Genomic DNA, 116,191 nt, shown 5'->3' on the forward strand with positions numbered 1-116,191 from the left:
GCCATATTTCTTCCGTCGATTCTGGAAAAATTGTAAGAATTTTCAAAAAAATTGAATCCAAAACGATTTTTGGAAATCGAGATGAACAAAGGAGTCTCTTTTGATAATTTTTGAAAATGCTTGGAAAAAGTCAAAAATTTTATATGGGTTTTCAAAAATTGAACTTTCGTAAAAGTTGACAAAAAATTCTGAAATATAGATTTGGACGAGCTTAAAAAACATGACAGGTTCATGGTTCCGGATCAAAATTTTCGAAATACTCGGTTTCGAGCTCGAATTTTCAAAATTTCTCAAAAATTACTGTTAAGTTTGATGGATTATGAATAAGAGCAGCGGACAGTCGTTTTGTAGTTTTATTAAATAAATAACAAGTGTGTTCTAGAGCGAGTATGATATTATGACCGTTAGGTCCAGAGATTGAATATAAAGAGTATGTTAACCGCTTGAAGAGTGCTTGAAGAGTGAATGATGAATAGTCAATGATGTTCTCTGTGTTTCAAGGTGGTGGTGGCCCTGGCTCCCACCCTTACGGGTGGAGAGGGGTGAAACAGGTCCCCGCCAGAGGCACTAACATACCCCCCGCCTTGAAACAATTACATTGTTTTAATACCAAATAATAGAATGTTAGAGTGATAACATGATATCATAATGATCAATTCAAATGAGAATACATGAGTAAGATTTACTACAATTAACATTGTATAGAATGGATTAACAGTGATTATCCAATATGGGCAGTAAACTAAGAATAGCGATTTACAACAAGTTGCCCACATACAATAAGAATGAATGTAATTTATAGGTACTTGGAATACACCAGAAAGAGAGATTTACAACTCTTTATCAGGTACAATACGAGTGGACAAACTTTATTTACAATAGTGTGTAGATAACCAGAACCCGAATTAGTAAATGGAAAAGCCGTTTCCGAATAGGCGCACTTTATGATGCAATTTCGACACTGCACTACGCGAACAAGATCGTCTTTGCCGCGATGCAGTTGCACTATTCGTTGTAATAGCCACCGCAACGGGTGCCGGTTGTCTTCTTTGATCGGTAGTACCAGCGCTCCAGTGCCGGGAACGTTTCTTGAGAGGGTTTGCCACCTGGATCTCCCCTGCAGCGTCGTATGATATTCCACGGACCAGCGCTTCCAAAAATGTTGGCGGCAGGATTCACTCAATTGCCAACGGGAAAGCATGTTGACAGGAGTGTGGTCCTTTTCTATTGGAGTTGTCAATGGATGGCCAACGAGACAATGTCCCGGAGTCAGTGCGGCTAACTTCGTAACGTCGCTGGAAAGCGGCGTCACAGGGTGCGAATTCAGGACAGCTTCAATCCTGACCAAAAGCGCATACATCATCTCGTACGTTAAATGGTTGTATCCGATAATGCGCTGGATGTGAGTTTTTACGAATTTAATCCATGCTACCCACAAACCACCAAAATTGGGCTCACGAGGGGGAATTAAAGTCCATTTGATTTTTTCTGGTTTTAGCTTATTCTGAAATTCTTTCCCTAATAGCAATTCGCTTAGCTTGCGCTTAGTACTTACGAAATTTGTGACGTCGTGAGAGTGAAGCCAAACGCACCGGTACATTTTCGATACGTCGCATGTGAGGACATGAATTAACGTAGTTAAAAGTTCGGGTTGAAAAACGGGGCCGGTTAATAAGTTGTCGTTTAGGCTTAAATTGTTTGAGCTAAGATTTGAACGGTCAACAACCTCGCAGCGTTTAATGGAAGAAATGTAGGGATTGTAAAGACAATTGTGTGGCAGGTAACTAGGATTATTTAAAGAATTTCCGTTAAGTACCTTCAGGTGTACAAGGTCTAGGTACTTCCTTAGAAAGATAATAAAACCCTCGGTAAGTTTATGATTACGACCCTCTACGAACAATAACGGTTGGAGAACCCCTTCTCCGGAATTTCTTAATTGAAGTGGATTTTCGAAATAAGGGACTGTGGAACGACCCAACTTTTCCGAAAAGAGGAGTTTAATTACGAAACGACCATCGGGTGTATGGCCGGTGGTATTTTGAAAAGGGGTTGCACAAAGAGAGGTTTTAAAACCTTTGCTTAATAACCTGCTTCCGGTTTTGACGGTTTCAACTTCCAAGGAATGAGAAATGATTTTGCTCAAACTAATCTTGTGATGACGTGAATTTCTTAAATGCCCAAAACTGCCATTGAGAATCAACCCCAGCGCGGTATTTTGAAGCGCCGGTGGATTTTTCATAATATGATTTTGTATTTTAAGTTCGGCATTTTCTGAATGTTTTTTCTTATCAAGAATTGCTACGATTGACGTATCGATGCTATGAATATGTAATTCCAAAGACTTGCCCAAATTTTCGGTGATGAATTGAGATTGACTCCCGATGTCCAAGAAAACGCGACATTCTTTTACTTTACCTGATTGGCCCATTACGCGAATCAAACCGGTGGATAAAAGTACACTAGACGGAATAACTAAATTACATTTCGAGGTGTCTTCAGGATTATCGGAATCCTCATCTGGTTTATTTTTGATTTCTTTTTTGGGAAGGTTATTGTTTGTTTCTGCGTGCAAAAGCGTGTGGTGCTTCTTATGACATTGTTTACAACGCCTAGATATGTAACAATTTTTCGCGACATGATTACTTCTTAAACAATTGAAGCAACGATTCATTTTCTTTATTTGTTCCACTCTATCGTTGGGCGTTAAACTTAAAAAAGTTGTACAATTGAATATGTTGTGCATTTGGGAACATATAAAACACGGGATTGATTGATTATTGCTTACTTGTACCTTCTTTGTGTTTGATTTTAATGATTTACCCAAATATTTGGTTTTGGATTCACATTGTTTACCGGTATCCAATAATGAGCTACAATCTTTCAAATTATCTGTAGGACTTTTTATTGGAACTAACGCGGTGTCTGATTTTGGATTGGATGTGCTATCTATCTTAGTTTGGGACATGCCCACAGAGTTGCAAGAATTATTATCCGGATGATTTTTCGGTTTGCTTGATATTGAATTTGATAATAATTTGTGAGAATTAGGTATTAACTTATGCGTTTCTGAAATAATGACTTTTTTGTTATCGATAGTTTTATACTTAATGAATAGTGCAGGGGTAAACTGCACATTAACCCGAGCATTGGTAGTCTTATGAAGTTTAATGGGTTCTCCATTTAGCATGTTGTCCACTTTTATGGGTTTTAGATTTTCACAACGTTTTTCGAGATGAGTATGGTTGGTATTTACGTTAAAAGCATTCGGGAAAGGAAGATGATACAACAAATCGGCTTTTTTGATTAGAGCAGTATATAATTCCGATATTTCATGGATATAGGTTTGCACGGGTCCGAGATTATAAACTGCGGGTTTGTTAGATTCTTCGCTACTCGTGTCATCTAAAAATACCACGATTTCCGATTTATGTTCAACTATAAGATTTTGTACGTTAGATTGTACCCGTTTCAAATCTTCCAACCTGCATCTTAACTCGCCTATTTTTTGGTGGTTTGTAACTTCCGAGATGAACTCCGCATGTGAATGTACATCGTTAACAAGAACGATAAATTTCCAGAGAGATTCGTTATTCGACATCGTCAGTACGAGAATAATGCACTACGCAAAATGGACAAAACTAAAGCCTACCTGAGTTTCTTGATGAATGACCCTCGATGATTTGCACTGCACTCGCGGCCGTTACCGATTTTTGAATACTTGATGATTTAGGTGGAATGTTGAATTCCAAGCGATGATGATTTATCGAACTACACTTATCACTTATCACTGTTACTGATTTTCTGTCGCTGATCCGGCTCGAAGGACCATTGTTAAGTTTGATGGATTATGAATAAGAGCAGCGGACAGTCGTTTTGTAGTTTTATTAAATAAATAACAAGTGTGTTCTAGAGCGAGTATGATATTATGACCGTTAGGTCCAGAGATTGAATATAAAGAGTATGTTAACCGCTTGAAGAGTGCTTGAAGAGTGAATGATGAATAGTCAATGATGTTCTCTGTGTTTCAAGGTGGTGGTGGCCCTGGCTCCCACCCTTACGGGTGGAGAGGGGTGAAACAGGTCCCCGCCAGAGGCACTAACAATTACCATATTTCTTTTGGCGATGGTGGAAAAATTGTATGAATTTTCGAAAAAATAACCAAAAACAACATCTGGAGATCGAAATCAATAAAGGAATCCCTTTTGGTAATCTCGAACGTGCTTAAAAAAAAGTCAAAAATTTGATACAGGTTCTCAAAAATTGACATATTTCTTCCGTCGATTCTGGAAAAATTGTAAGAATTTTCAAAAAAATTGAATCCAAAACGATTTTTGGAAGAAATCGAGATGAACAAAGGAATTCTTTTGGTAATTTTCGAAAATGCTTGGGAAAAGTCAAAAATTTTATATGGGTTTCCAAAAATTGAGCTTTTGTTAAAGTTGACAAAAAATTCTGAAATACACATCTCGACGAGTTTAAAAAAACATGACGAGTTCATGGTTCCGTACCAAAATTTTCGAAATATTTGGTTTCGAAGTCGGATTTTTAAAATATGTGTTAAACATGCAAAAAAATAAACTCAAACAAATTGGATGTTACCTATATGGTCACTACACAAATTTTTGGATGCAGTACAGCTGTTTGTGTATCTACATTCTCTGTTTTAACCAGCATTTTAACCAAGTACCGTACTAATTTTTTGGACTTCGACAGGTTTTTACGAAAATTTAGCGTGAAAAATCGACGTTTCCAATTATTTTAATGTTCCTTCAAATATAAAAACTCAGAAAAAATAAAGTAGTTATCTGAGTGTATTATTAAAATATAAATATTTACATGAAGCCCCCTCTGTCGACAAACTTGCCCCCCCTGAATAAGTTTTCTAGCTACGGGGCTGCCGCCCAGAGGACTCTCCAGATGCAAACATTCCACTGTGTTTCTGCAGAAACTCTCTTGCTACGTTCCGTTGATGATCGGTTAGATGACCAAGCTCTAGGGCAGGAATTTCTAAGTTGCTTTTTCTTTCTTCATCAGTGTTATCAAGAAGCCTTCCGTTATGATGAACTATCTTCGTGACTGGTTCACAAACGGCAAGAACCTCCCCATTCTTGATGTTCCTGGGTTTGGGAAAAACATTCGCGACGCGTACAGGTATGTCATTTTCGGTGTTGATTAAAGCACTAGCAATCATGAGATTCTTCTTGGGGGTGTGTGGCGGTTGAATAATGCCGAGGGCAAATCCGGGTTCGATTTCTGCTCTAACTGGTACAATCGTCTCTGCATTCACTTTGACTTTAACATTCTGGCACGCGATCAATCTTACAGGCTTGGATTCAATACTGCGTTGATTCAGGATAAACTCTTCATTGCCAAGACGTAGGACTTTCTCCACTGGATCAACCGTCAATCCATGGCGGCTAATCAAATCCATTCCCAGAATGAAGTCATCTTCAATAACCAGCCACGAGAGCGCGATGTCTTATCTTCAGTTGACCAATGTGGATTTCTACTACTGTCTGGCCCATGATTGGCGCCGACTCTCCAGTAACTGTTTTCAATCTGATCGTCTCGGATGAAGTCGCTAGGTCTTTAGCTCTCACGAGTCCTCGCCGTATAATTGATACCTCAGCGCCAGTATCGATCGTGATTGCTGCGGGAGGTCCATTAATCTTCGCCGGTATAACTGGACTACTGCTTTTGATGAAACTGCCTATTTTCACTTCTCTGTCCTACCAGCCAGCACATCCCCCAAAATACTGGCTGTTTTTAGTTTTCCTGTAGATTTTGGTGAGGTCTCTGTTGTGAGCTTCTCCTTGGAGCTAGTGATCGGGCATGACAATCGCGTTTGAGATGTCCCTGGCGCCCACATCTGTAACACTCCATGCTTTTCTTAGGTGGCGCACCGTTCTCTCGTCCTTGGGCCAGGCCATTTATTATTTGCTGTGAGAACTTTTCCAACAGCTTTGCTAACTTGTCGTTTTCTTCCGTCTCTAATTCTGCCACTCTGACCTTGTGCCAGGTTCTTGAAGAGTTGTACGCCGCCTCCACTTCCAGCACACGAATCAAGGCCTCCGATGATGTCTGGTACCTTGATAGTTGTAGGGCCTTCTTAACTTCATCGTCGCGAATGCCATTTACGAAGGTTTCTATCTTCAGCATCTCCTGAAAAGTTGGTGGTGCGTTGGTGTATGCAAGACGTACCTACCAGTCTCTTGACATCTGCTTCAAATTCTTGAAGGGACTCTCCAACTTTCTGGGATCTTGTCTTTACTTGAACTGCAAAAACCTGTCTCAGATGTTCATCCCCAAATCAAAGTTCCAGAGCAGCAGTTAGGGCACTATATTTGTTTCTATCTTCTTCAGACAGAGTTTGAAGTATCTCTAGAGCTGCCCCTCGCAAGGCTATTACCAAGACTGGAGCTTTTTGTTCTTCTTCCCAAAGATTCGCCGTCGCTGCTGCCTCAAACTGCTCAAGGTGTCTGACTATCATAGGTGGGTGGTTGAATTATTCTGGGGGTCGACACCACATTATATGAAACAGATGTTGCTGCATTTTTTATTGTCTTTTCAAATGTCTTCATTTGATCCTCTATAGTTTTCATTCGATCTTCCACACATTCATGCACTGATTTTCCTAACTCACTCTTCAACTGTTACTCCATTGCCATCATATTTCGTCCGACAATATTTTCCACATTTTCCAGGTTTGTTTTTACGTCCTTCATCTCTTCTCTGATTTCTTCTATTTCATTCTTGTTTGCTTCCACTTCCTTTTGGAATTTTTCACTTAGGCTGGTGATTATGTCATTTTTTTGTCCGTCTTTTCCATTCTTGCGTCCATTCTTCCGTTCAGCTCTTCTATTGTTGCATTCATTTTGTCATCTCTCGCATCCATTTTTTGGTTCATTTCTTCCATGCTTGCGCCAATTCTTTCCATTTCTTCCTTCATTTGTGCGAGCATAGCGATAATATTTTCCTCTATTTTCGCGACCTGACCTCTAGTCTCGACAGGCATAAATTCTTCAGAGTTCTTGTCCGATGCGGATGTCGTCGTAATAAAACCGATTATTAATTTCAGATCCCACTTCCGACACCAGTGTTACGTTTGACGGGCGAATAATAATTAATCAGGTGTAGGTAAAAACTCAACAATTTATTTCTTTAACTGGTATTTACACAACTAACTGCGATTACGTACAATTTCACAACTTAAATGCACTCTCCTCTTGTCTGAATTATGAATGCCTGGTTCCTGACGGTGGCCTCTATTTAAATCCCCGCGTGCCTCTCGATGGATCCAGAACGCCGCATCGGAGTTTTCTGGACGCCGCAATCGAGACTTCTTCTCGGCTCGTCGCGACTTCCGCTTGCATTCGAGCTGCCGATGACTCAGACTACATACGAGAAGCAACGCGTAGATGCTAGAAGACGCATAGGCGTCGTATCGGGGCGGCGTATGGGCTTATTTCGTAACACTATATTCGTCGAGTATGTGTTTGTGGGTGTATTTTTAAAGAAAATGTTTCAATTTTGTGTTATAAAGTTTTGTTAAAGAGATGTTTGCTGCCAGAAATGCTTCGCATCGTTCCTCGTCAAAAGTGTCTACCAGAGAGGAAGAAGCTGAATTACTGTTTTTATTTATTTGTATGCAATTGAGACTCTAATAAATTGATGCGGTGCTAATAATGTTATTAAACACTTAACGTGCAATGAGTACTCGACGCCAATGTCTAAGCGCGTATTGCACCTGAAAAACAAGCGATAAGACTGCGATTCAAATGCAGTGTAGTCGGTCAACGAATTGATCAACACCGTGCCGCGCAGGTCATGTGCACGCATGTGCTGGTCTGCACAGTTCTTAAACCCAAGGCCGTAGCTCATTGCTAATGAACATGGATACAGACGCCAGACAGACAGACAGACGAGACACTACTTTTTTCGTACTCTAGGGGCCATGAAACGTCGAAAAAACATAAAAGTGGCTAGTCATCCTATCGACTTGATTACTATACTTCCACTGATTGGAACAATAACTTTAAAAAGTAATGCATTGCTTTAACAATTACTTTTTTCACTTTGAAAAATTTGATGAAGAGACAATTTTAGATATTTGTTGTATGGGTCCAAAGGCTCAAGAAAAAACGTGTTAAAATGAAAAAGGCAGTGAGTGATTTATTTTACTAACGCATTTATTACATATTCACATTAGTAAATAAAATAAAACAATTAAATGCAATAAAAACTGACATTTAAAATTTTCGTCAGCTAAGGCATGACGTTTTGTCTTAAAAACATCCGCGCCAACACTAAATATCCTTTCCACTGTGGCGCTAGATGGAATTGTTGTGGAGCAACATGTTACATAGTTTACCAAAAATTGAAGAGCCGATTCTCTTGCGCCAAATTTTATTCCACTCTAGCTACAAACATATTTTGAGGCAGAAAAAAGCGCCACGAGGACGACGATACGGCCATGAAGACAAAATATTCGCAATGTCTTTATTAAAACATGGTGGTAAAAGTTACAAATTTTTGAAAACGATTTTTGCGTTGCCATCACGAAAAACTCTAATGTCAATGCTTTCCAAAATTCCTTCTGAAGGAAAGCATTAAAAATCTGAAGCCAAGAGACAGGCATTGTGTATTAATGTTTGACGAAATATCATTACAGCCGTCTCTCCACTACATAAAAAATAAAAAAAGAATTGATGGATTCGAAGATTTGTGCTCTGATCAGAGAGTAGCACGTATTGCTGATCATGCAATGGTGTTTATGATTAAAGGGTTATCAAAGTCTTGGAAACAACCAGTTGCTTTTTTTTCACGCAAAATGGTATGAAAAGTATTGAAATTGCGAAAAATTTAAAGATTATTATTAGGTTTCTTCAAGAAATTGGTCTAAAAGTTGCTGCCACCGTATGCGACCAGTATAACAAAGCTTCGATTCAATCTCTAGTTAGAGAAAGTAAAGAAGAAAGGCAAAGGAATGGATACCCCCATTTTTTGACTTTCCACATCTTTTGAAGGGCTTTCGCAGCAATATGCTTAATTTTGACGTAAAGTTTAGGTGGAAAAACGAAGAAGAAATTGACACATCAAACGCGACCAAATTAAAAAAATGAAGGTTGCACAAGTCTTCTCTCATAAGGTGCAGTCAACCATAAGAGCACTTGTACATCATGGTAATGAATAATATTTTTACATAATGGAAATATATTAATTTTATTTGATTTTTCAGGTAGAGATGTATTGCCAAAAGCAGCTATTGGAACAGCAAATTTTATATTATTTGTTGACAAGCTGTTTGATAGTGTAAATGGATCGTGCATTGAACCAAAAGATGGCCAAATACTTCAGTGTGCCACCACCACAGTAAAAACTGAGCACATGCTATTTTGGAATGAGGCAACTAAAGTGCTACAATCAATTAAATTTTTTGGGCGGAAGAAAGAGTTTGTTCCATCTACGATTACAAATTGGATCCTTTCACTGCGAAATTTAAAGTTAGTGTGGGTGTATCTCCAGAGTGAAGGATTCCAGTTTCTGTTAACAAGAAATGTTAACCAGGATCCTCTTGAAAATTTTTTTAGTTGCATACGGAACCAGGGCGCTCGCAACGTTAATCCCTCATGTAATAATTTCACTACGTCGTTTAAAACCTTGATTTTAAACAATTTTGTGTCGTCTCAATGTGCTACATGTCGTAAAGCACTGATTACCGATGTTGATTGTGACGAATACACAATAATTAAATACAGAGAGTATAAGCAGAATGCTTTGTTAAGGCCTCGAACAAAGTTTATAGTTTTGTTTAGTTTTTGTGTTCAAGTATTACATCATTGGTTACCAGTTTTGTGTTTCGAATCAAATTTGCAGTCTAAATTGTTTTTAATATTACAGTCCAATGTAAGAAATGATATATTTCATGGTTGTGGGAAACATGATATATATAAAATGTTTTTAAATTTTTTCGTCGATTTTCACTGCTTCACGTGAGTTAATAATGTAAACAAAATTTTGAAAGGAACATGTTGCAGTAATATTAATGACAGCATAAAAAGGCAAGCTTTAAAGTTATATTTAAAATATAAATCTAAATCAAAAAAAGTTAGGCTGGAAAAACAACGTCAGTATTAAGAACGAATTTTTGAAGTAGATGTAGGTAATATTTCTTGATTTTTAAATGTTTTATATTGATTTATAATTGTCAGTTTTATTTGATAACATTATAATTAAAATTGTAATATATCACTATTTTGTTTATTCTTTTTTTTTTCAAATAATTTTCCTTGAAATACCTAAAACACGATTTCTATAAAGCAATTAAAAAAAAATTGTAATTTCCCTTGCTTTCTGATCGCAGCGCCACTAGTGACGTTAGGTACACACTATTTTGAATTTCAATAGTTAGTCGCTGAGTGGCGCATCTATCTACCAATATAATATCTTTAATCTGTCACTACAAATAAAAGTTCAATGCCAACTGCAACAACTTTTAAACAAAAATTTGCATTGGTGGGAGATTTCAAAATATCTTATTGGCTACGCGTAAATGTATCGTAAATATTAGTCCATTGATAACTACCTGCGGACGCAAATCTTTTAATCTTTAATAAAAAGTATGTTCCTAAATACTTAGAAGGGGGCTACAAGATAATGTAAATTTAAAAGTCTGTCTTTAATTGCCTCTTACTTAGGGGGTGGAGACTCTCATAAAAGGACGGGTTCTATCGGTTACCTGTTATAGATTTGAGTGGATCAGAAAAATTGCTAAAGTTTGTTTGACCACAAATTTTAAATATTCTGCTCCTGTTTACTCAAATATTTATTAAGATATTTTATTTCTGTAAAGCGCAATGGATTTTTTAATATAATTTCTACTAATGTACCTTTTTGAAAATTCAAAATTGATTCTTAAATAGCGAAAACCAGATAATCTCATACTCATCACAAGAAAAGCAGTCTGGGTAGGGTTTTTTACGCTCATTTCAAGGATGTGAAGTTTATTACAATCGAATGTATACATTTGTCAAAAACTTAGGCAGAATTTTACATATATTTCCTTATGCTGGAATATGCTTTAGCTCACCCTAAAAATGATGAAGAGCTTATGTACATTATGGTTACCTGGTTTCTTAACAAATTATGTTCTAAACCAGTTTCAGATTCTAACTCCCTACTCGGTTAATTTTCAGGTCAGGTAAACGATTCGTAGAGTAAAACAAAACAATATTTTTCAGTACGCGGGTAAAAGTAATTGCAAAAACTAATTGTAAGTGACAGAATTACTCAAAAAAAGTAATTTGTTACAAGTACTCATTACATGTTTTGAAAAGTAATGTATTAGAATTAGTCATTACTTAGAAAGAAAATAAATTACTTGAGTCCTTGCAAAAATGTTGATGACGTCATCTCAAAATTTTGTATTGGAAAAACGTACCTGAAACAAACGCGTAGCACGTTTCATTACATTTACTTTAATATTACATAAGTACATATCTATATTTTACCTAATAAGGGTTATCATAAAAAAATTAAATTCGCAAAATCAAATGATTTTTGAAAAAGTGGAGTTGTACTCACGGGCGAGGGACATTTTGTCGAAATAACTTTCCACCAATTTTTATATATGTTTTGTATTTAATAACTACTTACCTGAATGAGAGTCGGACACGTATTGCACTCGTATCAAACTGATTTTGCAGTCGTTCAAACTGCGGACCTAAAATGCACACAATTCTCTCCTTCGACATTGGACTTTTTGATATGAACATGCTGACGCCAGTTTTATAAACAATTTCCAATAAATTAAAAAAAGACCATGTAAGATTGACGATTATAATATTTACCTTATCACTGTGTAAATTTGATCACTTTTTTACGACGATGGTTCGATAGAGAATGGTAGGTCATTTTACAAATTTATTGCCGTTTGGAGTACAAAAAGGTGTGACAACGAAGACGTATGCAATCAGGGATGTTATACAGGGTGTTTGCGAAATGGACCTAAAAAAAATTGAAGGGGTTCCCGAGAGCATAAGGAATGAAAAAAACTCCTGTTGTATTACCAAAAGTTTCAAAGTAAATTTACTCTTTATCCAAGCTTTATTCGCGCCACTGTAAGAGGTGCTATCAAATTCAATTAATTCACGTTTTGTAAAAACATAGCAACCAAAACTGACAAGGAAAGGTGAAGTTTGAAAAATCTCAAGTAAAAAGTCAAAAGCATTTTTTCAGAAACAATCAATTTGAAACAATTTTAACTGGATGTTTAAACATTTTGAAGTAAATAATTATTTTAAATGGTAGTAATTAGTCATGTCGAGGTCCTACTAGAACGAGGGCCGGCGAACCACTATCCAGGGTCGCGGGTTTTCTTTCCCGTTTTTCGCGTTCCGCTGTGGTTTTTTCAGTTCTTTTAAGGACGCGGGTCTGGACAGTGGTCCGCCCAGGGCCGGCTTAACACGGTAAGCGAAAGATGCACCGCATCGGGGCGCCCGTGATAAAGGGCGCCGGGCGGCGGGCGCCGCCTATGCTATTATATTAACTCTATAAAAAAAAATTAATATTAGTTTTGCATTGAATCACTACCAATAAAATATTATAGCAGTAACAGACCAAGACGCCCATCGAAAACTTTTCACAAAAAGCTCCATTTTAACATTCCACTATGACCACCAAAACAGATCCCAAGAAGTCAATTCCTGGCACTTTCAAACTGTAATAATTGAAAAAAAGTGCGCCTTTGGGTTGGGTGATGGGACCTTTAGATCAATACCGACAAAAAATAACCAGATTTATGATGCATTATCTGGGTAACAATTTGACGAGACAGCGGTATGACCACACCCAGATGTTTTTCCTAACTTCGGCATACTTAAAAATTTTATTTTCCAAGTCTAGTCGGTTGGTTTTGGTTGTGGTGGTTGTTCAACAGTTTTGTTATATTTTTCACTGTTCCTGTTTGTAGCCGAATTTGGTTGTGTGTATCATTTCGTGGCTTTTTGTCATCATTAATTTTAAATTTAAATTTCGATTAACATTGAGGTAAATATAAATTAAAAATAACTTTGAAATCGTATCAATTTTACAATATTAAAAATTGAAAAACGTTTGCAATATAAATATTTTTATATTTATACTATATATAGTTTAGGAAATATCGGTGTACCCTATAAAATTTTGTTGACAATAACGAGGCGGACAGTAGTACAGTGGTAAGAAATATTTATGGCTCACACCAGTCCCCCCGAATTTGTAGGAGAACATTTAGCAGGTAATTGTACGCATAGGATCGGACTTCCGCTGCTTTAGAAATTTAAGGTCTGCGGATTACCGCCATGCGACAACTGTAAGTTGTAAATATCTCTTGCTATTGTACTACTGTCCGTCTCGTTATTGGCAAGAACATTTTATAGGGTACAACGATATTTCCTAAACTATAGAAAAGTTGTTGCCCGCAGCTCCGTTTGCGTGGAATTCGCAATTAGGACTCATCAGTTTTCATACATGATCGTTTTCCGGGTTGGAACTGTGTAAATTGGGTTTTTGGGCTCAACGTTTCGCACACTTTCGTAAGTGGCATCTTCAGGAGCAGGGTTAAGAATAAGGCAAAAGAGCACGGTAACTCAGTATGTCAACCATACCAGAAGCGAAACTCCTTTGAGAAATTACACGGTTCCAACCCGGAAAACGATCATGTATTGATTCCGACCGTGGAAGCCTCCGAAATTATCATTTTTCATCTCGTTTACTCCTCCCTCCACAGTGAACCTGTCTGACTTAAAAGCTCACGGCATTTCTGCACAAAGCTTCATCCTCTATTTTGTGCCCGTAGGGGCGGAATTTCCAGAAATCTTTTCTTAATGGGTGCTTATGACACAAAAGTAACCTACTGTCCAAATTTCATGCTTGTAGCTTCAGTAGTTTAGGCTTTGCGTTGATGAATCAGTCAGTCTGTCAGTTAAGACAAACATTTTTATATATTAAGATTGATTCATCATAATTTTATCCATGTTTATTAATAAAAAGTATCTCTCTACAAAAATATGTGATTACAAAATTTTATTTGTTTTTTTTTACAAATTTTTTTTTAAGGGCGCTGAACAGTAAGTTTGCATCGGGGCGCCTGGTCCCTTAGAGCCGGCCCTGGGTCCGCCGATCTTGGTTCCACTTGAATTCTGACGTGATAATAGGTAATCATCTGCGTGTTCTTTTTCAGGTTGTTGTCATTTTCTCTAATTATGTACAGACTTATTAATGCATGAGCATGGGATTGCACGCGCTGCACGGGGTATGGGTGAAGCCCTTGTTCTTTAAAGGTAAGTGTCCACTTGCGAGAAATCGCCTCAAAATCAGCCCTGGAGAGCTCCGAGTCCAGTCGAGTAAAGACGAAACACTGATCGGCTGATCTCGCCGCGAACGATATTCTCTCCAGTGGACAAGCCAAACTGCGTTTACTTGCGAGAGATACTGTCCGTGTGAAGAAGCTTCGAATTGGGGAAGTATTCCCCGAGAGTAAGCAGTTCATCATAAATTATTTCTCGAGTAAAGCCGACTTATTTTACACGTTTATGATTCTATGCAAACAGTCGTGAAAAGGACTACGCAATTCGGCCAAATCTGATCGTTTACCTGACTTCAAAATTTATACAGCGTTTTGAGATAGGTAACACATTTTTATGAAATTATTAAATACTAAAAAAAATGTAAAACGAAAATAAATGACTAAATTATGTTCATTTGTCGTAAATCTGAAGCAAGTAATGTGAAAAGTAGACTAGATTAACTTTTTTAATTTATAATTAAACATCATAGTTTGTATAAGTGATTCTGATTATACTTCATTATTATTATTATTATTATTTTGTTGTAGTACGAGATTAAACTATGCACAACGAAGTAAATTCATTTTTTTATTATTCAAATAACGTTTTTAAATGAATTTTTAATAATAATTTACATATTAGGTACTACAAATGTATTGTTAAGTAGCATGAGTATTCAAAAATTAATATTTATATTTATTTTCGGTGTTTATCCACAAGTGCTTTTATAAATTGATACCTGCCTCACCTGAAAATATAATTATTAGGGACAATAATTTTATAGATGTTTTTACACACTACAACATTGCATGTAATTGTCCTTTGATGAATCATAACCTGCCGGGATGATAATCTTCAGGTGCCGGTCGTATTAAGCGCTCTTACCAATCTAACCCGGGAGACAATTTACCTATACCCTTTTTGCTACCTGTTTTCCCAGCATTTACATTTCAGTTGAATTTCTTGAAAGAGGATTAACAAAAAGCTCATAAAATCATAAATTATTTGTCGGTCGAGTACAAATCGCTCGTTTCTCTCGCTAGTGTACCCGAGCAGTGGACAGGGTAGCAAATTTACTAGAACTTGGGCTCTAGTTGGAAACCAAAGCTGTGCCTCTCTGGAGGTACTTTCACAATACGAACACGTTTCGAATTCCTACAGTTCTGTCCGCGAGTGGTGAGCTTTGCCATGGCCAAATTTGGATGGTCAAAAGACCAAACTGCAGAACTAATTGCACGATATGGAAAAAAAGGACTATGAAATCGCGTAGCATACACTAAAATTATTTTCAACTATACAGAGTGTTCTGTTTTTGAGGCGTAATATTCAACGTACTTTTTTAAATAGAATGCCTAATTCTAATTTTCTAAAAAATTTTTGTAATGAAGCGGTTCACAAAAAAATCGCAATCGTATTAATTTTAAGATCTGTGTTATAATATTTTATGGGGAGGTAAACAAAAGTACGTGCTTTGCTATGGTATCAATTAAATTAATTTCTAATATGCTGAGTCTTTATAAAAACAAAACTAAAATATTAACAATTTTCAAACATCGTTATTTCCGTCAGCCCATTCTCTACTTTTACGTTTTCTCGACCTTTCATGACCCCTAGAGTACGAAAAAATAAGTCTCTAGTTTCCGTCTGTCTGTCTGTCCGTCTGTCTGCCGTCCCGATTTTTATTAGACAGATAATCTCCAAAAGTACTGGGTCGATTCCAGATTTTTGGAAAAGAAAACATAAAACAACATTTTACAATTTAATTTTGATTCTTACAGCTGTTTTAAAGTTATGATAAGCATAATAAACTTTTAATCAAAATATATTTGCTTATCCCCTCCAAAAAATTGATAACGTCAGTTCAAAATTTTGCCGAATAATTTCCACCCGAAATGTGCAAAATATATATGATCAGTATAATACTTGTAATTTATTATTGTGTTCATATTTTTTAGATTTGCTTATACAGGGCGACTCAAAAAAAAATGAATGCGTGATTTTAGTTTCCTGAATAACACAAGAATTGCAAAACTGAATAGGTACTTTGAAATCTTCCAGACGTTTTAAGGTTATTGTAAGCGTGGTAAATTGTTAATCAAAACATATATGTTTATTCCCAACAAAAACTTGATGACGTCATCTCAAAATTTTTCAGAATAAATTCTATCCAAAGTGTGCAAAATATGTTGAGTTTTTAATTGTGATTTATCACTGCATTCATATTCATCTACTGTTATTTTTAGTATTATACTGCACCAATCCAAGTTGATATACGTGACCTTGCAAAAATGTTGATGACGTCATCACAAAATTGTGTAAAGAAAAAACTCAACTCGAAAATGTTAGATATGTTTCATAGTTCTTTCGGTGCGAGGGAAGTTCTGTCGAAACAACTTTCGACCAATTTTTTACATTTTTAAGAGATATGTGGAAAGAAGATTTTACATAATATTAAATAAGAGTAATAATTGCAATGTTGATTTAATCAAAATCAACTCTACATTAAAATTATATGACATTATAATAGAGGGTGGGATCATATGAATGTGACAACCTGTGACACAGAAAAGAAAGGTCCAAAAACCCCAAAATGTACGTGACATAACCTATGAAGAACACCTTATTTTGTTCAATGATTTACATAATACTTTTACATATGTACCTGATACAAAAAAATCGTAATGTTACTATTACTCTTTCATGAATAGAAATAGCATCGTGCATTTGCGTATTTCTTAGCACAATTTTAGGTCCAGATAATAATTTATGTCCTCTTACTACCTGTTTTCACAGCTGCAATATTTTACCGTATTTCGTGAAAAATAAATTAACAAAAGGCTCGTAAAATCATAAATTCTTTGTCGGTTCGAGTAAAGAGGGTCCATTTTCCTCGCAAGTGCAACTGTGTAGTGGACAGGGTTTTGAGAGCTTTGTCTGATCGACATCTATCGGCGAGCAAAATTTGCCAAAATATCCTCTCAAATCGACAAGCCCTTGAAAGTAACTCTCGCGAATTCTCGCCAAGTCACTCTCCAGTGGACACGTACCTTAAGGGTTCGCCACATAACAAACGGAGAAACTCCTAATCTCTGATAATCTGCGAATGCTTATGCTTGGGTTTTCTTCAACAATTTCTAGTATTTCTGGTTCCACATGTTCGGTTCTTTCACGACCACGATCCGTCGTACTTGGCTGAAATTTTCCGTTTTCCCAGAGACGTTGAACAACGGTACTAAATGTTGTGTGATGAGGCAATTTTCGGCCTGGAAATTCCTCCTGGTAGAGACGCTGCGCTTCATGATCATTTCCAAATGCTCCTCCGTAAATCAAGACCATATCGGTCATTTCGTCATTAGAAAAAGCTGCCATTTTAAAAGTCAATAAATTTGACGGAATTTTTATAGTTACAATGAAGATTACGTTTTTTTTTTTTAATTTTTACAATGCACCTACAATGGTAGATTTTTCTTAGTAACCACATTATCGTTTTAATCACATTATCGTTTTAATCACTATTAACTCAGTAGCGTACATGCTATTTTGACCAAATTTTCAATCAACTTTATGTCGAAAACTAAAACACTTTTATTAGAACATTTTTTTGTTAATGATATCTACTCATCCAGACCAATTTTCAGTTTTTTTTGTCGGTGCATTTCGCAAACACCCTGTATACTGAATTAAAATTGTAAGTCCACGTGTGTAAAAAGTTGTGTCTTTGGCTCCAAAATTTTACCTAACGAAATATGCCAGAGATGCAATAGGGTGGCGTTTGGCGTAATAAGCAAATGTCTAAGGGATAATTTGCTTCAAACATTTTCACAGTAAATACCAGGTCTCATCAGATTGACGTCGGGCTTTTCCACCTCTCTTTTGCCACAACTGGAAAATTAAACTTCACTAGAGATAAATGGAAGCGATGTTTCTTGGAAGGGTAAGTTATCTCTTGTCTTTTTGAACTCGATATACGTCCTGTTATACTTATAACATCGTGTAATGCAAAAACATTAATTAAAAATTATTAAAACTATTAGCAATTTTCATTCACAGAAAAATATTTACCCCATTAACGAAGGAACATTTATTTCTGAATGTCAGACGTAGTTCGAAATTTTTAATATATACATATAAAAAATAAAATGACAGTAAGAATTACCAACGAATGTGCACACTAAAATGTTTTTTTATATTTCAATTAGCGTATGCAAAGAATTATTAATTTTACATCTTTATGCAATATTTATAAAATTAGTGTTATTTGTCTGTTTTTAGCATTCATGGCAGCTCTTCCCATTGTTTTTGGTTGTCTTTTGGGAGGTCTTCTTATGGAAAAATTTGGCCGAAAAGTAACTCAACTGTTAACAAACATCTCTTGTTTGATATGGTGTTGCCTTCAAACTTACCAATGGTACTAACTGGTAGATTACTCACACGACTGTGTGGAGGGCTTCTAGGACCATCCACGGAAGTGTACATAACTAAAACCGCAGAACCCAGATATAGAATACTTCCTCTTAGGTAGCGGTCGGATTATTCTTAGTCCATTCTTCCTGCTGGTTCTGGTACCAGAATTGTCATCTTGGCTAGCCAAAAACAAAAAAATATCAGATGCAGAAAAGGCGTTCTTCTGGTGTCGTGGTGACACAGAAGTATCAAAAAAAGAAGTCACCGTACTGTTTGTTTTTGTATTCAAGTCCTGCCAAGTCTTCAAAAAATCGATATCATTACAATTTTTAAATATTCTGAATATTTAATATATTAATTATAATATTCCAATTGTCAAAAAATTGCGAAGCTGCTAACCAGGGGCGGCTCATGACTTGAAAAATTGATGAGGCAAAGCACAAAACGCTCTAAAATATAAATAAATCAAAATTACTTAAATATTTTCTATTTAGTCAAATAAAGAAATTTGTAAACTCATTTAACTGTCCACAAAGAACCAACGTGAAGGTGTAAGGAGGTCTTGCAAGGAAAGGATGAGAATGACAGGACAAAAGGAAAGGGAAGCGTGGTCAGAAAAAACAAATATAACTTCTAACAAAAAACAAAATTAAAATAAACTTTAAAGAAAACATATCGAAAAAGATCAAATACAACATAAAATAAAGCTAATTTGATTTATAACAAAAAACAAAATGAAAAAAATATAAAATATAAATACGGATTTATTTTAAATTTTTTTTATGGATCAATTAACGATTTACTCAAATCAGGAACCGGCGGTTTTAATTCCTTAACTACATACAATTTATCATCATACGAGAAAGTAGAAAAAACAGAACTGCCATTGTCATTTAACGTTAGTAGAGAAAAATTCCGATTTACTCGTAATCTTAAATAACGATTACCGAAATCAAATTATGACAAGCACAAAGCACTAACGCGACCCACGCAGACGTAGGCACTTTTAAGACAAAATTCTGTTACCGAAATTTTGAATCAATTTATACACACACAGATTTATGGCAAAACAATCAACGGCCTAATTTTGAATATTTCTGCCAATGCAGACTGCATTGTAATCGCACGTTCTAGGCGCGCAAATATTGTTGTCCATCTCTTTTGCAAGCACGGAAATGAGGCTAGCCTCAATTTTGTCTTTTTTCAACTCATACCGCTTATGAGTGTATTGCAGGTTGCTTGCCTATTAACGACATGATTTCTATATATGCTGTAGAGGCAAGCTTCCAGTCTGCCTCATTCGCGTCACAAAATACATGTTGTGCCGAGTGTTTAAGCGCGCTGTTTAATTAAGGGAGCAACGAGTACCTACTGAGATAAAAATAAGAATATCATTTTCTATATTTATTTTTAAAATTTTAGAAAAAAGACACAAATTATTGGCCGAAATGTGTCCGTATAAAATAATAAAAATCCTAATAAGGCGTAAAATTCATTGGTGAGGCACTGCCTCACCTGCCTCATAGGACAAGCCGCCCCTGCCAGCTAAGCCATTCTGTATTGTTCATAATTTATCTTATCTTTCGCCATTGTTTGCAATCTTTTCGGACGCTCAGAAGGAATTAAGTTTTTCAGCAGCCCCGTTGAAAAGATTTTATGCCGTTTTAAATGAAAAGTCCTTGGAGAACTTTCCATCTAATAATTTCCTACGTTCTTCCATCTGCTGCTTCGTCATACGTGCATTTGTTGACTCTTTATCCTCACTCATGATGATTTTTATTAATTAAATAAATAGGTGAATATGTAGGTCCTCATCGTACGCAGTATCATGCTACAAGAACATATGGTATGCTATTCCGGAAAGCTGTCAAGTATCAATTTATCAGTGATGTATGAGGTTATAACGGAGGTTGAGATTTGGTTCAGTTGAGTGTTTAATTATGGGTTAACTTATCTCCGAAGGAGCTAAGTTCACATCAGACGTTCATAGCATATATTCAAAATTTGGGATCGTTCATTGATAATGAATTAATGATAATCTGAACATGCAACAAGCCAAAGCCAGAATTTAAAGTTAGCTGTCATGACATCCAGATGACGTCACACGAAATGTGCAATATCATCCCATGACTTCTTGTACTATGCGCAGTATGTTATTATATACTTACCATTGTTTTTCCATATTATCAACTACAATATTAATATATAAAGTCAAGAACACCTATGCAACAGCCACCTCGTGGCATAATCAAGGGTGATCACTAAAACTTTAATAATAATAAGCCAATGCTTAATGTATGTATTTAATCAACGACTAAGGGATCATTTCCTTCACAGTAACAGAGTAATTTATGAAGTTGGTGTTTTATAGTTGGCAGCCTTGAGGTTCGTCGGAACGGTCGGGACAGTGGTATTTTCCGTCGCAGAAGTTTTCTTTGGGTATACAGTCGCCGTTAAGGCAAGGGATTGTGTTGTTTTTGCAACCTGAAAGAACGAAATTAACTAGATTATTTCTATGGTACTTAAATAGTTAAATTTAAAATAACTCGTATAGTTTTGGAAGTTTCATTCCACCCTGGAAAATTTTATTGGCAATAACGAGACGGACAGTTGTACAATAGCAAGAGATATTTACAACTTGTTTACAAGTTGTCGCGTGCCGGTAATCCCCAGATGTTAGAAAGCAGAATAATCCAGGTCCGGACATGGATCATCGTTACACACAAAAGAAAATGACTATGATTTTATGAGTACAACTACCAGCTAAATGTTCTCCGACAAATTCGGGTGAACTGGTGTGAGCCATAAATATTTCTAGCCATTGTACTACTGTCCGTTTCGTTATTATCAATAATTTCCAAAACTATAATACAAAATCACAAGGTTGCCAGGTTGCCACATATTCAAAATGCCATAACATGACAAAGTGCACTACGACATAATCGGCTTATAATTTACACCATTTTTGATAAATTGTGACATATTACCTTGCTTGCAATCAATTTCGTCACTTTTGTCCCAGCAGTCCACGAAACCGTCGCACTTCTTGAGTTTCAAAAGACAAGACGTCACATTTCCGCATCGGAAATGTGTATCAAGATTGCAATCTGTAAATTCCGAATTACAAACTTAAAAATCAAAAAAGAACCAACATACCACAGTTCATTTCATCGATTTTGTTCGAACAGTGTATAATTCCATCGCATCTTTTATGTTCGTTGATACACATATTTCCACAGTTGAAGGTTTTGCGTGGACATTTTAGGGTGTTTTTAAGATTAGAACACTGAAAAATTCGGCTTTGATTGTCTAGGAGTTGGCAGAACTGAGTATTAATCGAACAAAAACCACCGCAGCCGGTGGGGTCTTTTTTATCTAACGGTTGTACACATTGTGGAATATCCACTTCCGATTGTTTTAAACAGATGTGGTCACGTGACGTACAGTTTTGGCAGAACTTCCATCGGGTTTGCTGAAAATAATTAAACAATTAAAGGAGATTTTTTTCTCACACATTTGGTAACACTGAAACTTGCTCTGTGGTATTTCATCTGTGTGAACAATAATAATTATTTACACACTATAAGCTATTTTAATTATGTTTTATGGTATGTTATACGGCGTGTTTAACAAATACTGTTTTCATTGACAATAGAATTAAGTTAACAACTTAACAATCTATAATAATCAGTAGTCAATTTTGATTTTAGTTAAATGTCGCTGTCAACCCAGTCTATTCTGACAACAGGAACTTAAAGGAAGTAAAGTTGAGTCACAGTTCTACCAATTTTAAACAAAATTTGTTAATACCAAACTGAAATAGTAATTATGGATCACACACTATATGATTTACATGTCTTTAACGTTTTTTGATTCATTTTTGACAATTTTTATCGGATTTTTAAACTGTCACTTAAACTCATATCAGAATTATGAAGTTAATTATTCAACTTACAAGTTTACTATTTTCGAAAATTTGGTTCAGGGATTCTTTTAATAATTGTTTTCAAGTTTTTGAGAACCTTCTGAACAACGTGCCATCGAGCTTATTTGTCATTTTTTGTTTATTATTTATATAAGGTTAGATTATTTTTACTATTATTACTATTTCCACTTTTCAGATACATACATACAATAGGTATATACAACTTGTAATTTTAAACAATTGAAAAACCAAAATAGAAATCGTCTCTTTAACTTTCGTAGCACAAGAATCTACTTACAGTGTTACCAAATGTATTTAGTGCCACCAAAAATTCTCTAAGGCGACGCTGACAACAATCCATTGTATTTAAGACAATCTAACTACTTTCTAAAAGTATCAGTTATTATAAATGTCAAAATCTAGCCATCTCAACTCAGATTTTTACTTTTTCGTGCGTGGTTAAGTTTAAAGTTGGCACCACTTCCGTCACCAATTCCACCGCCGCCTCAGTAGCGTTCGTCTCCTTCACAAAAGTAAAAATTGTCCCGAACTCCACTCTTTTCGTCCCTCTTCCGAATGTGAAGTACAATCCAAAGACCACTGCCACCACAAGACAACTCAACCCCAAAACGTATACCACGAGCCGCCACTGGAACTTTTCGCGGCCGCCCCCGATCTCGTTGATTTTGAGCACCCATTTATGTCTGAAGAGATTTTTTTTAATTACGACGGTATTGTTTATTTGATTGTCGAAGATTTCGCGCGATATCGTCGGAATTTCGCGGTTGTAGAAATGGATTTTCGTTAGTTCGACGGTTGTTGGTTGTAAAATCATGGTTGGATACCAACTGACGGCACCATGACGTGTTCGAACCCTTCGACCACATGGCACCACCCCCACCTGTTCGATGTTTCCCCTTTTTTAAAGGTTAATTATGGTGTAGCGCGACGACGGTAAGTTGGTAGCAGGTGCGATGCAGGGAGCCAGGAGTGGACTGGTTTTATTTTTGGGGGTATTTTTGGGTTGAAGAGGTAGATTGTGGGTTAGGGTTGGGTTTTAGTTGCTGAGTAGGTGAGAATTTGAGTGGCGTAAGGAAGAAGCGCGAGTGGATCGATTGTGATTGTTGTAGAGTTGGTGTTTTCACCTTGTTGTGGTCGCGCTGTTTCCAACGTAACACATGTCGCTTGATCAATTCTGAATGAACTTCCGGTAAATATCAGGGTCGTTTTTTGACAGAAAGTGTTACGTTTGTGCAAATTGATTTATTTATCACAATATTATTTACAAGCACTTACACATAAACTATATTCACTTTAATTTATTTATTAATATATAAAATAATTCACTATAACACTAACGTATGTGTGCATGAACAGAAACAAACAGTGTCAACTGAAAACAGATAACTTTCTTTTATAAATGTAGTCAAAGAAAAATTTACATAGAATTTATTTACAAAGGTACATAGGGATTTTGTTTTCCCACGTCAGAACTGCCACAACATAACCATTATTTACGTATTTATCGAATCAAGGATAAAATTGAGCGGCTGAAAAATTGATATGTTAACACACAAGAACCGTCAGAAGCGAAAAAATGCGCGATTTCAAAATATCATAAATCCTATCAATATTTTTATTCCTAAATATGACAATATGGCCGGCAATTTCTCTAAATACAGTTTTATATCATGAAATAAGTCGTATTTGAATAGTTTGATTTTTCTGGGAGGGGCCAGTAGCATAGACTTAAGTATATTTATATACAGAATGTCACAATTTTGTTTACCTAGCTACGCACTGTTGGGGTTAGTTTCTTTTTTGACAGTAATGGTTACGCCATTTAATTGTTCAACAATTGTTTTTTACAACTACACTGAACAATATCCAAAATCACATAAGCTTTCAGCTATGTACAAAAGCAATGTCATAACAATCTGCCGAGAGAACACAATTTATTCAGGGTGTCCAACTAAAGTGTACTCGCAAACACACAGTCGAACATGGACAGGTTAGGTTTTGTCCCCAGAACTTCAGCTGCACCGTTAAAATGGCCGACAACATAGCCGAAACAAAGAAGTACGTTCGGTACAGCGTCAACGAAAAAAAGCACCGGCGCCGGGGAACCACCGTTTACCCACGATCGTTCGCCGACGCAGATGCGATAGAAAAGGCTAACCGCTTCATTCAAGGGACAGGGATGGCCAAACTCCCACACATCGCTCGGTTTTGTCCACCCCTTCCACTCGCATATACAGGTTATCCCGTATTAAACAAACACCTAAATCGCTCGTCATTACGCTATAGAACTACCCGACATGGTCGTTATGCACGTTTTTTCGCATGAATCCGTATTCTCGGAATTCGATCTGACAGCTTTGGGAGTCCCCGGAGTCGTCTGTTCGATCGTTTCCGTGTTGTTGTTCGTAGAGGCCCTCCTAGACACCTCCCTCGTGGCCGTTCGTACGTCAAAAACGCTACATTCGCTCTCAAGGTCGCTTCCTTCCAGCTGCAGCACGTTGAGCTAAAAAAGTCGAGTCAAAAATTACGGAAAATCTAGAGGAATTGTCATGTACGTTCTGAAGTGAGTTTTAAGAGGTATGTACCAGTCCGAGGAAATCGTTGAGAATGGTTAGGAGAGCTCAAGTAATCTGAAATTGTTCTTGTTCTAATAGAGGGGTGATTATAGAAGATCGTACATCAAGTTGTATTATATGTATTACATGTTTTAGTTGTATTCAAACAGGGATACTTAAGAAATGCTTAAAGTTTAGGATATGATTGATATTTGTGACAAACGACGAGTATAATCATTATCAGTTGGAAGCGGCAAAATTCACAAAATTTCAACGCCAACTTGATGTGTGATCTTTTATAATCACTTGAATGATAGTTTTAAGTTCTTATGTAAATGATCTAAAGTGCGAGTGTTAAAAAGAAAAAATATTCTATGAATTGTTGGTGTACAGGTGTAAGTAAATATGAAAATTCTACAAGCAGTTTCGGCAACGTAATGAAATTGTGAATTGTATATAAAAAAAGCACGCAGAAAAACTAAAATTTCACGTTTCCTTAAACACATGCATACAACATTTTGAAGGAAATGTGAAAATTACTGCTCAGGAAGTTTGGTAAGTTCACGTATACAGAAAATTACGAACAATAAAGAAAACTCTTGTCGATAATTATTTAAAAAAGTGGTTAATATGGTGTAGATGTATTTAGGAGAAAATGTGTTTTTTCTAGATGGTAAAAAAATTTTGTGTTTCAAAAAAATCCAGAATTTATAGACGCCGCGTGCTGCTTTGAATATGCGTAAATTTCAGGGATGTATTTAGATATATAGTTGATGATTAGAGACTCACTCGGCTGAATACTGAGACTAATTATTTCATGATGGACAAACACAAACTACTACTACTCTAAGAGACCCTTTCACAGACACCTCAGTTGAATTCCTTACAGAATAAAACAAATCCATCCCTGATCACCAAGTGGCGACCTCCAACCGAGGGTCCACGATTTGCGGTTTTCATCTTTAGGTTGTAAAGTTTTATTAGTCTACAAAAACAGTGTTTTTTCTGTACTTTAGTACTTTTGCGTTTCCAGTCAAGTATTAGTATTAAATACGTGAATATTAATTTCTGTTAATTATGAATAAAGGCAAATGGATACATTATGAAGGGAATATGAGAATACCTCAGTTTTAAGAAGTTTATTTTGAAGTTTGAAATTGTCGAGGATCGTAGAGGTCGCCAGTTTTTAAAAGAATTGCGGACTTTCCTTGCATAGAAACATTGTTTAAGTATATTAAATCATTATTAATTAAATAATATACTTAAACATTAATAGAGACCAATGAAATTATTGTTAATGTCTTTTTCTACGGTCTAGGACGGAAACAGCTTGTTTCCGGACGATTTAGGCTACTTGGAAACAAGTATTTAGAGAATGGAAGCCAAAAAAATGTTTGTGACAGGGTCAGTATTAAAAACATTTTTTGGTGATTCTGATCTACAGATTAGAACAGGAATGAAAATTTTCGCGAATATTTAAGAATAGCGGAACAATTTTCATCAGTGCACAAAATTTAAAAAGGAGTGGTTTCTTGGTTTCCCAAGAAGAAGTTTTTGAGTAAATGTGAATACTTCACACAAATTTGAGTGAATGAGGAGTGTTGAATTAAAAAAATATATTGACAAATTAGTTATACATACAGAATTTATAGAAATGTTTAAGAACTGTATGTTTATAATATTACTGATTAAGGCCATATGATCGAAAAAACTCCTCCGCTGCCTACTAGATTTTTTTTCGATTATATGGTATAAACACTTTCTACTAATAAATTGTAGATTACCATACAGCGATTATAAAGAAATAAGTTTCTATGTTGAATGAATTAAAAAAAATCCGAAAAACTTCTATGCAATCAGACACATCTAAAAAAATTGCTCGCAAGTTATTCGACAGAACTTTTCTCGCCCATGAAGTACAGTCTAACAAATCCGACTTCTTTGAAAAATGTATTATCAGTACATGCTTAAATTCGATCGTTCATGTTTATACATCAAAAGAAACATCTACCTGATTTGAATGATTTTGTCTCTTCAAAACATAGAAGGCGATGACTAAAGTTATTAATTAAGCTATAATGGAGCAAAACCTTCGGAAGAGTATAATAAATCTTATTTTATTATTATTACATATAGGCGGACGTAACATTACTGTATTCTCAAATTTCCGAAAAAATGGAGTGCGGTGACTTGTCCTTGATTTGATCAATACAAAAAAAAAAAATGAGACAGCGACTTTACTTTACAGCGTTAGTAACCCGACATTTCTATCGCACGACTACCGAATTGACTAGATGTCAGTGCTTTTATACTGGTGTAAAATGTGATGATTTTTTTGCGAAAATTTGGATGCCTTGTGTAAAAAATAAAGATGGATTCATAAATCACGAGTATAGAAGTATGTTGTTGTATAAAATTTAAATGACGTTTATTAAAAAAAAAAAAAACAAATGTAGGGAAATTAAATTATTATTGGCTATGATTAACCAAATTTTGCTTAGCCTTTTACCATCTATATGATATTCCTAACATATTGTTACGAAGTAATCCCATACGCCGCCCCGGTACGACGCCTATGTAGTATGCAAAGAAAACCTTCGAAGCGGTGTTCGCTGAAGAAAGGCCTGGAAGCGGAAGTCGCTAGGAGTCGAGAAACACCTCCATTGTGAAACATCGAGAAGGGAATATGGGTTTAAATAGAAGCGACTATCGGGAACGATTATTATTATTCAGCTAGTTGGGTCAAAAGAAATTCCGCCGGAATTATGTTATAACCAGGTGCGGATACAGGATTCCGTTCAGGGGGGGGCATTTTTTGTGTGATTTTACCCATCTACCAGAAATTTGTTCTAAACAAAAAAATTTATAAAATTTTAGCTAGTACACTCTTTTTCACATAACATGGGTGACATTTGGTTATTTTCATTACACGTATAGTGTACAGTAGAAGCTCGAGAATCCTAATTTCTAATTGGGAAAAAGGTGTGTTTGGATTAACGATTTGTTCGGATCAGCAATTTTCGCAAAAATCTGAAAGGGAATTGAATAACAACTTCATACACAACTGAAAACAAACTTCAAGAAACAAACCTAAATTTTATTAAACAAAAATTAAAGAATTCTTAAGCAACAATGGATAATAGATACATTCTAAAAAAATATTACTCCGTGACCATAAACACGCTATCTTTTTGGAATAAACACCCCGGGATCTATACCCTGAAATTTTTCAGAATTTTTAGATGAATTTTTCAAAAATGAAATTTTCCATTATGTATTGGTATTACCTCCATTATGCAAATTTCGACCCATTCTCGACGATTTTCGAAATTTAACTAAATATATTTTCTTGTAGATTTTGGACCTCAGAAGTCACTTCTGGCTTCATTTCTTCGATAACTTAAACCATTTTTCCAGAATCGTCCAGTTGAAATATGGAAATTTTTAAAAATTTCGAAAAATTCGAATTTCACAGCGAATTTTCCGTAAATATTGCTCCGTTACCATAAACATGGTATATTTTTGGAATCAGCACGTTGGGATATATATCCCTGAATTTTTTCAGAATTTTTAGGAAAATTTTTCAAAAATGAAATTTTTCTCATGCAAATTTCGACCCATTTTCGACGATTTTCAAAATTTAACAAAACACTTTCTCTTGTAGATTTGGGGTCTCCGATAACTTCATCCGTTTCTCCAGAAGTAGTTAATTAATTTAATGCTTTGAAATATCGCAATGTTTAAAAATTTCAAATATTCCATACTACATATGCAGAAAGATCTTGCGTCATTTTTGGAAGTAGATGCATGTTTTCAAGTTCAATTCGGATTGCAGAGTTTTTGTTCGGATTAAAAAGGCATCGACTTCAAATAGCCGCTGTTTGGATTACTGGATGTTGAGACAATCGTGAGTTTGGATTATAGAGGTTGTACTGTATTTACAAAATTTTGAAATTGGTCAAAATAAAGTACCTCGGTCGTGTGTCAGGGGGGGCAATGGGTGCAATTGCCCCCCCCCTGGATCCGCGCCTGGTTATAACCGCTGTTAGTCGTGTAAATTCTAGGTAGTAATTGTTAAGTTTTACCCACGTCGATTTTATTCGCCCGTACAACGTAACAGTATGTACAAAATTTGACAACAACCGATCCAGTAGTTTCGGAGATTATTTGTCTAATAAAAATCGAATAGATAGACGACAGACAGACAAACAGACAAGAGACAGACGGAAACGGGAGACCGAATTTTTCGTACTCTAGGGCTTCCCGAGCTACTTTTACGTTTTCTCGACCTTGCTTGATCCCAAGAGGCCGAAGAAATAGGTCTCTCGTTTCCGTCTGGCTCTCTGTCTGTCTGCCGTCCCCGATTTTTATTAGACAGATAATTTCCGAAAGTACTGGACCGATGGTTGTGGAATTGGTAGTCCTACACATGTAGTTTATGGCTCCGAATTGAATTTTTACCAGAAATGTCCAGATTTTTGAAGAAAAAAAATCAAAATTATGAAAAAAGATTTTGCAATTTAATTTGGAATCTGCAAAACCGACTGCTCTGAAATACTGCAGATGATTTACAGTTATGATTAGCATGATAAATTTTTAATCAAAATATATTTACTTATCCCCTCCAAGAAATTGATGACGCCACCCCAAAATTTTGCTGAAAAAATACTATCTTAAATGTGCATAGTATGATGAGTCTATACTTGTGATTTATCACTGCATTAATACTTTTTACATTTGCTTAGACGGGGTGTCTGACAAAAATTAATGATTGAGTCAATTTATTTTATAGATTAAATCAAGAATTGCAAAACGGAATACTTTGAAATCTTGACGTTTTGAAGTTATTGTAAGCATGCGTAGATAATGCCAACGTGGTTGGCGAAACATATTGTGTTTTCTGTGTTGTGGAAATACACGTTCTATAAAATACAAAATGTTCGAAAATTAATTATAAAATTTGATTTTGCGAATTTTATTTTCACTTCCTGAGAGCAAGCAAAGAAAGTATTGTAATCGAGTCTACAGGCGGGTGACTGGCTACTTTTATTTTTTCTCAACATTTCATGGCCCATAGAATATGAAAAATTAGGTCTCGTGGCCTAGTCTGTGTATCGTCTGTTCAGATTTTTATTAGGCAGATAATCTCCAAAAATACCGGACCGATTGTATTTTATATGTCTGTTAAGAATATCATATAGATGGTAAATCAATGTCATGACATCTCAAAAATGTTTATAATAAATTTTATAAAATCGCATACTCTTGTATTTGTTTTATTGAATACAAATTCGCAAAATCAAATTTTTGAATTTTTCGACTAAGCGGAATTTGTGGCATTGCACTTCGGGGGCGAGGGAAGTTCTGTGAAATAACTTTCGGCCAATTTTTTAAATTTGCTTATACAAGGTGTCTCAAGAAAATGTATGGCTGAATCAATTTATTTTATTGATTAAATCAAGAATTGCAAAGCTGAATATTTTGAAATCTTACAGACGTTTTGAAGTTGTTGTAAGCATGATAATTTTTTAATCAAAATGTATCTGTTTATCAACTCCAAAAAAATGGATGACGTCATCTCAAATTTTTGTCGCATAAATCCTATCTAAATTGTACAATGTACAAAATATGATCAGTCTGTACTTGTATATTAATATTTTTAGATTTGCTTATACAGTGTGTCACAGTTGTCAATTTTGACATAAGCACGCCTAACAAACGTGTTGATTGGTTGAATCGATCGCTGTTATAGACTTGACAATCAGGTATGCCATCATTAAATTTTAAATATGCCAAAATCGCATACACTATATAAGTCGATATTTAAAGTGGTGAACTCTACGAAAAATTGTCAAGAAATTTTGCTATGAGGAAACACGAAAATTCTGTTAGAAATTTGAAAAAGAGTCATGAATTGTTATTAGAAATTTATGTAGTTGGCTGTAAACTACTACAACCGGTGATGATTCCTAAGAAAATATCTTCAAAAAAAATCGATGTATACTTAGAGGATCGTATAAAAGTATGGAGAAAGCTTTGAAAAATTATAGGAAAATTTTGAGAAATTTCAGGCGTACCATGCAAACAAGGAAAATCTTTCTGAGTATTTATTTAAACGGCTCACTTAAGCTTAAAATGGACACCAGAAAAGAAAAGTTTACCACTTTTATACTGCGTTATACTAAAAACGTTGCTCAAGAGACCAGGAAAAAATAAAATTCATTTGACAACATTATCGGGTCACACTATATTTCAAAATTCTCGGGAACAATCACAAAAGATACAGGAATGTCTTAACTGAATTAACAGAAGAAGTTTATATATCGTTTAATACTAGTTTGTAACTATTACTAATAAAAATGTCTAGGAATTTCAGGTACGTTTGTAAAAAAGCGGAACTCTCTGAAACACTTTGAAAAATTTCCAGGTTGTAGATCTTAGGAAATCTTGAAAAGTTTTAGGGGATATCTGGGCTGTCGTTGTTTTCTTAGAGAAGTAATTCTGAAACCTGACAGAAACAGAGAAAGAAGCAATTATGAAAAGAAGGAAAACTCTTTACGAAGGTGTGGACTTGTAGAAAAAGTTTACAAGAGTATAAGTACGCTAAGAGAATTTTTGGCTCAATAATGAAGTATTTTTGTTGAATGGTGGAACATTGTATTAGTATTCAAGGTGGTAAGTAAACATTTGGAAAATCTGGCATGAGTTGTTAGAGGAAGAGTAAAAGAGTAAAAACTTTAGTGGAAGTTTTGGGTAATTCATGTACACTAAAATAATGTAAGATGGTTATGTTTTCCTCAAATCACTAATGACGTTATTTTGTGCAAGAAATATTTCAATAAATACTAAAAAAATAGAAGTTTTGCAGTTTTGCAGGAAGTTTGAAAAGCTTTTCTTTAACTAAATGTAATGTAATGAAACTTTAGGACAGCACAGGAAAACTGAAATGTGTACATACGTAAGCACAAAAAAGGTTCATGATTCATGATTCAATATATGCATAATGAATATTTTGTAACTACAGTAGGTTCCAAAAAAGATGTAACACCTAGAAGGAGCAGTTCTTTTCTATCTTTCTTTACAAAGACTGAGTATGATATTATTTCTTTAAATTTTTTCTCTCGAGGAAATTTGATGTCTTTATTTTAACAAATCATCAACCTAAGGTTAGTTATTTTGACAACCTTAGGTGGCAGAGTCTGCTATAGAATTCTTTTCAGATTTCAGATTTCAGAGAGAATTAGAAAAAAGTTTTAAAATCTGACTTTAAAAAATTTATAAGTATTTTTGTCTTTTCTTTTATAACAAGGTCGTCAAACTTATTTACTATATTACAAAGAGATTCTTCATGTCAACGGTGTACATATTTGTTTTAAATAGTAAAATTAAAATCTTACTTAGAATCTTAGAAGAAAATGATGATTCGAGTATCGATGTCGTTTACCATATCAGCTCCAGAGCTGTATAGGTTAAAGTGGCTTTTGCATTCGATTCAGGTAATTTTGGAAAAAATTAATTTAAACTCGAGATATTATTAGAGTGAGTGTATAAACAATAGCATGATCTGGCATATTATTATTATTTCAGAGTCAGTGGTTTCATTAAGATCAGTACCCTCCTGGGTGTTGAACTTTTTTGGAACGTAGTGTAGTGCAGTGTAGTCCTAAATAAAAATAAATTACAGAAACTTTAGAAAAATCTGCCTAAAATCAGTAACAACCTTTAGAAACCTCCCTCACACATTTCTTCCCTTGTAGCTTTGCACGGATCATCTCACCTGTCTTGCATTCAGATACAACTCGCTCGAATCCGATCCGCAACTCGAACTCTCGCTCAGCTCCGTCGTGAATTTCCGCTGTGCTCGAGGGCTAGGTGGGGGCCGGCGGGTGCACACTTGCGCTTGGATGTGTTCGCAGACGCGCCGGAAACGTCGGATGTTGCCTAGAGATTCTGTCACAGTCTGAGCGGTTTCAATGGGGCGGAAACTTACCCGATAAGAGCGTGAAAGTGATGGCATAGAGGTGTTCTTTGCCATTGTCGCCGACTTGCTTTGTTATTGTGGAAATATCGACCTGAAACCGGACGTGGCGCTGAAACATGGCTGGACCTGTCGTGCCGCGTTTATATTCCACGCGGAAGGACATGGGGCTGGAGACCGAGTGGCTGAGCTCCGCTATCTAAAAATACGAAGAGTTAAAGAATTAATGGCGCTTTCAGGGAATTCTAATTTCGGAGGGGTTAAGGGGAAGTGGTGACGAAGGTACGGCTGAAGGTTCAGCGGATCGGTCGATATAAAATATTTTGAGATACTGAAACAGCGAGAATTATTTTTTTAAGGTAGTAAAATTTGGACTTGATTGACAAAACAAAAAAAATCTTACATTCTATAATTAAAATTCATGTTAAAGTTAATTTTGGCCTTTAACAAGTTTGATAAGGGTTTTAACATCATATTGTCGATATTTTCACATTTTGTCTATTGAGTTTTAGAAAACTGTATATAAAACCGTTCTAATCTAGTCAGTTGAGGGTAGCAAGGAAAGTTATCCTTAGAGGTATGACTGCGTACCGTATTATATAGGTATAATCAACTCTTTTCGTAGATAAATGTCTTAATAAACACAGAATTAGTTCTTATTTCTTGTCCGTGACACTCTACTAAAGCAAGCTGACTTTGGCCCTTCTTGCCATAAACCGGCAAATGCTCGCCGAATCCTGAATAGTCAAGATGTTGAAATAAAAAAATAAATAAATACAGTATAACCTCGATAACCTGTATTAATAGGGGAAAGGTGTATTCGGATTAGCGATTTGTTTGGATCAGCGAATTTCCCAAAAAACTGACAGGGAATTGAATAACAACTTCATACATTGCTTTAAACAAATTTCAAGAAATAAACCTTAATTTTATTAGAAATAAAGTATTCTTAACCAACAATGGATAATAGATAGACTGGAAAAAAATATTGCTCCGTTACCATAAACATGCTATATTTTTGGAATCAGCACGTGGGGATATACATATATATCTCTGAATTTTTTCAGAATTTTTAGACAAATTTTTCAAAAATGAAATTTTACACTATGGTAGTACTTGCCAAATAACCTACCCTCTAAGAAACTAAAAGGCGGGTGGGCTAGGGTAGTATTTGTCAAAATAAGACTTATTTTGACAAATGACCTAGTCTTCTAAGAAAAGATACTAGCCCCGCCCACCCACCTTTTATTTTCTGCCAAAATCACTCATATCTTGGCAAGTATGAGACTGATTTTTACAAATGACATATCCTCTAACAGATTAAGGGGTGGGTGGGCGGGGCTAGTACTTGTTAAGATAAGACTGATTTTGGCAGATGACCCACTCTTCTAAGAAAAAAAAGGGTGGGTGGGCGGGGCTAGTACTTTTTCTTAGAAGATTAGGTCATTTGCAAAAATGAGTTTTATTTTGGTAAATACTAGGATAAGCCGACTATTCGGCCGTTTTCCATCGTCGGCCGCAGTCGGCGACTGGTCGGCTAAACAGCCGATCGGTCGGCTTTTTTTTATTAAAATTAAAATAGTATATAAAACAATTAAAAAAGTTAAAAATTAATTCCGATTTAATTTTTAACCCCGCGTTAAAGTACCATGTGACCGACTCTACGCCAATCAGACGTCGCTAATGGCCTTGTTAAATGCGCGATCAACTTAATCTCAGTTAAAATATTACATAAACTGGCCCTAAATTATGTTATTCTTTATTTTCGTACTGAGTTACCAAAAAAAATTAAATGTTAAAATTGTCCAAACAAATTTAACAAATTTTTTGGAAAACAGAGGAATTTTAGTTATTCCTTTTATTAAAATAAAACAAATTTTTAAGGTAGTCAGAGAAATAGAAAAAAAAAACACTGTCTGTCGCATTTATAAACCGGTTTTAGCAAAGCCGAACAGTCGGCCGACTAGTCGGTTTTTACTGGCCGAACAATCGGCTAGTCGGTTAGTCGGCCAGACCTACAGTCGGTACATCTCTAGTTATTTGGCAAGTACTAGCAAATTTCGATCCATTTTCGACGATTTTCTAAATTTAACTAAACACTTTTTCTTGTAGATTTCGGGGCATTGAAGTCACTTCCGGCCTCATTTCTTCGATAACTTTAACCTTTTTTCGAGAATTAGTTAATTAATTCAGGGCATTGAAATATCACTATTTTTAAAAATTTCAAAAAATTCAATACAACATGTACAGAAAGAAGATCTTTCGTCATTTTTGCAAGTAGGTGCATGTTTTCAAGTTCAGTTCAGATTGTAGAGTTTTTGTTCGAATTAAAGAGATATCGACTTCAACTAGCCTCTCTTCGGATTACTGGATGTTCGGATTACTGGATGTTCGGATAATCGTGGGTTCGGATTATAGAGGTTATACTGTACTTGGGGAACATCGTGGCGGTTTCGGGAAAAAATATATATATATATATATTTCGATTTAACAAACTTGGGTCCAGGGGATCTCCTACTTTATGTTCATCCCTAGTGTGCAATTTTTAATAAAAAAATTATAAACTTGGCCAATTTTTAGATCACTTTAAAGGGATTCATGCATTTTTTAAGGAAATGCTTTCTAAGAAAGGAAGCTCCAAAGAAAAGTCTCAGCTTTCTTGGGATACCATTTACTCGTATAAGCCTAAAAGATCCACAACTTCGGTAAACAACTTTAAAAATCTTGTTCTATTATACTAAGGTCACTTTAAATACAAAGTAATGATATTTTACAACTTTAGTCAGAGAACCCAACCCCCAAAACTCTAAAACCATAAATTATACAGGTATAGACCGTCTGCTTGGGCAACACGGGAAATTCTGAAGGCACGCGACGTTACAAGGACCCTAATTAGAAAAGCCGATTCTGCATTGTCAACCAAATAATCGTAATTACATCATACAATTTTGTTAACATGCATTTAAAGTGCTCTTATACTATCTTCAAACATATTTGGCGTTTATGACTTCACACCAATTTGACTCCCTTTATAATTCAATAGGCCGTCACAACCGGATGTCTTAAACCCGCTCACCGATGCCTACCTGAAAGGACCTTTTCTGGTAAAAGCACAGGGCAGGACTGAGTTTTGCATATACCGACAACTGCGCCTTTCGAGTTTTTTATTTTAAGTAAAAACAAAGTAACTTTGTACTCAATAATTTTTTATTACAGCACAACTATTTACTTATTAACTACTACTGCTTATTTATTGATCGAAATAGTCACTGTCATCATCACTCGACTCTTCTAAATTAATAATTAACGGTGTTATCAACCGTGCCCTGTACTGGTCTTCTTCTTTTGTGGAATGTCGTACACAATTGGCCCACATTTCGGCAGTTATTTTGGAAGCTTCTTCCCTAATTATGTCAATTGTTGCACTACTAAATTTTGGTGCCGTATTATTCCTTCTTATATTATTTTTCATTTGCGACCAGATTAGTCCGATGGGGTTAAATATACAATGCTACGGCGGAAGTCTAATCACCCTAAATCCACGATCTCGCGCCATAGCATCTATTTTATATTGTTTCTCAAATTTTCGAGTGTGTAACACTTCTAATAATTGTGTCTTTGTGTAATTTTCTTCAAAGTATAAATCATGTTCTGTAAGGAAATTTTGAAATTTGAAAATTTTAACAAACAAAATTACTCTGAGTCCGGTCCTTCGCGTCTCGACCGTCCCTGGCACGTCGAAAAGGTCTTTTCAGGTATCTGTGAACGGGTTTAAGACATCCGGTTGTGACGGCCTATTGAATTATAATGGGAGTCAAATTGGTGTAAAGTCATAAACGCCAAATATGTTTGAGGATAGTATACAATACTAAATTTTGGAATCGCCTCTAGAGCTGTGCGGTTGGTTGCCGACCACCAAGTTTCGGGCACAGATTACGGATACCAGATAGTTCACTCAGCTGTCGGCACTTTGAAGTCGGTGTCCCGAGATTTCAAGCGGTATTCACGCTACTACGCACGCTCTACCAAAATTGGTTCGCAAGCTTTGAATTTAAAAGTGCGGCGGTCAGAGAAAAATTACAGCGATGATGCAAGGGATGAGGTTCTAAATGAAGAAAAAACGAACAAAATACTTATTTGCCTTACACAAAATGATTTATGATTATTACAAATGCTTAACATTTCACAATTGCCTATAAAAAGAATTGCGGACACATGCATCGGCATTAAAAAATTTTAGAGCGTAAAAAATACGTATTCTCGAATATAGTGCTAACAAGAAAGTGGTATATTAAAATTTTGGAATGGTGAATAAACGTAACCTCTTTAACTATACGGCTTAAAGGGTTACCGAAAGTTAGAAGAATTGGAGGGAATAGTTAATGAAATTTGCTGCGCTTGCCTTTCTAAACTTTGTTGTTACAGTTTTCTAATCTACTCGTCTTTATAGTGATCTTCGATTTTTGGTGGTTATTTAAGGCTGAAACGAGTTTAAAGGAAAAGAAGGGAAAATGTTTTATTCTCTTATTCATTTACAAAATCAGGCATTATAGACAAGATATATTTACTAAACGATACCATAATACAGTTTAATGCAGGTAGGTATTTATTTAACTAATTTTCTGATTATTATTTTAAAACTTTTAAAAAATCCCTTCATAACCAGAAAACGTAGAAATTAATCCTTGTAATGTTATTTAATCCCTGAATTATTACCTAAACTTTTATTCTTATATCTGCTTCATTGTAAATATTATTTTGCGTGTTAATCTGTCGAACCAGTTTCAAAGAGCTTTAAAAGTGCTGAACCAATTTTAGTGTCATGCGCACGGAAAATTTGCGGACAGTTACGCCCACAAGTGAACCATCTGGTATCCGTAATCTGTGGTTTCGGGCACAGATTACGGATACCAGATAGTTCACTCAGCTGTCGGCACTTTGAAGTCGGTGTCCCGAGATTTCAAGCGGTATTCACGCTACTACGCACGCTCTACCAAAATTGGTTCGCAAGCTTTGAATTTAAAAGTGCGGCGGTCACAGATTACGGATGAAGGGAGATTATGGAATGTAGCACCTGTCCCCCAGAGGGCGCTGGTTATTATTCAAACATTGGTAGAAGATAATATCACTGATATCATTATGGGTGCATTTTTTCGACCTATTTTACTTTTTTCTGCATATTTTGTTCTAAAATCTGAATTTTCTATACCCCTAAGCACATGTTTCTTGCGAAGATCACATTTAATATTTCCGGTACTGTAAAGAATTTTAATCCAACGCGAGTTTTTGGTAAAAGAGTTGGGGGAATTCCTTTACCAAAATGCTAACAATTCAATAAACCAAATCTATAATTCTACGTAAACTATATGAAAGAATAAACTTTATTGCACAGTTAAATACGTAGGTAGGTTTTAAAATAATTAAAACACCCATTTACAGACCCGGAATCAAGTTGTCTCTTGCTTTTCTAGGAAGAGCTTTGATGTATTAAATACACCAAGCCCTCCTACAATTTTCTTTTCGAGTTCTCTTCCTGTATAAATTAGTTCGTGTTGGGTTTTCGTAAACTGAAATTCGAAAGTGTAATAGTTATTTACATTATAAATGCGGTAGGTTACATTTTACAACGCGAAGATTTAATATTGAAACACGAGGCAAAGCCGAGTGTTTTAATAAATCTGAGCGTTGGAAAATGCCTACCGCATGAATAATGTATGCAACTTTTTGGCCGATGACTAAGTGGTGCTTGTTTTCGTCAATTTTTACATTTTTTTAAATTGTGTGGAATTTGTTAGGAGGCTTTCCCTGCGTCAAACGTCAGATAAAATTAAAATCGTGACAGATTATGACTGCTGCTTATGCCACCAGATGGCGCTCTCCAAACTCAATAAAAAAATCAATTGCTATTATTTTAAAACATTTAATAGATGCATTTATGCGGTATCTTATTTTGGTGAACACAAGCTTTGTTAATGATGAGGTGTCAATTTTTTTAAAGGTTTTATAAGTCTGAAAATTTCTGTGTTTATTACCGCACTTAATTTGGTAAACGACAGTTCAATGTGTAAAAATCAAAATACCATGGCTATCTACGATACGTAAATGTCAGTTTTACAGTTGTCGAGGCCAAAATAGTATATTATTAGCCAAGGTTGCAAAGCCAAGCATTCTAGACCGAGCGCAAATTAGAACCCGAGACGCGCAGCGTCGAGGGCTCTGAAGCGCGAGGTCTAGAAGTGGCTTTGCAACCGTGGTTAATATACTATTTTTTTCATTAGTAAAAACCATAAGACAATAAATTGAAAAAATAAACGTGCAATTTTTTGACACAACATGATTTTGTTTTGATTTCTAATCAAACTTAATCTAAATCTTCAACGCAAAGAAAACCGTTTACACTTGTCGCTGAATTAATCATTTTATCTCCCACCGTCTACCAACTACCGTGCGTATACTCAAGTAATGTTAATAGCACACATTTATTCATTTTTTAAGAAATAATCACATCAAGTATTGCGTACATAACCTCAATCTTCTTTTTGAACCCGTGGTCGCAAAAGTTGAATTTGCTACCTCTAAACGAGTCGACATTTGCATGCTTCATGGCTGCTAGTGAAAAAAAGTGTTTTAAAAATCGTATATCATTTAGTATTTTGTGCCATTTTTAAAAATGACCAAACTCAAATCGGCTTTTGAAGGACAAGTTAAGGGAATAGACGAAAAACAAAGACGTTTTTCAAATAGAAAACGGCGAATTGTTCTGTAAAACCTGTGGGAAATTTGTAAGTATAAATTATTAATGTTGTACAACTCAAATGGGAAAGCTAGTTGTCATAAATTTGCATAATAATATACATATAAATAAATAAATAAAATGTGTTGTAGATTTCGTGCGAAAAGAAGTGTCATGTACATCAACATGAAAATACTGACATGTACAAAACAAATCTTACTAAAGATTTGTTGCGGCAAATATGCCATTGAAGAAACTTAACAACAGAACAGTGTGTTTATTTTTGGAGAGAAACTGCAAAAGTAATATTCCTGAGGAATCAATTTTAAGAAAGAATTACTTGTCCTAAGTTTACGATAACGAAGTATTGTGTGATTACATAGAAACAGTCTAATTTTTGCTGTTTTAGTTATTTAGTTATTTTACATTGTACTTTTGTAGGTGATTAATAGAGTTAGATTAGATATTAGGTTTCTCGAGATTTGGATAGCAGTAGATGAAACTACAAATTCTAATGGGCAATACGTTGCAAATATTGTAGTGAGAAATTTATCTATAAAGACAGCTGGTACACCACATTTACTGATATCGAAAATATTGGAAAAAGCAATAATGTAATAATGGCACGTTTTATCAATGAGTCGTTAGGTAATTCTATTCATTATTAAAAAAAATCCATTTCTCTCGGATCCATTTAAATTAACTTCGACTCGCATTAATGTTCAAATTGTATCTCAGTAACGTCAATCAGATTGGTTATATTTACCCAGCACGGGTGCAAAGTTGCATTAATATTGTTGCACAATTAGGGCAAATTTGGTCTATGACACAATTTCTGAAATGATAATGTTAATTAACATACAAGTATATTATGGGTCAATCGGAACCAAATACGAAAAACTAAAACTGCTACTAACGGACAACACTATACACAAGTTAAAATGTGGCAAACATCTGGAAATATTTTATCCCAACTTAATTCATGTAACATACTTGTCTTGCGCCTTAAGTTTAGCAGTTGAAGTTATCCGGAATCAATATGAAGATCTCAATGGTTTAATTTTCAACCTAAAGCAAATATTTCTTAAAGTTCATTTGCCTTACCGGATCGTCCGTTTGTCTCCAGAACCTGTTCTGAAAAGATGGGATTCATGGTTTGAAGTGGCAATATATTATTGCGATCATTTCAACGATCTAAAAAAGGTTCGTTTATTGCTATTCATAATTTTGTTGTGGAATTCTAAATTGGATGAAATAAAATGCATCGCCGATGCTCAATATTATTTTCAACAAATGCATCTCAAACATAATTTGGCTTGTATAAAAACCCACTTTACCATCTTAAAAACAAGAATAACTAGATTAGAGACCATTGGGCTGACCTTAGGTCAGTCTGTGGATATAGTAGAGCAATTGTATAAACGATTGGAAGATACCCCGGGGAAAGTAGGTGAAGTGACATTTAAAAATCTGCAAGATATTTTACAAAAACATATCGGGTACCAAGAACTTAAACTTGTCCTTCCCTATGTATAAAAAAAAATTAATCCGTTTAACACAAATTATTTTTAATTTTTTGTAAAAAAAAAATAATGCTGTATAATCGCCCCTTTTTGTACTATTTAATAATAACTGTAATCAACCGAAGCCGATATACCTACGTATTGTTACGAAATAATTCCATACGCTTCCCCGGTACGACGCCTATGGGTCTTCTAGTATATGTGTTTCTTCTAGTATGTAGTATGACTCATCGGCCGGGCGGCGCGACGTTCGCTAAAGGAAAGAGTGGAAGCGAATGTCGCGGAGGGTCTAGAAAACCCTCGAAGCGGCGTTCTCGATCCACCGAGAGAAACGTATAGGTTTAAATAGAGGCAACCGTCGGGAACGAGGATTATTCAGTCAACCCAAGTCCAGCGAATGTTAAAAATAGCCAAACAAGTCGCGCCGGAATTAGTTTGTACACAATCGCTGTGTAAATTCGAGTTAGCAAGAAATAAATTGTTTAGTTTAACCCACGCCGATTTTAACCATTCGTTCAACGTAACAGTATAATTAAAAGCAAGAAAATAATCGATGACATGTTGAAAGCGTTTTATTTTATACATTTTGAATTCAATTTACTTCGCAAAATTGTAAATAACGTCAAATTTTGAGAGAGAAAAACAGCAAAAAATGTATTAATATCTTTCTGTTCACACCATAGTCGTAAACCGAATTCCACATTAAACATTTGTCGTATAGAAACTATTACAACACTTTCTTAAATTATGCTCGGGAAGTATTCGTAAATGTATAAATTCAATATTATTGTATATTATTAAATTCCTCCAAAAATTGGGACGGTCACAGACAACCAAAAAAAATTAAATAAATTTAGGGATTTAGATACTAAATTATACACAAAAAAAATTGGTAGAAAGTTATTTCGACAGGACTTCCCTCGCCCCCAAGTGCGTGCAAGAAATGCCGCTTCTTTGAAAAATTAAAAAATTTGATTTTGCGAATTTGTATCCGTGATAACCTCTATTCATTAAAATAAATATAGATAAGTAATACCAGCAACCGCCTAAGAAGGTAAATGACATCATTTAAATTCGTTTTGATACCCTATAATTTTTTTTGTTTCTCTATCATACATATATCATTTATTTTTTAATGACACACTATACATTTTTTTAGAGAGCTTGCTTTTTTGAATTCATTAATGTATCATACTTTAATCACCCATAGCCCGCAACTGTCCAACACATTATTATGTTACGAAAACACACTTGTTTGTATTCGGTCGGAAACTCTGGAGTGATCTGGTCGTCAAGACGTCAACCCATGACATGCTTCAAAAATATCAATGCATTGATAAAGGGCAAGATTATGCTTGTATGTACTGGCGAGTTTCATGTTTAAAAATGTTACGGTCAATATTATTTCAGCAAGGACACGTATCGTATATCAATTTCGACACATGCAGTGTAATACTAAAAATAACATTAACGTGTACCGTTTTAGAGATTTGAACGATAAAACAAATGCAGGAGTAGGTATGCTATTTTATAAAATTTAAATCTTACCTACTATGAAAAATTTTAAGATGTCATGACATTGATAGGGAGGTTGGGCAAATTTTGATTAGCGTTTTACCATCTACTCGATGTTCCTAACATATACATTTAAAATTTGTCAACAATCGGTCCGGTAGTTTTGGAGATTATCTGCCTATTAAAAATGTGGGCAGACGATTAGCAGATTGAACCAGGACACCTAATTTTTCATTCTCTATGGGCCATGAAATGTCGAGAAAACATAAAAATAGCCAGTCGTCCCCCGATAGACTACGATACTTTCTTGTTGCTTAGGCTTAGGAAGTAAAATAAAATTCGCAAAATTAAATTTTATAATTTTTCCAACATTTTATGTTTAATAGAATGTTTATTCCCACAACACCGAAAACACAAAATATTTGTCGACGCGTTTCACAAACCACGTTGGCATTATCTAAACAAAGCTAAACTCTGTGGTACTTAGGCTAAAACATCCATCTTTGTTTTGGTCAACGATATTCAAGTTTCCTTTAAAATGTTATCTTAACCCATGTTTTACCACTGTTGCTTGTTTTTATTTGGACTAATTGTTTATATGTCTGGGCGCGACGGTCACTCCGCCGATAAGCAAATGACGCAATATATGTTATTCTTGTAAAGTTTGCTGAACAGATCTTTTTATGTATTGATTAATGAATTATGCTTTAGTTTTGTTTATTATATCCAGTGCATTGACTTGACCTGACCTGACCTGTTCTAAAATCTACCCGTAATAAATGGTGAATAAACCTTATGTTTCTGTTTGTGTGTGTACTCGTTGATACACCAGATGTCTCAATTGGTACAATTTTACAGCATCTTGCCAAAAAAAATTCTATTAGGTATGGCATTCAGAGAGGGCGTAGTAATCTGCTTCCGCTTTCAATAATGAAAATGCCCAGGAAAAGAATTTGTAGTCATAACTGTTGCACGTAAGATCTTTGTGATTTTCTAAATTAATAATTCTCTAATTCAGGTCATCAGTTTTATCCGATAGATTTTAGCGTAAACGTCAATTGTTAAAGGTTGTTAGGTTAAAGTCAAAAACGAACAAATACAAAACAGGAGCTCGTCAGGGCATCTGTTGTATAGAAAATGTTCTCTATCTATACAACTGTGAAGCACTGTGCACCATATTTCAAAATCATCAGTCATTTTTAGTCATTTGAATATACATACTCTGCATCAATTTCGACGAAATGTCAGTTGTAAAATGACAGTATTTAACACTACGTACTTATTATTCACGAACGACCGATTTTCCAGATTAAGGTATTTATGTGGAAGACGCTGGAAATAGTTTCATCAAACTGTCATGGCATAATGGTTCAAGACGTATGTCTTACAAAGACTTGAAGAACTCTTTTTAAAAGTACTGGACAATGCATTATACCAATCAATCTAGAAAAGTCAATTGAGTCTGAAATTATTTATTGGTTGAAACTCCAAATTATAGTAGAGTCTACTAAATAGTGAACACTGACACCTGTTTCCAAAAGTGCTTATTGAAAGCCCCGACAAAACTGCTCAGGATTATACTAGTCACATTTACGACTCTTGTCTGCTTTTGGGTTGCTTGACCGAAAGGATCAAGGGTTTTGTATATCCGACGCAGATGTGTTTATGCACGTCTGATTCATAGGAGCTTTCTTCCCTTCAGGCAAGCAATCGGAGAGAAGATCACGACTGTAAATTATCATTATGAAAATCCAAAAATCAATGTTCACTATTTGCCGGACTCTATTTTACTATCGTAAACGCGAGCCTCTTAAACTTGAGCTACCTAAAGTTAGCAAAGCAACATCCATATGCTACAACCCTAAGGTTAACGAAGATAGTTTGGGATACTATTCCCAAAATAGCGACAGCCAATAATATACAAAAAGGCACATTTCAGTATCAACAAATTATATTTATACATTGTACGTTTTTTTAATTATTGTTAGTGAAGTCTGTTGAATAATAAGTAATAAGTCTTTATTTTGTTACTAAAGTAAATTTATTTTTAGAATTGTTTTGTAATTTCACCATACATTCGACTTCACAGTCCGCCTCAACGAGTGTAATTAGTGTAATATCAGTTTATTAATTATTTTCTAATCTGAAATGTGTAAACCTTTGACTCTTCCATCAACACGTGTTTATTGTTTGTAAGTTCACAGGTTTTTAACTGTTCATGGTTTTAACGCAATTTAACTTCAGTCATGCTCATAAAAGATAAGTGGCGGAAATTCTCTTATTCCAGCTGAACTCATTTTAGTAATGATACGTCTAAAGTACTGGAGGTTTTTAGTTAAGTTACTGCATGATCCACATTTCATAACTTCTCACTCGAGATTTAATAATAGTTCATTAGACAATAGCATTCAAACGAATTTCCACGTTGATCCATTATGAGCGAAGGAGCCTTGGAAATTATCATCTGTTTAATTAATATTGTTTTGGACTCGAGATAGGAGGTGTATTTTAGCTTTATTTTGTACTCCTATTATATTAATGAATGTCTGTTTATTTCATACGTGCTTTGTTTTATGTGTTATGTGGATTTGTTGAGCCCACGATGTAATATGTGCACTCATTTTGATATAACCATTAATTGGAAATTATGCATAATTTAACGTCCTGTAAATTCTTTATTGTTTAAAATTCCTGAGAGAGCGTGGCGTAATTAAATATTGTATGCTTCATTGCTTGTAACTCTATTTCTCACCCATTTGACGTTATAAATCCGAACAAGACAGATTTTTAAATTTTTAATCCAAGGATCGCGTAGGGAAAGAACACAGGGTCTCTAATTAAAGCTGACGATTTTTTTTTCTCATGTCATTTGCTCTAACATATGTAAAATTATGAACTTCATGGGGAGACCCACGTCCGCGTGAAATGCGCAGCTTAGTAATAACTAGATGTTTTATGAAGATCGGATGGAACGTATAATATGCTACAGGTTTCTTTTTAGGCAAAGAAATATTATTTTAATGATGATTTCTGTTTTCTTTACTTGTATAAATTTGTCAATAATTGTAAATAATTTCGAGACTTTCACGAACGTCTTGGATTCTTTAAAATTCGACTTTCGTTTAATACCAACAAGTACAATAAACATAATGGTTTATGGCAACAAGGACTAAAGTCAATTTGCTTTAGTATACAAAGATCTCAGCATGAATCTCTTGCCTCAATCCTAGTCCACAACTGTTCAGGACGCATTGTACGCTTAGGCTGGGTTAGAAAACCTAATGTAGAAATGCGATGATGACAACACTTGTGCTACGTTCGATGTCTTTCTCTGTAAAAACTCTGAAGTGTTTCTCGTGCTAATTCGTAAATAAACGATTCTACAAGTATACGCGTATACTTTCACTATCACATGAGAATTCCACTTAACGGCAAAACATAAGCAATTAAAACCTCGTTCTTACCGACAAAAACGCATGAATTAGGTCCGCTTTGACGGTCGCCAGCGGCTTCCCCTTCACTAGAATCGTAAACGTTTCGTCCTTCTCCGTCGTCATCAAGCTCCCGAACCAGGACTTCTTCGTGAGTTCCGGAGATGACTCGGGCGTCAAATGGACTTCTTCAGATGAGGCTGCAAGCATCGATGGGATTAAACGTCAAAAACCACGTCCAACTTACTTTGCAACTTTCTTCGATGGAAACGTGGCGAACCTAAGAAGCTATTCTTAATCGTAGTGAGTCGCGACCGCCAGTGGTGACTCGTCGCTCCGGAATGGGGTGAGCCGGGAGGCGTCATAGGGGCGAGAATCGTAGGACCTGCAACTCCGCAGTCAATAACAGCATCTCGATAAGATAACAATAACCTGAAACTAGACTCGTCGTGTCACTTTCGGGTGACGTCAGCGTCGACAGCACCGAGGAAGTGGAAGTCCCGCCGCTGCTATTGGCCCGATGGTGCGTGGGCGTGGCCGAGGCGGGCGTGACGGTCACGTGAGTGTTGGACGATACGTGCGCCGAAGTGCGATGGGCGTGGTGGGAGGCGGCGCGTTGAACCGGAGACGACATTCCGGCTGCCAAAGTCAAAGGGTAATTAGCGTGTTCTAGTTAAGAAAGCTTTTGAAGCGAAATGTGACAACACAAATGTAAGGAAATATTATACCTTAAATTGTTGTATATATAATGTATAATAGTTTTACTATGCAAGAGGGTCGAAGTAAACACAAACATGCATGAATGTCTCGGATGCGCTTGTATATTCTCGACGCTATGTTTGTACAAGGATCTTATAATTGATTCTAGGGGCGTACTTCAAAAATTCCGCTTCACTGAAAGTATGCCTCATTATAACAGTTCTCATCTGTCTTTTGTATATCCTGCTTTGCAAATTCAAGAAACATCGTTAGAGGCTCACATTAGAGATATAATCATTGTTCGAACTGGCAGTGTCAACAAAGGGAAATTTCCTGAAAGACTTCCACAAGATTGTCTTAGGAGTCAGGAGTTTCTATTGCAACATGAAATCGAACTGTGGGTCCAATTCATCGGCCAAAGGATTTTACAGAACATTTTCATAGTAAAATCCGCATAAAATGATAGGCGGCACGCTTCCGTGACCTACTTCCACCCTATAATCGTTTATAGAAACCTTGCATCATTTATAGGTAGACAAGCATTGGTGAATTGTACTGAAAGTACCTTCAAGACATAGTTTTTCATATTTTTTCATTTTTTCCTATTTTAGTTTTTTTTTCCGCTGACTATTAACATTAGCTTTCGTGTTTATACTCCATAAATCAAATTGACATAAATACCTCGTTACACTTATCATAAACTTTTATGACACTATAACGAGGGATTATGGATGGAACCGGAAGTACGGCCGTTACAAACCGGGAGTAGAATACTATTGTGCACAGATTCTGACTTGTTCCATAAAATTTTATGGATCATATTTGAAACAATTCTGTTGTTTGGTATGAAATATGAATGTATTTATAACATATTTCCTCACAGTGGGTGTTGGTAGGCGTCGTGGTGCTGTTGAACATAATAGGACTGGAAGCACCCGATGATCTAGTAGGCGAGTGTATTCCCAGGCTACTATGCGTACTACCGGTAGATGGACTTCGCCGCGGATGGTGCCTCTTATAATGTGACCGTCTGGGTGTGAGAGGCGAGCCCTCACTTATTTGTCCAAATTGTAGCCCGCTTTGACCGTTCACTCGACACGTGTCAATACGTTTTTTCGGTGGATCCGACGTTTCGGACATTCGCATCCTCAGGATCGAGTCGGTGTCGTCTTCGTATGCGGGACGACGGCGCTTGCGCTCGAGGAGGAGAAAGTAGATGACTTTTTCGGTGTTGTGGCTGCGAAGAAAATTACGTGAAATATAGAAAATTTGACGTTTACTAATTTTATTGTAAAATTTCAAAATTTGAAAAAACAAATTACTTGGGGCTAAGGAGATGTTGGATTAGTTTTTCTTTTTCCTTGAAACATCCGAGGCTGCAGATGGCTTGTAGGACGTCTGGATCTACGGCCTCGATGGAGGGCAGGACGTGGGTTTGGACTACCTCCATCATGGGGAGTTCGAGTTCGAGTTCGCCCTTACCACCGGCAGTCACCCAGGGGTGTTTGTTGATTTCGGCTAGCTAAAAGTCGTTCGAAAAGTTAGTTTATTGATTGTGGGTTTTAGAGAAAATTTTTACCTAGGTACTTTTGGATGTTAGAGAATCACTACTTGTTTCAACAATATTTGATTTTAGATTGTTTTACATTAATTAGAATATTTTAATATGTTATATAAGTTAGCTTAGATATTGTGCTTTCAAAAACATTTGGAATCAGAGTTGGCTCTAATTTAATTGATGTAATTGGCGCTAGTGAAACATCAGCAAAAAAATGTTTATTTGTTTTGTTAGATACAAAATTAGCTTAACATTGTGGCAAAAGCAAACATTAAAGTCATTAAAAATTAAAGTCACAATTTAAAGACAGAAGTACTCAAACTTAAGATGTGCACTTATGTACAGGTGTGATCATAAAACATCGAAATTCTATAGGAAAGAATACAAGAGTGAATATAAAAAAAATATTAACCTGGAAATTACGGCAAAATAATAATGAATAACTAAAATGAGAATTCTTAAAGAATATTTTTTTTAATTTTTTAGAAAACGATTGTGAAACTCCCATCATTGCGTGAGAGACGAAATTGAGTTTGAAATGGAGAAATGGATATTAATATTACATTAGATTAACTTTCTATATTTGGTTGGGTTAGTAAACAATGCGAACAGTTGAGGGTTCGTTTGAGCACTTCTAATCCTCATGCTGTACAAAAAGCTGTGCAGGGATTTTAACTTTACAAAAGTTGCGAGTTTACATTCGCATCTACATATTACCGACAGACCGGCACATTAAAATAGGAAAAGGAAAAAACACATTCGTGAGAACTGATTGTTAATTTTCAAATATCGTACATCAAGTAGGTTTTGAAACATATCTCATTACATTTTTAATAGGAATTTGCCGCTTCCTTGAGATAGGTAACAAATCCGAGTTGATTGTTACTTAGCTGCGGCAACGTACCGAAAAAGTTTAAGAAGGCTAGGTTACGACATGAGTGAGATTTGTGACACGCGACATGTAGTCACGAATCACAACGAGGCGGCAAAATTCACGAAGTTCGCAGCCAACTTGATGTATAACCTTTCATATTCATCTTGTATAAAATTTGTTAACAGATCTTTTTCAGAATCTGTTTAGGATTTTAAGTAGGATTCTTCACACTCAGTACCAGTAAGTTTACTTCAAATTAAAATTTTCTGATATTTTAAAATATTATTCAAAATAAGCAAAAGATTTTTACTGATATACGTATTTGGCAATAGTAGAATATTTCTAATTGCAACAATTTATCTTCATAAATAAAAATGGTACAAGGAGATCAATCGTAAGTGAAACAGCCTGTATATTTCGAAATTTTCGATGATCAGTGACGATAGTGAAATACATTTAACAATATTCTGTTATAATTTAATACTTATGCCGCTTACGAAATAAACAGAGGTGCGGAAGAAATACAAAATCGATTTCTATTAAATTAAATTCATTTACAGCTAGCTGTCAGCGGAGCACAGATCGCAAAAGAGATAAACGCGCACTTTAAACCCTGATTTGAATTTTGTACAGAGAACAAACTGTCATCGTCATAATACATCTGTTCATGAAAAATGTTTTTTGAATTTTTTTTTTAACTTTGAATATTATCTGTATTTTTCTACTTACTGTTAGTCTCTTCTCAGGGTTGACTTCGATCATCCCTCGTAGTAAACTTTGACAGTCGGGAGGTACAAAATGCGGTATATGGAACACCCCTCTTTTAACTTTTTCTAAAAGTTGTCTTAAATTATCGTCGTCAAAAGGTAAAGCACCTACTAGAAGCGCATATAAAATGACCCCACACGACCAGACGTCAGCCTTCCTTCCATCGTATTTCTCCCCCTAAAATTTAATTACGGAATAAATGAAAGCCTAAATAATAAAACTCCTTACTCTGATAACTTCTGGACAAGCGTAATGAGGGGAACCACAGCTCGTTTCCAGCATCGAACCCATCGGCTGTAAAGACGCCATTCCAAAATCGGCAATTTTTATATTGTTCTTTTCGTCTAAGAGTAGATTTTCGGGCTTCAGGTCCCTATGGCTAGAATTCGATTAATTTAATCAAGTGTCTAATGAAATAAATTACTCACCAAATCGAATGGCTGTGGCAAAAGTCAAGGGCGGAAATGATCTGTCTAAAAAACCTCCTCGCTTCTTTCGGGGTTAATCTACCTTTTTTCACTAAATAATCGAAAAGTTCACCACCAGAAACGTGCTCTAAAACTAGGTACAAATATTTTTTGTTTTCGTAAACATCAGTCAACCCTAAGACATGAGGGTGGTCGATTAGTTTCATTATGGCTATTTCACGCTCCACCTAAAAAGGGTGTTTTTGTATTGCTGGTTGATCGAGGACCTGGATTCTTACTTTCATAAGGACGCTTTCACTCAGTTTTTCCCTGTTGATTATTTTTATGGCGACTTTTTTTCCGGTTACACATTGTACGCCCAGTTTCACCAAACCTAGGCAAAAAAAGCTTGTCAAAGTGTGTCGAAAGACGAAATTAGTATTTTTTTGTTGTGTATTTTATTATTTTTACTTCCGAACTTCAAACGAATTGCTACTTTCATGTTTTCTCGACGTTTCATGATTCCTAGGGGACGAACAAATAGGTCTCTAATTTCCGTCTACCATGGCCTGTCTGTCGTGTCGATTTTTACTAGAAACTATTGGACCGATTGGTGTCACATTTTACACGTATGTTAAGAATATTGTATAGATGGCAAAACACTAACCAAAATCTGTCTAATCATTCCCACCAACACTTTGGTTACAGCACCTCAAAATTGTGCATATTGAATTTTTTTGAAAAAACATACTCCTGTACTTGTTGTTATAAATCCAAAAATGTTATAATTTTTCGAAGAAGCGGGGTTTGTTTGACTATACTCCAGAGGCGAGGAAAATTTTGGTTTTTTCCTCTGATGTTAAAAATTTAATTTAAAAAACTACTACTACTAGATAAAAAGATATATTTACGACGGCTTTAAAGACACTAATGTGATTAAGTCCAATCGATTATTATTAAAGTTAAAATTCTTCAGTTTCAAAACAATGTGATAAAATCGATATACTATTTTTAACTATCTAAATCTGATCCACATGAATAAAAAATGAAATAGGGGAAAGTGGATCAAAATGGGGCACTTAAACTTTAACGCAAGTTCCAAAAATATAACTGATTAACCGTATGTAGAATATAAATGTTTGTACGAATATGTTGAGTGAAGTATTACAAAATAAATGTAGGTCATAAAAATTTCAGTTCTGTTTTACAATTTTTATGAAGATAGTAACCTCTGTTCAAAATTGAAAAATGATGTTGACATTGTAGCTGTTTGACACTTTATTTGACAGTTATTTTAGCGCAACTGTCAAACTGAAAAAGGAAAACGTTGGTGTTGCTAAAAAAATGGTAATAAAATCCAAACTTGGATCATTATTGTAGTAACTGTTCATCATTTTAGCTACTGTCACAGTTTATTTTTGTAGTCGTACGCATAATGTAAAAATCGAAAGAATGAAACGTGCGTGGGATCAAATAAATTAAATAACCTGAAGCAATTTAAACACTCGGGACTTTTCACACTTTTAGTAGATTTATATAATTCCTGTCAATGCCAAGATTTATGTCTCTTGATTTCAGCATTTTATACTTGGGTACGGATTTGACAAATGAAATTCACATGTTACATTGCCACTTCTTCAACAGAGAGCGATTTTTCGCCGTAAACTGAAGTTATAATAGGACATAAATGCACGACCGCATTAACAGTTGCTGCAAAAGACACATTTTTTTACAATAAAAATGTACGACATTTTGTAACCACAGTAGGTATGCATTTTTTTTAAATAAAATTAATATTAGCCTTGCAAAGATTTTGGTATGTTAGTTTCAAATTTCACAAATCTGCAGGTGAAAAACGCATCTAATGTCTCTCAAAAAGAAGTTTTATAAACAATCTTATTATTAAATTTATATTAAAAATTAGTTTTGACAACATTGTTACTGGAAGGGTTGAAACAAAATCGGATTTAAAACGGAAATAAAAGTCAATTATTAAAATAAAAATAGTTTTTCAGTTATCAAGAACTTTGAAAGTACCCAAGATGAATTAAAAGTTATGAGTTTTAATTAAGTTTATTCAGTTTTTAATAGCGCTAGATATTTTATTTAGTTATTGTTTTATATTCATTTTCCACATGTTAACAAACACTCATAAATTTGCGCAAAATTGAGTTAATTTTATGGTCGTATACGAACTGGGGTGCAAATTTTGCTCAAATAGCAGGTACTCAGGTATATGGATAATTTTGACCGAATTGTGTTACATTTCCGTTCGGGGTTGGGGGGGAGGGCACAACTGTGCCAGTAGTACCTGTATCATTTAGTTCAAAAATAATGAACTGTCAAGGTATAATTTTGTGAAATGGGTCAGCTATCGATTCGCTAATACTATATCATAATTGTAGATAATAAGATAATATTTAGTTATAGTTTATGGTGATTTTATTTAACAATTTCAGAAATTATGTCAGTCGGAGCAGCATAATAGATCAGTAAGAAATAAAGCTACAATCGCTTTAATTTACTAACTAATAAGTATTGACTAGTGACTATGTATTAAACTCACTTGACATACACCTAGTAAAAATTTACAGCTTCATTATGGCAACAACAATGGACAGTAATAATCCTTGCGGTTCGGGTCCTTAAAGTTTAAAATAGCCAGTTTGGCTTAAGCTGTTTAGGTCAAAAGTTTTACTAGGTGTATGTCAAGTGAGTTTAGTGTAAAATCTATGTAAATAGGTGATCTACGGATCGTTTTTCAATAAATATTTAAAAAGAACGAAAGTAGAGAAAGTGAAGTTGTTTGAAAAATGATATAAATAGTATATCCATGCTATTTACGAAATTTTGATTTAGTTCTTGATTCAGAATTGTGGATATTAAATTAATTTGACGATCATTTAAATGATTTAGAAAATTGACTCAAGGTAAACAGCTTTTAATCCCCAAAACCTCCACAAATTTTGAACCGTAATTCCGTCGAGGATTAAAAATCCATCGCAATTAATGTTTTGCTCTAGCTAATCTTAAAATAAAAAAATGGGTGGGGGCTATAAAGCTTTTTGAAAAATTTGCACATCTATACGTGAAAAGAATCAAGTTTATCAGTTATTTTATAAAATTTAAATAGCATTTCTATGCAAATTTTTAGGTGACGTCATCAAATTGTTGGTAGGGATGATCAGAAAAATTTTGGTTAGCTTTTACCATATACACGATATCTCTAAAATGTAAATAGTTGACAATATTTTCGGTCTTTAAAGTTCTGCCTAAGAAAACTGATACAGACGAGAGACGACAGACAGACGCAAACGGGAGACCTAATTTTTCATCTTCTAGGAGTCATGAAATGTGGAGAATACATAAAAGTAGCCGTTCGCCAATAGGATTACAACGCTTATGCACAGGATGTAAAAAATTAAAAAAAAAAATCAGCGTTCAATTTAAGTGTTTTTTTTTTTGAAAAAAAATTAACTAATAATGTAAATCACATACTTTAAATCCAGGCAACCCTAGACTAGATTTTTATTTACAAAATTAAACACGACGATTGCTTACAAAACTTGTTATTGATTTCCACATTAGCATATATTTTGGTCATGATTGTTTTTCTTTTCATTTTGGCAAGTTTTCCTGTTTTTGGTAGGTAGTAGTACCCTTGTACGTTCCGAGAAAAAATGTGAAGTTACGAAGATTTTTAAAAAATATGGATACTGGTACTTGAAGTAATTGATCATTAAAAATTGCATTAATGCACCTGTACTAAAATGTCTAGGGCAACAAATCTGTACTAAAAAAAATCTTCTACCTCTTCTTAAAAATATCGTACCTATTGTGACTCAAATGATCTTCATCCAAGTTTTGTTTGTTGTTTAAGTACTTGGCCATTACAACATTACATTTTGACAGTCTTTATTTAAGTGAAATTTTGAACTCACGAAAAACATGGATAAAATGACTACATTGCTACGAATATTGACACTTAGGTTTTTGAATTTAAGTACAGTGAGAAAATATTTATCACTGTTAAATTTTTCATCGAACACTAATTTATAAAAAAATATACCGGGTGAGGCAGTTAAAAATAGACACCTTGAATAACTTTAATGCAGACTAATAGCCTGCGTGCATACGTAAATTCACACCTTTAAACGGAAGAAGAAAGTATACTCCAGAAATACGATTTAACCTTTTTTTATTTTTTAGATTTTGCAGTTAAAAAAGTATGTAATTAATTTTCTGACTAACGTTGTTCGCTAGTGTAACTTTATGTAAACTTTGGTAAAATGTTGGATTGAGTTGCTCAAAAAAACATAATTAATGAAATAATGTCATAAGTCGCAAAAATAGATGCTTCATTACTGTTGTGCTAGAGAAAATATTATTTTACAAAAGCAAATAAAACTGTATCAATCGAACTTGACTTTTTTTTAGATTTATACGAAAATAAAAAATCAGATAATTAAAAAAATATTTTTTTTTTGTAATTGTATCATGTTATTCGAAGTGTTCCCTTTTAGCTAACTCACCCTGTATATGCAAAGGATAAAAATAGTTATGCATAAAAATGTAGGTCTGAAAACATACTGTGAAACCAGTAAAAAGAAAACTAAAAAAATTGATCGAAGGTTATTTCGACAGAACTCCCCTGGCCCTGTGATGACGTCATCAACATTTTTGGAAATGCATATATATTACTTTGGATAGGTGTAGTGTAATAATAATGATAACAGTATTGTACTCCCAAATTTTCGGGAAAACGGAGTGACTCGTTCCTGATTTAAACACTAAAATAAATTGACTCCTTAATTAATTTTTCTGAGTCACCTTGTATAAGAAATTTAAAAACTTTTAATGCAATTCACAAGTATAGGCTCATCATATTTTGCACATTTTGGATGGGATTTACTCGGCATAATTTTGAGATGACGTCATCAATTTTTTGGGACGGGATAAACGCATAAATTTTGCTTAATGATTTACCATGATTACGATATCCGTAAAATATTTACAAGATTTCAGAGCATTGGGTTTTGCAGTTTCAAAGTTTTATTACAAAATATTGTTATTCACTTTTGAATTTTTTCCAAAAATTCTGGATGTCTGAGGTGAAAATTCGCCAGGGGTTCACACACCACAGGTGCAGGAGTATCTTATTTTATAAAATTTCAAAAACTTTGTATTATAAATTTTGGACATTACGTCATTCCATTGGTGATGGGGTGATTAGCCAACATTTTAGTTAGCATTTAACCATTTACATGGTATTTTTAATACACATACAAAATTTGACAACAATCGGTCCAGTAGTTTCGGAGATTACTTGTCTAATAAAAATTGATACAGAACCAGACAGACAGACAGACAGACGGAAACGGGAGACTACTTGTTTCGTACTCTAGAGGTGATGACACATCAAGAAAATATGTTAATGGCAATTCGGCCGAGTTTCAACAGCGGAAAAATAAAAATTAACACATATTTAGTGCAATCAAAAGAATCAAAGTGGAAAATATGGGTATAAATTTAAGGAAGTATATAACTAGAAAACTTTTACAATAAGCAAGAGTAATAATCACCTGGTAGATAATACTGGAGAAAACATAGTTAAAAAAAATTTGAAAATAAAATATTGCAATTTTACAATGCACTATTCTGACAAGTTTACACTACTAGGATAAGAAATGGATCTCGTAAACTTTGTATTAAAAAAAATTGGCCTTAATTTATTTAAATACGAACTTTCCTCGTCTCCGAAGCAGAATGAAATAAATCCAGTTTCTTAGAAAAATTGTAAAATTTTTTATGATAGCCCCCATTAGTTAAAAATATATGTGGATTGTTAAAGTACAGGTAAATAGGCACTGTACGTATGCTTCTAGTGAGTTTTCCTAATAAAATAAAAGAAATTGCCTCATTAATTAAGTTTCTTAAAACGTCTAATGGTCCAGTGATTGCGGATATAATCTGTCGAATAACATCGCTAATAGGTGACAAACGACAGATAAACGAAAACGGGAGGACTACTTTTTCATATTCTAGAAGGTATCAAACGTTAAGGAACATAAATTTAGCCTTTTGCCACATAGATCCTGTTACAATATTTCTCTAGCTGGCTCTTGGGAACTAAAAATGCCGAGGAGATTGATCCAAATACAGAGTTTGAATTTGAATGAAAAAATGAATCGATTGTACTTTTAATTTTTTTTTATAAAATTTTTCAGTTTACTCAGTACTGCCACCTTTTTAAATAAAAACAATCATAATTGGATTGCATTTCTAAATTTCTAACATAGCATCTAAATCGAAAGCATATTTCCATATTAATTTCACAAAGTGAAACAATTTTCTAGGAAAGACAGTCAAGCAAAAAATGATGTTGGAAATACCATTTGCTTGGATTGGTATTCATCTTGTAAAATGCGGCTTCGAAACAAATAGTTTCCGCACAATCTAGGCTGTGTAAATTATGACGACAAAGTATTTTCACAAAGATATTGATGAGAGTTTCCTCGAAGACGTTGCCATGTTTATGAGGGAAGCGAACATAACGGGATATTCCTTGAACGCTTTTAAAACATGAAAAATATATTTTTGCAGTCACAGACTTGTCACCACGTAAAAAATAAAATTTAGCCACAAGTGAGGAAACCCTAGAACAAGAAATAGTATTGGATCTGTCACTTGAACAGAAATAGGATTAACTTGAGGTAAGTAAACCAGTAACAGACCAACAAATCCCACGAGGTCAATGATCAAAAGTTGCGAAGAGATAAATAAAGAACGAAAGAACAGACTTTAAACACTTGAAAATTGTCAGTTAAGGGAATATTTGTTAGTCTGAGGGACAATGGCAGGGAAGGATTAAAAGTGTTAAATTCCAAAAGACAAATTTCAGAACTTAGTTTTCGGATTTCTACAACAAAACACAAGACCACTGTTAAAATTCGACAAGCGTATAAATGAAATAACAGAGAACAACGAAAACCATTCAGGTTATAATAACTCCGAACAGACGTCGATGCATCAATAACGATAAGCTCGTGTTAAAATAACCCTACAAGTGTGAAATTCCGGCAGTGGGAAAACAATAAAAACATTTGCAAAGCAGGAATAAATGGAGAAAGAGCAGAGTTGAATGAAGGACAAAACTCTAAATAAAAATCCTAAAACTTCTAACTTTTACTGCCAGAGCCTGCCAAGAATTGAAAAAAAAAGCCGCAGACAATATCGACTTTTTAGAAAATGGTTAATACTCCCAAGTTTGAACTAAATACAATTATAATTTGGAAACAATACTCTCAGAATTTATAAAAACGAAAATTTGAAGAAAATCTAAGGAATAGTTCTGTATCCTAAATTCACCATGGATGAGTACGAAAATTTAGAAAGAAATAAAATGACAAGAACTGAATAAAGAAATAACTAAAGAAACCATGAATATACTGCATTAAAGAAGATCAATATTGAAAAATGAGGATAAAGAACTACATAGTTTCAAGGAGATTACGAACAAGCAATAAAGCGGACAAGACTACTAAATACTTTCAAATGAAACACTGGAATTATAAGCGTCAAAATTTAACATTTAAAAGCTTAAACGAAAATCAATTTAGGTTATCTACAATGTACAACAAAAATTTGCTCTAGAAGACGTGTAAATAGGTCAAACTCACTGATAACTAATACAATTAGATATGACATAAAAATTGACCAGAAACACATCGTGCTAAACAATTGTCAGGAATATTTCTTGTTTAGCGTTGACGAAGGTTGACCAAACATTTGTATCCTATTTTTGCTTTTTTTGTAGAATTTTTTTTAAGCAACATACAGTTAAAATTAGAGTTATGTTAAATTAAAGAACAAGTAACTTAATAAATGAATAACTAATGAACCGAGGAATTCCTGTATAGTGCACTGAAGAAATCAATATCGAAGAATGTGCATAAAAAAACAAACACCAGAAAAATTATAAGAAATAAAGAAAACACTGAAGACAAGAATAAGTCAAGAAACAATAGCAAACATCAGCCTATCAATAACGACATCTGCCCATTTAAATGTGACAAATCTGTCATTTCCGATAATATCTCCAGCCTTCTTTGTTTTTACTTGATTTTCCTACCCCCGATTTGGTTATTACCCTCGAGCTTCGACCGAAATTCCGCGAAAAAACAACACAACCCCTTCCTCACCCGTCTGCCCCTTTCCCAGCGTCTTCTCCAACCGATAGGGCCCCACATACTGATGAATCTCCGGCGAAGGGTTCGTGTTTTCCTTCTGCATTTTTCCGAATTCGGTCACTCACAGCCTCCTCGATTCCATGTCAACACATCCTCGTTTTCCCGAGCCTGCGAACACATTTTCCGCGCCCTTCACCACGTTACGTGCGGATTTTCCGGCGGTCCATTTCCCGAAAACCGACGCACTCACGACCAACTCGCTACGACGAAAATCGCGATTTTCGTGGCATTTTCCACGGTTTTCTGGCGAGGTGGTTTACAAGGGTGGGCAAAAATCAATATTTAAGTTGGGAAAACGTCGGCCGACGAAAATCCCCAAGTTGGGGGAAAACGGACGCGTGACGTCATCGGGTGCCGCAATTCGCTATTGTGCTCTCGTTTATTATTTAGATGCGCGAGGGCGGAGAGGGTGGTTTACGTCAGCGATGCGATGGTGGCACGGGGTAGAAGGATACGATTGAAAATGTTTTTTTTTAATGGAGGGTAGTGGGGGAAATTGGGTTTTTAGGGGGTGGGAGGCAATTAAATGACTTTTAGTGAAAAAACGGGGTTAAGGGATTTGGAGAGAATCAAATCTTGGCAGGGGTGGGAATAACAGTTTTTCGATAGCAGTGGTCGATGGTGGAATGTTTCCAATAAATAGATTAGTATACGGGGTGTTTCGTCGCACGTGATCGTAATGTCGTTGGCGTAATTTAATCATTTAAGTATATTTTAGGCAAGATGGAAGTGAGAGATAAAAAGCTACATAGAAACATCATAAAGTTTATATCAGTTCGAATGTGACCGAAAATAAGACAACTTTAGTTTTCTAAACGACCCACTTTGCATTGTACGCGAAACGCGTAGGCTAAGAGAAGTATTGTAATATAATTTCATGTTTTCTCCACATTTCACGGCTATTAAGATACGCAAATGTTGGTTTCACGTTTCCGTCTCTTTGTCGTCCGACTGTCAATTGATTAATTTAAAAATTTTCATGTAAACTGACATCATTTCTAAAAATTACAGAGTTTGAACGTATTTTTTAATTATTTTTGTTATAATATATAATATGCACACTAGTGAAAAATGAAGCTTTTAATTTGCCTTGTAAGATTACGTTGCGTCTTGTTTTTACTACCTTTGCGCATGGAGGTTTTACTTCTTTTGGTCCTTATTTAATCTCCACTCTGTATATAACTTGTGATCAAGAGAAATCGTGTTCTAGTTGGCTCTGATCTGTCTTTCTCATCCTCTTTCGTGGGTAGCAGACGATGAGAAGGATAGTTTTCTCGTCCAGCGCCAAGTAGGTTTAAATAATTTACGATTTCAACAAAAAACATCGCCACTGATGAGTATTTAAAAAAGTAGGTCAAATTTCATGACCAGAAAACCGCTGTAAATTTCATAAGAAAAAAGCTGGCCTTACAGTTATTGAAGCACAATAAAAAATGGGAAGTTTCTTAAATTATAAAAGCTGATTCTGCAAAATTTATTATTTTATTAAAACGTCTATATGTTAAAATAAAAATTTATGTAGTACGAGTATATCATTATTATAAAATTGAAATGGCGTTTGCTAAGCAAAATTTTAAGGCGACGTCATTACATTTTACTTAGCGTTTTGCCGTCTACATGATATTCCTAACACACGTGTCAAATTTGACAACAATCGATCCAGTAGTTTGTAACGAATCAAACTTTCGGCGGACTGTTGACATATATAAATGGACAGGGTGTTTCTTGACAACCGGGCCGATGTTACAAGAACGTCGTTCAGTTTTGATGGAGAGTAGTATGAAGAAATGCTACCGACCTCCAACGAGTTTTTTCCTGTTAGGGAGTTGACCTAGTATTAGTTATTTTGCTCTGTACTAAAAAATGAATTGAAACTGATTTCACTCGAAAATCGCTGCTAGAAAATTTATTAACGCGACCCGAATTTTTAGCACGCAAATCCCTATGGCCAACGTTAAAAAAAAGCAGTGTATAGACGATATGAATTTAAAAAGTAAATTATCACAAAATGAGTCAGTTGGTGAAATCAATAGACATTCACAGCTGGAGGCGTTAGAATGGTCCGAAGCAAATGATCCCTGTTTAAATGCTAATAACACGGCAGAAATCGTCTTTTCACTGCAAACACGTGATTCTCCTACTAATTTTAAAAAGAGTGTAACTTTTAAGTCTTTTTATAGGGTAACATGAGATAAAAGAAATCAAATAGATTACGTGCGGATTTCTACGGAACCTGCATAGAGGTGTGAGGGGTTCCAGGGGGGCTAATGGGTATACTATAATATAAAGATATTATGTCACGAAATTCGACTACCCATTAACAAAGCAATAAAAGGAATAACTAGAATTATAGAAATTCGAATAATTTTTATTTTATTATTGTTTTTGATCAAAGCATAGTGTTGAAGATTAGCGCCTTTTGTTTATATTATTGTCCTTGATATAAACTTACCCTTTGGCCGTCATACATTTTTTGTTATAGGACTACTAATTTATTAAGATCTAATTACGTCTTGTTTTTTCTGTTACACACCTAAAGTTACCTATAACAAACTAACATCAAGTATAATTTATTGAATAGTTACATTTCTTATACCGTGTGTTCATTAATTATTTAGATCAAAAAAAGCTGTGCAACTCTGAACGTATGTCTTCTCGGTTTCGGATACTTTTCATATTATGCAATTATACAACACATGTGTAATGTTGATTGCATATTGGCATAAACTAATTTACAAACAAAGGTTAGCTCTTGCTTGTTGAAAACTAGAAAAACTAGTGAAAGAAAAAACAAGAGGTAATCCAGGGTTAGGGCCTGTCTAATTTGCAAACCACTGTTTATCTTGCAGAGTGGGGGTTAAAAATACACCAATCAAGTCAAAACTCGACATTTGATTATTTCTTAATACGAAGATTGTTGATGTAAAATTTCAATCCGTTCGGAGAAACTCTTAAAAAGTATCCTTAAAACAGATTTGCAGAGTGGGGGTTAAAAATACTTCGATCAAGCCAGAATTCGATTTCTGTTTATTTTTTAATACCAGGATTTTTGGTGCAAAATTTCAGCCCATTTGGAGGAACTTTAAAAATCACCACAAAAACAGACTTGCAGACTAGAGATAAAAAATACTTCTATCAAGTTAAAACTCGACATTTTCTTATTTTTAATGTGAAGATAGTTGATGCAAAATTTTAGCCCATTCGGATGAACCTTTTAAAACTACCCCCGAAACAACGTTGCAGAGTGAGGTTTAAAAATACGGTACGGAGATAGAATGGCAGGAGGTAGCCTGCTTCATTGAGCTAATGCTAAAGCAACGTCGGCAAAACAGCTTCACGCAAGAGCCAGTTATGACCCTTGCCGTAGTACAACCTACATCGGAAGCGTTCGCTCAAAAACAGATAATCAGGAGTGGTGCCGTTTGGTTTAAAATGGGTTCATAGGTAGTAAAAGCATTTTATTATTTAGATAATTATATAAAAACAAAAATATTGCTATTAACACAAAAATTCAAGTAAATTTTGCTGCTGCTGCTTTTATATTGTTACGTTGATCGGTGATTCAAATCGGCGTGGGTTAAACTTAACAATTTATTTTTTAAAAACTTGAATTTACACGACTGATTACACAGCGTTTATATACAAAAATAATTGCGGTGCAACTTGACTGTACTCTCATGGACTGGATTGACTGAATAATCCCGTTCCCAACGGTGGCCTCTATTTAAACTTATACGTTCCTCTAGATGGATCGAGAACGCCGCTTCGACGTTTTTCTGGGCGCCGCACTTACTAGAAAGCTCTCGACGGCCCATAGGCGTCATACCGGGGCGGCGTATGGGTTTATTTCGTAACAGTATTCCATCTTATGAAATTATTTTTGTGTTTTATGCCCAGTACCCGGCAAACGCTTCCGAGCGCACCACTGGAACAACAAATTTATCCGAGGACCTGGTAGAGCCATTTATGACCCTAGTCAAAAGCGCAGTATCAGGCGTTTTTTCAAACTATCTTCTCTCCTTTCATTCTACCTCCATGGTGCGCACCTACTTAAAAAAATTCTCCCTTTATATGTGTCTGAAATTTTTCCACTACTTGTATTTTAAATGAACGTGAACTGTCAATCATTTTTATGAGTTGCTTCAAGGTGACTGAAATTTAACTTGTAATATTTTTTAATTGAAATATTTTTAAGCTTCAATCCTTAAGATTGCTTCAGGGCAGCTTAAAAAAGGCTGATTTTTTTTGCATTAACACTTCTCGTATAGATAAACAGGCAAACACTGACTTTTGATTTGGTAATAATATTTTCGTCTGCAAGGTTTTTTAGAGGGTAGTTTTTAAGGTTTGCTTAAAAAAAAAAAGAAATTGTATATAAATACTTCAGCCATCGATAATAATTAGGCAATTATTAAGTTTCGACTTGATAGGAATATTTTTTAGGCCCAGTCTGTAAGACTGTTTAGAGGTAGTTTTAGGGGTTGCCTAGGAAAAAAAGAAATTTTGCTCTTTTTATTGTTTTCACTTGATAAATACTTATATTCTAAAGCTCTAGGCTGCAAGGTCCTTTTAAACGCAGTTTTTAAGGCTTTCTCCGAACGAATTTTGCTTTGATCGGAATATTTTTAACATCCAGTCTGCAAGGCTGTTTTGGGGGTGGTTGTTAAGGGTTAGTTTGAAAGTCTGAAATTACGCATCATTAATCCTCGTATTGGAAAATTAGCGAATGTCTAATTTTGACTTGAGTAGAGTAGTTTTTATCAAGGAAAGGAAATCGTTTTTACAAGAAATGAAGAGAACTACACTTTGGAGCAACAATTATTACTAATAGCTCTTTCTTTAACAAACAAACAAAAAATTGACAACAACTGCATATTTTATCAAATAGGCAAAGATGTAGGTACAACTAATTTCCCATCCTTACAATGCAGAATCACGCGTAGAAATTATTTCTCAGTTGTTGTTATACATAACAAAAACAAACCAATAATAATCCAGGAGTAACCTTAATTTGAAATCAAAGAAAATCATGTTGCGACATGACATTCCTTCAAGAATGTCATAAATTGAAACAAACAAAGGAAAAAGTAGAAATTATCGTTAAAGTAACTGGATGGTAATATTCAATACTGAGGCAGCAAATTTAAATATGAACAAAACCAAAGACTGTATCGGAAGTCCAAAATACAGATCACGGTTTCGGGATCGATGGCTCTGGTCAAGGAGATCGAGCTCTCCTCAGTTTTGAGCGTTACATTGTGTTGCGAAAGTCACAAGCTTATATACATACTCAACCTCGCGGTCCAAAAGGTACTACATAATCGACCTCCCGAACTTTTGATGATGATTAAATGAATTACTGAAACTGCAACACAAACAAATTTCAAACAACAACGAATTTACATAATGTTAAATTATGCATTACTTCAAATTAATGATTTAATCAAAATGAGTTCATCAAGATTAATTACATCGCGGACCCAGAGAATTCCCTCAATACAATACAAAACACATATGCAATAAACACTACAAGGCACATTTTAAATACGGTCAAAATCAAAATAACGCGAAGTGGTGCGATAATTTTGAGGAGTTTAGTTGATAAAAGGACATTCGTTCTTGCATCAACTAAAAGACTTAAACCCAGTCACGAACGTCTTTTTATTCTTGTTCTGACTCAAACATATTTTTTTAATTCAGTCTGCAAGAACTGGGAAGCTATGGGCAGTAGAACTGTATGTTTGAATTATAGGCAAATCCAATTTATAAGTTTAATATGGGAATGTTTAACTTAATAAAAATGTTATATTGTTATATAATCTCTTTTCTTTAGGACAACTTTTACTCTCATTTGAATTTAATTGCGGAACCAATTGTTGAGGATATTTTTTTTTCTTCGTTTGACTTGCAATATTCAAATATTTTTTCCACAAATACTGCATTCAATGTTAATAGAATCCAGAATTTTTAATCCACTTCGGTGCGTAGTTCATTTTGCCAAAGTGTCGGAATCCTCCCTGTTGGTTTTGGCCCTTCGGAAATTCACGCACTCTTTGACAAAACGACACAGGTTAATACTAATTAAGTAATAGAGTAGTAATTTAAGAGTTGCCTTCTATTAAATTGACAGGCAAAATAGAAGGGCCAAAAATTTCAAGAAATTGCTGGTTGTTGCAGTGCACAGTATAAGTATTTTTGGATGAGAAGGACATCCAGTCCATTAAAAGCGATAGGACATTAGGCAATTCTTAAGACCATATCACATTTTACTACCACAATTCATAAGCTCTTGAAGGTGATTAAGTTGTATGACAATCCGCTACGAACGTAGCAAAATCATTAGAGCTTCTTATTCTTTTAAAAACTTTATTAAGAGGTAGATTTCACTTCCGTTTTTTTTAACTTATTTATAGAAGGTATGACAACAGAAGGGAAGGGAAGTAACTTTAGACTAATTTTTAAAATCCGAACGACCAGGAAAATTTTTTACCTAGAATTTAAATTTTCATGTATATCGATTTTATTAAAACAACAAATTTAATATGTATTAATATAAAACGAAAGTACAACATAATCACGTCAAACTTGTAATTTGAGATTTTTTTTCATATTCTACATTTGCTTTTCAAAAAATATGTATCTTTTTAATTTCGATAAAAACCGCACAAGTAAGATTTGAAATATGCAAAATTCACTGACCTATACAAACAAAACAAAACGAAAACTATAACATTTTATTCACTCACTAAGTATATAAAAACTTGGTTAAAACATCTTCGGTGTTATTACCAGAAAAGTTTTTCTGTGTACCCATTAAACTCGGACTAACAAAAGCAATAACGTTCAAAATCACTATCCAAATGACCGTCACAAGAAGGAAAATTCCTAGACATATGAGAAATCCTCGCAATATGTCAAAACTGCAACAAATACATTAGTAATAACACAAACAAAACTATGCAACCTACTTTCTCTTCCGGGCTCGTGCTTCCTTTAGCGTACTTAAGGGATCTTTCAGCAAATACACCCTCATCCCCTTGAAATACGTCTTATAGTAGTTTGTCCATGGCACTGTCTTTATACTCAACGGAAAAAGTTTCTGATCGATCCTTCCCATTTTTTCCCACAGCGTTGTTATGTTATCGTTTGTGAATTTCCATTCCCGCAAACAGAAGAAAGCCAAAACATCTGAAAACTTGTGGATTTTCGTGTACATAGATACTAGACGCGGTTTTTGTCCGATGATTACACAAGCAGTATCTGTTAAGAACGCCGGTATTACGTGTAGCAGTATTCTCAAAAACAGATACAGTCGTATGTTGCTTATACTGTCAATGACTATAGTCCACGCAGCTTTCTGCAGAGGATAATTGCAACCATGGAGTTTATTCAAGGTGTTATATTCTCCCCAAGTTAGTGCATTTTCAACCGACGATACGTAATTATATATTGGGGTATCAGCATTCCTGTTTCGAAAAAAATATAATAATTACAAAGGAAAAGAGTGCAGAGAGTTAGATTTACTTGTCATTTGTTTTATTGGCAATGTCCCATGCCACTGCAATCATGCCAGCAACACAAGTATCAACAGGTACTAGGTCTGCAACTACGTCTTCATTGCAGGGGAATACTCGAACCAAACCAGCACCTGCTCCTGCGACTGCTGCTGAGGGACCATAGAGTGTATCTGTCCAACTTTCGACGGGTTCCTTGTATGTGGAAATAACTGAAATAGAATATTGTAATCGTGATTACAGAAATCTGTATATAGTACCTATAGAGGGTCTGAAAATTCCTATGGGTAAACCCTCGGCGGTGTTCTTGATAAGAGATTCCGCCAAAGCTTTGGTGAATGTGTATGTGTTGGGCCAGTTTCCTATTATCCTGAAAAAGTATAAGGGTCTTTAAAGGATGTTTTCATTAAAAAATATGTTTTTATGAAATACATGTACTGCAGTTGTAAAATATTATTTCTGAGTCACCAACAAATTTTCCAAAGCATTTTTTCAAAAGACGACAATGATTATATTTAATTGTTGTAATTACTCTACTTGAAATTTGTAAGTAACAGTATTTTTGACAAAATGCTCGAAATCGTGTTTTTATATGCAATAAACTAGAATTCGTGCATGAAATACAAACAATATTTTTTCTGCAATTGCAGAACATTATTGAAACTCCCAGGTTTGATAAAAATTCCAAAAGTTAAAATTTTGATTAGGCTTACTTTCATGGTTTATATGTATATACCCATTTTTGCAACTCATTTTGAACAATGTGTGACGAAGTTCTCAGATAAGAGAACTCCAGAAAATATTGCAAATGTTAACGACGCATAGCAGGGTTCTTTGAAGGTAATCATAGCAATAATAATCATATGATTGACTTGCTTATTCAATGCAATCGTCTTTAAGGTAACCTAACCGCTGTTAGATATTAGTAAAAAATGCTGACAGATTTTATACCCTAACTTCACGACGATTAAATGGAAATAAGTTATTTTCAACAAGATGGGGCTACAGCGCAATCGGCCACAATAACAAAACTACGGGATTTTTTGGCAACTGGTTCATTCGTCGAAATGCAGAGAATATCTGGTCCTCGAGATCTTGAGATCTCGTGATCATATTTCTGCAGATTTTTTTTGTAACCGTCATTAAAGAACACTATTTATCGAACACCTGTCACAAATTGTAGGAATTAAGGTTGATATAATACAGAGATGTTGACGTATGTGATTGCTGAAATAAACCAAGAGCTCATTTATGCTTACAACAAAATAGGCCACATTTCCAACATTTAATGCAATTTAATTTAATTTATTTAATAAAATTAATTAATCTTGATTTTCTTTGTAACTTGACACTTATTGTATTAGAAACCGTATTAAAAAATGTCAGCCATTTTGATTTTACGTTGGTCACTTTTTGACATTAAATTTATAAACTCCGTTGCCAAGATGCCGTTGATAGTAGCTTTGATGTTCAACTTTTGCTGTTTTTAAAAGGGTTGTAGAAGAAAAGTGGAGGATTTACGTTGATTACTACAAAAATTTACCATTTTAGACATGTTATAAGTTTTTTGTTGTTGAAATAAGTCTACACAAATTAAGAAAAAAATTTAATTGTGACGATTTTTTTATTCGTCGAGAGCCAAAGGAGCGGAGTTTAATTGCAAAAAGTCCTTATTATTTCTCTACAAGAAATTACCATATACGACATGTTTTTGAGTATCGTGTTATTCAAAAAATGTTACGTATATTGAGAAAAAATCAAAGCCAAAAAATAAGCCCCACCCATACCGGCCCTGTTCTAAATAGTAATGAAGTTTTCATTCATTGGTAGAGCTAAGGGCGGAGCCTAATTGCAAAATTCATATTTCTTTTCAACAATTTGCCATTTTAAATGTGTTTTAAATTTCCAAGAATAAAAAAATATAACAATTGAGATGGGGATGGTGGGTGGGCTTTATATATATATATATATATATTTTTTTTTTCTTACTATACGTAGTATTCTTTGAACAACACGATACTCAAAAACATATTTTTAATTTCTTTTAAAGAAATTAGTATTTTGCAGTAACGCGCCGCCCCCTTGGTTCTCGGCGAATAAAACAAATCATCACAATTGAAATAGGGCGGGTGGGCGGGTTTACATTTTGCCTTTTTGTTTTAATATGTGTAGACTTCTTTTTACAACAAGAAACTTAAAACATCTTTAAAATGGAAAATTTGTAGAAGGAGATTTCGATTTTGCAATTAGGTTTTGCACCATAATTGCCATATTTCCTTGTAAAAATGTACCACTTTAACCATGTTTTAAGTTTCGTGTTGTCAAATGATGACTATGTATTTAAAAAAGAAAGGCAAAAGTGTGATTTAGTCAGCGACATACTAAATCCATTCCCAGGATGACTCGACTACAAATTACGTTGCTCGCCCAATATATTTGTAAAAACTCTAATTACGAAAAATTTTGCTTGATGCAATAAAATTTTATATTTAATTTTTAACATAGGAACCAAATTTTTGTATACATTACAGCTTTACTAGGTACAATTTTGAGGTGACGTCATTACTTTGTTGGTGGGGATGATTAGATATTGGTTAGCTTTTTACTATCTATAATATGATATTCATAATATACGTGTAAAATTTGACAAAAATCAGTCCGGTAATTTCGAAAATTATCTGTCAACAAAAATCGACACAGACGGTGGACAGACAGACAGACGGAAACGGTAGTTCGGTGCATGGACTCGATTACACTACTTCCTTAGCTTACTCTCAGGAAGTAAAAATAATGTATAATACTAAAAAATTCAGCTTAAGTGACATCCTTTGATCGAATTTAAACAGTCTTCCAGAATTAGGAAAATAAATTACAATACTAATTATTATCAATGAAGCATACAGGGTGAACAAAAAAATGACGGATAAACTGATTAAACTCTATGGAACGTTGTTAAAAAGGGTCTGAAGAACTCGAAAAAATGGTTAGAGAAAACCCTGCAGCAAACCTCTTAAACTTCAACGTTGAAGAATTAACTTCGTAATTCTGATTTGTTTGAACGAACTGCATATAAATTGCTAGAATACGATGGACGTCTCTTTTGCTGTTGACAATTGTCATTTTTGACAATGTTTATTGGAATTTTCGACAGTCAATTATAGTTTTGGAAATTTCATTCTACCCTATAAAATTTTATTGAAAATAACGAGACGGACAGTAGTACAATGCAATGGTAAGATGTATTTATGGCTCACACCAGGTCACCCGAATTTGTCGGAGAACATTTAGCAGATAGTTGTACTCATAAAATAATGGTCATTTTCGTTCGTGAGTAACGATGAGCCCTATCCGGACCTGGATTATTTTGCTTTCTACCATCTGGGGATTACCGGCGCGCGACAACTTTAAGTTGTAAATATCTCTCGCTATTATACTACTGTCCGTCTCGTTATCGCCAATAAAATTTTATAGGGTACAATGAAATTTCCAAAACTATAAATTCACATTAGAACATCAGATTTATGATGTTAATTCTTTAACTGTGAAGTTTAATATTTTGAAAAATTTGGTTTAGAGATTTTTTAACAATTTTTTTCGATTTCTTCGGACCCTTCGACTCTAACATACCATGGAGCTTCTCCGTTATTTTTTGATCGCCTTGTATAAAACTCCATTGTTAACAGTTACTTATTTTACCAACGACCGTTTAGTTATTCGTTTTGAACATCGTTCATTTCAAATTAATCGTAATAGTTCTAATTAATATTCCTGTAATTATGAAATTCAACTTAAGTTACGAGTTCTGATTAGAATTATGACCATAACTCAAAGTTTCAACAATTTATCATACTACTTATCATTAAACGCTCATACACAAAAATATCGAATATTTTGAAATTTTCATCAATTTTTGAAATCAATCCCGTGCATTTCTGTAAACCCAAAAGACCTGAATTTATAGAACGGTATCATCTTTTTACTCGTGTTGTAAACTCGTTCTGTATAATTCTGTGTAATTAATAATTATAGCCGAAGATACTGTAAGCTTGTTAAATAATAACAGGAGTATACTATAACAAAATATTCCTTCTTGAAAAAACATCTAAATGAAGAAAATTTTAGTAGATCTTCAGTATTATTCTGCGAAATTAATCCAGCAATAGTTCCATAAACTGATATCTCTGCTGCAGTTTTTTACCCCATCTTCCGTTTGTTATCCTTTTCTTCTCTAATAACCCATAGATTCAAAAATCTTGAAAACACTATGTGTTTTAAGAAAAAAGGCAAAATATAAGCCCCGCCCACCCGCCCTATCTCAATTGTGATGATTTTTTTAATTGTCCCGAGCTAAAGGGGCGGAATTTAATTGCAAAATCTTTATTATTTCTCTACAAGAAATTACCATGTAAGACATGTTTTTGAGTATCGTAATGTTCAAAGAAAACTATGTACATTAAGAAAAATTAAATTTTGTATCCCATGTTGACTTATGTTTCAATAAATATTCAGAGATGAAATTTTTACTGGATGTAATTTTTAGACATCTTTTGTCGATTTTATTTTATGTTTTTGAGTATCGTGTTATTCAAAGAATACTATACATATTAAGAAAAAATTAAAGCCAAAAATAAAGCCCCACCCTAGAGACGGAGTCAAATTGCAAAATCCATATTTCCTTCCAAAAATTTATAATTTTAAACGTGTTTCAAGATTCTAAGAATAAAAAAAAATCATTACAATTGAGATGGGGTGGGTGGGCGGTGTTTATATTTTGCCTTTTTTCTTCTTAATATACACTACGTATATTAAGAAGAAAAAATTCTTTGAACAACACGATACTCAAAAATATGTTTTTAGTTTCTTGTAAAGAAATAAGAATTTTGCAGTTAAGCTCTGTCCCCTTGGTTCACGACAAATAAAAAATGTCATCACAAATGAGACAGGGCGGGTGGGCGGGCTTACATTTTGCCTTTTTGTTTTAATATGTGTAGACTTCTTTTCACAACAAGAAACTTAAAACATGTTTAAAATGGAAAATTTGTCGAAGGAAATTTCGATTTTGCAATTAGGTTTAATTGCAAAATTCATATTTTCTTGTAAAAATGTACCAATTTAACCATGTTTTAAATTTCTTGTTGTGAAAAAATGGCTATGTATATTAAGAAAAAAGGCAAAATATAGCCCCGCCCACCCGCCCTATCTCAGTTCTGATGATTTTTTTTATTCGTCGTGACCCAAGAGGGCGGAGCTTAACTGCAAAATCTTTATTTGATTTTGTTTTATCGAGAAATTAAAAACATGTTTTTGAGTATCGTGTTGTTAAAGAATATTATGTATATAAAGAAAAAAATAAAGCCAAAAATTAGACCCCATCCATACCCGCCCCGCTCTCAATTCTTAATTGTGATGAATTTTTCATTCGTTGTCAGATCGAGGGGCGGAGCTTAATTGCAAGATCCATATTTGTCTACAAGAATTTACCATTTTACACATGTTTTAAGTTTTTTGTTCTGAAAAGACGACTACGTATATTAAGAAACAAGGCAAAATATAAGCCCCACCCCTCCGCCCTATCTCAATTGTGATGATTTTTTTTTAATCGTCGAGAGCTAAAGGAGCGAAATTTAATTGCAAAATCCTTATTATTTCTCTAGAGAAATTACCAAGTAAGACATGTTTTTGTGTATCGTGTTATTCAAAAAATATTATATGTACATATTAAGAAACAATTAAAGCCAAAAAATAAAGCCCCATCCACACCTGCCCTGATTTAAATAGTAATGAAGTTTGCATTCGTTAGCAGACCTAGAGGCGGAGTCTAATTGCAAAATCCATATTTCCTTACAAAAATTTAGTAAGGAAATATGAATTTTGAAATTTTAATTTTATACGTGTTTCAAGTTTCTAAGAATAAAAAATTCATTACAGTTGAGCTGGGGTGGGTGGGCGTAGTTAATATTTTGACTTTTTTTCTTAATATACGTAATTTTCTTTGAACAACACGATACGCAAACATATGTTTTTAATTTCTTGCAAAGAAATAAGTATTTTGCAGTTAAGCTCTGCCCCCTTGGTTCACGGCTAATAAAAAAAGAATCATCAGATAGGGCGGGTGGGCGGGCTTACATTTTACCTTTTTGTTTTAATTGCAAAATCCATATTTTCTTGCAAAAAAGTATCAAAAAAATATTAACCCCGCCCACGCACCCCATTTCAATTGTTAAATTTCTCTCTTTTGCCACTTATTAACAATATCTGATTACTTTTCAAATACTGCCATTTTTTTAAGATACGTTCGTTACTTCTCTTTGCCCCTAAATTTATTTCAAATTCCTTAAGGAATCTTTCAGTTCTTAATGTTCTATCCTTGTCGCTTATCCCTTTCCCTACACCGTACTATGAATTCTCTATGATGTCTCCCTCTTACGAAATTTCTGTTGTTTCTCTTTCTTTGCAACATTTAGTGAACATCAAAATGATACGTTTTTTCATAACTATTTATGAGTACTTTTCCTCTATTTCCTGATAAGTGGGGTTCCGACAACAACCAGAACTACCTCTATGGACATTGTCTAGTTCCACACGGTAAGCAATTTTCCTCGGGTCATTCAAGATTCTGTCAGTTTTGATGTTGATATTCTCTATGTTCATCCATCCTCACGTTTCTATTTAGGTGTACGCCTAAGTATTTCACTTTTCTTTGTTTCAATGCTTACGCCATCCATTTTCACTTTCATGCTCAGTAGCTTTCATCAGCCAACTAAAACCACGGCTTTTGTTTTTAACGGCAGTTTGAGGTCACTTGTACCATCTACGTGCTCATTCTTTCTAGCACCAAGCCTTTATTCTAGCTCTACCACTATTTTGCCGCAACTGCAATGCCAAGGTTATATCAACGTGGTTTTTTGGGTGCATCGTCGTAGTAAGTGTTCGTTATCTTCACTACAAGTCTTTGAAGATATAAAATGAAGGGGACAGCTCTTGGAGCGGTCTTGATTTCTGTGGGGCAAATTTTACTACATAGATTGTGGTCCGTTTGATCCGAAGACTGAAATGTATGCTTGCTAGGGTTGCAGTTTTTTTTTGTATTTATTCGTATGTTTAACCTTTCAAAGAATTCGTTCTCAAAAATTTTCATTCTTCTATTCCAAAAATATTCTGGACATTCTACCACTACTACCCTAACAACTCTCGCATCCATGCTACCAAGTTCTGTCATCTTTGTCATTCCCAGCTTATAGAAAGCCTTTGATAGGTCAGTCATCCATGGAAAAGCATCTACATACTTCTTCTTGATTTGTTTTGATTACCTGATCTATTGTTTCCGAATTATTGTTTTTGTCTCGATCTACAAAGTTGCTTGAAATTTTATCCTACTCTTATGTCGAGTAATGGCTGGGATTACTAATATTGACCACCTGCATGAGTGAGGATGATCTTTCTACAGAAGAATCCTAGACACTCTGTGTTAAATTAAATCTTGGAAAGGTCTTTGTTAAAAACATTTTCGAGAATTAGTAGACACATACAGAAAAACAAACAAAAACTAGAAAATTAAAAGAGGGGGGAAGTGACTTTTGAGAAAGAATACACTCCAAAATGACACATCCCATGTTTAACTTTATATATGTCTTGTAAAGCTATGGCTTATTCTTGAGGTACATGAACCTGTAGGTTAAATTTTAATGTGCTTGTTTTATCACTTTATCGCATGTTATAGGTTTTGGTGGTCAAAATTTATTATTCTGTGCAAAAACCAAAACAAAATGTATACACAAAAGTTTCGTAAAAAACTTTGCATATCGTTGCTAACTTCTTCTTTATATTTAGACAATAACTAAAAAACAGTAGTTCTTGTCACACTGTTAACACTTTCTTGTGAAAACTGAAAAAAATATTCAAACTACGTAATTTATCTAGAATTAATTTTCATAGGACGCACGAGCTCATACAAAAAAAAAAACATACTTAATCATAATATGCAAATAGTCAATATTTTTATAGCCGGAATGTTTGGAACAACTAGATATTTTAACTATTATCATTGGAGTTGTTATTTTCCATTGACAATTTTTTTACCTTGGTGTCATTTTTTCCGCCTCAATTTTCGACATTTTTTCTAACAATGCCCCCACATTAGTATATTCTACGGAGTACTCATAAAACTTCTCATCAATAGAATCCAGATGACAGTTTGAATAGGCCGTCGACACGTGCACTACTGACTAAAACGAAAACTAAATGTAGGAATAAAAAATTCTTGACAGTTCCTTACCTTCAGATTCTTCATTTGTCTGCACAGTTCTACGACATCCGCCGTTCCACTGACATTTATATTGTACGCGTATTTGAGATTCTCGTCAAAACGTACCGATGCGGCTGCATGAAAGACAATATTGACATCTGATAAGAGTTTTTGTCGATCGGTGATCGTCAGACCGAGTCCCGTGATGGTGCAGTCGCCTGGAATGGCCACCACACGGTGCCTGAACTTTGGACGCTCTGTCTTCAGCCTGTCAAAAAACTTAAAGAAAAACAATGTTAACTATAAAGCAAAAGAACTTATCAAAAGTGTCAAAAAACTTACAACACTGTCGAAAATATCATCGAGCCTGGTGTGCACATTCTTCCCTTTCTTCTCTCTGATCAGTATGAACACAGTAGCGACATCTGTGCTCCGCAGCAGCTTCTCAACCAGAACTTTTCCCATGAAACCAGTTCCACCAGTAATGAAGACATTCTGGCCATCGTAGAACTTGCAAATTTGAGATTCTCCCTCCATTTCGTGTAGCTGCAATACAACTATTTTAATTTTTCCACAATGGGGGAATTTCACACACTACTACCAACCGTCGAAAAAATCCCCAATTTATATATGGTAGGGCCAGGTGATCAATGAATATTAATTTTTTCTGTTCGGTTATGGTGGACTACATAATTATAGATCGATTTTCGTCACGAATGAGGTTTTAGTACACGTAAATGGAATGACATACATTGAGGAAGACGTGATTCGAAACGCAAAGAGGAAGTTTGACGGACGAACGGTATTTGGATGCTCGAGACGAAACGTAAAAAGTTCAGTGTGGTTTGCAACACACAATTAATCGCAATCAAATTAATCTAATTTATTATTATTGTAGACATGGCCTTAGAAGTCAAGTTCAATAAAATGCATACAATTTGCGTTTGCAAAGTGTAATAAATCCGTAAATGAATGGTGTAATTGATTTTCCTTTGTGTGTTTTTCATGTGGTATTTCCGATTGGCCAAAATGGGTGACGTCAAAGACCAAATATGAAGTGCCATATGACAAAGAAGTGTATTTTTACGTAGACATTACCTAATTAAGTGAAAAACTGAAGCCTCTACACTGCGAGAGTGTAGGTACAACTTTTTTGGAAAAAATGTCAAAATTTTCGATTTAAAAAACTGTAACTAACGTTCTACAAGACAATTCTTCCCAAAAAAGTTATCAAAATCATACATGACGATGAAAGATGAATATTTTTGTCACTTATTGTTCCCATTTTACTCAGTTCTCTAGAGATAAATAAAATATTGATATTATATCTCAAGAATATGTACCAAAATAGCGGTGATTATAAAAAAAGAAAACTAAAAATGTGTAAAACTAAGAAAAGTAGAGACAATCGTTTTAAAATCACCTGGTGTGACTTCAACGAATTACTTTTAACTTAGTCCTTCATAAAAGTTTTATTTTAACACCGAATATTAAATGAGGAAAGCTGTTCATGAAATAAATTTTCGATTTTGAGATACAAACCTCAAGATTTAAAATGAGACACTTTTAAACTTTTAGGTTTTCTTAAATTACAGTTGTATATGACGATTAGTTGTTGCACAACTTGTGTTAGCCACAGAAATGAAATGAAAAGTTTATAGTTATGATGACGTGTGAAATTATTTATTACTTATTAGTTACTGGAAAATTGCGTGTAAAAATAAATTATGGATCAATTTGCGGGGAACCAGTTAAAAACAAGTAGCTCACTGTGCAGTATACACATCCTAATGACAAAAAAAATACAAGGTCTTAAATGTGTGCAAAATAAGTCATAGTACAAAAGTAAAATACTCGTTGTCTCCAAGTTGAAGTTTCATGGTTAAAATAATATTTTGACGAGTTTGTTCACTCCATAGAATCATAGTATGATCATAATACGATTAAAACTGTAAAACAAAGCAAAAATTAGTTTTTTGCAGTAATAGCCTTGAGTATCTACTAGTTCTAACTAACAATAATGCAGTAAAAATTCTAGAAAGAAAAATCAGTTTCATAATTTTCTAGTTTTGGATTAAAATTTCCATTTAAACCATAAAATATTGCACACACAATTTTGTAAAGTAATTGCGATAAAAATCAAGGCGGATTCATAAACCACAAATAGAGCAGTATATTATTTTATAAAATTTAATTCGATAAAACAACTCCGCCAGTTTCTTAAATAAACTGTAAAATTTAAACAACAGGTAAATGAGAATGTTACGTTATATATTTGAAGTAGGAGTTTCTTATTCAAATTTTGTGGTCACATGATCATTTTTTAGTATTTTTTAGTGGTAACAAAAATATTACTTTTGGTACGTACGTACCCACTATGTACCACCACCAGTTACAAAAGTAGTGTGGTGGTAGTAAAAATAAATATGTTACCAAAAGACAAACCACACTGACGTAATCAATTATGATTATCTTGACGAGATGAATAAATAAATTTTAATTAAGTTAGTGGTCGTGTCATAACTAAAATTTGAGAAAGTCTATAAGTTAGGTTTTAAACCAAATTGTTATTGTAAAATTTTATTATGTATTTTAAACAAAAATGACTAACTAAAATTTCGAGAAAGAGTCATCAAATTTTTGGTGGGATGAACACACGAATCAAGTACGCGATGATTTTAACGTATATCTAAAATTTCACGGTGATAAATTCAATAGGTTTTGTGTAATAAAATGGCATGTAGACACCACAGACGATAGCTAAAAATGCGGGAGACCCACACTTTCATACTTTACAATTTGCAAAACGTGGAGCAAAAATAACATTAAACATAAACTTAAATTAACCACTTCACATCAGTTTACTAAAGAAAGGTAACATTTGTGTACAATTTTGGAGACAAAATTTCTTTGATTAAAAAAAGCTCTTTCGTCATTTTTTAGCCGTTGGCAATATTTTTGCACTTCATCAAGACATTATGAAACACATAAATTATACATGCACAATTATCGACATTCATACATGATTAAAAAAAAACTGAAAAGAATGGACTTTCACGAAAATCCAGTGAACTAAATATTTTAATTCCTTACTTAATGTGCAATCCCAAAAAAACTGACTCTTTTACCTAAAAACGTTGTGTTTGTGCAGTTAAGCAACCAAAATTAATGCATATTGGAACTCACATAAGTGCATAATCACCATCCAATTTACTAAAAAACACAGGAGAAAGCATTTCCCGTCAGACTAGAACCGGACTGTTGTATAATATACAGAGTGCAAAACCAAAATTTCAAGGACGCAGTAATCACATCGGTATCGTGTCCTCGATACCGATTAAATAACAAATAACATGCACTGACGTAATGCAGCGCGCCAAACGAGAACATTTAAGAAAATCACGGAAGGAAAATATTTAGGTCAGTTTAGTGTTTCATTGTCAATGGAAAACCGCTGACTCGAAATTAGGCAACTATTGTTTTGAATTTAGCAGAAGAAATCTTGTTGAAAAATTTTGAAAAACTTTTTTTTATTATTTATCGTCGAAAGCCAACCCTACCTGAAGAAATGATTTTCTTATCACAGCACACTATGAAACTGTCAACATTTCAAAGTCTTGTGGTCAACTGTCGGCAAAAACAATTGCATCCCGTAAGGTTAATTACTAAGGGAGGGGGAAAGTGTGAAACAGTCCCCTTTATGTACGTGCAGTGCGACAACTGAATCTCAATCAATGAATGCCGTCATTAAAAAGCAATAATTTGAATGAGGTTTTGTTTTTTAATTGCTATTTTGCATCCACGCTGTATCACCTGCGACCCCCAGCCACCTTGATTTTTTACGTTTCCTCTTTTGTGATGATATAATAAACCTACTTACAGTTCAGGAAACTAAAAAATCGTAATACGCGCTTTAAGCACTTTCACTCGCGGATCGACAAGAAATGGAAGACTCTTGTACCGGTAGCATTTATTGGAAACCCCCCGAATTGGAGAAAACCTAATGCCTGGTAAAGTGGTGGTGAAAAGCTAACCATCGGTGAAAAAAAATCGTGTGAATCTGGTTACTTAAAAATAGATTTCATTTGTTTCTAATGTAATGAAAATTGTGGGTTCGGAAAAAATTGGCTTTTGTTGCCTACGTTTATTGTTATTTACGGTGATTCATACTATACATACAAAATTTGACTGGGCGTTTTTTTATTATAAATTCACCATTTTAATTGTCAGATTTTTTTATACCCCCCGGTTGGTCAAAACTGTTACGTTATAGTTACAACGTGGGTTGTTTGGGTAAAAAAAAATATTAATTAATTGTTACTAAGCTGTAGATTGTTGTGTGGGAGAAACATTGTCATTGCATTGGTGCGATTAGAATCGAAAAATCTAAGGTTTTGGAGATAACTCAGTGTTTGTGTTACGTTTTTAGATGAAGCTGCTGTACTAGTAATAAGTATAAAAAAACAGTTCATTAACATATACTAACATTTACCAATGGAGTGAAATTTCACAGCAATATTAGAACAATAAATACATAAATTACTGTATGGGGGAAAAGTTGGTAAACTGTGGCGACATTTTAAAAATAAATATAGTTATACTATTTTAACTTATGCCAGAGTCAACAAAATTTGGTATAACATTTCTTTGAGATGATGTCATCAGTTTGTTGGTGATTTTTATATATGCAGTGCAGTACTATACTAATAACAATAACAGGTGCTCAACTGAAAAATCGCTCAGAGTAGACGTTGGAATTTCATTTGACACAAACGGCACATCTATTCTTCTAACATCCACTTGGCAGAAACATAATCTATTATAAAATGTAATACATATAATAATAAAATATTTTTTCTACTCATTAAGGTTGAAGTTTGTCATTTTCCCATCGCTGGCAGTGGATGAAATTTCATTTCACCCTCTAGTGGAAAAATACTCGGCCGTCTACGATTTTAACGGGTCGTCCGTCCAGCCTGAGCGTTTCGCAGCTAGCGAAACGTGTCGCGTATCGCCTGCACCGACCGCACCGTCCGCTTCGCGCGCTTCGAAAATCATGACGCCTAGGCTGGACGACCCGTTAGTGTTTGACGTTTAATACTGCTAGTTTACACAAATGAAAACAATGAACATGAGTGAGACTGACGAAGTTTCTGAAGAAATTTTGAATGCTGCCAATGCGGCATTTTCGAATCTGATACCCGAAAAGTCTAAAAAGTTTTATGAGCTAACATACCGAAAATTGTTCTATTACAGTTAATGTATTTCAAAAATAAAATACCTACCATAAACAAACATTTATTTCCTAATTTCTTAGAAAAAATAGTATATGCAACTCGCGGATGAAGAAATTTCAACGGCTCGAGTTTCTTTTTCGCACTCGCTCGTTGCACTCGCTCGTGTGAAAAAATCACTCTCGCCGTTGAAATTCAACTTCATCCACTAGTTCCATAATGTACTATTACATTGTCCGTACTTGTGCGGTGTCCTCTTGGAATTTGCGCCCCCATGGCGCATGGACTACGGGGGTGTTATTTATACCGCTTTACTTTATAGAAATTATCACAAAACAAACACTGAAAAAGCTAATTTTATAATTTAAAAAAATTGAAATTTTTTGTGTTTTTTTTATTAATTTTGTTTCGATTTTTCGGTTGAAACATGGAATATGATATTATTTGCTCTGTTTTAACAGAATTCAACGGTCGTAAGTCTTGGAACTAGAATTTCGCGTATGCACAGCCTGCGCTAAAGCTCTATTGAGTCGAACTCACATTTACACCGTCCTTGTAAAATCAGGAGCAACACGAAAAGCACCAGCTATATTCAAAATAATAATTCTACGCAAAGTTTGACTTACTCGCGCTTATTGGTTGTTTCTCGCAACTGAGAAGCAATGACTTGTTAATTAGTAGACCAAATTTTTTTATTGTAATTTGTCACTTTGATGTTATATTTAAATTAATAAATAAAGCTTTTTTAAAGGCAATAAATTATTATTCTAATGTTAAATCGCAGATTATGTCATACTTCGAGGAATTTTTGCATGTTGAACAAGACATTTAGGAATTCGAGGATTTCATGCAGAATTTTAAAGAGGAATTTATGGTTCAACATTTTTTTAATACTTTTATAAATAAGATGGATTCATTGTCACACGCAGTTAGTAGAAGCACTATCGATCAGATGAGACAATAGCAAATATTATTTAATTCAAATTTAATTTTATTTAGTTACTAGCTGACCCCGTGAACTTCGTTTCACCTACAACTTAATTTTGAATCTGCAAACCGAATGCTTTGAAATCTTGCAGATGTTTTAAACATCTGATAAGCATAATAAATTTTTATTCAAAATAATACTTACTTCCTCCAAAAAATTGATGACGTCAGCCCAAAAAAAAATAATCACTGAGTCAGTTTATTTTATTGATTGAATCAAGAATTGCAAAACTAAATTTTTAGATTTATTGCAGACGTTTTGAACTTACTGTTTGACATGGTACGTTTTTAATTAAAATATATCTGTTTTTCAAGCCCAAAAACTTGAAGACGTCATCTCAAGATTTTGCCGAATAAATCCTATCTAAAATGTCGAAAATATCATCAGTATATTTTCGTAAATTTATCATTGGATTCATATTTTTTAGATTTGCTTTTACAGTGACAAAAAAATGTATGGATCAGTCAATTTATTTTAGAAAATAACTCAAGAGTTGCAGAAATGACATAATTAATATAATTCATAATGTTTAAATATGATAACTATTAATATGTGATAATTAAACCGAAAACCATTTTCCTAAGAACACGAGGTTAGCAAAAACAAATTAGTTTGTTTAAACATTGTTAAATTAACCCCGAACATGTACAATTTCTGAGCGAAAATATGAAAAATAATTTTTGCAATCTCATCGTGACGTACGATGACGCCACTGTCACGTGAGCCACCTGATAAAAGGTCACATTTTTCGGTCCTCTGCGTTTAGTTTTGATTTCGGTTTGGTGGCAGCAACATCAGAGTCCGTTTTGGCTTAAAAGTAGGGCTCTTTTCACGAATTTCTAATTTATATATTTAAATATTAGTGAAAATGTGTTGTATTAGTACTGTGAACACGAACGAAAATGTATATTTTTTCGAAAAGGACCGAAAACAGGGTAAGTTCGAGTTCAGTTTTAATTTATCGGATTCTGTGATTCGTTCACTCGACAATATTTAAATTTTGGGAAAATTTTCGAAACGATTGAAATCGGTTGATCAAAGCTATACATTTTCACGACATAAATAAATAAATTTTAAACATAATTAATATCATTTATAATGTTTAAATATGATAAGCATCAATGTATGATAATTAAACCGAAACCCGTTGTCCTACAAACCCGAAATTATTAAAAACAAATCAATTTGTTTAAACAATGTTAAATTATCCCCGAAAATGTGCAGTTTCCCGGCCAAAATATGAAAAATAAATTTTGCAATCTCATCGTGACGTACGATGACGTCAATGTCACCGAGCTACTTGTATAAAGGTCACGTGTTTCGGTCCTTTGTGTTCAGTTTTAATTTCTGTTTGATGGCGGCAAGATCGTCGCTTCATTTCGGCGTAAAAGTGAAGCGTTTTAGCGAATTTCTAGTTTATTATTAATACATATTGTTGTGTTAGTGCTGTGAACACGAATGAAAATGGATATTTTTCCGAAAAGGACCGAAAACAGGGTAAGTACGACTTCAGTTTTAATTTATTGGATTCCGTGATTCGTTTGGTCGACAATGTTTACATTTTGGATAAATTTTCGAAACGATTGAAGTTGGTGGGTCAAAGCTATACATTTTCGCGATATAATTAAATAAAATTTAAACATAATTAATACAATTCATAATGTTCAAATATGATAACTATCAATATATGATAATTAAACCGAAATCCATCTTCCTAAGAACACGAGGTTAGTAAAAACAAATTAGTTTGTTTAAACGTTGTTAAATTAACCCCGAAAATGTACAATTTCTGATCTAAAATATGAAAAATAATTTTTTCAATCTCATCGTGACGTACGATGATGTTACTGTCACGTGAGCTACCTGATAAAAGGTCACATTTTCGATCCTTTCTGTTCAGTTTTGATTCCGGTCTGGTAGCAGCAACATTGGAGCTTCGTTTTGGGTTAAAAGTAGCACGTGTTCGCGAATTTTTAATTTATTGTTAATAAATATTAGCGAAAATGTTTTGTGTTAAGTGCTGTGAACACGAAGGAAAGTGGATATTTTTCCAAAAATGCCCGATTTTTTTTTAAATATGTTGTTAATAACATGCATTCAGGACTGATAAAGTACGCCTTTAGAATATACAAAGTACTGCGTTCATAATTCACAAAATACCGTATTCATCATTTTTAAAGTACGGCGTCCAAATTTACAAAATACGGTGTCCTTCACCCATGTTATCAAACCTTAGTCCTCTCTTTTAATGGCAAGACGCACTCCAGACCTCCTCGTATTGTTTGGTTCTTGCTGGGCAACAGCAACGAGCGAGCAAAGTCATCGCTCTTCGGTGGCAAACGTGGAGAAATTTGTGTATTGTAACTTTTGTAATTGAAGCATTTTGTACTGTATATTGTATGTGTTACTAACTTAATTTGGGTCTTGCCAATTTAGTTCCAGTGGTGCAAATGCTTTGTTTTCATGGTGCATTTGCTTGGGTTTTAATTTTGCAACAGTGCATTCTTTGGTTCCGGGACTGAATTCTCCATGTCGTCAGACGCTCTGGCCTGGGGGGGTTCTGTTGGCTCTTAGACGCTGGGTCATCATCCTAAACGGATGAGGTTCATCATCCTAAAAGGATGAGGTCAGTCGGCCCTGTATCTATGCGGCTGCGTTCTCCCTTGGGCGTGTGAGCGCTGCGACCTATAGATTTCGTTCCGAGTTCCATCGGTGTGCTTGCGTGGGTTTTCATTTTGCAACAGTGCATTCTTTGGTTCAGAGTCTGAATTCTCCATGTCGTCAGACGCTTTGGCCTGGGGAGGTTCTGTTGGCCCTTGGACGCTGGGTCGCATCTCCTATAAAGATGAGGTCAGTCGGCCTTGGATTTATGCGGCTGCGTTCTCCCTTGGGCGTGAGCGCTGCGACCAATAGATTTCGTTCCGAGTTCCATGGGTGTGCTTGCTTGGGTTTTCACTTTGCAACATTCTCAATTTTTGGTGCAATTTCTTCCGGTGGTGTATTGGCTACTAACTTTGCATTTGTATTGTATCTGAATTGTATCTGTATCTGTAGTATATTCTGTATTGTAGTTAGATTGTAGGTACCTTATTGTATTTCCATTGTATTGTACTGTATAACGTTCTATCCCTCATTAACAAATCCTAGCCCTCTCCTTTCCTAGCGAGATCTGCTCCAGACCTTCCCGTGGTTCTTGCTGAGCATCAACTGTCGAGGACAGAAAATTCAAATTCAAAACCAGCAAAGTTTCACAAAAATCTTGAAAATCGCTCGTTTGTGGCCAACGTGGAGCAAAAGAGACTTTTGTAACTCAACTAACTTTGTTAACTTTGTATTCTTAAGGAAACAAAAATATATTACATTTAATTTATTATTTATAAGGACAAATAGTCATTTGCCACATCGATGCTCATTTTTAGATTAAATGCTCACAAAACGCGTAGATGTTCAATTTGTGTCCGGGGAGATACAATGTTTGCAAGTAGGTACTTCGTACTTCGAATATGAGTATCTACTCAGTTTTATTCATACCACCCAATGTCTCGCTTCATTGTTTGACTATTATTTTGATTATGAGCACAACGCTGATCAACTTCCGTATCCGAATTACCCATGAACTAAATCATTGCGATTTGCACCTGAGGTAGTTCGTCGTACATTTGATTGACTTCGTGGACGTATGTCAGCTTGTCGTCTTCTCGGCATAAAACGACACAGAATTATTTTCACCGTCAATCAAATCTGTAAATTTTGTCTTGAGAATTTTAAAATATTGAAGATTTCAAATTAAGTCCTCGAATAACGGTAAAGTTTGAGGTTTTGTCGAAACCAACAAAGTGAATATACGTAAATAGAATGGCAGATCAAAATTAATAAGAAACTTTCGAAATGCGTAACTAAATTCACTTTAACGAACACTTTTCTTAAAATAAACGACGTTTTTTGTTACGAAAAAACAAACAACGACTTGAAATGCAATAATACTTTTCACAATCGCACGGAAGAAATAGTTTTGTATGACACGTCAGTTAGGCGACAGGTCCGTCAGAAACGCCAACTATTCAAATTCATTCGAAGTGGCGATTCCCATGCAAAATTTTTATTTTTTTTTAATCTTTTAGCCCTCTTATTTTTTATAAATTTTCTTACATATAAACCTTGTCCTGACAATAAGGAACACGTAAAAAAAAATCGTCCAATTCGGTGCAGCCGTTCTGGAGTTATGAGCGTACATACATTTCGGCGATTCATTTTTATTAATATAGATTACTCTTTCTGTCCCAAAATAAGGACTCAATTTCTGTATTTTGCTAAATATTATCTTTATTTTCAAAGATTTTTTTTATTAATATGTATTTCGTGTATGTCAAATACAACATAATAATGCAAAAAAGGCTTTGGAAGTCTTTGATTTGGTAACAATTACTCTTTGTTTTCAAACGAGTTTATATTTGTTGTAATAATAATAATACTTTATTTCATACAGGTTACTAAACCCCTAGTTGTTAAAGGAAACAGAAAATAAATAAACTAAAATCTAAATGAGAATGTGTATGATTAACATAACATAAATGTACCTATATGAGGAATATAACATAATAAAACTTCCTATCTACCAAAAACCTTAATGACACAGTCGTTAATAAACTCAACTGAATTAAAATGTGTCGCAAAAAGGAGATATATTATTATTAAATAAGTCGCATATTAATGCTACTGGAGACTGCTTTAAAATGTTAGTTCTATTAGAGGCACAATAGAACACATTATGTTGTTAGAGTTAGTTCTAGGGACCAAAAAGTTTAACTCTTCAAGAATCGAAGGGCAATCAATCTTATTATTGGCAATTTGTACCACAAATTTAATGATAAGCATTATGCTTCTTGTATTAAGAGAAATGAAATTAAACCTATTGAGCAATAATGTGTGATCAAAGCCTCTCTCTGGGTAAGTCGCATCTAACAGAAAAGAAACAAATTTCAGAAATGATCGCTGAACTTATTCAATATTACGAATTTGATATTATAAGAAACCAGATTTTTGCACCATATTCGAGCCTTGATTTTACTAAAGAATAAAATAAAGTACAAAGTGTCTGTATTTGAAAGTGTCGACAGTTTCTATATAGGAATCCGTATATACGATATCCTTTAGTTAACATATCACTAATGTGATTAACAAAATAAAGTTTGGAATCAAACAGTATTCCAAGATCTTTGATAGTGTCCGTTTGATTTATAATTACACCGGCAATTTTATAAGGAAAGATTATGTTCTCATGTTTCCTCGAATAAGTGACAATAAAGCATTTATCATTATTTAAAAATAAACCATTATTTGAACACCAATTCATAACGTTTGCTATGTTTTGTTGTAAAATTTCACAATCGTTGTAAGAGTCAATTTTTAGAAATAATTTGATGTTAACAGCGAAGAGAAGTTTTTCACGTGATAAAGCATTTGTTATATCATCAATGAACAAGAGGAAAAGCAACGGTTCTAAATTGGATGATGATGATAATATCGGATTGATAGTTATGATATTATGAAATGATCGATTTGATCAAAGGCTTTCTTTCTTCGAGATAAATGACGTCAACTTGTTTTAGATCATCTATCTCCACGGAAACGTATTGAGTAAAGCAGGCAAGATTTGAGGTTGTAGAACGTTTTTCCATAAATCCATGTCGGTAGGGTGACAACACGTTCCTTATGGAGGAATATATGTATTTATATATAACTGACTCAAAAACTTTTGGAAATTATATAAGAGAGATATAGGTCGATAGTTAGTGATGTCAGTTATACTGCCCTTTTTGAACACTGGACAAATTATTGCTTTTTTCCAGATATCCCGAAAAATGGAGCATTTTAGAATTAAGTTGACTATTTCCTTCGAAAAATTTAAGCCAATCAAAAAACTGAAATATTTTATTTTTATCCAATAACGATTAAATTACAGCGATAATACTGCACTAGTGCATTTATTTATAATTTGCAATAATTTAGTTTTAAATTTTTATTTTAAGAAAAAGAACAATTATAGAAATTACAATTTGAATATAAAATTCCACTGGATACTGATGATGATGGGCTTTTCATGCTGCTTTCAACACTTATTACTGTTATTTCGCATTTATTGTATAATTTTTTCGTGGTGTTCACTATCGACTTGGAGGTAACTCTTTAGCGAAGCCTGATTTAAGTGTCCGGTTAGTTTCATAATTTGATTTTCTGAAACTTCAGTCTTGGCAAGGTAAGTAACTGCCGTGGCACGATTTGAGTGATTCGTCACTTTTATTCTTTTCGTGTCCATTCCTATAGCTTCTGCTGCCTGCCTTGTCCACTTCGAAATTTGATTTCTTCCAAATGGACGATTTTTTAAAAAAGCTTTTGATTTTTCTTTCATCCATGATGGGTTAAATAATGCTTTATATGGAAATACCTTATTGGACATTTATTAACATTGGTGGTGTTTTAAACTAACCATCTTTTTTCTGTCAACCATTGACATCCTCCTTGCACTGTCTTAGAAAAAATTGGGTTATAAGCTATTCGGCCTGTTGGGTTGCCGTAGGAGTCAAACTCTTCTTCAAAGTAACTCAAAAGACAATTACATGCTTCCAGTCCTCTCCACGCCAGTTCATATGAAGCAATATGAAAGAACTTCCGTTGTAATCCATCCGGGGTCATCTCGTCCCAAATAGTACACATTTTATCAATTTCTTGTTCGGATAAGCTAGATGCACATTTTTTTTCTTTTTTCAGGACACTTTTGTAATATACTGTATTCCAAAGAGTCTTTACAACACCTTCTTTAAACTCTTCTCCATCATTGCGCCTCATATTGAAAGCGAAATCTTTTAAAATCAGAGCCAATTCGGATACGGTAGTTTCCTTGTTCAAAATATACTTTCTTTCATCGCAAAAATGTTGAAACTGTTTCCATACAGAATCTATGGACTTTTTTGTATTCACTGGAGTTAGTTTATTTACTGCGGCGTCTATCACTGCCCAAAATTTTGCCCAAAAAGAGAACTCATTTTGAAATATTTTTTTTACAAACCAAACTGTTGTTGATGAATCACCTTAGATACCAATTCAGTGCAAAAAATTAATGAACGTCAAAAAACTTTAAACAAAAGTTAATTTTTAAATAAAGACAGAATTACGTTTATTTGTACTATCTAAATTTTTCTCAGGAAAGAGTCTTCTAAAATATCCGTTCGTGCATATCAAATTGTCTCTTAATTTTCCCTCGTGAGCTACGCTCACTCGGGGAAAATTAAAATTGTCGACAATTTGACATGCACTCGGGATATTACTACTGAATATTCTATAGCAAGATTTGACAAAGATACAGGCACAATCTCTTAAGAGAAAACTTGGTATTCGATCATGACCCATAGCTAAGGATTTTTTTCATTTTTTTAAAGCGAGAAATTTGTCATTTTCAGATATATGGGTAATATTTACGAAAACCGACGAGTTAATAATGACGTTAGTTAAAGTTGAGTTTGAACTGGAAATCTTATAGACGAGATTACAATATTTAGCGAAGCCTTCAATAATAGAGTCTGGCGTATTTAATTCCTCATAATTATATTTCATTAAACCAGGAATTCTTGAGTGACCTTTTCTGCTATAATCAATGTCCAAATTTTTTTTGGGTGAGTAAATATTTAGTTGACTTTCGATGTGTAATAAAATTTTTAGAAGTAGCACTTATTAAATTTTCTAGGAGTGATCTATAATTTTTGAATATATTGTACTAATAATCTGTTCCATACTTTTTGAATCCACGGTGAGCTAAAGATTTGTCTTGAATACATTTTTACTTCCCGAGCGTAAGCAAAGGAAGTATTGTAATCGAGTCCGTCGGCCGACTCTCTACTTTTACGTTTTCTCGATCTTTCATGACCCCTAGAAGACGAAGAAATAGGTCTCCCATTTCCGTCTGTTTGTCCGTCTGTCCGTCTGTCCGTCTGTCCGTCTGTCCGTCCGTCTGTCCGTCCGTCTGTCCGTCTGTCCGTCTGCCGTCCCGGATTTTTATTAGACAGATAATCTCCGAAAGTAGGGGAACTAGGGGCTTGTTGTAACACTAAATTTTTACCCCCAATTTAAACTCTTTAACGTCAGGTTTTTTACTGAATTTAATTCTTGCACCATAAGACATCATATCATCACAACCACTGTTCCTTGAGCCAGCGCAGTGAGTGGATGTGTGCACGTGTTTCGTTTTGGCCAAGTAATGTAAAATATTGCTTTAGTAAAATTTGGTTTTTCGTATCAGTTATTAATTAATTTAAAACTTTTAGTTTTGCATGTAGCTCAAAAATTATTCAGCTTTGATATTCCTTACACATTTTGACACTAAGCCACATAATTTTGTCGAAATGTAATTAAATGTAGAAAATTGTGCTACGGGGCTTGTTGTAACAATAGCTTTGGGGCAAGTTGTAACATGTTACAACTTATCCCAAATTCACTTCTACAAATCTCGTACCTAGCATACGAAAAGAGAGCCAAAATTTTGACCTATGGCATATATCACTTTCCAGATATATTAAGAAAAAGGAAGACGACACTCAAATTTTTAATGTTAACTCTTTTTCTAAAAGTTTATTTCAGTTTTACTGAAAAAAAATTATTTATAATGAAGTGTTGTGTTGATTTTTGAAAAATAAAGTCTAAATATGTATCAACATCAGCTTTATTTTTACTGGTACTACCTGTCTCATGGCTGTTACAACTAGCCCCAACCACGGGGCAAGTTGTAACAATGCACTTTTTTTAAGAAAATGCCTGGTGTGAAGTGAAGATGAGCAATGTTGACCTTTTGCCTGTTCAGTCCAATAGAGGAATAGTTAGACTACCGATAGATATTTTTATAATGGTCAAACAGCTAATAGATACCAAATTATATTCGTTTTCCTAAAAACTGTTACAACAAGCCCCTCGTTCCCCTACTCGACCGATTGTTGTGAAATTTTGTACTTATATTAAGAATATCATGTAGATGGTAAAACGCTAACCAAAATTTGTCTAATCATCCCCACCACTAATGCGATGACGTCACTTCAAAATTGTACATAGTAAATGGGTTTTCAATTGTATAAAATAACATAGTCCTACACATGTAGTTTACAACTCTGAATCGACTTTTCACCCGAAACGTCCAGATTTTTGGAAAAAAAATCTAAATTATAAAACAACATTTTGAAATTTAATTTTTAATCTGCTAACCAGAATGCTTTGAAATGTTGCAGATGTTTTAAGGCTATAAAGGGCATCATAAATCTTTAGTCAAAAAATATTTGCTTATCCCCTCCAAAAACTTGATGACGTCAGATCAAAAGTTTGTGGAATAAATCATATCTAAAATGTACAAAAAAATTAATGAATGCGTAAATTTATTTTACTGATTTACTCAGAAACTACAAAACCGAATGCTTTAAAATCTTGCAGATGTTTTAAGGTTATAAAGAGCATAATAAATGTTTAGTCAAAATATATTTGCTTATCCCCTCCAAAAAATTGATGACGTCAGCTCGAAAGTTTGCCGAATAAATCCTATCTAAACTGTAAAAATATGATGAGTCTGTACTTGTAATTTATCACTTCATTCATATTTTTTGGATTTGCATATACAGGGTGACTCAAAAAAATTAATGAATGCGTAAATATATTTTATTGATTTAATCAGGAACTACAAAACGGAATGCTCTGACATCTTGCAGATGTTTTAAGGTTATAAAGAGCATAATAGATGTTTAGTCAAAATATATTTGCTTATCCCCTCCAAAAACTTGATGACGTCAGCTCGAAAATTTGCCGAATAAATCATATCTAAAATGTACAAAATATGATCAGTCTGTACTTGTGATCTATCACTCCATTCATATTTTTTGGATTTGCATATACAGGGTGATTCAAGAAAATAAATGAAAGCGTAAATTTATATTACTGATTTACTCAGGAACTAAAAAACCGAATGCTTCGAAATCTTGAAGATATTTTAAAATTATCATACGCATGGTAAATTTTTGATCAAAATGTATTTGGTCGTCCCCCCTAAAAAATTTATGACGTCACCACAAAATTTTGCTGAATAAATCCTATCTAAAATGTACAAAATATGGTGAGTCTCTTCTTGTGATTTATCATTCCATTCAAATTTTTTCGATTTGCATATACAGGGTGACTCAAAAAAATTAATGAATGCGTAAATTTATTTTATTGATTTGATCAGGAACTACAAAACCGAATGCTTTGAAATCTTGCAGATGTTTTAAGGCTATAAAAAGCATAATACATTTTTTCTCAAAATATATTTGGTTATCTTCTACAAAAAACTGATGACGTCAGCTCAAAAGTTTGCCGAATAAATCGTATCTAAAATGTACAAAATATGATGAGTCTGTACTTGTGATTTATCATTCCATTCATATTTTTGGATTTGCATATGCAGGGTGACTTAAAAAAAATAATGAAGGCGTGAATTTATTTTATCGATTTAATCAGGAATTACAAAACCGAATGCTTTGAAATCTTGGGAATATTTTAAAGTTATTATAAGCATGGTAAACTTTTGTTCAAAATGTATTTGTTCATCCCTCCTAAAAAATTGATGACGTCACCCTTAAATTTTGCTGAATAAATCCTATCTAAAATGCAAAAAATATGATGAGTTTGTACTTGTGATTTATCATTCCATTCATATTTTTTAGATTTTCTTAAGAGGTGTTTCAAAAAAATTAATGAAGTCAATTTATTTTATTGATTAAATTAAAGGCAACACTTATTATTAGTATTACACCCCAACCAACCCGATTTGGTAGACACAAAATTTGTTAAAGGAAAAACTCGGTTGAAACATAAGGGTAGTACGCTTATTTACATCGACTTTAACATTACAGACCTGCATTTGTTTTATGCGCTCACTTGGTTCCGCGAATGTGAAATAGACATGTTTATAATCAACCAATTGTGAATTTCACCGTCAAGAATTAAAATAAAACCCAATGTTTTATATAATAAGCGGAAGTCGAAGCAATAAAATCGATGGTCGTTTTGTTTACAGTTTCTCTGTTTGACTCTCACGTATGCTGTTACGCTTGTCATCTTAAATTAAGAATGTTTATACATAAACGATTTTCAGTTGCCCCTCATATTACTAGACAGCGGATTTCTGTCGGGCTACGTCACGATTGTAGGGGGGACGTGCTGGATCGCCGGGTGATAGATAATCACTGAATTTAGTCGGGACTAATTCCATAAATATAATTAACGATTTATTAATCAAACGGCTAAGTAAATGAGAACGGGAATTAACAGCAGAGTGCAACGAAACAGCGTTATTCTAATCTCAAATAAACGAAGTGCAGTCCGCAACCGCAATGAATTCGCATCCCGTACGAGCCGTACCGAGTTTGGCCTTGCCTAGCCCGACAGAAATCCGCTCTCTAGATATTACACACCGGCGTCGTATACCTGAGTAAATTGTTTCGTTATTTTATTGATTATAAGAAATCAATATTCAAAACGACCCAATTCATTTTCCCGAAAATTTGGAAATACAATAACTTTATTCTTAGTATTACACTACATCTATCCCAACTGATATACATGTACTTGCAAAAATGTTGATGACGTCATCACAATTTTTTTTTAAATTCCCACTACAAAAATGTAATGAGAAAAAAAAACACAATAGGCATGCAGTCGTCAAGTTTCCGATAGCGAGGGAAGTACTGTCTAAACTCTTTAAACCAATTTTTTTAGTCATTTTTGACAATTGGGTTATTAAAAACACCTATCAGTTTACAAAAATCAGGCATTACATTTAATAAAAACAATGAATACAGTATCCATCAAAAACTATTATATTCTGCTAATATGAAAATGAAATGCAAAGATAAAGAATTGCTTTGAAAAGGACTGATTTTACTAAAATAATGAAAAAAACTATACTTCAACTGAATAAAAAACACCCCAAACTCACAATATTGTGAATACGCACACTTCCCCGTAACCATATTAAATTTACCACAAGAATGCGTCATAACACTAGAGAGCTAGAACTGACTTACATCGACTTTCTAGTCAACAAGAACGATATATTCTTTGTCCGTGCGTTGATCAGGTGCTTTCATTTCTATGTTTGTTCAGCATAATGTATATGTCCGTCATTTACGTAACCATGAATGATGCTTTAGGTTCCATTCATCGTTTAAGATTCCTCCAGAAGGCAATAAATTGGAGGCTCTGTTTCGTACAAATCTGCGTAGATATTAAGCTAATAAGTGTCAGAATTTATAATTTGTGACAGTTTCGAAAACAAACTTCATACTTACAGTATGACAACTTGATGTTTTTACGGTATTTTAAAAATACAAAAATTATAAAATTTAGTAAATAAGGCTTTTACATGTGTAAACATTTCAGTACGAGAAGACGACACCGTTGTATTGTATTGTATTGTTATATGTTGTACTAGCAACTCGGTCCGGGTTCGCATAGATAGCATTAAGTATGTATGTCCAGATCATTTGTCTGGTGGTGAATTGTGTATTATTTGACTTATTTCAATATTGCCCGAAGAATAACACTGTTTATTCAATCCTATGCACTGCAATAAGTCAATTAACTTCTAAAATTCACTCAGAGAAAGGTACGTAATTAATAAACCGATTTACAAGATACATTTTTAAGGGATCTATAGTCTCTGTCATTTCTGTTGAAACACCACTTGTTGTTCGTAAATTTGGCAACGTTCGTTTCAGACAATTTTCTAACTAAAAGCCGTTCTCAATCAATCGAAAGCCTTTTACCAATTGCTAAATTTTACGCGGTGTATCAATAGAAATGGCAAAGACAATATCTAATAATTTTGCACAACAGACTACAATTATCATGGTTAAACCAATTTACACAAAATCTTCATAAATTAACACCTAAACCTTCCTTGTGAATCGCTCTACCTGTTGGTGAAAACAACATGAAAATCCGTAGAGTAGTTTTTGTGATTATCTCGTTTAGACACAGAGACAGAGACACTCTGTTTTATGCTATGTAGTAGTTTTCAACAACAAAACAACCATTTTCATTTGCGGTTCGTTGTGTCAATTACAAATTCTATTGACCCCGTATTATACGTAGAGATCATGGAGGTAATATAACTTATTCTGCCTCCATGGTAGAGATTTGCTTTGCGTGGGAGTGAAATAAACTTGTAGCAAATTCGCTTAAAGCAGACAAAGCGCCACAATTTTTACGACGGAGCTAATTAATTAAGTGTTTAGCATAACTTGACATTACTTTTAAAGAGAATTTAGAGAAAATTGCTAATTTTAAGGGGATTTCGAAAATAATTCAGAATGCCTTATTCCATGCTTGCTGTTTGTCAAGACAAAATTAAACCAGAAATCACTACATTAGATTTTATAGCCGTTCAAGTTGACGAAAGACAGTTACCCAGAAAATAAAATTCGCAAATTTTATAATTTTTCAAAGAAGCTGTATTTGTTCGCCTATACTCAGTGTTGGGCAATATCTAGATTCTTGTATCTAAATAAAGTACCTAGATACATTTTTGGGTATCTAGTATCTGTATCTAGATCAAATCGAATTTAAGCACAAAATATCTGTATCTAGATACAAAATTAATGGCGCAGATACAGATAAATTTTTTTATTTCACTTTTTTTCAGTAGTTATGAGTTGAGTTATACTAGTAGTAATTTTTGATACTTGATGTTGGTGATTTTGGACACATAAACAAAAATAGAGGTAAGAGGTCCACTAATAGTGTTCTGTCACGGAAATTTTCATATTTTAAATTCCACCATTTCCTGCATTGTAGATTGTAGCGTTCAGTACTTATACATCTTTAAATATAATCCTGAGGGGTAATAAATCTAAGCCATGGTAAGATGGAATTTTAAAAACCATAAACCACAATTCACTATTCACTGCGTTTTACACTTATCGGGGCAATGCAATTTATCTGTGTACCTGAGCAACCCGAGTCCGATAGGCCCGCTGGTTGTATTTGTGTTATTAAATAAGAGTAATTTTAATAGTAAAAATATTTGTGTAAGGTATGTTATTATTTTTAGAAAATAATAATTGCGTGTTACATAATGATTAATTTTTTCACTTAGCACAAATTAGTTCTGTAATCGACTAATCGAATGTTCAATACATACATTTCTCTCGTATAAATCGCATATTTGTTACTGTTTTATATCTTTATTTTTCAGACAAATGTAGCATCTTTTCCTGTTGCCACATGTGTCACTTCTTCACTTTTTCATTGTTGGACCTAACGTGAGGCGGGCTTGGCAGGTCCGTTTTGCCCTAGAATGTGCCGATTATGTTTAAGTGTAAATCTTGGGCAATAAAATTAATATTTTTACAACCCTCGGTAGAATAATTTATCGTGATATATTCTCAGAAATCGTGAAACGAGATTAAAATAAAATGAGTTTCAACAAAAATCTGAAAATTTGAAGTTGCACTCTGGTGATTCCGGCCTGCCAGGCAGCCTTTGATCCTATAAAGGGTTTAAATACCTTTCTAAGAAATTGTACTTATTTTGCCTTAAACGGAACCAGAAATTCTTTCTAAAATGTATATACCTGCCGCACCGGGATAGACGATTACCGGACATGGTCATAAAACATCGTAAGCCGATATTGAAGAATAATAATTTATGACAGGTTGCCGACAACAGAGCTTCAGCACAAAATAATCATTTTCCCCTATTCTTTTGAAATATTAATTTTAATGCTGGAGATAATTATTAAATATACTTACTCAAACACAATTTGGACACTGTAGTATGGGAATAAAAACAAAAAAAATATTCTTTTGAAGCGTACGTAATAAATATTGCACAGTTTGCGACACATCAAACAGCGAAGCGATGGTCTATTTGCAGGAAAAAAAAAAGATTTTTCAGTCTTGAATAACAATGCTACAGTAAAATGTTTATTTTTTAAATTTAGGACCACAATCTCTTCTTCTGCACCTGTGGAACGGGTGTTTAGTAGCGGAAACCAAATTTTGACACCAAGCAGAAATAATTTAGGTGACAATACGTTCGAAATGTTGTTAATTTTAAAAAATTCATTCATAAAAAAAATACATAAACATGTTTCCAGTTATTTTATTCGCCAAAGTTTCAAAAAGTATCTGTTTTCTTGTATCTGTATCTAGATACATTTCGAAAAAATCTAAAACAATCTGTATCTAGATACTTTTGTCTTCCATATATCTATATCTGTATCTAGATACTTTTAAAAGTATCTGTCCCCAACACTGCCTATAATTCATGGCCGAGGGAAGTTCTGCTGAAATAACTTTAGACCAATTTTTTTCGTGTCGAAATTGACGTCCAGGTCCTTGCTTAAATGTTGATTAGAACAATTTCAAATGGGAAAACTCACTTCAAATACAGTCATAGTTTTGCGCTTTATCAGTGCATTCATATTATTAGAGTAATTATTAATTCGTTTCCTACAGTAGGTGAAGAAATGGATGGCAGGCCAAAATGTCTTTTCGTAATATAATGCGTTCAGATCAAAGGCAGTGGCGGAATATTGGTGATTAAAACATGACATATTAATGAATTCAGAAAAACAAGGTTTACAAGAACTGCTAAAAAATATATAAGATGGCATACACTGTTACTGGTATTGTCTATATTTATTATAAAGATTTTTACGAATAAAAGTTCGCAAAATTAAATTTTATATTTTTTCGAGGAAACGGGATTGCATGACTGGACTGTATTTCTAGGGCGAGGGAGTCCTGCCGAAATGCCGTTACGACAGTTTTTTTTTTAATTTATGGAAGTTACCACAAAAAAATTATAACTTTCAGAGAAGCAAGATTTGTTAGGCTGTATATTAGCGAGGGAAATTCTGTCTAAATAACTTTAGACCAATTTTTGAATTTGGGTTTCAGTGATTGGAACAATTACTTACTAATTACTTTAACAATTACTTTTTGCACTTTGAAAAATTTGATGAAGACACAATTTTAGATATTTGTTATATGGGTCGAAAAGGTCAAGAAAAGACGTGTTAGAATGAAAAAGGCAGTGACTGATTTATTGTACTAAATCATTTGTTACATATTCACATCAGTAAATAAAATAAAACAAATAAATACTTCACGCAAGAGGACTATATTCATAATTTAAATTCAATAATAACTGACATTCAAAATTTTCGTCAGCTAAGGCATGACGTTTTGTCTTAAAAACATCCGCGCCAACATTAAACTACCTTTCCACTACGGCGCTAGATGGAATTGTCGTGTTATATTTTATAAACATATTTCTAAAACATGGAGCACTTGGCTCCTTTTATTCTTTAAAAATTGTCAAAATGTATTTTTATCAAATCTTCATCTGAGGGAGTGACTATCTAAAGGAAATTTGAAAAAATCTTCTAAATCTGCAAATAGACCGCATCGACTAATTTTTATACTTAATTGTTCTTCTAAGCCTATAATGGCAACTAGTATAGGGCAATATGTTACATATTTTACCAAAAATTGAAGAGCCGATTCTTTTGCGCCTAAGTTCGATGCCAACTGCAAAAACTTTTAAACAAAAATTTGCATTGGTGGGAGATTTCAAAATATCTTATTGGCTACGTGTAAATATATGGTAAATATTAGTCTACCGATAATTACCTGCGGACACAAAAACTTGTATTCTTTAATAAAAAGGATGTTCCTAAATACTTAGAAGGGGGCTACAACATAATGTAAACTTAAAAGTCTGTCTTTAATTGCCTCTTACTTGGCGTTGTGACTTACATATGAAATTTAGAAAACGTTAGAGGGTGGACACTCTTAAAAAATTTTATTGTCGGATTATGAGGGATTTAAAAGGACGGGTTCTATCGGTTACCTGTTATAGATTTGAGTGGACCAGAAGAATGGCTAAAGTTTGTTTGACCACAAATTTTAAATATTCTGCCCCTGTTTACTCAATTATTTATTAAGATATTTTATTTTTGTAAGCGCAGTGGATTTTTTAATACAATTTCTACTAATCTAACTTTTTGAAAATTTAAAATTGATCCATAAATAGCTAAAACCAGATAAACTCATACTCATCACAATTTTAACGCGTTGTAGTTTTTTTTTACGACAAAATTTAAAAAACAGGAAATCAACCTGGGTAGGGTTTTTTACGCTCATTTCAAGGATGTGAAGTTTATTACAATCGGACGCATACTTTTGGCAAAAACTTGGGTAGAAATTTATATGTATTTCCCTAGGCTGGAATATGCTTTAGCTCACCCTTAAAATGATGAAGAGCTTATGTATGATTACCTTTACCTGGTTTCTTAACACATTCTGTGCTAAACTCATTAAACGAACCAGATATAATGATCCCAGCAGGTCAGATAAACGATTCGGAGAGAAAATATAAAACATAATTTTTGAGTAATTGGGTTAAAAGTAATTATGGCAAAAAGTAATTGTAAAAGTAACTGAATTACTCAAAAAAAGTAATTCCTAGAATTACTCATTACAATTTCTGAAAAGTAATGTATTACATTTACTCATTACTTGAAAAGAAATTGAATTACAGTAATGAATTACTTGTAAATCTTGTAATTGAATTACTTCCAATCACTGGTTTCATTGAAGTCTAATAACAAATGTGTGTATATGTTACAGCTAATATCCGAAATACGTTATTATGCATAATAACTAGATATTTTAGGAATTATGCGTAATAACTAAACTTGTCAGTTGTTATGCATAATAACCGGAAACATTAGGAATTATGCGTAATAACTGAATTTTTCAGTTATTATGCACAATAACGGAAACGTTTAGGTAATATTGATAACAACTAGCAGAGGAAAAGGAATTATGCATAATACCTGAAACATTAGTCATTAAGCATATTGTCTAATAGGCCAGGACCGATAATTTTTGAGAACAAAAAAATTTAGAACAGGATGATACCCATTGGAAAAGAAAGAAAATATAACAAAAATAAAAGGAAAAATAATTTACGGGCGATCTGAGGTCGGGAAGTCGAAGAGGGTGAGTTTTTAAGGGTAGAAAACGGTTTATCACGATTTCCGGCAAAACTACAAGTCCTATCGAAAAAAGTTAATGGCGAAGTTCTAGGTAATAAAAGGATCTACAACTTTTGTATTTAGACTTTTTTTAAATAACCTCAAAATTTATGCGAAAAATGCCAATAACCGAGTTTTTGGTTTTTTATTTTTATCTCCCACAAAAGTTTTTTTTTTCACGAAATTTGGTGAAAACTTCCCTATTTATGTCTCAAAATCACTGTAATTTTTTTGATTCAAAATATTTATTTTTCTCCCTTATTTTGATTTAATATCGAAAAACCACCCTAATTTTCAATCGAAAATAAGATTCCATGTTACACTGATAAACTCAAAAATTTAAAATCTTCTGTTGGTGGGAGATTTGTCAATATGAAAGATGATTTAATTCTTGCTAATTGATTTTCGAAATCTTAACTGATTCAGTGTTATATTATCATTTTTACATTTATAAATATATTTGATTAATTGTAATCCATTTTTTGCGATATCTTCTTTGTTTGCATGTTTTTATAAAAAATATTGTCCAAATTTGACAAATTTTTATCATCTGACTAGCAGACCCAGTGAATATTTTAGTAGTTAAATAAAAAATAAAATAAAAATAAATAAATTATAATTAAATTAAATTATAAATTATACATAAAAATTTATCGTACGACAATGATTATTATATTCAACAGCCATGTTGAAACCTGCCTTGTGTATCTGTGGATGAAAGTAAAGATACTAATATCGTTACTACAAAATGGGGGTTGGTGGTAGAAGGGTGAAAATTTAGGGTTAATTGTATTTTTTGAAGCCAAATCTTAAAAAAATAAAAATAACAAATTTTGTCCGAAAAAAAAAATTTTTTTTTGGATGGGCCACTCTTATCACCTAGGGGTATAAAAAATAGTTTACAACCTATTCTCAGACCTACCGAATATAGACAGAAAATTTCATAAAAATCAGTCAAACCGTTTCGGAAGAGTTTGGTTACACACTGTAACACGAGAATTTTATATATTAGAAAACAATGAATTTACGATGTTTTGCTTTCCTTTTCCGGCAAACCCAGATGTTGTATCGCAACCAGAAAAACAATACAGAAATGCAGCGATATTTTTGAAAGATTCATATTTGAAAAATAAATCTTTTACATTTCTAGAACCTGGTTTGAGAAAATAAATGTCATAATTATTTGAATTCAATTGATTCAAAAGGACCAAAATATCTTAACCCACAACTATGACAGTTTTATTGGTATCTCTAGCAGTTTCTATCCAGATCTTAATTATGTTAGCATCAGAATCTTCTTCTGCTTGTTTACAGGAAAATCCTTGTGACTGTAGATTCCAAAAGTTTCTTTTAAATAAATCAATTCGTCACGGTTCTCTTCAAGTAACTCAGCCTGCACGTGTATTTTTATAGACGATGTTGTTCATTCTTCCGATGGGCTAAAATTTTCCGTAGGCCATTCAGGTATGTAAGTTATCTTAAAATAGCAATAAATAGGCACCTATGCATATAATTTAAAAATTATCCTACAACTTTAACAAAATATTGTAGATGTCTTATAAGTATTAAGTGTATTAACTTATTTGGTTGTTAATTATAGTAGTATATTTCGATTTGCAGTTTTTTAATTTATCAATGTAACATGAAATATTACGTTTTTCGAGTAATTAACGTGTACCCTTTTATAAATAGCTCCAAATTTTACATAATAATTAAAAAACAAATTTTTGAATTCGAGTTTTTCGTTTTTTTGCGTTTCCTGTGAAAATTTGCCATAGTAATGTATAATTTTTTTTACACCTTCAGAAAGTAGAGATTTCAGCGAACAAAAAGCACACCGACTTTTTTAAAAAAGCAAATATTTTGACGTGGGAATTTTCGATTGAAAATTAGGGTGGTTTTTCGATATTAAATCAAAATAAGGTAAAAAAAATAAATATTTTGTATCAAAAAAATGACAGTGAAAAAAAAAAAAAATTGTGGGAGCTAAAAATAAGAAACCAAAAACTCGGTTATTTGCATTTTTCGCATAGATTTTGAGGAAAGAAAATGTAAATACAAAAGTTGTAGATCTTTTTATTACCTACAACTTTGCCATTTAACTTTTTGCCGGAAATCGTGATAAACCGTTTTCTACCCTTAAAAGCTCACCCTCTTCCCCTTCCGGACCTCGGATCGCCCGTAAATTATTTTTCCCTTTATTTTTGTTACATTTTCTTCCTTTTCCAGTGGGTATCATCCTGTTCTATTTTTTTTTCACTTTTTACCATTTTCAAAGGCTTATAACATGTCCAGCTGATTTCAAAAAAACGAGACAAGATGAGCAACTCAGGTTCTCATAGATCAATGAAAAGCAATGGGAATATGACGTTTATATAACTGTAATTTGTCCCTTTTTTTTTAAATCAACTGTACATGTGGTATGTAGGAGAAAGCGAGGCAGGGTGGGTAGCTTTTTGGAAAATATGCATAATTCCTGTTTCTGTGTTAGTTATTATCAATATTACCTAAACGTTTCCGTTATTATGCATAATAACTGAAAATTTCAGTTATTACGCAAAATGCCTAATGTTGCTGGTTATTATGCATAATAACTGACAAGTTTAGTTATTACGCATAATTCCTAAAATGTCTAGTTATTATGCATAATAACGGATTTCGGATATTAGCTGTAACATATACAAATTCTTTGGTTGAGGATTCTGCTAAACTAATAGTGTCAACGTAAATGGGCAATTCCACCGTTACTTAGGCTAAAATCGTACGAAACTCTGCAAAGTTTTTTTGTTTTAAACTGTCCCATAAGTGCTTTTACACTTTCATTTTTCAACCTAATCGTAGAGATTTGTTTTCTCTTTTTTCTTAATAATTTGATATTACTAAAGTCATATTTAATTTAGTCAAAATTTAATTAAAAGTTTGGGTTACTTATGCGAAATCTTTGAACCTGACTTCTCTGGAATTGATACATTTTCTCCATTTTCTATGGAATTGTGAATTATCATACAAAAACAGTTATATTGATAAAAAATTTAATTTTCGTGTTGTCAAAAACTGAGAAGAAGTTTAATTTTGATTATGTCTGAATAGAGAAAAAAATGCGTTACTTACACGATGTCATCGTTACTTACACGATTTGATCGTTTCTTACGCGAACTTGTGAATATTAACTGCCACGGAAGTAAGAAAAATTGTAAATTCGTGTTTTAAACAAAAGAAAAAGTTGGTCGAAGGTTGTTTAGACAGAACTTGCCTCGCCCATGAAGTGCATATAATAAAACATTTCCAGCAATTACGAAAATTATAGGCAAAATTTGATTTTGCAAATTTAATTTTTTTATGAGAACCTCTATAAGTTGAAATGAACAAATGTATGTAATGTCAAAATAAAAGGATTAAATGCTAAAAGAAAAAATATTCAAAGTTACCGAATTTACAATATATTTACTTGATGACATTACCATCATTTGAAATCTCGATTTGTTTATTTTTATTTTGGCTTTTTCTCGCTTTTCTACTTGTTATTTTCATGGTATCTTAACTTTTTTATAGCGCAATGTCTTTTTTCTTTGTGCTGCTTATGTTTGCCTTATATTCCTGCTGGTATTTTCGGTTGGTTGATTTTAGGTATTCTGAGTCTCTTTACTTTTTGTTGGTGTTTTCTTACTCTTTCCGTGGATGTTAATCACACAGCAAAATCAAATTATTGGTAGATTAACGACTGTCAAGACTAATTATTTAATTTCAAAGCTAAGCCACCGAAATAAAATTATCCCGTTTCGCGTAAGTAACGATGCGATTTTTAATAATAATCACAAGGCAATTTCAATAAAAGTACATTGAACATAGAGAGCGAGAACGAGAAAAAGAGATAATGTAACCTGATTTGCAATTATTTTTAATATTTCCGAATAACATGAAAATTAGTCCCTTATCGTTACTTACACCAATTATCACATATATCAGAAAAAAGAAGCGTAATATTTTTTAAAGATGATGGGATAAGAATTGATTGTACATTATTGTCAACAAAGGTGCACTCTTTACGACCGTGCTTGATATTGTAAGTAAATTACGATATTTAGTTTGTTTCTAGCGATGTTAAAGAAGATATAATATCTATCTTTTCTTTGAACAATTTTATTATTCCTCAATAACAAGAAATTTTTACTGCGGATGTTAAGGTATTGTAAAAGCAAATATATGCCAGTAAAATTTAAAGATTTTAGAAGTACTAATTGTAAGATTTAGATTAATTTAACAATTTTCAAAAAAATGTGCTGAGGTTGACATTTTATCGTGGAATTGCCCAAATATGACTTTTCAGTATTCGACACAAATTAAAACAAATTATAGAATAGATGTAAAGTAACTGTAATCGACTGGTTTCTCGACAGCAGCCAAATTTGTAAAATAATTTTGAAGTAATAACGTCCATTATATAGAGGCTCTACAACATTTTAGATTGGATATATATTTTGCATGCATAAATATCGATTTCACATTATTATTCCCAGGCACTGACACTGACAACTATGTTGGCATCTTCTCAAATTAAAAAGAATTCATTTAGGGAAAATATTAACCTGATTGACGCAATGTAAATTTTTTTCATTGTCGTGCATCATGCCTACGTGTTGTGTTCATGTAATATACACAGTGTTTAATAAGATAGAAGCAAGAAGCAATGAAATTAGTTTGTTGACTTCTTTCATATTAAGCACGATAGTTATAAGAATATTCATTATTATGCGAAACATAACAAGTAATTGTCAACAACTACTCATCTAAAAGTTACATTAATAATAATTAATTAATTTTTAACCATATTTGTTAGCGATTATGTTAATAATAAATTCTGATCAGTGTATTATACTAATGCTTTAACTGATTTAATTTAGATGGGGACCTACCTACCTATAGTTCGGATCCGTAAACTGCATTGTTTGTTTTTATTTTACAGACATTAATTTCTAGTTTTTCGCAGATCCTCTGTACATTAACTTTTTAATTATCCGTATATAAACGTTACAGACGTTATAAATCATAACAGCGCGAAAATTTGTCATTCACAAATATAAAAATATTTCGACAAATTTAACTACCTATGTAAATGATTCTTCGCGTCGTAAATATATATTTTTCTTTAAATATTAGCAAGCCATTAGCAATTCATGTTTCCACTTCAGAAAAAAAACTTCACCGTGTCAAGGTCAAACATGAGGAAACGAAAATGTGTCTCGATATTTGTTTACAGCTGTTGAATTGTTACAAAATGTATAAAATTACGTAATCCTGACCTGACGATGTAACAACGCGTGTTGGCAGAGCCGGAATAATTTCTTTTCATCCAATGAGAAGATACGGTGAAAGTAAGTAAATGTGAACCATTATATAAATGTAAATCCGCCGAAAATGACGAAATGGGGTTTAATTAGATAATTGCGAGTTTGGGGCAACATTATCCAAGAGAGTAGAATAATTTCAAACAAATTTTGGATTATATAAATGAGCAAACAATTCTTGCTTATTCTAGGTAATAAAAAGTGACAATAAAAATGATGATATAACTCCAACCCCTCCAAGCAACTAAATTATGCAACCAACTATACACCTAACAATTTATTAAAACTTTACACTAAAACCTAGAATGCATGTAATAATCTATGGCTGTCGAAAACGCGGCAAACCCGGCGGCCCCCAGTACGCCTGCCTTCACTCCAGCTCTCAAGCCAATAAGACCCCCTGTTACGCCACCCGCGTATGTTCCATTCCTCCAATCCGACTTCCCTCTCATCTAAAAAACATAATTAAAATCCAGTCACCACAACAGTAAAAGTTACCGTCTCTATAGAGCACTCCACCGCTGAAAATATCATTCCAATAACAGCAAAATTCTTTGCATAACTTAGTGTCGTACTCTTCATGTCTTGGAAGACCTGTCTTGCTGTTTGTTGTTCGACGTTCGTCGCGGTCGGTCCTACACTACTCGAAAACAAACCAATAGCAGCCCCTAAACCGTACCCCATAACGCAACTCATAAAAGACTTGAAGGGGCAGCTTTCAAAAAATGCTTCCACCATTTTCTCTTCATTTGATTTAATCTGAACGGGGCCCAAGTTTTTCGGAATAATGATATTTTCACGAAAGCGGTAATTGTTGCCGACGAAGTATTGGGTGAGAAAAGACCATTGTTCCGAGGACAACTGGCGACTGTCGGGGGGTTGTTGAGACATAACCTTACTTTTTTAAATATTTCACTTTACGAACCACGAAAAAATCGTTGCATAAGACACATGAACACTTTAATCTGTGCACAATTAAATAAGTATGAGAGGTTGTTTTTCATTAAATTAAGATAAATTAAAATTTCACGTTAAAAAAATGACAGGTGTCACAGAGGGCGCCACTTTGTCGTAAACTCTCAGGGACAATTTCAGAAAAGATTTAAATAAAAATTACTTCGCAACCAAAATACTGTCAAAAAATAAAACTTCTATACAACCCCTTGCCCTAAAACTGTCGTTATTAACCTCTAATAAGTCTAATAGCACTTCCCTAGCATGTTTAACCGTCTTAACCTGTCTTCTGTCAAAACGCCTGGATTTGCCGTGCTTTCCCGGAGCGTGTCGCAAAGTACCGTTAGAAGAATGTCCCAGTACACGGAAGACTACATTAAAAACAAGTTAACCCAGGAACTGGAAGCCTCTCATGTCGTAAGTCCTGATTTTTATTATTTTCTCCTCATCTGTCAAAACACCCCTAACCTCACAATTTTATCAAACCGGCTGCCACATCTCTCGTAAAAGTTGCGATGTTTTGCGTGAAACTCAGTTGTGAAGTGTGGTTAGTGATATTTGGGACTTTGGTGGCTGTTTTGTTAAGGGGTTGCACCACTTTACACCCTTATTCGGGAGAAGGGTCACCGCCTATGTATGGAGATTATGAAGCTCAAAGGCACTGGATGGAAATCACCACAAATTTGCCCATTACCGAATGGTACAAGAATGGGAGTGAGAATGACCTGATGTATTGGGGGCTGGACTACCCTCCTTTGACTGCTTACCACATGTTTGCAGCTGGAAAATTGGCAGAACTTATTAATGAAAATTATACAAAATTGCACGATTCGAGAGGCTTTGAAAGCGACGAACATAAATTGTTTATGAGATACACAGTCCTTGTGGTGGATATTCTAGTCTACATTCCATCCTTAGTGGTTTATTTTTATGCCACAGAATGTCAAGGAAGCGACAAGAAAGTGAAACCCTTGTCACCATCCTTATCCACGATTTTGGGGCTGCTTTATCCCGGAATTATACTGATAGACCATGGACACTTTCAATACAATTGTGTATCATTAGGACTCGCGATTTTCGCCACAGTTTTCGTTCTTAAAAAGTTCAACATCGCCGCATCGATTTGTTTCTGTGCAGCTTTAAACTACAAACAAATGGAACTTTACCATTCGTTACCGTTCTTTATGTATTTGCTAAGTTCGTGTGTACCCAAACCCGGCCAAAGCACCACAAGTGGCATTATCAAACTATCAAAAATCGCAGTAACCGTCGTCTTGTCATTTTTGACAATTTGGGCGCCATTTTTATTCAATATGGACGATTTCCTTGTGGTTTTGCAACGCCAGTTTCCGTTAAGTCGCGGTGTATTCGAAGACAAAGTTTCAAATTTTTGGTGCGTTTTAAACATTTTTTATAAACTCAAACTCCGTTTTACGAATTATGAAATGATGCGAATTTGTTTGTTTGCCACGATTTCTATGGTTTTTCCCTCCAGTATCGATCTTTTCCTTCGCCCCAGTTCAAAGAAATTTGTTTTAGCCCTAATCAACTCTTCCTTGGCCTTTTTCTTGTTTAGTTTTCAAGTTCATGAAAAAACTATTTTGTTGGTAGCGATTCCGGTCATCTTGTACTTCCCCCAAAAACCATTCGTTTGTTTCTGGTTCCTTTGTTTGTCAGTTTTCAGTATGACGCCACTGCTGTACAAAGACGGTCTTGTTATAGCCACTGTTGCGCTGATGATTTTCTACAGCACTTCGTTCCAAGTCTCGATTGAACACTTCTATAGGAACTACCTTAACGCTTCCGATGGGTTAGCTGAGTATTACCGCAGTCTTTTGCACGTTCTTTTGAATATAGAGTACAAAAAGGCCACGCAGCTAGATATTTTGAAACTGACTTATAAGGAGATTGTGAGAAATAGAAAAACTTTGAAGCAATTTGCATTTCATTTGTTTATGTTCACGTCTTTGATGGGTTCTGTATTTCTCTCGTTTCTGCTTCTGGTTTTTGATCCTCCGGAGAGATATCCGGATTTGTTCCCCCTTTTGATTTCAGCGTATTCAGCTGTTCATTTTTTCGGGTTCTTTGTTTATTTTAATGTGCAACAGATCAAGATTCCTCAAGAATTTGATGATATTAGAAATGTAAAGTTGAAATCTTCGTAGTATGTTATTGATAATTTGTAAATAAAAGTTAATTTATCATTGTTGTGTTTTTATTCACAAATAAATAATGTTGATGTTTTCTTTTTGAGTAAGTTTGACATCCGAGTACCTACGAACCGCGTAATCAAAAGTGACTGGGTTTGTTGGCAATCTTGGATTTTTAATTGAAATTGATATCATGACGTCTGTCAAGATTGACAGATTAGTGATATTTTTTAATTTGTAAAATGTATCCAAAACGTCACCTATTACATTTATTGCATGTCACGATCGACATCTGTCATAGAATTACTTCCGTTATGCCAACATAGGTAAGGAAATTTCACATTGTTGTTTAAAAGGTACTGCCAACAGACGCAGTCATTTCTGATGACACGGTATATAGCGATTTAGAATGGGTTTTATATCTTTTGAGTACCAAAAAATTTCCAAATGGCAAAATATACACAGAAGTAAGAAAATAGTATAGAAAGAATTCTTAAACATTTCATTGAAGTATGGCACATCATCTATACGATTTTTTTATACCGTGTGTCTGGAAAATGGCGGATTAACTCCCCGCTACGCTCCAAATAATCAACTGGTGAGTCTGGGAGCAATCGTAAAAAAAATCCTTTTCACATTTTGGTGGAGTTATAATGATTTTAAAATTGTTTTTTTGCTACGTTTAACAAGTAAAAAACATTCATTATCACAGTAACTAGTAATAAAACTTGTACAAAGATATGGTTGTGTTGTTTTTGTAATAATTTGGTAAAATTCCATTTGACAACAATGTTTGCCTGATATAAAGCGAAGGTACAAATCAGCAAAAATCGAGTAAGCAGTTAAAAATGTTTGCCGTATCAAAAATTGTCAAAGTTTTCAAAACCCTACGTACGCTTAAAATATTCGCAGTTAATTTTGGGTCCTCTGGTGTTTTATTTTCGGATAAATTCAAAGGAATCTGGTGTTTTGTTGCTAGCTGAACTTAAAAAAATCTTTTGAACTTTTACTATTGTATTTTTTAAGAATTTGGAAAAGTCTTGAGTGCCGCAGTGTTTTTTTTTTAATTTGGCAAACTCTTGGGTACCCATGGTGTATTATTTTGGGAGCCCATGGAGATTTTTTTTATAAATTAAGTATTTAAAACAATTTTGGTGGACTTTGGTACTTCGGTGTACTATTTTTGGAAAATTCCGACCTGACCTGTTTTTGAGTTAATTTTGGGATCCCGTTTTTGTTTTTTGAAAAGTTTAAACCAAATCTTGAGGTTCTTGGAATTTCTGTTTGGAAATAATTTGAAAGTGCTTTGGAGCCTCTAGTGTATTTTCTTATAATAATTTAATTACGAGTAAATTTCTTAGAGGATACATCATTTGCTAAAATCAGTCTTATCAACAGATGCTAGCCCCACCCACCCGCCCTCTATTTTATTAGAGGGATCTCATTTGCGAAAATAAGTCTTATCCTAGCAGATAGTAACCCCACCTACCCACCCGCTCTTTTCTTAGAGGGTATGTCATTTGCCAAAATCAGTTTTATCGTAACTAGTAGCTCCTCAATATTTAAAACATTAAATGCTGAATTTGAGGTTAAAATTATGTTTTGTGTTTTCGAAAGAAACTATTCACACTACGAAAAAGAAACCAACGATTAAGCCCCACCCAACTGCCCTATCTCCATTTTGATGAATCTTTCATTTGTTGTCAGATCGAGGGGCGGGGCTTGATTGCAAAATTCATGCTTGTTTGATTCAAGGGTGCCGTCTGGAGGCAAAATATCTGCCTGGTCAAAGTGAGAATAAAACGACCCGGGAGATGCTGCCTCCTGTTAGTGAATTGCTAAAATGTGAATAAATGCAGCACCGATCCGTAGAATTCTACATTTTACTGTACGGAAATAAGTTTTAGTACACAAGCCGCAGTGCCTGTCTAGCCATAATAGTTGCAAACAAAACCCGGGTACCTGAATTTACCCTTGACCGTTCGAAACCGGAAAGATGTAAAACTCACTGATTCATTTTCCTATTTTGGCTACAGTTAATTCTTTCCAGTTATTTATTTTGTTTCCGTACTTAAATTGTTTTCGGTAAATATATTAAATATATGTATACTTATCCAAAAGGTATAAGGTTATATGACCATCATAAAATTAGTTGACCGCAAATAAATACCCCCTTTGTGTGGTTCGCACTAAGCTTACCGGTTGGCAATAAATCGTCTTCTAAACATTTCTTGCTCACATTTAACAGGGCCGGCTTTCAAAGCGAGTGGTTATTTCGGAACCCTCAGCGGTTGCAGGTAGTAAAGAAATAGTGGTGTGGTGGATTTTCATATTTATTGAAAGCCCCCCCTGAACGAAACCACAACAGCCGGTCGAGCTGCAGTGGACACGTTATTTACGACCCTAAAACCTTTTCTATTTTAAACAACTTAACTTCGACACAATGGGATGATTTTATGATGGCCATATAACCTTATAGCTTTTGGTCCACTATAAATATTAAAGTACCTCCTACTGTCGGGGAATTATCTGTAGATATGTGATTTATTCCTATCAAGGATGTGTTGTTTGTCTGAATTACAGGAACATCATCTAAAGCAAAAATTGGTCGCGCCAAGGTACTATTTACGAACGGGAGGGATTTTCCACATTTGTAGGCCAAACTTGAAATAAGAGAATTAACAATATTTCCGGTATAAGTAAATATTTTTATTATTTTCCTACTATCTGCACTGTCGGACATGCCCATTCATTACAAATAGAATATTTTTGGCGGAAAATTTTTCTTAAACTTAATAATGTATAAGAGTTTGGTTTTGCTATTTACTTTATCGTTTGCAACAAAACAATAGTAATAAAAATAAAAATATATTTACCAAGTAAATAACAATAAATTGTTAAAATTATTAGCCGCAATCGTTTGAAAATGAATAATAACGTGTCCTTGAAGCTATTAGCCACATAGCAACATTTTTTACTTTCTTCAACGTAAATCATTAGTACGTTGTGTGCAAGTAATTCTAAGCATTCAACGGTGGTTTTTTATGTAAGTACTAAAATATTCATGTTAATTATTTTGGCGGCTAACTGCATGGCAGAAGGCAGTTTGTTTAAAAATTTGACTTTGCTTAAACTGTTTGTTAGTATATCGTTTTGTAAGGATTTAAATAATTAATTTTAAATTTTTAATAGAAGCAGCTGCTATTTTTTATGCATATTAACTTTGACTTGCACTTTTAATTTTACGTATATCATATGCTTGCGCATCGTAAACCTCATTTTTTTGTATAAGGTGTAAATATTTTTTGTTCACTACATATTTGTCATACTGTTTCGGAAAGATTTAATTTTAAATTTTAGGCTTGAACAACAGCTTGAACGTAATTTTAAATTCGGAAAAAAATTGTTACTCAAGTGGAGTCGAAAGCGTGTACAAGGGATAATTTCAGTCCGCAATACCAGTCCCACTTCCGGTGACAAACAAAAGTTGTTAAATTTATTGTAGGTGGTTGTTTACATCTGGCTGGTAGAAATGGTAGAGTCCTATGAATGTAATTGTTTGAAATGCACGTAAAGTACCTTTTTTCGGCAAAACTCAGTTTTGGAACAGTTGCCAATGTTACTACCACTTTGTCAGTGTCTGCCTAAAACATAGTTTCGGTCGTCCACTTACAAATTATTTGCACTATATTTTTGTTGTTACACCTTATTTTATAATAATGGCTCGTGACAAATTTTATCTACGCAAAAAAAAAACAAAACGTGCAATTAGTACAAAAAATTGTACAAACAGTAAAAAAACACATAAGTTTATTGAATCCATAATTTCTGAAATTGTAGAAAATGTTGAAAAAAATAAACAATCAACTAAAGATTCAATATCATAGACTCAATAAACTCGGGTTTTAGCGACAGGCACCGGCGGTCGAAAATGCAGCAGCATCTGTTTGTAATAAACCTGTCGCAGTGTCGCAATCCCATTGTAGCAAATCTAACACCCCATGTAGTAAATTACCAATCTTTATCCGACAAAAGTATGACTAATTTATGATGCAAGACAACAAAATACTTAAATTTTGTCCTCAGTTCTACAGTGAAACTTCATGCTGTAATAAAACGTGAAAAAAAAAATCAGTTTCAGTTGTGTTTTATGAAAATTTTCGTATTTTCAAAACTATTTTAATTTTGTACTTGTGGTGCTTTTTTGGAATAATAAAATATATCTGACGTATGTTACAACTAATTTTTTAAGTAGAAAAAAAACTGGACTGGGAAATTATTATAGAATGAAAAAATATCGGAAAAACGGGAAAATTATTCGTCCTTTGACAGCTTCCGTTGCTTACGCTGCGTATTAAACGGTTAAAGTTACATAAAAATCATGTATGATGGAATTGTTCCCTTCTAAAAGTTCTAAAAAAAAGTCCGCGACAGCATACGTCAATCTTTTAAGGTCGACTCAGTATAACCTTTTTTATGGTAAAGAATTTTTTTCTAAAATAATCTAATATAAAATTCTGGTGTCACAGTGTTTTTGTAACCAATCTCCTCCGAAACGCCTTGACCGATTTTTATGAATTTTTTTGTGTATATTCGGTAGGTCTAGTAAACTATTTTTTAAACCCCTAAGTGATAAGAGTGACCCACCAAACTTTTTTTATTTTTTAGACATTTTTTATTTTTATTTTTTTAAGATTTGCCATCAAAAAATACATATAACCCTAAATTTTGACCCTTCTACCACCAACCCCCATTTTTTAATAACGATATGAGTATCTTTGCTTTCATCCACAGATGCGCAATAGGGTTGCAAGATGACCATTGAATATAATCATTGTCGTACGATAAATTTTTATGTATTTATTTTAATTTAATTTTTTATTTAACTGTGTACCAAAATATTCACTAGAAATGCCAAAACAACGTTTGGCGGGTCGGCTAGTTTCTAATATTGTATATATTTTAATTGTATTTCTTCAGGTAATTATTGTATTTTATTTTTTTAATTCAATGTTTCAGGTAGAATGATTTTAATAAAACGTTAGCGCTAATTGCAATCTACTCATTCTTTACTCATTATACTCGTATTGTTAAATATTTTTATTTCGCTGTTCATTAGGGGTCCCACAGTGTTGTAGAACACAGGCCCGCAGTTTGATTGTTACGCCACTGGATGGATACGTTATTTTGTCACTTCTAAAAACCGAAATGGTATTGTAAAATCGGAAATGCGATATCAAAATTTTATTCCGATAAATCGCTGAGTAAAAACAGCTCCCCCTGGTGGACAAGGTCCACATTAAATTAAGTCTGCAACCAAACCAGAATCTAAGTAAACCTGTATTCTGCTACGGCATCATAGCGCGTTTAATGGCGATTTCTCGTTTCAACAGATTCTGTCTTTTCGATAGTTATTTATCTCAGTCGTGAATTTTTTAGGATTATAAATGGTATCAAAAGAAAGCTGACACTTTTCCCCAGGGGACCTCCTATCTCAGAATGCAAATCACTTCAGTACTTCTTCAAAAAATGCATCAATGTACCGGTTAAATCTGGTGTAAAAATTGGTCAACTTTATAATTTTTTTTTGTAGAAACTGCGGACTAGATATGAATATAAATATGGAGGTCCCCTGGACTCAAGTTTGTTAATTCGAAATATAATTTTTTTAAAGCGATATATCCCGTATTTTTAAAATGCAACTCCGGAAACCACGACGATGTTTTCAATGTATTTAGTATAGGGCGAAACCGATCCAGACGCGAGCCTTAAAGATTACTAAAGAATCTTGTGGGTCCCAAGTATCTAGTTTAAATTATTATGATACAATTTCGGGGGCCCCAAAGCTTTAAGTATCGTGTTGTTACAAGAGACTATATATGTATATGTTACAATAAGAAACCACTGATTAATTAAGCCCCACCCACCCGCCCCTTTCTCAATTGTGCCGAATTTTTCATTTGTTGTCAAATCGAGGGGCGGAGTTTAATTGCAAAATTCATATTTGTTTATTTTTAAAATGATTATTAAAGAATCTCGTGACTTCCGAGTGTCTTTTTAAGAAGATTATGGAGGAATCTCGGGGGCCACAAGTGTCTATTTTAGACGATTTTGACACAATCTCGAGGACCACGTGTGTGAATTTTAAATGAATATGACACTTACGAACATTTCACTTAAGCTTCGCCTCCGTCTCGCAACGAATAAAAAAAATTAATCACAATGGGGAGGGTGGGCGGGGGTACTCTTTGAAAAATATTCATTCCCTGTTTTGCTCAAAATGGTCTATTTTCTACAATACTATTCCTCAAACGTATGGACTTTGCAATTAAGCTCCACCAAATGAAAGAGTAATCATAATTGAAATCGGGGCGGGTTAAATACCAAAGTACTTAAAACATGTTTCACATAGTAATTTCTTGTAGAAAACTATGAATTTTGCATTTAAGCTCCGCCCCCGTCTCAGGACGAACAAGAATATTGATCACAATGGAAGTGGGGAGGGTGGGTGGATAGTATCCATCGATTTGCTTTCCATAATATACAGTGTTTTTTTTTAATAAAATATTCAAAACATAAAATGGTGAATTTTAAAATTAAGTATGTATCGTGTTTTTGAAAGAAAACTACACATATTAAGAAAAAAAGTCAACAAATAGGCACCTCCCACCCACCCCGATTTCAATGATTACCAATTATTACCTGCTAAAATAAGATGGATTTTTCCAAATGACATATCCTCTAAGACAAGAGAGGGTGGGTGGGCGGGGCTACTAGCTGCTAAGATAAAACTGATTTTGGCAAATGACATACCCTCTGAAAAAAGAGAGGGTGGTTGGGTGGGGTAGTAGCTGCTAAGATGAGACTGATTTTGGCTAATGAGATCTCGCTAAGAAAATAGAGGACAGGTGGACGGGGTTAGTACCTGTTAAAATAAGATCAATTTTGGCAAATGACATACCCTCGAAGAATAGGAAGGTTAGGTGGGCGGAGCTAGTAGCTGCTAGATCAGTTTGTTATGTTTATTGTCCAAAAAACATAAAAGGTGGATTTCAGTCACTTATCGTAACTAAGAAATCAGAAGGTATACCGGAGGTATTCACGCATTAGGTGTGTACGTGCAGTGTTGCCAATTTTACTTTTATAAAATTACATTTTTTTCGTAATTTACATCATAAAGAATTTTTTTATTTTTTTGTTGGGACTACCGAAACATATCATACTGAAGAGTTAGTCCGCCATTTTCCAGACACCCGGTATACTGTAAATATAACCATAGTTTGTTAAAAATTTCAAATCTATGTTTTTCTAAAACTCTAAAATATTGAAAATAGACTAATGTAATAGGTACCAGAATTCGGAAACTCAGTAGTAGCATTTTTTGACATATCTATTTCGTTCGCGGCACAATACATGTTCGAACTGTTTCATTTAACCACAACGCGAACTTTGAGCATTTTATGAACTGTTCATATGTCACACCCATCACTTGTTTGACCCAATACTCAACGGTTGTAACTATGTACTTTTTAATATCTTTCACCTTGTGGTAACCAACTTTATACTGATAATGTGTGAGTCTACAGACTCTACACCAACCCGTGGTTTATACGTTTTGCATGTGAAGACTGAAAAAAAAAGAAAATTTTTACAGGTTAATCTTAAAAACTACTAAATTCACTTCTCGAAAGTTTAACACATGTTTTGAGGTACGCAATAGATCAGATACCAGGGGCGGCTCATGACTTGAAAAATTGATGAGGCAAAGCACAAAACGCTCTAAAATATAAATAAATCAAAATTACTTAAATATTTTCTATTTAGTCAAATAAAGAAATTTGTAAACTCATTTAACTGTCCACAAAGAACCAACGTGAAGGTGTAAGGAGGTCTTGCAAGGAAAGGATGAGAATGACAGGACAAAAGGAAAGGGAAGCGTGGTCAGAAAAAACAAATATAACTTCTAACAAAAAACAAAATTAAAATAAACTTTAAAGAAAACATATCGAAAAAGATCAAATACAACATAAAATAAAGCTAATTTGATTTATAACAAAAAACAAAATGAAAAAAATATAAAATATAAATACGGATTTATTTTAAATTTTTTTTATGGATCAATTAACGATTTACTCAAATCAGGAACCGGCGGTTTTAATTCCTTAACTACATACAATTTATCATCATACGTGAAAGTAGAAAAAACAGAACTGCCATTGTCATTTTAACGTTAGTAGAGAAAAATTCCGATTTACTCGTAATCTTAAATAACGATTACCGAAATCAAATTATGACAAGCACAAAGCACTAACGCGACCCACGCAAACGTAGGCACTTTTAAGACAAAATTCTGTTACCGAAATTTTGAATCAATTTATACACACACAGATTTATGGCAAAACAATCAACGGCCTAATTTTGAATATTTCTGCCAATGCAGACTGCATTGTAATCGCACGTTCTAGGCGCGCAAATATTGTTGTCCATCTCTTTTGCAAGCACGGAAATGAGGCTAGCCTCAATTTTGTCTTTTTTCAACTCATACCGCTTATGAGTGTATTGCAGGTTGCTTGCCTATTAACGACATGATTTCTATATATGCTGTAGAGGCAAGCTTCCAGTCTGCCTCATTCGCGTCACAAAATACATGTTGTGCCGAGTGTTTAAGCGCGCTGTTTA

The 116,191-nt window shown here is 34.1% G+C and overlaps 5 protein-coding genes across 9 annotated transcripts; 1 reads left to right on the forward strand and 4 right to left on the reverse strand.

Moving 5' to 3' along the window:
* Positions 1 to 21,016: 21,016 nt before the first annotated feature.
* LOC135138917 (very low-density lipoprotein receptor-like) lies at positions 21,017 to 23,520 on the reverse strand. Its single transcript, XM_064068950.1, has 4 exons — positions 23,102 to 23,520; positions 21,888 to 22,203; positions 21,719 to 21,838; positions 21,017 to 21,215 (listed from the first exon to the last, which is right to left on the reverse strand). Exons 1-4 carry the CDS (start codon positions 23,489 to 23,491, stop codon positions 21,097 to 21,099), a joined length of 945 nt encoding a protein of 314 aa, XP_063925020.1. The 5' UTR covers positions 23,492 to 23,520; the 3' UTR covers positions 21,017 to 21,096.
* Positions 23,521 to 23,949: 429 nt separating this feature from the next.
* Positions 23,950 to 59,228, reverse strand: LOC135138205 (serine/threonine-protein kinase BRSK2). 3 transcript variants are annotated; one of them, XR_010282006.1, is made up of 14 exons: positions 58,920 to 59,228; positions 51,018 to 51,112; positions 50,740 to 50,966; positions 50,540 to 50,690; positions 50,273 to 50,488; positions 48,434 to 48,633; positions 47,993 to 48,348; positions 46,845 to 47,051; positions 46,660 to 46,797; positions 46,446 to 46,612; positions 33,223 to 33,409; positions 33,010 to 33,173; positions 25,233 to 25,307; positions 25,106 to 25,180 (listed from the first exon to the last, which is right to left on the reverse strand). XR_010282006.1 is itself a non-coding variant. In XM_064068125.1 (13 exons), the coding sequence occupies exons 1-13, from the start codon at positions 59,008 to 59,010 to the stop codon at positions 24,953 to 24,955; spliced, it is 2,427 nt and encodes an 808-aa protein (XP_063924195.1). In that variant the 5' UTR covers positions 59,011 to 59,228; the 3' UTR covers positions 23,950 to 24,952. The 3 variants fall into 3 exon arrangements, 2 of the variants coding, with proteins under 2 accessions (XP_063924195.1, XP_063924197.1); XM_064068125.1 differs by lacking the exon at positions 25,233 to 25,307 and having other exon boundaries at positions 23,950 to 25,180; XM_064068127.1 differs by lacking the exons at positions 25,106 to 25,180; positions 25,233 to 25,307 and adding an exon at positions 31,419 to 31,740.
* A 6,459-nt stretch (positions 59,229 to 65,687) lies between these two features.
* LOC135137956 (fatty acyl-CoA reductase wat-like) lies at positions 65,688 to 93,209 on the reverse strand. 3 transcript variants are annotated; one of them, XM_064067737.1, is made up of 8 exons: positions 93,041 to 93,209; positions 75,069 to 75,272; positions 74,757 to 75,005; positions 74,561 to 74,706; positions 66,742 to 66,851; positions 66,492 to 66,693; positions 65,936 to 66,433; positions 65,688 to 65,887 (listed from the first exon to the last, which is right to left on the reverse strand). In XM_064067737.1, exons 2-8 carry the CDS (start codon positions 75,261 to 75,263, stop codon positions 65,713 to 65,715), a joined length of 1,575 nt encoding a protein of 524 aa, XP_063923807.1. In that variant the 5' UTR covers positions 75,264 to 75,272; positions 93,041 to 93,209; the 3' UTR covers positions 65,688 to 65,712. The 3 variants fall into 3 exon arrangements, with proteins under 3 accessions (XP_063923807.1, XP_063923806.1, XP_063923805.1); XM_064067736.1 differs by lacking the exon at positions 93,041 to 93,209 and adding an exon at positions 78,607 to 78,659; XM_064067735.1 differs by lacking the exon at positions 93,041 to 93,209 and adding an exon at positions 78,287 to 78,438.
* An 11,463-nt stretch (positions 93,210 to 104,672) lies between these two features.
* LOC135138951 (mitochondrial import inner membrane translocase subunit Tim22-like) lies at positions 104,673 to 105,798 on the reverse strand. Its single transcript, XM_064069002.1, has 2 exons — positions 104,907 to 105,798; positions 104,673 to 104,860 (listed from the first exon to the last, which is right to left on the reverse strand). The coding sequence occupies exons 1-2, from the start codon at positions 105,297 to 105,299 to the stop codon at positions 104,702 to 104,704; spliced, it is 552 nt and encodes a 183-aa protein (XP_063925072.1). The 5' UTR covers positions 105,300 to 105,798; the 3' UTR covers positions 104,673 to 104,701.
* A 31-nt stretch (positions 105,799 to 105,829) lies between these two features.
* LOC135138947 (dolichyl pyrophosphate Man9GlcNAc2 alpha-1,3-glucosyltransferase) lies at positions 105,830 to 107,566 on the forward strand. Its single transcript, XM_064068995.1, has one exon. It carries the CDS (start codon positions 105,878 to 105,880, stop codon positions 107,525 to 107,527), a length of 1,650 nt encoding a protein of 549 aa, XP_063925065.1. The 5' UTR covers positions 105,830 to 105,877; the 3' UTR covers positions 107,528 to 107,566.
* The last annotated feature ends 8,625 nt before the right edge of the window (positions 107,567 to 116,191 follow it).

Source organism: Zophobas morio, unplaced genomic scaffold (assembly GCF_036711695.1).
Source record: "Zophobas morio isolate AGI-343-1 ecotype UQ-CSIRO unplaced genomic scaffold, CSIRO_AGI_Zmor_V1 ptg000030l, whole genome shotgun sequence".
NCBI lineage: Eukaryota > Metazoa > Arthropoda > Insecta > Coleoptera > Tenebrionidae > Zophobas > Zophobas morio.

Excerpts from the sequence above, each read along its gene's own strand:
- LOC135138205 (XM_064068125.1), bottom strand. The coding sequence starts at position 59,010 with ATGCAGAAGGAAAACACGAACCCTTCGCCGGAGATTCATCAGTATGTG. Across the intron at positions 47,052-47,992 it reads GACGCCTACCAACACCCACT|CCGGAATGTCGTCTCCGGTT; the intron begins GTGAGGAAATAT and ends TGACTTTGGCAG. Across the intron at positions 46,798-46,844 it reads CACGACGAGTCTAGTTTCAG|GTCCTACGATTCTCGCCCCT; the intron begins GTTATTGTTATC and ends GCGGAGTTGCAG.
- LOC135138947 (XM_064068995.1), top strand. The coding sequence starts at position 105,878 with ATGTTTTGCGTGAAACTCAGTTGTGAAGTGTGGTTAGTGATATTTGGG.
- LOC135138951 (XM_064069002.1), bottom strand. The coding sequence starts at position 105,299 with ATGTCTCAACAACCCCCCGACAGTCGCCAGTTGTCCTCGGAACAATGG. Across the intron at positions 104,861-104,906 it reads TGGAGTGCTCTATAGAGACG|ATGAGAGGGAAGTCGGATTG; the intron begins GTAACTTTTACT and ends TATGTTTTTTAG.
- LOC135137956 (XM_064067737.1), bottom strand. The coding sequence starts at position 75,263 with ATGGAGGGAGAATCTCAAATTTGCAAGTTCTACGATGGCCAGAATGTC. Across the intron at positions 74,707-74,756 it reads GACAAATGAAGAATCTGAAG|TCAGTAGTGCACGTGTCGAC; the intron begins GTAAGGAACTGT and ends TTTTCGTTTTAG. Across the intron at positions 66,852-74,560 it reads GCGGAAAAAATGACACCAAG|GATAATAGGAAACTGGCCCA; the intron begins GTAAAAAAATTG and ends ATACTTTTTCAG.
- LOC135138917 (XM_064068950.1), bottom strand. The coding sequence starts at position 23,491 with ATGATTTTACAACCAACAACCGTCGAACTAACGAAAATCCATTTCTAC. Across the intron at positions 22,204-23,101 it reads ACTTAACCACGCACGAAAAA|CAAACCCGATGGAAGTTCTG; the intron begins GTAAAAATCTGA and ends AATTATTTTCAG. Across the intron at positions 21,839-21,887 it reads AATCGATGAAATGAACTGTG|ATTGCAATCTTGATACACAT; the intron begins GTATGTTGGTTC and ends CGGAATTTACAG.